At 39.8% G+C, this 128,125-nt stretch overlaps 2 protein-coding genes across 3 annotated transcripts; one reads left to right on the top strand and one right to left on the bottom strand.

Annotated features, from left to right (window-relative positions):
• Positions 1-37,293: 37,293 nt before the first annotated feature.
• On the bottom strand, positions 37,294-88,435 carry LNP1 (leukemia NUP98 fusion partner 1). 2 transcript variants are annotated; one of them, XM_007986055.3, is made up of 5 exons: positions 87,856-88,435; positions 87,408-87,540; positions 64,123-64,311; positions 41,652-41,939; positions 37,295-37,837 (listed from the first exon to the last, which is right to left on the bottom strand). In XM_007986055.3, exons 3-5 carry the CDS (start codon positions 64,276-64,278, stop codon positions 37,688-37,690), a joined length of 594 nt encoding a protein of 197 aa, XP_007984246.2. In that variant the 5' UTR covers positions 64,279-64,311; positions 87,408-87,540; positions 87,856-88,435; the 3' UTR covers positions 37,295-37,687. The 2 variants fall into 2 exon arrangements, with proteins under 2 accessions (XP_007984247.2, XP_007984246.2); XM_007986056.3 differs by lacking the exon at positions 87,408-87,540 and having other exon boundaries at positions 37,294-37,837.
• Positions 88,436-88,643: 208 nt separating this feature from the next.
• On the top strand, positions 88,644-126,598 carry TOMM70 (translocase of outer mitochondrial membrane 70). Its single transcript, XM_007986053.3, has 12 exons — positions 88,644-89,229; positions 103,064-103,237; positions 103,702-103,828; positions 105,451-105,560; positions 108,259-108,407; positions 111,790-111,997; positions 114,875-115,009; positions 116,345-116,452; positions 117,269-117,385; positions 120,844-120,941; positions 121,838-121,960; positions 124,327-126,598. The coding sequence occupies exons 1-12, from the start codon at positions 88,906-88,908 to the stop codon at positions 124,478-124,480; spliced, it is 1,827 nt and encodes a 608-aa protein (XP_007984244.1). The 5' UTR covers positions 88,644-88,905; the 3' UTR covers positions 124,481-126,598.
• Positions 126,599-128,125: the final 1,527 nt, after the last annotated feature.

Below are 128,125 nucleotides of genomic sequence, written 5' to 3'. Positions count from 1 at the left end.
CCATTATAATTTGTGCATATTGACAGAAACGTGACCTCATTGAAATATTAGGTTGGCAAGAGCCACACTCAGTGGGCTGCACGCCAGGGAAGGCGCCAGACCCTGCATTAAACAGCTTTTACCTGCATTATCACATTTAATTCTTACAACTACCTTATAAAGTAGATATTAAAATAATCTCCAAGACCCAGCACCTATCCCAGCATGCCACAGATTTCTCCAAATATATGTTTGCAGTACTCTATCATGGTACATAAACTCATCTGCAATTTGCCATCCCTGCAGGGGTCAGAATTTATTATGAGTGTCTAAAGCTTTCACTACAATGATAATGTCTTGTTTGTTTGTGTATTTTTAATCTATTGCTGTGCAACAAATTACCACACACTTAGTACTTTGCACAACACATGTATATCACTGCACGGTTTCTGAAGGTTAGAAGTCCAGGCATGGCCTAACTAGATCCTCTGCTTATGCTCTGACAAGCATGCAATCAAAATGTCAGCCGGGCTGCATTGTCATCTGCAGTCTCTACTGGGGAAGAATCGCTTCCAAGCTTTCTCAGGTCATTGACAGAATTCATTTCTTTGCAGCTCTAGGACTGACTCCCCAGTTTCTTTCTAGATGTGAGCTAGAGGCTGCCCTTAGCTCCAAAAGATGGCTCTTAGGCTCCCAATGGCCATCCACAGTTCTGAAAAGTCAGGAGGTAGAGATCACAGGGGCCACCTACAAGTCTGTCTGCCACAGTTGGATAGTCAGACACCTCAATTTCAATGGATCTGACTGCAATGTTATCGTAACTCTGTAAGACCCCCAAAATGCAGGAGCCTGCTCACCAAGTAAAGCGGCACTACATGAGTGGAACCACAACACTCCAATCCTTCTGGCAGTCAAGGAAACCCACAAAGGAGCAACCTTTGAATGTAGCCCTTGAAAGTAATGTGTTGTGTGTTCGCCTTTCTGAATCATTTGTAATCTCACAGTGCTGCACTTTTTATCACAGAAGCCACTCAACAATGGGCTGATAGTCAAGGTATTGATCAACCCTCCACACTCATTACCATCAACAGGCATCTCATATTGACCAAAAATCTACTAAAAAAAAAAAAGAATCCTCCTGCTTTTAGGAAGATGGAGTAGACATCAGTATTCCATTTCTCCTGCTAAGCACAACAAAAAATCCTGGACTTTATCTATTTTCCAACATAAGAAACTCCAAGAGGTTGAGAGAAGAAGACAGATGAGCTAGAAATCTCAGAACCCAAGGAACGACATGATGCTGAGTTCCCTGGGCTTTCTTTCTGTTGTTTATTTGTCCCAAACTTGGAGCTGAAGAAGCCAGTAACCCAAAAATGACAATAGGCACAGACAGAAAAGTCTCAACGAACCCTGCTCTCTCTAGTCAAGGACCAGGAAATGAGAAGCCTAGAAAGACAAAAAAACCTTTTAGGCAGTAATGGCTCTACTTCAGCCAAACACCACAGGAGAAACCCTGGCCCCACTCACTCCTACATGGACAGAGGCTGAGTAGAAATCCTAGACTCCCGCCTTTTCCAGGCTGTAACAAGGTGAACAAGGTGAAGAAGCAGGAATCTTTAACAATGTATTGCCAAACAGAATTCAGCAGTATAGAAAAATAATTATACACCACAACACAGTGGAGGTTTTTCCAGCGATGCAAAATCAAAATTATAAAATCAATCAACCCAGGCGTGGTGCCTCATGCCTGTAATCCCAGCACGTTGGGAGGCCGAGTCCAGTGAATCCTTTGAGCCCAGAAGTTTGAGACCAGCCTGGGCAACATGACACAACCCCATCTCTACACAAAATATGAAAATTAGCCCAGCATGGTGTCATGACCCTGTAGTCCCAGGTACAGGTGGGACTGTGGTGGGAAGATCACCTGAGCCTGGGAAGTTGGGGCTGTAGTTGCCACTGCACCCCAGCTGGGGCAACAGAGTGAAACCCTGTCTCACCAAAAAAAAAAAAAAGTCAATCAATGCAATTCCTGATATGAACAATCAAAAGAAAAGGAAAATCACATGAATATATCAATCAATGTAGAACAAGCCCTTGACAAAATTCAGCACCATAAAAATACTCAGAAAAAGAAGAATAGAAGGGAATTTCCACACTTGATAAAGAACACCTACCAAAGTACCTACAGCTGGCCTTCTACTGAGTGTGAAAAACTGGTTGCTTTCCATACCTACTTTGTAATTCTATTTATGCAACATCCTTCAAGTTACAAAATTATACAAATGAAGAACAGATAAGTGGTTGCCAGGTATTAAGGAGATGGTAGAGTAGGAGGGACGTAGGCTTGGCTATGAAAGAACAACATGAGGGATCTTTGTGGTGATGGAAATGTTTATTAATAGCTTGGCTGTATCCATGAGATATTGTTGAGATATTGAGATATTGTAATTCCGCAGAATGTTACCACTGGGGAAAACTGGGTAATGCGTACACAGGCTTTCTCTGTATTATTTCTTACAACTTGTATGTGCATCTACAATTACCTCAAAACAAAAAGCTTAATTAAAAAAATATTTCTAACTCTATCTGCCTCAGCTCCTCCTGACCCCCACAACGTAGTAATGCAGTTTGGTCACTGGATGCAGCTCTCTCCAGAAAGGAATCATCTTGCTCAGCTGCATCTTGCTCAGCTGCTTCCTGGGTCATGTTCTAGATCAAAAGAGCAGAGAGTTAGGAAAATTTGGGATCCTGACCTGACCATTCTTGGGCATGATGTTTCATTCTTTCTCTTAATAGTAACACTAGGCCAGCTGAGTTGGTGTACCCTTCAGAGTTAGGCTGGATAAAAGGCTAGGGGATTCAAACTTAATTCTGGTTCAGCCACCTGCAATCTCTTGTTGGACTGTCTTTGTCCTAGATCATAAAGGTAATGAACATTTAAGAGTTGAGTTGAGTACACTGTTCACTGAGTCCTCCTATAGTATCCTGTGTGGGCCCAAGCAGTGAACATAAGGGATCTCCATAAACTTTATCAAAATGTACTATCCTTCCTGTGCCTGAGCCTCTGGACAGAAGGGCTTGGTATGAATAGAGGACGACCGGGGTGAAAGGAAAGCAACAAGCCTGGCACATGAGGAAGATACACCTTAGACCCTGTGATATATAGAAGAGAGAGGGAAATTAATGATACTTCGTCTTTCAGAACTACCTTACAGACTTCCTCCCCAGAGAAAATGCCTTAATGACACTCTCCCAAACTGTTGCAAGCACCTTAAATTTATGCCACCCTCTGTCAGATAATTCTCACCACAATTTGATAACCATTCCCTTAACCTTACCAAAAAGACTGTTGGCAACATCAAAGGATGACCCCAACTCCTACACTTCCCACACCAAGCACCTGTCAACACCTCTGAATGTCTTCATCACTCCCATTCTCAGTCACTCTGGGGGGTAAACAAATGCCACTCAGCCAGTGGCATGGACAGACAGGACAGATAGGATGGGTTCCCCTCAGACAGTCTTTCCAAAAACAACTAGCTTCAATATTTCTAACTTAACTAAGAACCCCAAGACTTACCAACTAGCCAGGAAGCCACATTGAAAGAACTGCCATTTGTACTCCTTCCCCCAACCCCACCAATGTGGGTTCCCCTGAGGGTCCTAGCAATTGTTGACAGTCCTGGTCTTTCTATGGGAACCATGTGCATCCCCGATACCATCCTTCTTGAGAAGCCTGGCTTTAACTTGCCTCCCTCCCGGAAACATAGTGGGCCAGGGCTGGTGGCTCATGCCTATAATCCCTGCACTCTAGGGGGCTGAGGAGGGAGGATTGCATGAAGCTAGGAGATCAAAACCAGCCTGGGCAACATAACAAGATCCCATCCCTACAAAAAATTAAAAATTAGCCTGGCATGGTGGCATTCACCTATAGTCCCAACTCTTCCAGAGGCTGAGGCAGAAGGGTTGCTTGAGCCCAGGAGGTTAAGGCTACAGTGAGCTATGACAGCACCACTGCACTCCAGCTTGGGCAACAGAGTGAGACCCTGTCTGTTAAAACAACAACAACAAAAACCATAGTGAGTTGCATCTTAGCAGTTGTCGGAAGAGACCTACTAGCACTTAAACAAACACTAACATCAGATTACACAACTTTCAGATCACCAAGGAGATCTCTTTAAAAAATGAGACTACCCCGAGGCAGGAGAATCGCTTGAACCTGGGAGGCGAAGGTTGCAGTGAGCCGAGATCGCGCCACTGCACTCCAGCCTGGGCAACAGAGTAAGACACCATCTCAATAATAATAATAATAAAAATAATAAAGTGAGACTACCTTGGTTACTTGGAGAAGCTTCCCAGAGGGCAAATAATGCATTACTTATGCACACCTTCCTGGGTGTTGTATGCAATGGAAGTTGTATAATTAGAAATGATGGACCAGGTACAGTGGCTCTGGTATGCAATTCCAGCACTTTGGGAGGCTGCGGCAGGCAGATGGCTTGAGCTCAGGAGTTTGAGACCAGCCTGGGCAACATGGCAAAGCCCCATCTCTACAAAAAAAAATACAAAAAGTTATCCAAGCATGGTGGCACACACCTGTAGTCTCAGCTACTTGGGAGGCTGAAGTGAGAGCCCAGGAAGCAGAGGTTGCAGTGAGCTGAGATCACCCGACTCTGCACTCCAGCCTGGGCAACAGAATAAGATACTGTTTCAAAAAAAAAGATGTAAGACTTACTCCTTACTTTAAATGATGTCATCAATGACACCACTTTGGTCCTTAAAGGTATTCAGCTCAGTCTCAACTCACTAGTCAGGATTGTTATAGATGATAGACTTTCTCTTTACACACCAAGTCAGAGTCTGTAACATCACTCATACATCCTGCTGAATCTAGGTTAATGCTTTTGTGGGCCAGGTGGAAAGGTCAACACAGAAACCTAAAGAAAAAGTCATTTGGCTTTCAAAGATATATTCTGATGGTTTGTGGCATTTGGTCAGCTGGTTTAATCCAGGAGCCTGGGCAGTAAGGGAGGTAGATTTGAAGTCAATGTTCCGGGACTCCTGATATTTAGAGTCCTGTTGAAGGTAGCCTTAATTAAATGCTGTATGGGACAAATTAAAGAGATTTGGTCCCAGCCCCTATTGGTCAGGTAAATCAGATTGGCTGAGGGAATGGCATATTCATAGGAAAATTTGCCCCAAGTGAAGATAGTATTATAAAAACAAGGGTCAATATTGTTAGGAGACAATTCAATGATACTTCAGGTTTCTACATATCTTATGAACAGAGACACAGAGAGCCTTTCTTTTAGACTATCAGCTCAAGAAGGTAGAGCAAGCAGCCTTGGAAAATAAAGATAATGCCTCCTTCCAGAGGAGAGGGCATTTTTTAAAAAAAATAAAGACAATGTCTTATTTCAGGGCAGAAGTTGGAAAGGTTTGCTTGCAAGCATTATAAAATACTGAAAGTTTCTAAGCTCAGAAATCTGCTGCATGTTTAGGCATCAACTGGCCCTCACCATGTCATCCTGTAGGATTTGGTGTTCTGGGAACCAGCGCAAATGCTGATAATCTGGCTACTGCTATGACTATGAATAATAAACCTCCTTTTGTCCCTGATGCAAGAGTCTCATGTCCTTTGTCATCATCCACAACACTGTGGTAGACTAGTCTGTTAGCTTACATGTAGGGGAAAATCTCAGAACCTTCACAGTTCTTAACAGAAACACCGTGGTCTATTAGCCATCACCACAGATCCCGGACAGCCAAGGCACTAAGGCTGGTACTCTGACCCTGCATCCCATTAAATAATTAAGTCCAGCTTATCCCCACCTGCACTCTCATATTCTGAAATCTTATCATTGCTTTTAGGGAGCCCAGCACATCTCCTACCCAGGCAGTATCTCCTACCATACCTTGGCCTATAGTGGATGGTCCCCAGTGCTCAAAAACACCAAGTGCGTTACCCGCTTACTAATGAATTCCTTATTATTACAATGGATTCAGTTTACTCTGGGTTCTCTTGGGCAACATAATCAAGGGATGAGGTCTCTAGTCTTGTATAATAAATCTACATCCCCAAGCCCTCTGATCCTCCCTCCCTCAATAATCTGCCAAGGCAGAGCTGGCATTTCCACCTTTTTTTCTTTGTATTTTTTTAGAGACAGTGTATTCCTCTGCCACCCAGGCTAGAGCACAGTGACACAATAACACTGGCTCACAGCAGCATCGAACTCCTGGGCTCAAGTGATCCTCCCACCTCAGCCTCCCGAGTAGCTGGGACTACAAGTGCATACCACGTTGCCCAACTAAATTTTTTAAATTTTCTTGTAGATATGGAGTCTCATTATACTTTTCAGGCTGGTCTCAAACTCTTGGCCTCAAGTAATCCTCCCAAAGTACTTGAATTACAGGCATAAGCCACCACACCACCTCTTTTATTGTAAATCCTTATCATGCCCAAGCTTCAAGGAGTCATTCCAGCAGGCTTTTAGTACAGACTCCAAATGTCCTTTCCAGTTTACTAAATTCAAAGTCAGAAGAGAGTGCTACCATGTTGATAAATTCTTCCCTGTCTGGTCTTATATTTCACCACAAATACTCCAATATTCATATATGTTCTCCTGGTTCCTGCTGATTCATATTAGCTGGGTCCTCAAATTCTTTTGGAAAGCAAGATTTTTGATCTTGGTGAAGACTGTATTTCTCCTCCTAAGCTGTTGGTCTGTAGGCAGTGAGATATAGCATGAGCTAATCTCAAGAAGGGGGAACATCGGCCTGTGAAGCAGCCACCTGAGGGAGTTTTTCATGGTTACCAGGAAAATGAGACTAGTCTCCTCCAGAAGAGGGAAAGCAACTGCTTCTGCCAACCTTGAAGGGTTAGGGCACTTGCTCTCTTTTGCCATCAGAGAAGTCCCTGGGGCTGAAAGTGAAAAATACATATAGAGTGTTGGAAATGAGATGCTGTTCACCTAAGGCAAAGCTGCCCTCAGAAGGAGCTGTCTACTACAGTCGCAGCAGAAATCTGAAGGAGAATAAGAGGATATGATGCAAGGTTTCAGCTACAGCCACTAAGCTAATATGAGGGGGAAATGGAGTAGGCAAAAATACTAAATTTAAAAGAAATTAATAAAGGAGAGAAAAGGGAACATATAACAAGTGAAGCAAATAGAAAGTATATAGTAATATGGTAAACTTAAACAACAATGTAGCAGTAATTACACTAAATGTAAATAAACAAAACACTTCAAATAAAAGACAGATTGTCAGAGTAGATAAAACACACACACACGCACACAAATGCATATACAGCTCTATGCTGTTTACCATAAAGGCACCTAAAATATGAAGATAAAGAAAGATTGTGTGTAAGTGGATGGAAAAATGAACACCATATGAACAGTAATCAGCAGAAGGCTAATATGGTTATATTTTAATACTAAACAAGATAGACTTTAATGCCAAAAACATTAATAGAAATAGAAATATTTCATAATGATTAAAAAGTTCAATGCACCCGCCACCTCGCCCGGCTAATTTTTTGTATTTTTAGTAGAGACGGGGTTTCACCGTGTTCGCCAGGATGGTCTCGATCTCCTGACCTCGTGATCCGCCCGTCTCGGCCAGCCTGGGAGACAGAGCGAGACTCCGTCTCAAAAAAAAAAAAAAAAAAAAAAAGTTCAATGCACTAGGAAGATATGACAGCTCTAAGTTATATACACCTAATAAGTTATATACGCCTCAAACTATATGAAGCAAAAGTAGGCAGAAATACAAGAATAGCCAGGGGTGGTGGCTCAGGCCTGTAATCCCAGCACTTTGGGCAGCTGAGGTGGGCAGATCTCTCGAAGCCATGAATTTGAGACCAGTCTGGGCAACATGGGAAACCTTGTCTCTACAAAAAAAATACACAATTAGCCAGGCGTAGTGGCCCGCGTCTATGGTCCCAGCTACTCCGGAGGCTGAGGTGAGATGATCGCTTGAACCAGGGAGATACAGGTTGCCATGAGCCAAGACCGTGCCACCGTGCCTCTGCACTTCAGCCTCAGGAACAGAGTGAGACCCTGCCTCAAAAAAGAAAGAGAAGAAAGAAAAAGAAAGAAGAAAGAAGAAGAGAGAAAGGAAAAGAGAGAAAAAAGAAAGAAGAAAGAAAGAAGAAGGAAGGAAGGAAGGAAGGAAGGAAGGAAGGAAGGAAGGAAGGAAGGAAGGAAGGAAGGAAGGAAGGAAGGAAGGAAGGAGAAAGAAAGAAAGAAAGAAAGAAAGAAAGAAAGAAAGAAAGAAAGAAAGAAAGAAAGAAAGAAAGAAAGAAAGAAAGAAAGGAAGGAAGGAAGGAAGGGAAGGAAGGAAGGAAGGAAAGAAGGAAAGAAGGAAAGAAGGAAAGAAGGAAAGAAGGAAAGAAAGAAAGAAAGAGAGAGAGAGAAAGAAAGAAAGAAAGAAAGAAAGAAAGAAAAGAAAGAAAGGAAAGAAAGAAAGAAAGAAAGAAAGAAAGAAAGAAAGAGAAAGAAAATAATACAGTAACAGAAAGTAGATCAGTGGTTGTCTAGAGCAGGATGGGAGGAAGGAGCAAAAGGGAACATTTCCAAAGGGTACATATGTCAAAATTTATCAAGTTGGTAAATTTTATGTTCTGTGTATTTAGCCACAATAAAAAAGAAAATTATCAAATTGTCACTTTAAATATGTGCAGTTTATTGTATACCAGTTATACCTTAATAAAGCAGTTCAGAATGGTGTATTTAAGTAAAATAATGTAAATGACACCATTACACAAGAATCTTTGATCCCACAATTATTATTTCTTAAGAATGGATTCCTATAAGGAAATGTACTGGGTGAAATAGTAATAATATTTGTAATATTCTTGAGATACAACTTATATTCAAGAAAGATTGAACAAATCTCATCTCACTCTCCCAAGTACTGAGAATTATAGGTTAAAAACATTTACCAATTTATCATTTTTAATGACCTCTTGTTTTCATTTACATTTTTATTAGTATGGACACCATATTTTAAAGAGAACATTTATGAGCTAGAGGGGTTAAAAGGAAGCCATTTAGGGCAATGTGGCTGTGGAACTTAGGTTTTCTAAGGAATGATGGATGATGCAGGGATGTTCACCTGAGGAGACCCCATGGGGACCAGAGAGGTAGAGAAAGGCATGAGAGCTCTTAAAGGAATTGTAGTGACATTATTCAGGAGAGGATTAAGACTTTGCTTTGGGGTACCAGAGGGAAATAAAAAGACCAAGTTCCATGTGGATGGAATCCTTCAAAGATTTCAGCACAGGGTGAAAAAGGATGTTTGGGGGTCAAAGAGTGAAGAGGATTATAAAAATATCCACTACTGGAGCTTTAATGCAGTTAAATAATTAATAATAGCTATATTATTATTATACTATGAAGGTTAATATGTTTTCCTAGCCCTTAAACTAATCAAGAAAAGTTGGGGCAACTTGGCAGACACATTGCAGAGGGAGTGCCTGCCTCAAGTGGGAGTTTGAGCTAGATAGTCTTGAATCATGATCTTTAAAAGACCTCTGATTTGTTGTTCTCATTACCCCTCTTTCACTTTTTTTTCTATTTGCTCCTGTACTTCTCTGGGAATAGTGACTTATCCATCTCACTATGTTTGCAAATTGAAGGGTGAGAAATATAGCCACTTGTTTATAAGAACATACTGAGCAGACTTTAAACACAAATTCACTAATCACGGATGATGGAATTATTTCAGATATGACAAGACAGATTCCTGGCAGAGTACCTGGTTGGCTCCTTAATCCTATTAAAGTGGTTTATGACAAGTACAACAATATTATTACCCTGTTAATGAATGACTAACCAGTGCCCATCCCAGCTGATGAGTCTAAACAGACACAATAGTCATTATGAAGATTTAATTTGTTTGCACCTATCACTCCACCAAAACACTTGAAGGCAGTTTACACAATAGCAATGAAAACATGTGCTATGAAGAAAGATACTGTATACAGTACACAGAACAATGAGAAGGGAGGAGAGCTGGAAGAAAGTAAGAGTTTGAAACAATGTCTTCCTTAATGGTTGAAAACCTGCTAGAAGGGGTATTTGATGCCTTGCCCAAGGCTTTTTTGTTTACTTTTGTGAACAATGAGTAGCCAGTCAAGGTCTTCAAACTAGCAAGTGACACAATCTTTTTTTTTTTTTTTTTAATGAGTTACCTGGTGGAAATGATGTGTAGGGTGAAAGGAGGTAGGAAAAAAAAACTAATGGTGGGAAGACAAGCTAGGAGACTGTTGAAATAATTGAGATAAGAAACAATGTTAACTAATCCGGTGGTTGTAACAATTGCCAAAATGCTTTGAAACTGCAAATTTAAATCATTTCACAATTGTTAGCGCAGGTCCCCAAGGTCCCTAATCTTCCCTTAAAACCTTTCCCTCCCACGTTATCCTGGCCCACACTCCTCTTTTCTTATTTAAGGTTATGTAGAAAGATGAGGAAATTGCATTTACCAGAACTTCTCTTGGGGGATAAGATGTCATATGAATTTAAAAGAAATGCTTTAATAACTCACTTGATAGAGGGAGTGAAATCCCAAAGATTGTAACAATAGAAACTCACCAATTCCTTCCATTCCCTCATTATTTCCACAACCAAAGATTGACTGACTGCTGGGGGCCAGACACTGGAAATACAAAGATGGATAAGAAACACAAAGCTCCTAATTTACATTAACTTAAATTAGAATATCTATTATGGAAAACAGTACGGAAGTGCCTCCAAAAATTAAAAATACAATACCATATGATCCAGCAATCTCATTGCTGGCCATGTAGCCAAAGGAAATGAAATCAGTATGTCAAAAAGCACACCCATGTTCACTGCAGCTTTATTCACAACACCCGAGATTTGGAATCAATCTAAGTGTCCATCAATGAATGAATAAGGAAAATGTATATACACACAAAATGGAATACTCTTTATCCATAAAAAAGAAGGAAATCCTGTCATTTGGGAAGACATAGATGAACCTGGAGGACGTTGTGCTGTGTGAAATAAGCCAGGAACAGAAAGACAAATACCACATGATCTCACTTATTTGTGGAACATGAAAGATTTGAATTCAAAGAAGTAGAAGTTACATGGTGACTATCAGGAGCTTGGTGAGGTGGTGGGTGGGACACAGGGTCAGAAGGTTGGGGAGATGTTGGTCCAAGGATATGAGATTTCAGTTAGATAGAAGGAATAAATTAAAGAGATATATTGTATGGTGATTATGGTTAATTAGAATGTATTGTATTCCAAATTGCTAAGAGAGTAGATTTTAAGTGTTCTCACCACAGAAAATAATGATAAATATGTGAAGTAATGCATACATTAATTCACTCAATTTAACCATTCCACATGTATATATATTTTCATAAGATAATGTACACAATTATACATAATTTTAATTTATCAATTAAAAATAATGCTTTAAAAGAAGAAATACAGATTGAGAGTTGCTTCCAAGATGGCCAAATAGGAACAGCTCCAGTCTGCAGCTTCCAGCATGATCAATGCAGAAGATGGGTGATTTTTGCCTTTCCAACTGAGGTACCTGGTTCATCCCACTGCGACTGGTTGGACAGTGGGTGCAGCCCACGGAGGGTGAGTCAAAGCAGGGCAGGGCATTGCCTCACCCAGAAAGTGCAAGAGGTTGGGGTATTTCCCTTTCCTAGCCAAGGGAAGTTGTGACAGACTGTACCTGGAGGAACGGTACACTGCGCTTTTCCCATGGTCTTAGCAACCAGCAGACCAGGAGATTCCCCCCAGTGTCTGGCTCAGCGGGGTCCCATATCCACAGAGCCTTGCTCACTGCAAGTGAAGCGGTCTGAGATCAATTTGTGATGCTCCAGCCTGGTGGGGGGAGGGGCATCCACCATTGCTGAGGCTTGAGTAGGTAAACAAAGTGGCCAGTAAGTGCAAACTGGGCAGAGCCCACCACAGCTTGGCAAGACCTACTGCCTCTTCTCTAGACTCCAACTCTGTGGGCAGGGCATAGCTGAACAAAACGCAGCAGATAACTCCTGCAGACTTAAACATCCCTGTCTGACAGCTCTGAAGAAAGCAGTGGTTCTCCCGCCGTGGCGTTTGACCTCTGAGAACTGACAGACTGCCTCCTCAAGTGGGTCCCTGAACCCTGTATAGCCTGACTGGGAGACACCTCCCAGTAGGGGCCGAGAGACACCTCATACAGGCAGGTGCCTCTCTGGGAGGAAGCTTCCAGAGAAAGGATCACGCAGTTATATTTGCTATTCTACAATATTTGCTGTTCTGCAGTCTCTGCTGGTGATACCCAGGCAAACAGGGTCTGGAGTGGACCTCCAGCAAACTCCAACAGATCTGCAGCTGAGGGACCTGAATATTAGAAGGGAAAACTAGCAAACAGAAAGGAATAGCATCAACATCAACAAAAAGGTCATCTAAACCAAAACCCCATCTGTAGGTCACCAACAGCAAAGACCAAAGGTAGATTAAAACCACAAAGGTGGGGAGAAACCAAAGCAGAAAAGCTGAAAATTCTAAAAACCAGAGCACCTCTTCTTCTCCAAAGGATTGCAGTTCTTCACCAGCAATGGAACAAAGCTGGATAGAGAATGACTTTGACGAGTTGACAGAAGTAGGCTTCAGAAGATCAGTAATAAAAAACTTCTCCAAGCTAAAGGAGCATGTTCTAACCCCTTGCAAGGAAGTTAAAAACCTTGAAAAAAGGTTAGATGAATGACTAACTAGAACAAACAGTGTAGAGAAGATCTTAAATGACCTGATGGAGCTGAAAACTATGGCATGAAAACTTCCTAATGCATGCACAAGCTTCAATAGCCAATTCGATCAAGTAGAAGAAAACATATCAGTGATTGAAGATGAAATTAACGCAATAAAGTGAGAAGACAAGATTAGAGAAAAAAGAGTAAAAAGAAATGAACAAAGCCTCCAAGAAATATGGGACTATATGAAAAGACCAAATCTATGTTTCATTGGTGTACCTGAAAGTGATGGGGAGAATGGAACCAAGTTGGAAAAGACTCTTCAGTATATTATCCAGGAGAACTTCCCCAACCTAGCAAGGCAGGCCAACATTCAAATTCAGGAAATACAGAGAACACCACAAAGATACTCCTCAAGAAGAGTAACCCCAAGACACATAATTGTCAGATTCACCAAGGTTGAAATGAAGGAAAAAAATATTAAGAACAGCCAGAGAGAAAGGTCGGGCTACCCACAAAGAGAAGCCCATCATACTAACAGCGAATCTCTTGGCAGAAACCCTACAAGCCAGAAGAGAGCAAGGGCCAATATTCAACATTCTTAAAGAAAAGAATTTTCAACCCAGAATTTCATATCCAGTCAAACTAAGCTTCATAAGTGAAGGAGAAATAAAATCCTTTACAAACAACCAAACACTAAGAGATATTGTCACTGCCAGGCCTGCCTTACAAGAGCTCCTGAAGGAGGCACTAAACATGGAAAGGAACAACCAATACCAGCCACTGAAAATACATGCCAAATTGTAAAGACCATTGATGCTATGAAGAAACTACATCAATCAATGGGGAAAATAACCAGCTAACATCATAATGGCAGGATCCAATTCACATATAACAATGTTAACCTTAAATGTGAATAGACTAAATGCCCCAATTAAAAGACACAGACTGGCAAATTGAATAAAGAGTGAAGACCCATCAGTGTGCTCTATTCAAGAGACCCATGTCACGTGCAGAGACACACATAGGCTCAAAATAAAGGGATGGATGAAGATCTACCAAGAAAATGGAAAGAAAAAAAAAAAAAAAGCAGGGGTTGCAATCCTAGTCTCTGATAAAACAGACTTTAAACCAACGAAGATCAAAAGAAACAAAGAAGGTGATTACATAATGGTAAAGGGATCAATTCAACAAGAAGAGCTAACTATCCTAAATATATATGCACCCAATACAGGAACACCCAGATTCATAAAGCAAGCCCTTCAAGACCTACAAAGAGACTTAGACTCCCACACAATAATAATGGGAGACTTTAACACCCTACTGTCAATATTAGATCAATGAGAGAGAAGGTTAACAAGGATATCCAGGACTAGACCTCAGCTTGTCACCAAGCAGACTTAATAGACATCTACAGAACTCTCCACCCCAAATCAACAGAATATACATTCTTCTCGGCACCATATCACACTTATTCTAAAATTGACAACATAATTGGAGGTAAAACACTCCTCAGCTAATGTAAAAGAACAGAAATCACAACAAACTGTCTCTCAGACCACAGTGCAATCAAATTAGAACTCAGGATTAAGAAACTCACACAAAAATCACACACCTACATGCAAACTGAGCAACTTGCTCTTGAATGACTACTGGGTAAATAAGGAAATGAAGGCAGAGATAAAGATGTTCTTTGAAACCAATGAGAACAAAGACACAATGTGCCAGAATCTCTGGGACACATTTAAAGTAGTGTATAGAGGGAAATATATAGCACCAAATGCCCACAACAGAAAGCAGGAAAGACCTAAAATTGACACTCTAACATCACAATAAAAAGAACTAGAGAAGCAAGAGCAAACACATTCAAAAGCTAGCAAAAGGCAAGAAATCACTAAGATCAGAGCAGAGCTGAAGGAAACAGAGACACAAAAAAACCTTCAAAAAATCAATGAATCCAAGAGCTGGTTTCTTTGAAAACATCAACAAAATAGATAGACTGCTAGCAAGACGAATAAAGAAGAAAAGAGAGAAGAATCAAACAGACACGATAAAAAAATCATAAAGGAGATATCACCACCAATCCCACAGAAATACAAACTACCATCAAATAATACTATAAACAACTCTATTCAAATAAACTAGAAAATATAGAAGAAATGGATAAATTCCTGGACACATACACCCTCCCAAGACTAAACCAGGAAGAAGATGAATCTCTGAATAGACCAAAAACAGGTTCTGAAATTGAGGGAAAAATTAATAGCCTACCCCCCAAAAAAAGTCCAGGATCAGATGGATTCACAGCCGAATTCTACTGGAGGTACAAAGAGGAGCTGATACCATTCCTTCTGAAACTATTCCAATCAATAGAAAAAGAGATAATACTCCATAACTCATTTTATGAGGCCAGCATCATCCTGATACCAAAGCCTGGCAGAGACACAACAGAAAAAGGGAATTCTAGACCAATATCCCTGATGAACATCAATGCGAAAATCCTCAATAAAATACTGGCACACCGAATCCACCAGCACATCCAAAAGCTTATCCACCACGATCAAGTCGGCTTCATCCCTGGGATGCAAGGCTGGTTCAACATATGCAAATCAATAAATGTAATACATCACATAAACAGAAGCAATGACAAAAACCACATGATTATCTCAATAGATGCAGAAACAGCCTTCAACAAAATTCAACAGTCCTTCATGTTAAAAACTGTCAATAAACTAGGTATTGATGGAACGTATCTCAAAACAATAAGAGCAATTTATGACAACCCCACAGCCAATATCATACTGAATAGGCAAAAACTGGAAGCATTCTCTTTGCAAACTGGCACAAGACAAGGATGCCCTCTCTCACCACTCCTATTCAACACTGTATTAGTTGGCCAGGGCAATCAGGCAAGAGAAAAAAATAAAGCGTATTCCAATATGAAGAGAGGAAGTCAAATTGTCCCTGTTTGCAGGCAACAGGATTGTATATTTAGAAAATTCCATCGTCTCAGCCCAAAATCTCCTTTAGCTGATAAGTAACTTCAGCAAAGTCTCAGGATACAAAATTAATGTGCAAAAATCACAAGCATTCCTTATTCCAATAACAGACAAACGGAGAGCCAAAGCATGAGTGAACTCCCATTCACAATTGCTACAAAAAGAATAAAATACCTAGGAATACAACTTAAAATGGATGTGAAGGACCTCTTCAAGGAAAACTACAAAGCACTGCTCAAGAAAATAAAAGAGGACACAAACAAATGGAAGAACATTCCATGCTCATGGATAGGAAGAATCAATATCATGAAAATGGCCACACTGCCCAAAGTAACTTGTAGATTCAATGCCATCCCCATCAAGCTACCAATGAGTTTCTCCACAGAATTGAAAAAAACTACTTTAATGTTCATATGGAACCAAAAAAGAGCCCGCATAGCCAAGACAAACTTAAGCCAAAAGAACAAAGCTGGAGGCATCACGCTACCTGACTTCAAACTATACTACAAGGCTACAGTAACCAAATCAGCATGGTACTGGTACAAAAACAAATATAAAGACCAATGGAACAGAACAGAGGCCTCAGAAATAACACCACACATCTACAACCATCTGATCTTTGACAAACCTGACAAAAACAAGAAATAGGGAAAGGATTCCCTATTTAATAAATGGTCCTTGGAAAACTGGCTAGCCATATGTAGAAAGCTGAAACTGGATCCCTTTCCTGACACCTTATACAAAAATTAATTGAAGGTGGATTAAAGACATAAATGTAAGACCTAAAACCATAAAAACCCTAGAAGAAAACCTAGGCAATACCATTCAGGACACAGGCATGGGCAAGGACTTCATGACTAAAACACCGAAAGCAATGGCAACAAAAGCCAAATTAGACAAACGGGATCTAATTAAACTAAAGAGCTTCTGCACAGCAAAAGAAACTATTATCAGAGTGAACAGGCAATGTAGAGATTGGGAGAAAATTTTTGTAACCTACCCATTTGACAAAGGGCTAATATCCAGAATCTACAAATAACTTAAACAGATTTACAAGAAAAAATCAAACAACCCCATCAGAAAGTGGGCAAAGGATATGAACAGACATTTCTCAAAAGAAGACATTTATGCAGCCAACAGACACATGAGAAAATGCTCGTCATCACTGGTCATCAGAGAAATGCAAATCAAAACCACAATGAGATACCATCTCACTCCAGTTAAAATGGCAATCATTAAAAAGTCAGGAAACAACACATGCTGGAGAGGATGTGGAGAAATAGGAATGCTTTTACACTGTTGGTGGGAATGTAAGTTAGTTCCAACCTTGTGGAAGACAGTGTGGCGATTCCTCAAGGATCTAGAATGAGAAATACCATTTGACCCAGCATTCCCATTACTGGGTATATACCCAAAGGGTTATAAATCATGCTACTATAAAGACACATGCACATGTATGTTTATTGCAGCACTATTTACAATAGCAAAGACTTGGAACCAACCCAAATGCCCATCAATGGTAGACTGGATTAAGAAAATGTGGCACATATACAGCATGGAATACTATGCAGCCATAAAAAAGGATGAGTTCATGGCCTTTGCAGGGACATGGATGAAGCTGGAAACCATCATTCTCAGCAAACTATCACAAGGACAGAAAACCATACAGCACATATTCTCACTCATAGGTGGGAGTTGAACAATGAGAACACATGGACACAGGGCAGGGAACATCACACACCGGGGCCTGTCAGGGGGTGGAGGCTGGGGGTAGTGATAGCATTAAGAGAAATACCTAATGTAAATGTCGAATTGATGGGTACAGCAAACCAACATGGCACATGTATACCTATGTAACAAACCTGCACATTGTGCACATGTACGCTAGAACTGAAAGTATAAAAAAAAAGAGAGAAAGAAAGAAATACAAAGTTCCTGTTGACATGCATTATGCATTACAACCCTGTTTGTTTCAGGATCTTTTATTTTGCTGAGCGCTAAGATTAATAGAGTAAGCACGTATGAGGAGACAGAGAAATTGCCTTAAATAATACAAGAAAAAGAAATCAAGGTGGTAGATTGCCGTACAGAGAAAGACTAAAAAAGGTATGTACATGAGCAGAATATATATGGAAAATAAAAACAAACTAAAAATGGTTTGGCGGTGAAGTGGGAACTTAGTAACCTATATGGGAAAAAGGATTGGGAGGGAAGTCATGTCAAATGGGATTTTCTTTAAAGTATAGTTCACTTAAAGGGAAGTGATTAAAACTATCTTTTCTCTTGTCTCCATAAATTATTCAGTAATAGCTTTTCATTCACTAGCGCTTTGGTGCATGATTGAAATAGAAGAGATGCCAATTTTGCTCCTAGGTTAGCCCTGAAGAAAGCAAGATACAGACACAGAGGATGTTGGTAGAGGATGACGTGACATCTGACCTCAAGGTTTTTGTCCATAATAATGGTGATCTGCAACTTTAGCCATTTGTTAACACTGTCTTTATCCATTTGTCAACAGACAATTTTGTGCTTCCATTTGAAGAATGCTGCAATTAACATAGGAATTCAAATGTCTTTCCAAGGTAGTGATTTCATTTTCTTTGAGTAGATACCCTGAAGAGAGATTGCTGGGTCATATGATAATTCTATTTTAAATTTCTTTAGGGACCTCCATACTGTTTTCCACCATGACTGCATCCATCTGCATTCCCACCAACAGTGTAAAGAGTTCCCTTTTCTCCAACCACTAATGTCTTTTGACTTTTGAATAATAGCTGTCCTAACAGGTGTGAGGTAATATCTCATAATAGTTTTGGTTTGCATTTTCCTAGAGATTAATGATGTTGAGTGCCTTTTCATATAATTGTTGGTCATTTTTATGTCTTCTTTGGAGAAATGTCTATTCAGGTCCTTTGCCCATTTTTTAGTTGGCTTCTTCATTTGTTTTTCTACTGTTGAGTTGTATGAGAGCTTTATAAACTTTGAATATTAACCTCTTTTTTCAGTTTTTAAAATTATTTTATTTTCTTTTTTTTTGAGACAGGGTTTCCCTCTGTCACACAGGCTGGAGTGCAATGGCACAAGGATGGTTAACTGCAGCCTCAACCTCCTGGGTTCAAGTAATCCTCCCACCTCAGTCTCCTCAGTAGCTGGAACTACAGGTGCACACGACCATGCCTGGCCGGTTTTTTTAAAAAATTTTGTACAGTGGGGGGGTCTCACTATGTTGCCAGACTGGTCTCAAATTCCTCAAGCGATCCTCCCACCTCAGCCTCCCAAAGTTCTGGAATTACAAATATGAGTCACTGAATCCAGTCTTTTCTTTCAGTTTTAAGCCACACACGTGTATTAGCTCACAAGTTCTGTGGTTCACAAATCCTGGCTTGTCTTAACTGGGTCCTCTGCTTCAATGTCTCTCACAATGATGCCAGATTTTTTGCTCCTTAGCTCAACTAGGTCTGAGTTCTTGTCTCACAACCAGGAAGAAGTGGAGACACTTGAAAAGTGAACAAGGGGGGAAGTTTTATTGAGTGATGAAACAGCTTTTAGTGGGGAGGGGACATGGGGGTGGTCCCCCTACCCAAAGGCAGGAGAGTTCTTAATATGGCTAAGCCTGTTACTTTTTATGGGCTCAGAATAGGGACTGTCTGCTGATTGGTTTGTGAATATGCAAAAAAGGTTAAAACAAAGACACCACTCAAAGCTGGGCATGATAGTGTGGGAAAAAAATTAGGAAAGGATAGGTATATGTAAAATAGGTGATGGCTGGGATTCAATCAGAGGAAAGCACACCAAATGGAAATGCGGGTTCTCAGTCCAGTTCAAGGATTTACCCAGGAATGTTTCTGACTCAAATGTTGGATTTCACCAGGTACCCACCTCTATCTGCTTAAACATTTGTCTGCCTCCTACCTCTATCATTTCCCTCTCTGAAGAGGTGCCTCTAAATGCAGTTAGAATGGGCAGGAAGAGCAATCTTAACTGCTTCCTGTTGACAGGGTATGCTGTTTTGGGAAGATAGCAGTCAGATCTCCCTCAGAGGCCTATCTAAGGGTCCACAGTAAAAGGGAGCCATCATTCAAGACTCTGTTTCCACGACCTTTTGGAGTTTGAAGGCCTAAAGGAGAGAAGAGACAAACCGGGTTGTTAGAAGATATATATCAAAGTAAAACAAGGGGTAAGGACAGCTAAAAAAATCTTGAGGCTGCTGACACACCCAGATAACTGGTGGCTATAGTTATGCCTACTAAGATTTGGGTGCATGGGGCTTGGCTTTGGTTAGCTTCCTTGGTCTTATTTTCTCAAAGAAACTTCTGGGTTATGGGCACCCTGTGCCTTTGGCAGAATTTACAGGATAATTGCCTAGAACTATAATATTGTTCCAGATTTTTATATTACCCATCCCTTCTTGTTTCTTCTGAGCTGCAGCTAGAAATCAGTAGTTGATTCACAGAAATAAACAGGGTTAGTCTAAAATATAGGCCAAAAAAACCTTAAAAACAACTAATAAGACTAGAATTTAATGACAAATGTGTAAGTTTTGAAACATAATTTATCTCTCTCCAGTCCTCATTTTTGTTAAAAACAAATTATGATAGGACTGAGTTGTTTGCAAAATAAACTCAGTCTTATACTTGGCTTGATTATTTGCATAAAGTGCAGCAAGAATAATTATTTTTCACATAGGCTTTTAAATTGGCTTTGATGAAACACTCTTCCGCAAGGAATCTCAGATAAGACTTTTTAAAGCTGAGCGCAACCATGGGTTTGTACCCTTAAATACCTATGAGTTGGGTGAATTCCTCTCTTCTTGTGGTCCCAAGAATATGGGGTTTCTGGGCCTGTTAGAAAGTGGCATTCTTTACTTACCACAGGTTGGGAACCCTTATCTATACAGGGACTGACAGGGACTGTGTAGATAAGGTATGAGGCCAGTTTTTCCAAAGGGCTTTTATTGGCTCTGCAAGTCAAGCTTGATTCCTTAAAGAGAAGCATACCCTTCCAGTCAAAGCCATGGTAAAACACCCAGTTTCTCCAATTGCATCCTGTTGCAAAAGAAAATGGATTCTTACTGTGCTGATGAAAATAACTATGTTGCCATAAGTGAGGAATACTCACAAATAGTTTCCAAATTCTAGAGAAGCCAGACAGAGAAAAACAAATATGCTCCAAATTTTGTTCACAGGAGTATACCTTCCTGAATTACTAAAGAATACAAATGGCTCAAAATAAAAGTTTCCTTGACTCTGAAAAACAAAACAAAGATCAGCAAAGTTTTAAGCAAAAAGGTTAAAAAGATTAGTTCAGTTTTGTCTTAGTTCAGTCCATTCTGTTAACTCTTGTTCTGCTTGATATTCATGAACATTTTAGCTCTTTGTTTACATTTTTCCTTTATTCCCATGTCACAGTCTCCAACATTATCAGAAACCTGCACTTTATGCACCTGTCAAAGTCCTATAGCTGATTATAAACCATCTTTTGAAAAGGATCAAAGCAAGACAATTGTCGGTAAATGACAAAATATCCAGGGTAGTTACAGTCAGACACAATTAACAAAGAAATTTTGTTATCTCTGTGGTTTACAATAACTTAACATGAGAATCTTAATTATGATTGATAGCATACACTCAGACATTAGAGTTTTAGAAATCCTCTACAATTTTGGAACACATATTATTATTCAATAAAACATGACCTAAAGATTGAACATCACTTTGGCAATCCCAAGTAACTAAACATGTTAAATAATCCTGTTTCCAAATAATCCAGGGGCCCTCTGTAGCGTCCAAAAGCTAGAGGTCAGGAAAGATGATTTTTGAAGCTGAAGTTTGATTTTGGGAAGCCTGTTTAATATGTTAGAGGTTCAAAGCACTTGATAATGATGAAATAGAATTCCAGATTACCATAAGCTATTTATTTACCCAAAATGAGGACTCAAAAAATATTTTTTAAAGGCAAACAAACTTTCATTATCCTTTACTATTACATGAAAATCTTATTCAAGAGAGAAAGCCAAATTTTAGCCTTACATTAGTCTACTGTTAATGTCAACCCCATTTTCTAATGAAACCTTATTGACAATTCTATCCAATTTTACCAGTTTGACCATGAGGTGAGATTCTTATAAACCTCTAATAATTCTTTACAAAGTTTACTAGAGAGCAGATTTGTGCCTTAAGAGAACTTTGTTGTGCTTTTATTTCAATGCACAATTTATGGAAAAACCATACAATACCCTTTTAAATTTATTTCACGCACAAAATTTATGTTCATGCACAAAATTTCTTTTGCAAGATTAATTTTTAAAAATCCTTCCACAACTTGTTTAAATCTTCAGCTCTATCTCATCTAATTCAAAACAATTATTTAACCCTAGGCAAAAACTTACTTTCCAAGCCTTCTTATAATATTTTACTAAAAACACATTTTTTACTGTTCTTACACACCTTGTTTGTAAATCCATTTTCAGTTGTCTCAAATACATGTTATAATGGTAACTCTTAGCAATTTTTAACTTTAATGTAAAAACTGATAAGTTACTTTAATTATGCACTAGACACCAATTAACTCTGACTCCTTCCAGCATAATTAAGAGCACAGTTAATTTCATATGTCCCTAGGCCTTACCAAGTTGTAAAGCAGGCTAGTCGAACAATTCTCAAAGGCCAAAGAAGCAGTTTACAACCTTAAAACATTTAGCAAACCTAGCTAAAACCTGACCTGACCTACATGATTCAGCCCACATATTTACATTTTTATGACATTTGCTTTTTACTAATTACCTTCAAATTGCCTCTATTTCTCAAAGATTAAAGTCACATGAACTAAAAGGCATTACAGCTTTTAGTTTTCCTTCAAAAAATATTTGATCTAAGCACTTATTTTTCTTTAAACAAATTAATTAGAGCTCTTTTTTATATAAACATCACACATACAACACATATATGATTACACAGACAGACAGAAGATCCAGTAGTTGTAACATTTTTCATCTGCCAATCTCCTAATCTGATTATTGGCTTCAGGGTGGAGCCCTTCAAGAAACAGAATAATCAGAATAATATGGTTTGGCTCTATGTCCCCACTCAAATCTCATCTTGTAGCTCCCATAAGTCTCATGTGTTGTGGAAGGGACCTAGTGGGAGATGATTGAATCATGGGGGTGGGTCTTTCCTACACTGTTTTCAGACAGTAAATTAGTCTCACAAGATCTGATGGTTTTTAAAACAGGAGTTTCCCTGTACACGCTCTCCTCTTGCCACCACCATGTAAGAAATGCCACTCGCCTTCTGCCATGATTGTAAGGCCTCCCCAGCCATGTGGAACTGTAAGTTCTTAAACCTCTTTTTCTTTGTAATTTACCCAGTCTCAGGTATGTCTTTATCAGCAGCGTGGAACATGACTAATACAGTAAATTGGTACCAGTAGAGTGGGGTACTGCTGAAAAGATTCCAAAAAGTGTGGAAGCAACTTTGGAACTGGGTAACAGGCAGAGGTTGGAACAGTTTGGAGGGCTCAGAAGAAGACAGGAAAATGTGGGAAAGTTTGGAACTCCCTAGAGACTTGTTGAATGGCTTTGGTCAAAATGCTAATAGTCATATGGACAATGAAATCCAGGCTGAGGTGGTCTCAGATAGAGATGGGGAATTTGTTGGGAACTGGAGCAAAGGTGACTCTTGCTATATTTTAGCAAAGATACTAGGGGCATTTTGGCTCTGCACTAGGGATGTATGGAACTTTGAACCTAAGGGAGATGATTTAGGGTATCTGGTGGAAGAAATTTCTAAGCAGCAAAGCATTCAAGATGTGACTTGGGTGTTGTTAATGGCATTCAGTTTTAAAAGGAAAATAGAGCATAGAAGTTCAGAAAATTTTCAGCCCAATGATGTGATACAAAATAAAAACCCATTTTCTCAGGAGAAATTCAAACCAGTTAAAGAAATTTGTGTAAGTAACAAGGAGCCAAATGTTAATCACCAAAATAATGGGGAAAATGTCTCCAGGGTATGTGAGAGATGTTTGTGGCAATTCCTCCCATCATAGGCCCAGAGTTGGAGGCATAGGAGGAAAATATGGTTTCATAGGCCAGGCCCAGGGTCCCCATGCTCTGTGCAGGATTGGACGTAGTGCTCTGCGTCCCAGCTGCTCCAATCACAGCTGAAAGGGGCTGGCATAGAGCTCAGACCATGGCTTCAGAAGATGGAAGCCTCAAGCCTTGGCAGCTTCCACATGGTGTTGAGCCTGTGAGTGCATGGAAGTCAAGAATTAAGATTTGGGAAACTCTGCCTAGATTTCAAAAGATGTATGGAAATGCCTGGATGCCCAGGCAGAAGCTTGCTGCTGGAGCGGTGCTCTCATGGAGAACCTCTACTAGGGCAGTGAGGATGGGAAATGTGGGGTCGGAGCCCCTACACAGAGTCCCTATTGGGGCACCACCTAGTGGAGCTGTGAGAAGATGGCCGCCAGTCCAGATCCCTGAATGGTAGATTCACTGACAGCTTGCACTGTGTGCCTGGAAAAGCTGCAGACACTCAACACCAGCCTGTGAAAGCAGTTGGGAGGGAAGCTGTACCCTGAAAAGCCACAGGGGCAGAGCTGCCCAAAACCATGGAAACCCACCTGTTGCATCAGCGTGACCTGGACATGAGACATGGAGTCAAAGGAGATCATTTTGGAGCTTTAAGATTTGACTGCCCTGCTGGATTTTGGACTTGCATGGGCCCTGCAGCCCTTTGTATTGGCCAACTTCTCCCATTTGGAATGGCTGAATTTACCCAATGCCTGTACCCATGTTGCATCTAAAATGCAACTAACTTGCTTCTGATTTTATAGGCTCATTGTTGGAAGGGACTTGCCTTGTCTCAGAGGAGATGTTGGACTGTGGACTTTCGAGTTAATGCTGAAATGAGTTGAAACTTTGGGGGACTGTTGGGAAGGCATGATTGGTTTTGAAATGTGAAAACATGAGATTTGGAAGGGACCAGAATAACATAGCTTGGCCCTTTGTCCCTGCCCAGATCTCATCTTGTAGCTCCCATAATTCTGAAGTGTTGTGTGAGGGACCTGGTGGGAGATAATTGAATCATGGGGGTGGGTCTTTCCTGTTCTGTTCTCATGGCAGTGAATTACTCTCATGAGATCTGATGGTTTTTTAAATGGGAATTTCTCTGTGCAAGCTCTCTCTCTTCCCACCACCATGTAAGAAATGCCTTTCACTTTCCACCATGATTATGAGGCTTCCCCAGTCATGTGAAACTGTAAGTCCTTAAACGTCTTTTTCTTTATAATTTTCCCAGTCTTGGGTATGTCTTTAACAGCAGTGTAAAAACTGACTAATACACAGGGCTAGGAAAGCATGCAGTTTCTAGGGCCCAATAAACAGGCATAGCTGGAAGACAAAAACAGATTTTTAGAGGGATCTATCCACTTTCAATTCCTGGGGTTCTATGAGGAAAACAGAGGTTTCTTCCCAAAATGAGGTCAGTGGCACACTCTCTGTTTTTCCCAAGGAGTCTCATGTGCCCAGAAGTTATCTTAGGGCCTCTCATGTGTGCATTAAGAGTGGCAAGACAAAATGGAGAAAAGTAATTCAGTCAACTGAGAAAAAACCTTTTCCAGAAAAACAAGATCCAAGAAGAGAAAAACATAAAGGTCTCTTAAATATACCTATAGCTTCGATATCCACTTTTAATTAAGCTGAGCATTCTTTAAGAAAATCCTTTTAAATCCCTTGTTACCCAACCTTAGCCATGTGAAGCCACCAACATTTCTGGCTTTTGAACTTTACCAAAAGTAACCTCAAAGGTGAAACCAACAAGCTTCAATTAAGGTTATGACTTAACTGAATGTGCAAGGTATATTTTCAAAAAGGTGGGAAGCAGTTTTTACAAAATCTAGAACCTCTAAAGGTAACTCAGAGAACGGAAGCTAGAAGTTCATGGGCAGGAAGAGAATCAGCAAGTGGTAGAAGTCACAGAGCTGTTTACTTGAAAGTACTCATTTCCCAACCCAGGATTGAACCCAGGCCACCATTGTAAAATGTCAGAGATTAAAATTAAGTACTGCCACGTGGTTACATTTCAAACTCCCAAGGACATAAAACAATATGGTGGCCTGCAGTAAAGTTTGTTACTGACCAGTTTGTTGGGCTAACTTGAACAGTGTGCTTATGGGGTCCTAGGCCAACTTTCTATCCTAAGGCACCCCTCTTTCTGACAGAACTATATAGAAAAACACACAAAGTACGCCAGATTGACTACAGCTTAAGACAAACTTCATAAATCATTTTTAATTAATCAAAACTTTACAGAGAATATAAGCAGTAATCCTTACCATTTTTTGTTATCGGTTTGTACAGGGAGAGAGGCCAAAAGACTTGGCCTAACATGGCCAAAAGTCTGACTGGTTAAAAAAAACTTTTACCCTTTTGCTGGCAGGTCAGGCTTCTGGGTTCCCTTCCCCTGAGCTCAATTCTAAGCCAAGCAGTTTAAGGTTTGGTAAATTAGCTTTTCCTAGTTTAGAGGATGCATCTGAGAGGAATGTCCTATAGTATGGGAATGCAATTACCCATCCACAAAGAGAGGACAGAGGAGGAAAAAGGAAAAAGAAGGCTTTTTTTCCAAGGTGCCCCCCAGGACTCAGGATGCATTCAAGGGAGGTACGAACTAAAGATGAATGGTTACCCATTCATGAATGGTTCTTTAGACAAAAGAACTGCCTCAGCAAGTGCATGGACTAAAACAGAGAGAGTGCCACTCACCCCATTTTGGGAAGATGAATGTTTACCCAACTGGGAAGAGGGGATAAGCCATCCCCAATTCCTTTTACTTCCCAGTGAATACCCAGGGTACATGAGGGAGAGAAAGAGTAGGCATCCCTTTTCTTTCTTATGTCCTTATATCCCTGAGTCCCAGCAACCTTGACAGGGTGCCACCCATGGGTGCCAATGTGGCTTTCATTCACATTAACAGAGCGGCCAAGGGGGTAGGAATATTTGCACTCACCCACAGATGCCCTGTCCCTGCTTGTTGTCATAACCTTTGTGTTCCCTAGACCTCATTTATGCCACGGATACAGGCATGACCTCTATCCATGAAACAGGAGGCTTGGTTTAATTGGCAAGAATTAGCCATGGTCACCAATGCTGTGCATTTTAACTTCCACTGTTGTCTGCCTCTGGACCCCTCATATTCAATTTTCTATCCTAAGTCTTCAACCCTAAGCTTGGAATTGAGTTTGAGACAAAAGAACTGCCTCAGCAGGTACATGGAATCATCAAGTCCCAGGTGTCCCTCACCAGACTGCAGTCAGCAGCCAGGGGGACTGCTCCTCTGCAGCCTCCTTTCCATAAGCCAAATGCTAAGGTAAAGCTGAGGTGCTGGGTCCTCCTCAAACAAGGGTGCAAAAAAGGGTGTCCTGTGGCCTAACAAGATGCCTTCCAAAAGGAGAAAAAAACTGTTGCATAGAAAAGCTCCCTATATTGGCCAGGCATGGTGGCTCATGCCTGTAATCCCAGCACTTTGGGAGGCCGAGGTGGGCGGATCATGAGGTCAGGAGATCGAGACCATCCTGGCTAACACAGTGAAACCCTGTCTCTACTAAAAATACACACACACACACACACACACACACAAAATTAACTGGGCATGGTGACAGGCACCTGTAGTCCCAGCCACTCGGAAGGCTGAGGCAGGAGAATGGTGTGAACTCGGGAGGCAGAGCTTTCAGTGAGCTGAGATCGTGCCACTGCACTCCAGCCTGGGCAACAGAGCGAGACTCTGTCTCAAAAAAAAAGAAAAGAAAAGAAAAGAAAAGCTCCCTATATCTACAGGGCGGTGCTAAATGTTGACGGGGTGGAGAAAAGGAAGAAAAAAAAGCTTAAGTTCAGGGCTGGGAAGATGCCAGGGGTAGAAACCTCTTATTTATTCTTATGCAAGTGGGTTTCTTCAACAGGGAAAGAAACTTTTAATTGCTATCTCCTCCTTCTTGGCTCAGCAAGGGGAGGAAAGACTCCTTGGGCACCTAGCAGGAGGGGAGGGCAAGTGAGAAACGCTGGCCAGCCAGCCATGTGGGACCTTTGTGCCCTGTGCCCCAGGCAGGAGGGGAGCAGGGCAGGGAGCTTGCCCATCTGTATGCCTGTGGCCATTGGGGTAGGGGTGGAACACCCCCACTATTGTAAAAGAAAAGATAGATGCCATTACAGTCCTGAAAAAAGAAGGAAAATGCCATAGAAAAGACTGGGTTGAACCAAGTCCAACACTCCTGACCCCTGAGAGCAACGCGGCGGCGAGGGGTGTGGGTTGCAGTATCCCCTGCCTTCAGAAAAAGTCTGAGGATGAGAAAGCTCAGAAACAAAAGTGAAAGAGATTGTTGGGTCCACATTTTACTCAACCTTCTGACAAATGCCAGACAAGCCTCCAAACTGATGCAGAATTTTTTGCTCCTTAGTTCAGCTTGGTCTGGGTTCTTGTCTCACAACCAGGAAGAAGTAGATACGTGGACACTGGAAGAGTGAGCAAGGCAGGAAGTTTTATTGAGTGATGAAACAGCTTTTAGTGAGGAGGTTACACAGGGGTGGTTGCCCTGCCTGAAGGTAGGACAGTTTCCAATATGGCTGAGCCTAGGGCTTTTTATGGGCTCAGAATAGGGAGTGCATGCTGATTGACTTGTGAGTACGCAAAAAAGGTTAAAGCAAAGACACCACTTAAAAATGGACACGATAGTGTAGGAAATCAAGTAGGAAAGGCTAGGTATATGTAAAATAGGTGAAGGCTGAGACTCAGTCAGAGGAAAGCACACCAAAGGGGAGGGAGGGTTCTCAATCCAGTTCAAGGATTTACTTGAGACTATTTCTGGCTTGAAGGTTGAATTTAACCAGCGACCTGCCCGTATCTGCCTAGGTATTTATCAACAAGGCTGCAATCAAGTTGCCGGTCATGTGAAGCTCGATTAAAGAAGGATCCATTTCCAAGTTCACATGGCTGTTAGCAGGATTCAGTTCTTTGCAGGTTTTTGGAATGAGGGCCTCATTTCCTTGACAACTACTGGCAAGAGGTCACCCTCGATTCCTTTCCCATGGGCCTCTTCATATGGCAGCTTAAGCCCCCTTATACATACATAGTTTGCAAATATTTCTTCCCAATCTGTAGGCTGCCATTCCTTTGCTATGCAGAAGCTTTTTAGTTTGATATAGTCCCATCTATTTATTTTTGCTTTTATAGCCTGAGCTTTTGGTATGATATCCAAAAAATTATTGCCACTACCAGTGTTGAGAAACTTTTTCCCTTTGTTCTCTTTTAGGGAATTTATAGTTTCAGGTTTACATTTACGCCTTTTATCCATTTTGCAAAACTCCTAGTTTTGGTACATAGCATCTATTACACTCAGTTCTCTGTATCTGTGGCTTCCACATCCATGGATTCAACCAACCATGAAAAAAATATTTGAGAAAAGATAAAATGGTTATGTCTGTCCTGAACATTCACAAACTTTTTTCCTTTTTATTTTCTCCTAAATGATACAGTACAACAACTAGTTATATAGCATTTACATTGTATAAGGTATTATAAGCAACCTAGAAATGATTAAAAGTACAGTTATTCCTTGTTGTATGTGGGGGATGTGTTCCAGGACGCCCAAATACACCAAACGCCACGCATACTCCGTATCTTGAAGTCAGCCCTTTGGAACTCACATATAAGAAGAGTTGGTGCTCCATATACACTGGTTTGACATTCCTCAATAATGTATTTTCCGTCTGTGTTTGGTTGAAAAAATCTGCTTATAAGTGGACCTGCACGTTCAAGCCCTCATTGTTCGAAAGTCAACTGTATACAGAAGGATATGCATAGGTTATATGTCAATGCTGCACCATTTTATATAAGAAACTTGAGCATCCACAGATTTTGGTATCCACAGGGGGTCCTGGAATCAATCCCCTGTGGATATTGAAGGACAACTATGTATCTTGATGCCTCAGTCAAAATCTCAACATAAGCATTCTGTTTTGTATACATGTCTATTTTTCCAACTAAAGTTGAAGTTCCTTGAAGGCAAGGACTGTGTCTCACTCACCTTGGTGTGCCCCACCTATTACACTGCAGTACATGCAGCCCTTAGTAAGTATCCATAAATTAGCAAAGCAGAGAGGAAACTGTTTCAAGATGTTTATAATACTTAAGAAATGGCTTTGCTGGCTGGGCACGGTGGCTCATACATGTAATCCCAGCATTTTGGGAGGACAAGGTGGGCTGATCACTTGAGGCCAGGAGTTCGAGACCAGCTTTGACAACATGGCAAAACCCCATCTCTACCAAAAATAGAAAAATTAGCCAGGCATGGTGGGGCGTGCCTGTAATCCCAGCTATGAGGGTGGCTGAGGCAGGAGAATCACTTGAACCCAGGAAGCAGAAGTTGTAGTGAGGAGTTTGTACCACTGCACTTCAGCCTAGATAACAGAGTAAGACTGTCTCAAAAAAAAAATGCCTTCACTGTTGTTTCATTCATTATTTCTTTCACTCATTCAACAAACCTATTCATGCACCGTGCTGTTTGCCAAAAGGATGTTCTCAACTTAGAAGGAGAGTACCATAATTTTTTTCCCACTTCAAGAAACTCTTCCTTGTCTTCTAGCCACAGAGCTAACAATGACTAATGATGGAACTTTGGGAAAGCAGCATGGTAATGTATCTGAAGTGGCATAGCAATGTTGCCTCTGAGATGTATCCCTCCATGAAATTGTCACACCGTGTGATTCACTGAAAACCTTCCAGTAGCTTCCCACGACACTTAGAATAACAACCAGCTAGGTAACAGATCATCCACCCTTTGCATTTTCCAGCTTTGTTTTCCATTATGCACCTGTCATACACTCCTTTCCAGGAATATCTTGCTATTTTTTAAAAAAGCCAAGCAAGCTCTTACCTTAGTGCTTTTACACTGATGTGCTGCTGCCTGAGACCCTTTTCCCTCATTTCGTTCATACCTGAGCTCAAATACCACCTCATCAGACAGACTGTTTTGGAAATACACTTAAAAAGCATTTCCATTGTCTCTATTTCCTAACTGTTTTTGATTCTTCATGACATTATGCTATATTTTTCTTTGATTTTTGTTTACCATCTGACATGGTTTGGCTCTGAATCCCCACTCAAATCTCATCTCAAATTGTAATCCCCACGTGTTGAGGGAGGGAAATGGTGAGAGGTGATTGGATCATGGGGGCAGTTTCCCCCATGTTTTCTTGTAATAGTGAAAAAGTTCTCAAGAGATTTGATGCTTACACCTGTAATCCCAGCCCCTCAGGAGACTGAGTGGGGGGATCCTTCGAGCCCAGGAGCTTGAGGCTGCAATGAGCTATGATCACACCACTGTACTCCAGGCTGGGCGACAGAATCTAAAAAAAAAAAAAAAAAAAAAAAGTAACGATAGTGATTTTGTCATTGGCCAAACACTGAGGCTTGGGTGCCGCACTACCTGTCCAAATGCTGGTTCAAGTCTGCCCCCTAGAGTGGAGTAACCAGAATGTCTTGACAGTAATAATGAGCTGTGTTAAGGTCGTAATGACACTTGGCTTTTCCGGGAGGCTGTCATATTGTTTTCTGCATTATTTGAAAATGTGTCAGCTATTACTTTTATAAGCAAAAAAAGTTTCCATTTTAGGAGGGAAAATATTAACTACAAATACAAGTTTTCATTGTGAGAGAGTAATTTGTGACAGTGTTTTGCGTACAATAGGCAGAATTAATTCAAGTTTTAGCGTTCTGCTTGTTTAGAGTCACACCCTCAAACTGCATATGGTTGTCCCTCAGGATACACAGGAGGCTGGTCCCAGGATCCTCACAGATACCAAAATCCGATGATGCTCAGGTCTCTTATGTAAAATGACATAGTATTTGCATATAACCTATTCACATCCTCCTACATACTTCAAATCATCTCTAGATTACTTATAATACCTAACACAATGTAAATGCTATGCAAAAAGTTGCTATACTGTATTGTTTTTATTTGGGTAGTTTTTTATTGTATTATTATTATTATTATTGGTTTTATTTTTGAATATTTTTGATCTGTGACTGCTCGAATCTGTTGATGTAGAACCTGTGCATATGGAAGGCCAGCTATATATTGAGTTGCTACTATGTGATAGGTGCCTACTGAGCTTTGGGAATGGAAAGATGATTAAGATATGGTTTCTCTCACTAAGAGTTTACAGGCTAGAGAGGAAGACAGACATGTAAGGAAATCATTCCATTACATAGTGAAACCTACATGAGGTATACTACAGCACAAGAAAGAATGTGAATAGATAGGACACTCTTACTTGGAGAGGAAAGATGGAAAGAAGGAAGAATGGAAGAAAGACAGTTTAGGTATAACGAAATTTACTTAAACGGTTGTAACTAGTATTAGACCAATTAACCCAAAATAGCACCTTGGATTAATTAAATTTCCATACACTTTAAGCTCAGTTAAACTTAAAAATTAAAATTTTAGTAATATAAAAAGAGGCTTGAAAGTTAGCCAAGGTATAGATCAGTGCTATCTAATAGAAGTATAATATGAGACATATACGTGATTTTTAATTTTCTAGTAACCACATTTACATAAGGGAAAAAAGATAAAAATTAATGTTCGCAATATATCTGATTTAACCAAATATATCTAAAATATTATTATTTCTATTGTAAGAAACAAAGCAAGATAAAAAGGGCCTGAAATCAGGTAGTAGCAATGAGAATGGAGGGAATTGGGTAGATCCAAGTGATATTCAGAGGCAAAATAGGCACAAGTTGATGATGAATTAGATGGAGAATGGGAGAAGTGGAGGAGTACAAGTGGCTTCAAACCCAGGCAAGTTCTTCTACGAGCAACTGTTAAATGATGCTACCAGTCACTGAGATAGGGAACACAGAAAGAGGGGCAGGAGAACACACAGGGCAAGAAAGAACAGTTTACTTTCAAAAGATGAGTTGAGATGTCTGTGAAACCTGTAACTAATATGTCCAAGGGATGCTTTTATGTGTAAGTGTGCTGCTCAGGAGAGAGTCTGCACCACAGGGACAGATTTGGGAGCCATCAGCACATAGGTGACAGATCCCCTGGACATGTTTGAGATTGCCCAGGGAAGATAAGGTGACTGAGACAAGTGCTTAGGCAGAGCTCTGAAGAAAATCCATATTTAAGGTGTATAGATCTCTCACCGAAGCACCAAAGACAACCAGGAGTGATGGGAGAGGTACAAGGAAAACCGCAAGAATATAAGTCTCAACAGCCAGCCAGAGAGGGGGCTTCAAGAGGGAGGGAGTAATCAGCAATGTCTGATGCTGCTAGAAAGTCAAAGTCGAGAGACGTTTTCACGGAATTTGACAGTAAAGGGCTCAAGGGTGACTTTGAAGAGAATGGTTTCTGTAAAGGGTAAGGATAGAAGTCAGATTGCAGCAGACTGAAAACTGAGGGGAAATGTAGATAACTCTTCAAGAAATTTTCTGTGAAAAGGAAGATAGCTAAGTCGGTTACTGTTGGCTATCAAGAATGGTATCTCTTGGTATGTTATGAGGGAAAGTTTTTATGATAGACGTGACAGCCGGGCGCGGTGGCTCACGCCTGTAATCCCAGCACTTAGAGAGGCTGAGGTGGGCGTATGACGAGGTCAGGAGATCGAGAACATCCTGGCTAACACAGTGAAACCCCGTCTCTACTAAAAAAAATGTAAAGAAATTAGCCGGGCGTGGTGGCGGCGCCTATAGTCCCAGCTACTCCAGAGGCTGAGGCAGGCGAATGGCGTGAACCCAGGAGGCGGAGCTTGCAGTGAGCCGAGATCACACCACTGCACTCCAGCCTGGGTGACAGAATGAAACTCCGTCTCAAAAAAAAAAAAGTGACTTGACTCCACTTAAAGACTATTTAAAATTATGTAATAAACCATTTTATTGATTAAAGAGATGTTAATGATATATTCTTAACTGAAGATTATGACTGAAAAAGTGTTTAATGTGCACTTCTGTTCATGTACACATGTACACGTAAATAGCATTCTGGAAGTATATACACCAAGATATTAACCATATTTATCTCCAAGAAGGTAAACAAACATGTTTAAAATTTTTATTCTGTCAGGCATGGGGGCTCACACCTGTAATCCCAGCACGTTGGAGAGGCCAAAGCAGGAAGATCTCTTGAACCCAGGAGTTTCAAAACAACCTGGGCAACATGGGGAAACCTCTCCGCAACCCTTACAAGTAATTTTTTTTAAATTAGCTGGCTGTGGCAGTGTGTGACTGTGGTCCCAGCTACTAGGGCAGCTAGGGTGGGAGGATCACTTGAGCCTGGGAGGTTGAGGCTACAGTGAGCAGTGTTTGCATGCAGAAGATGATTGGATCATGGGGGAAGTTTTCCCCAGTGCTGTTCTCATGATAGTGAATGAGTTCTCACAAGATTTGATGGTTTTATAGAGCAATTTTCCCTGCTCTTGCAAGCGCTCTCTTTCCTGCCGCCATGTGAAGAAGGTCCTTGCTTCCCCTTGAGCTTCTGCCATGATTGTAAGTTTCTTGAACCCTCCCCAGCCATGTGGAACTGTGAGTTGATTAAACCTCTTTTCTATATAAATTACCAAGTCTTAGGCAGTTCTTTTTTTTTTTTTTTTCCAGTGGAATCTTGCTCTGTCTCCCAGGCTGGAGTGCAGTGGTGCAATCTCAGCCCACTGCAACCTCCACCTCCCAGGTATAAGCAATTATCCTGACTCAGCCTCTCGAATAGCTGGGACTACAGCACCTACCACCATGCCTGGCTAATTTTTTGTATTTTTATTAGAGATGGAGTTTCACCTTGTTGGCCAGGCTGGTCTCAAACTCCTGACTTCAGGTGATCCACCTGCCTTGGCCTCCCAAAGTGCTGGGATTACAGGCATGAGCCACTGCATCTGGCCTCAGGCAGCTCTTTATAACAGTGTGAGAATGAACGAATACAGGAAACTGGTACTGCAGAGTGGGGTACTGGGATACAGGAACCAGAAAATGTGGAAGTGACTTTGAAACTGGGTAACTGACAGAGGTTGGAACAGTTTGGAGGGCTCAGAAGAAGACAGGAAAATGTGGGAAAGTTTGGAACTTAATAGAAACTTGTCAGATGGTTTTGACCAAAATGCTGTTAGTAATGTAGACAATGAAGTCCAGGCTGAGGTGGTCTCAGATGGAGATGCAGAACTTCTTGGAAATTGGAGCAAAGGTCACTTTTGCTATGCTTTAGCAGAGCAACTGGTGGCATTTTGCCCCTGCCCTAGAGATCTGTGGAACTTTGAACTTGAGAGAGAGTATCTGAAATTGGAACTTATGTTTAAAAGGGAAGTAGAGCATAAACGTTTGGAAAATATGTAGCCTGACGATATGATAAAAAAGAAAAATCCATTTCCTGGGGAGAAATTCAAGTTGGCTAGAGAAATTTGCAAAAGTAACAAGGAACAGAATGTTAATTACCAAGACGATGGGGAAAATGTCTCCCAGGCATGTCAGAGACTTTCACAGCAGACCCTCCCATCACAGACCCAGAGGCCTAAGAGGGAAAAATGGTTTCCTGGGCCAGGTCCAGGGCTCCCCTGATGTGTGCAGCCTTGGATTTGGTGCCCTGTGTCCCGGCCACTCCAGTCGTGGCTAAAAGGGACCAAGGTACAGCTCAGGCTGTTGCTTCAGAAGGGGCAAGCCCCAACTCTTGGCAGCTTCCATGTGGGATTGGTACTGCGGGTGCACAGAAGACAAGAATTGAGGTTTGGGAACCTCTGCCTAGATTTCAGAAGATGTATGGAAACACCTGGATGTGCAGGCAGAGGTGTGCTGTAGAGGTGAAGCCCTCATGGAGAACCTCTGCTAGGGCAGTGCAGAAGGGAAACGTGGGGTTGGAGCTGTTCTTATGATAATGAGCTCTCATGCAATCTGATGATTTTATAAAGCAGTTTTTCCTGTTCCTGCTAGCTCTCTCTTTCCTAATACCATGTGAAGAAAGGTCTTTGCTTCCCCTTCACCTTCTGTCATGATTGTAAGTTTTCTGAGGCCTTCCCAGCCATGCAGAACTGTGAGTCAAACCTCTTTTCTTTATAAGTTACCCAGTCTTGGGTAGTTCTTCATAGCAGTGTGAGAACGAACTAACACACCCCTTTTCCTTTTTATTTCTACTAAGTCAAAGTCAGTGCTTGCACAAGCAATCAATTACAGTATTAGTTATGAGTAGTACTTTTGGGGGATTTTCCTCTTCACAAAACGGAGTATGTAGCTGCCCTTGGGCATTTGAAGGTCTAAGACAGATGAGGAATAAACAGAGAAAGCATTAGAGAACTCCAGTGTCTTTGCTTTCAGGGGAAAACAATTACTGATAGAGTATGGTTCCACAAAGTTAAAACCCAGTGCATAAATCTGACCTCAGAGAATCAGTCTTCACCCAAGTAATCAAAACTGCAACCTACCCCGCTCCTGCTGTTCTTGCTCACATCCACTCATTCACATGAACATCACATACAGACTGTCTCAGAACCTGCTACTAGAGGAAAATGAACATCCTGCCTCACGTGAGGACCATAAGCTCTGGCATCAGAATGAACTTGTCTCTGGCCCTAACTCTGCCACCTAACTCTGCCAGCAAGCTACAGAACTCTCTAAAATTTGTTTCCTCATGTAGAAAGTGAAGAAAAAAATAGGTCTGTGATGGTTAATGTTAGGTGCCAGCTTGACTTGATTAAGGGGCACCCAGACAGCTGGTAAAGCACTATTTCTTTCTGCACAGATATGTCTGTTAAAGTGATTCTGGAAAAGATCGGCATTTGAATCAGTGGACTGAATAAGGAAGATCCTCCTCACCCAATGTGGGCAGGCACTATCCAATTGGTTGAAGACCTGGATAGACAAAAAAGGCAGAGGAAAGGGGAATTTTCTCTCTCTCTCTCTCCCCTCTCTCCCTCAAAGCTAGGATGCCCTTTTTTCCTGCCTTGGATATTAGAACTACAGGTTCTGTGTGGCCTTTGGAGCCAGGGACTTGCACCAGTGACTTTCCCCTACCCTACCTTCAACCTAGGACTGAAAGTGATATCATCAGCTTCCCTGGTTCTGAGGCTTTCAAACTTGGGCTAAGCCACCCTACTGGCTTCCCCGGTTCTGAGGCTTTTGAACTTGAACTGAGCCACACTACTGGCTTCCTTGGTTCTCCGGCTTGGAGACAGTTTATGTTGGGATTTCTCTGCCTCCATAATCATGTAAGCCAATTCCCCTAATAAATTCCCTCTCATATATCTCTATCCCTATTTATCTCTACCTCTATCTATCATCTATCTATCTATCTATATATCTATCCATCTATCTATCTATCTATCTATATATCTATCCATCTATCTATCTATCTATCTTTATCTCTATCCTATTGGTTCTTTCTCTCCGGAGAATCCTGACTAACACAAGGTCCCACCTCAGAGTAGTGAAGCTTATTTTACATAATGCATTAAAGCATCCAGCATAGTACTTGGCAGGTTAATTACCAGTTCTCCTTAAATGATGGCCATTAGACATACTTACATAATTACTTCTGACAAGAAAGTAAACTCAAGAGTCATACCAATGACTTTTATTTAAGATGATTTGTGAGTTGATGTGTAAGAAGGGTTGGTGAAGCTACGTGGGTGGCTCTTTAAATACCTTGTATTACGTTTTCAAATTTTTCTTTATTCTATTAAAATACCTTTTATTCTCTTTATTCCCATAAAAAGGCAACCAAGCAGAATATACTCTCAACTAAGATGCCAGCAGTAATTGGGGTATGATGCAAGTCATCTTGGAGCAGCTACATACCCTGCCCACTGCAGTCACTCAGCATCTGCAGTTGCTTTTTATAGCTGTTTTTACCCCCAACCCTGCCCCCATCCACATCCTGAAATGGTGAATTAGGGCTCAAAGAAAAAAACCAAAACTAGCATCTGATGTCATGAGGCGGAAGCAGAGTATTATTCAGGCCCTTTTTCAAACAGGGGAGCCATGTGTGCTTCTCCATGTTCTTCTTTCCTAGAGCTCCTTTCTTCCTCTGCTTTCTTTCGGGATTTTATCTCCACCCTCAGGCATTCTGTTTCATTTCTCTCCTTTCTGCTTTCAGGTCCCTGAAAGGGAAAGAGCAGAAACAGGTAAAAATGCGCAAACAGCTGACAACACTCCACATTTCTCTTAATAATCAGACACAGAGAAAGCCTTGATGGTTTAGCAGACTTCCACCTCTTGGTTTCCAGAAATACATTAGCATAAACCTAAGGATGTTGCTAAAGGTTTTGGTCACAAAGAAAACAGAGGGGATTGGGCATCAGCAGATGGTCTGGGAAGGAAGTATAACCCGCACACGCCTGTGACTCTTTGCCTCTGAACATACTGAGGGGCATGATTTCATGGCATGATGAAATTAACAGTCCCCTGGTGCTTTTTGAAAAGGAAAGTGCCAAGTGAGATCACACATGGAATGATTCTTAGCGCTCTGTGTTCAGTCCCTTAAATTACATTAATAGTAGAGTTTTCACTAAATTTCAATGTGAGGACTGTGGGAAGAATGAAGTGTTAAGGAATGACACCCAACCAGATTAACAATCCCCAACATGTGTCCCCAGGATTCCACATTATTCACTGATTAACTGAACATATACTGTTGTTGTAGGATCAGGAGATATAACACTAAATAGACCTACTTCCTAGATATTACACCTAGGTGGAGGGATACAGACAGTTATCAATAAGCCTAAAAGGAAGTGAAAAAATAATCCACAGTGATAAGTGCAATGATAACTGTAAACAGAGTGATAGGGACCTACTGGAGGGTGGGGGGTTGCTTCTTTAGTTTGTATGGCCAGAGGGTGCCTTTCAAAGGAATTATCAAAACGATGGCATTAATAAATGTGGCCACGGTATCTATTTATGCTTCTATTTTAAAAAATAAACAAGCAAAACCATTACTCCTTTCCTATTCAAACTAGAAGTGTTGGGAAACCCCTTAGTGTTTATCAGGTGAAGTTAAGCAGTGGTGAGTGGTGGTCACATGAGCAAGGTCATGCGTGCTCAGCCGTGCTGGCTGAAAGTTATTGAGGCACCTATCTGTTTAACACAGTGGTGTCAGCCACTCTACAATGTTAATGCAGTCATTAAGGTCTCTTATCAAAATGGTATAAGAAAGAGAAAATAGAGTGATGATTAAAGACCATCCGAGAAATGCTTGTAAATAATGCTTGGAAATACATTTTATCACATCACTTAGACGCTAAATGTGAAAATTATCAAAATAAGCCGACTGAATTTTTAAATATCAAAATGAAAGAATTTAACATTGCTTTTCATGATCAGGACACAGAAACAGTTTCTGGTTCTTTTTGATGTCAAAATATGTAAAATTTAAATCTAGGTATTAGTATACATTTGGTCCCCAAACAAAAGACGATATAAATCATTTTTAAATTTGCTGAAAAATAACACTTTTTAATGTAGTTAGCCTTAGGAAAGTGTGTAGATTATCAAATAGGGAAAAGTTGAAGTGTATCTGTATATGTTCTGAATTTCAAATTTTGCATTAAGACTTTATAAAGTACTCTTTAAAAACTGATATAAAATACTGAAATTAAAATTAGTTATATAATGTGCAAATTTAAAAATTTTTATAAATTCCTAACAGGTTTCTACTCATTATATATAACCATGAAAAAGAGTTTCGAGTTTAAAAAGTGGAAAATTCTTCCCTAAGTATCTTGGAACTCAAAAGGAAGAACATGGAAAATGAATGCAACAAGCATATTTTATATTTTAGAGATAATACGATGAAGATTTTTTTAAGCAAAATGACTTTATACACTTCTAGGGCTTATAATAATAATATTAGCTAATGTCGTGAAAGACAAGGAAAGACTGAGAAAGTGCTCCAGGGTAAAACAGACCACAGGAACATGAACATTGGTAGCAACACATGATTTCAAATTTCACTATAAAGAATATTATTGGGACAACTGGCAAAAAATATAAATAAGGTTTATGAATTAGAGATAACAATATTATATCAGTATTAATTTCCTGAATTTAATTATTGTATTGTGTTTATGTCAGAGAAAGTTCTTGTGCCTGTGTTTGGAGATGGGAAGAGGAGAGATAGTGCAGGCAAATATGAACATGTTAACATTTGGAGGTAATCTAGGTGAAGGGTGTATGGGAATTCTTTGTCCTATTCTTGCAACATTTCTCTAAGCCTGAGACAATATGAAAACAAACAGTTTTTTTTTAAAAAAAGCAAAACAGAAATTCTTTTTTTTGTTTTTCTTGAGAGTCTTGCTCTGTTGCCCAGGCTGGAGTACAATGGCTCCAATCACAGCTGACTGCAGTGTCAAACTTGGGTGCAAGAGATCCTCCCACCTCAGCCTCCCAAGCAGTCAGGAATACAGGTACAGGCCACCATGGCTGGCAGTTTTGTTTTTTTTTTTAATTTTCGTAGAGACAGGATTTCACTATGTTGCCCAGGCTGGTCTCAAATTCCTGGCCTCAACCTTCCAAAGTGCTGGGATTATAAGAATTCTTAATAATAAGGTTTAGATACAGTAAAACGACAGCTGTCCACTATTCTCCCTTCCTTGTTCCTCTTCTGATCAGGTGGAGAAAGCAGCCTACTGAAGGGAAACCATAGGGATACAGGGTCACTCTGAGCAAAAGTAAGGTGTCACCTGCAAGGCAAAGATGCACAGTGACAGTCTCAACAGTTAATCTTCTAGATAGACAGCACTGTGCTCAGATGGACAATGAAACACAAAGCACCCAAGTATCTTCACCAGTGGACTCACAGAGTCTAGCTCCAGAACCAGGAGTCATTACGCTTAGGTTCAGTTATTTGTTTTGTCTACTACATGGCAACAACCCATTATTATTCCGGTTTTGCAAAATTAAACAAAAAACCAAAGACCTACAAAAAAGAAGCATTTTGCTCAAGGCCAGTCAGTGAGCATGCTACAGAGTTGAAACATTAATTGATCTTTAGTTTATTACTTTATTTGATCTTTAGTTTATTACTTTATTTATCAAGTTTAGCATCATGAGTATTGGAGTTGCTATATTTCTATACTTCCCCCATTTCATGTCTGTCTCTTCCTTTTACTTTACTGAGACTCCCATGATGTCACCGTGAGCACCTAGCCCACTCCTATTCCTGGATACTTACTAGATAGTGTTTGGTCATTCTTGTGTTTTTTTAGTATAGGAGAACAAAACACCATCATGGACTATTTGCTAGAGGATTAACTATGAAAGGAGAGAAGCCACAGGGGCAGTTTTTTTCCCCCCAAATTGTAAAAGGAGAATGAGTTACAATTATTTATAATAAGGTTGATGAAAGTAGGCTCAAGAAACTAGGGGGCTGAGTGTGGTGACTCACACGTGGAATCCTAGCACTTTGGGAGGCTGAGGCAGGAGCACTGCTTGAGCCCAGAAGTTTGAAACCAGCCTGGGCAACATAACAAGACCCTGTCTCTAGAAAAAAAAAGTTTAAAATTTAGTCAGTCGTGGTGGCACATGCCTGTAGTCCCAGCTACTCAAGAGGCTGAGGTGGGAGGAACACTTGAGACCAGGAATTCGAGGCTGCAGTGAGCTATGATCAGGCCACTGCACTCCAGCCTGGCTAACAGAGTGAGACCCTATCTCGAAGAAAAAAAAAAAGAAAAACTAGAAGACTTTGGTAAGAAAAATGTTCCGGGAACTCTTCCTATACCAGATGTCTTCAATTGTAAATAATAATTTTTAAAAATTCAATCTGGGTTGTGTTAAACTGAATGTCATTTTTCAAAGATCTTATTACTAAGCTGTAAATGAAGAAGTTACATTTGTTCCCCTCAATGTTAAAGAGGACAAAACCTTTGGGTTTCCTTTTCTAAAGTGGCTTAAATATTCAGTAGCTCTGCTACATACCAAAGAGGCCGAACGTTTGGTTCTAAAGCACAGCTGTCGTTCAAAGGACTCCGAAAATTTCTCAGTTTTGGAATGGGATCTGCCTTTTGATTCCAGTGGCTCCTTGAATGACCCATCCTCTGAGTATTTTCCGTAATCCCGCACGTGGCTACGGCATCGAAATTCTTGGTCCTCATGAGAATGCCTTCTAGGAAGACAATCAGATGATCGGCATCGGAATTCCTGGTCCTCATGAGAATGCCTTCTAGGATGGCGGTCAGATGATGGAATTCTGGGAAGCACAGGAAGCTGAGAATACAGAATGAAAAAATTCACAATATAAAAGGACTGTGCAATGTTAGCATAGAGGCAGAATGTTTATAAACTACTAACTAAATGAATCTCACGTTGAATTGATATGTTTTCTTTGTGAAAGGAAAATAAAACTTGGGGCCCCCAAATCACTAAGCTAAAGGGAAAAGTCAAGCTGGGAACTGCTTAGGGCCAACCTGTTGCCTATTCTTTCAAAGTCACCCCTCTGCTCACTGAGATAAATGCATATCTGATTGCCTCCTTTGGAGAGGCTAATCAGAAACTCAAAAGAATGCAACCATTTGTCTCTTAACTACCCATGACCTGGAAGCCCCCTGCCCACTTTGGGTTTTCCCCCCTTTGCTTTGAGTTGTTCTGCCTTTTCAAATCGAACCAATGTTCATCTTGCATATGTTGATTGATGTCTCATGTCTCCTTGAATGTATAAAACCAAACTGTGCTCTTACCACCTTCGGCACACGTCGTCAGGACCTCCTGAGGCTGTGTCATGGGCATGAATCCTCAGCCTTAGCAAAATAAACTTTCTAGATTAACTGAGACCTGCCTCAGGTTTTGGGGGTTCACATTTTGGCAACCATGAAGGGATTCTGAGCGGAGATGCCCCTGACCTTTGACAAATCTCCTATTGGTGCTTGGTACCAGCATGAGCTAACTTTATGGCTCAAACCAATAGGCCAATTTGCTGAGGTCTGAGAGCACCCCCTCCAGAGAGTCCCTGATCTCCCAAAATTTGGTCAAGATCTAAAGTTTATTTTGCTGTACAACTCCTCTCTCTCTCTCTCCTTTTTTTTTTTTTTTTTTTTTTTTTTTTTGGAGTTTAGTTTTACTTGCTTTCAACAAGGAAGGCAAGATTTCCTGTTTCCATGATGATGGAAGGCAGGTAACTTTTATGGAGTTTGAGCTTGCTTCCAACAGGGAAGATGAGGTGTTTGCTTTTTTCTTTTCCTGCTTGTTAGGATGGTAGAGAGCAGTCCACAGCCTGAGACCCATCCCTAGGGAAGGAACTGAATTAGCATTTGTCTTGGCTAAAGTTAAGATTTACATCCAGGCCAGGCGTAGTGGCTCATGCCTGTAATCCCAGCACTTTGGGAGGCCGAGGCAGAGGGATCATCTGAAGTCAGGGGTTCGAGACCAGACTGGACAACATGGTGAAACCCTGTCTCTACTAAAAAATACCAAAAGATTAGCTGGGTGTGGTGGTGTGTGCCTGTAGTCCCAGCCGGGAGGCTGAGGCAGGAGAATAGCTTGAACCCGGGAGGCAGAGGTTGCAGTGAGCTGAGATCGCGCTATTGCACTCCAGCCTGGGCAAGAAGTGCAAAACTACGTCTCAAAAAAAAAAAAAAAAAAAAAAAAGATTAATACCCAGTTCCAGCTGGCATTAATTTCTCTTTGCCATTAGAGCACTCAGTGACCGTATAAGTTGTGCCATCATTTGTTTTGTTTAACTGTTTTCTTATTGTTGTTTCTGTTTTTGTTATTGTTTCAGTCTTTTTCCCATTGGGTTTGATCAACTCTATCTGACTTGATCAAATCAAAAGGAAATTTCCAGAATTATGGGGAACAAGGCCTCTGAAGTGGCTATGTTCCCACTAAAAAAGTGGTATGATAGGGGGAGAAAAACAGCCAAAGGAAAAATAAAAAAAGGAAAGATTTTTTTACTTTGACTACTTAAGAGTCTTTATTTACATAACAAGGCCATCTTTTTGCTATCCAGGCCAAACTGAAAGCAATGGCTGTCACCCTACACTGCAGTTTGATAGCTAAGGTCCTGCCTTCTTTTTTCCACCATGACAGCCTGGGTTTTGTTTCTTAAATAAAGCCCATTCTGGTTTGATACTTGGTACTTCTGAAATAATTGTAATTTGTCCTAGCTAAAATATGGTAATAAGATTTAAAAAGTTTTTCTTAAGGAGCTCAATGATTAAAGTAAGCTTAATTAAAAGCTAACATTGAAGATGTATGTGTATATGTGTATGTGTGTGTGTTTGTATTTAAAAGGCCTTCGTGTTTTTGGTTGTTTTTTTGTTTTTGTTTTTGTATGTTTGTTTGTTTGTTTTGTCCCCTAGGACCTTGTCCTTTTTTTAGCAAAAGTTTTTTTCTTCACGGTTGACTGAATCCTGTTTTCTTCATTTACTTCTGCTGTCTCTCCTTTCTCTTGAACCCTCTGCTGCATGAGAGACCTCAAATAGTATATAATAGCCCAGGGTTCTTTAACGAAAACAGAGAAGGTGCCAGACTCCCTTTGGGGGAGAAACCTGTTTTTCCTTATGGAACCACAAGAGTGTAAACAGACAAGTTTGTTTCAGCTTTTAGACTGCTTGATTTTGTATTCTGTCACCTGATTTATTGTCTAAAATAATTACTACAACAGAGAATGCTCTTGGGTTTGTAAAGAAGAATGTATTTAGACACTTAGAAATGTCTTTATTTTAAAAAAAAATTAAGTGCACTGTAAAAACATCCCATGGGCTAGCCTCAGGATAATCCTCCATTTTTGGAAAGCCAGGATTCAGTGTGGGCTCTGCCCAAAGCTCAGAGATCCAGTTGAAAGATAGGTAGTCCCTATGTAAATAAAATTAGTCTCCTTATACAATCCTATAATAGATTTTTATAATTTTATGTTTTATTTGACATCCATTGTTAATCTTCCTCTAGCATACCAGACTTTTATTCTCCATACCTTATAATGTAAGTTTTGCTACTAGATTTTTCACCTGAGTTGCTTCCTTTAATATGTAAACTTAAAGCTATTTAGCTGATAACTGCCTAGGGTTGTGAAACAGGTTATCAAGAATCTGAATGTCTAAGATAGGAAAAAAAAACCCAAGGGTTTTTATGAATCTATAAGATGTACTTCTTTCAGCATCCCTAATACCTCTATGTATTTATGTGTTGTGGACACAGTGTTTCACTACTGAAAATATATAAAAGAGCTCTAATTAATTGGTTTAAAGAAAAATAAAAGCACTTGAATCAATACTTTATCAGGACAAGAGAAAAGACTAGTCAAATGTGTTTTCAACTTTATGTCACTTAAGTAAAACCTTTAATAAGTAAGCTAACTTTAAAATTATTGGTAAAATAATACTAGAAATGTTTTAAGAATTGCCAGCATACATATTTGTTTGCATTTATTAATCAAGTAATTTTATGCTTATCCCTACCAAATACTATAAGGTGACAAAATTTGACATAGGGGTTACAGAACTATAAACCCAGCCAAAAACGGAATGATCTTTACTTGTGTAATATTTAATAATTTGACAATGATGTTGGTTTAATAAAAATAGCTACATTTTGAATTTAGTAAGATTACTATAACTTCTGATCTTGTGACTTTAGGCAGTCTAGTCCACAGGCAGTGAGGTTTGTTTTGGCAAAGGACTGTTATTGTCTTTGTTTCAAAGCTAAATTATAAACTAAGTTCCTCCCAAAGTTAGTTCAGCTTATGCCCAGGAATAAACAAAGACAAACTTAAAAGGAGGTTAAAAGCAAGATGGAGTCAGTGAAGTTCAATCTTTTTCACTGTCTCAGCTATAATCTTACAATGGTGGTTCCAGAACTTTAAATGATGATTATTACAGTTTTCATAAATAATCCAGGTAAACAATTAAAATAAAATGATTAGGTAAATGTAACGGGATAAATACTTGTAGACAAACCTGTCATAATTTAGAATCTAAAGTTAAATTAAACAATAGATATTTCATTATTTGGGTATTTTCCAATAAAAATATATTTGTAGGAAAACATTCTTTCTTAAAGAAAAGGTGCGTTATTTTAAAAGAGAAGAACAATTTTTGTCTAATTCAAAGCTTATTTAAAGGTCATATATAAAACAAGGTAACAGGAAACAAGAGAGATGTAAAAAATAAGTTATAAAAATAAAGAGGGAGTGTCTTTGTAAGAAAGCTTGAAGAGAAATAATTTCATAGGAGAAAGACTCTTGTATGGTAAATTTAGTCCTAGAGTAAAATGACTGGCTGTTTAAGAAACAGGGATGCTCAGGTCAAACCAGAAAATCCAAGCATGTCATGAATGGTCTGTGTAAGACATAACAAAAGGATTTTATTTTATTTTATTTTAATTATACTTTAAGTTCTAGGGTACATGTGCACAATGTGTAGGTTTGATACATAGGTATACATGTGTCATGTTGGTTTGCTGCACCCATCAACTCATCATTTACATTAGGTATTTCTCCTAATGCTATCCCTCCCCCAGGCCCCCACGCTCCATCAGGCCTCTGTGTGTGACGTTCCCCACCCTGTGTCCAAGTGATCTCATTGTTCAATTCCCACCTATGAGTGAGAGCATGCGGTGTTTGGTTTTCTGTCCTTGTGATAGTTTGCTGAGAATGATGGTTTCCAGCTTCATCTGTGTCCCTGCAAAGGACACAAACTCATCCTTTTTTATGGCTGCATAGCATTCCATGGTGTATATGTGTCGCATTTTCTTAATCCAGTCTATCATTGACGGACATTTGAGTTGGTTCCAAGTCTTTGCTATTGTGAATACTGCCACGATAAATGTATGTGTCCATGTGTCTTTATAGTAGCATGATTTATAATCCTTCGGGTATATATACAATAAATATATGTGTGCATGTGTCTTATAGTAGCATGATTTATAATCCTTTGGGTATATACCCAGTAATGGGATTGCTGGGTCAAATGGTGTTTCTCGTTCTAGATCCTTGAGGAATCACCACAGTGTCTTCCACAATGGTTGAACTAATTTACACTCCCACCAACTGTGTAAAAGTGTTCCTATTTCTCCACATCCTCTCCAGCACCTGTTGTTTCCTGACTTTTTAATGATCACCATTCCAACTGATGTGAGATGGTATCTCATTGTGGTTTTGATTTGTATTTCTCTGATGACCAGTGATGATGAGCATTTTTTCATGTGTCTGTTGGCTGCATAGAAGTCTTCTTTAGTGAAGTGTCTGTTCATATCATTTGCCCACTTTTTGATGGGGTTGTTTGTTTTTTTCTTGTAAATTTGTTTGAGTTATTTGTAGATTCTGGGTAATAGCCCTTTGTCAGATGAGTAGATTGCAAAAATTTTCTCCCATTCTGTAGGTTTCCTGTTCACTCTGATGGTAGTTTCTTTTGCTGTGCAGAAGCTCTTTAGTTTAATTAGATCCCATTTGTCAATTTTAGCTTTTGTTGCCATTGCTTTTGCTGTTTTAGTCATGAAGTCCTTTCCCATGCCTATGTCCTGAATGGTATTGCCTAGGTTTTCTTCTAGAGTTTTTATGGTTTTAGGTCTAACATTTATGTCTTTAATGCATCTTGAATTAATTTTTGTATAAGGTGTCAGGAAGGGATCCAGTTTCAGCTTTCTACATACGGCTAGCCAGTTTTCCCAGCACCATTTATTAAATAGGGAATCCTTTCCCTGTTGCTTGTTTTTGTCAGGTTTGTCAAAGATCAGATGGTTGCAGATGTGTGGTGTTGTTTCTGAGGTCTCTGTTCTGTTCCATTGGTCTATATCTCTGTTTTGGTACCAGTACCATGCTGATTTGGTTACTGTAGCCTTGTAGTATAGTTTGAAGTCAGGTAGCGTGATGCCTCCAGCTTTGTTCTTTTGGTTTTGGATTTTCTTGGCAATGCGGACTATTTTTTGGTTCCATATGAGCTTTAAAGTAGTTTTTTCCAATTCTGTGAAGAAAGTTATTGGTAGCTTGATGGGGATGGCATTGAATCTATAAATCACTTTGAGCAGTATGGCCATTTTCACAATATTGATTCTTCCTAGTCATAAGCATGGAATATTCTTCCATTTGTTTGTATCCTCTTTTATTTAATTCAGCAGTGGTTTGTAGTTCTCCTTGAAGAGGTCCTTCACATCCCTTGTAAGTTGGATTCCTAGGTATTTTATTCTCTTTGTAGCAATTGTGAATGGGAGTTCCCCCATGATTTGTCTCTCTGTCTGTTAATGGCATATAGCAATGCTCGTGATTTTTGCACACAGATTTTGTATCCTGAGACTTTGCTGAAGTTGTTTATCAGCTTAAGGAGATTTTGAGCTGAGATGATGGGGTTTTCTAAATACATTTTTTAAAATACCAAAAACTTTTATATGATCAAGTTGTCATAATATTATTAGGTTTTGGTTTGCTAAAAAAGAACTGAGATTAAAAATGTTTTTTATTTAAGGTTCTTAACATTGTGTATCTCTGTTTATGCACTTTTAAAGTACTTGTGTCATTGAGTTACAGGCTTTGACTCCTGGGTCTAAAAAGGAAACCAAGTCCTGTTAAATGTTAAATGCTGACAGCAACTAAAGCCCTATCTTCAGGCTCTGTAGAAAATGCCAATCAAAATAAACTGCATTCCTGAGACCCAGGGCCAGAAATTAAAGCTATTCAACTCCTCAAGGCCTGGGGACTATCAAGGAAGAGGTGGGTGTGTGAGATTGTAAGGGCCAATTTTGAGAGATAAAATAAGTTCAGTTTCTCTATAATTTTTTTTGAGAGAAAGTCTCACTCTGTCTACCAGGCTGGAGTGCAGTGGTGCAAGCTCAGCCCACTGCAACCTCCGCTGCCTGGGCTCAAGCAATTCTCCTGCCTCAGCCTCTCAAGTAGCTGAGATTACAAGTGTCCACCACCACACCTGGCTCATTTTTGTGTTTTAGTAGTGATGGGGTTTCACCATGTTGGTGAGGCTGGTCTCAAACTCCTGACCTCAAATGATCTGCCCACCTCGGCCTCCCAAAGTGCTGGGATTACAGGCATGACCCACTGCACCTGGCCAGTTTCTCTACAAATCAATAATCAGTGTCAAAGGCACACCGATGCAAGGCCAGCATATGGGCCCCTATGTCAAATTAACAAGGATTTCTTGAAGCATTAGCCAACTCCTTAATGAAGGTTATAAAGGTTTTAAAAGGCTTATGGAAGTTATATCTTACAGTCAGGATTAAAATTTTATAGATTGTTTATAACATTTTGAAAAACAAATGTAATTGGCTTGATGCAGTTTTCATTAGGGCTTATTGTTTGGAAAATTAAGTCTCCTATTTCAAAGAATGAAGATTTCACTTTTAAAAAAAAATCCTTTATCACTTTGGTTAAATGAAATGACTTATTTTATAATGATCTGTGATCCTATTTTGTGATATCAAGTGTTTTAAACCTTTGATATTTGACGAACTTTCCAAATCAAATAATAAATTATGTCTTTTTCTGACCTAATCAGTCCTTTAAGATAATAGGTTCCCTAAAGTCCAAAAATGACATAATTGGCTCAGTTGGCATAACAATTATACAGGAAGCACTGTCAAATATAAAATGGTGTTTGGTTTTCTTAGGGCTGTATTTCTATAAATATGTTATTGGTATGTGTTCCAAAATTATGGGAAACTCCTATAATTCCAATATGACTTAATGGACATTATCAGTAACAATTATAATTGTTAGGTTAAATTATTGTGTGCCACAGAAGTAACAAATTTCCTTGTCAATTGTGTCTTTAACTATGGCTGCCCTAAAACTTTTTTGTCATCCATGGACACTTGTTGTCTTGTTTTGGTCCTTTTTAGAAGGTGGTTTTATAATCAGCTATAAAACTCTAACAGGTGCTCTTGAATGCAGGTTTCTGATAACTTTGGAGATTGTGACATCAGAATAGAAGAAAAACGTCAGGACTCATGGAGAGCTGAAATGTGTATGACTATCAAGCAGACCAGGAATTAACTGCATCAACTAAACTAATAATAGAAGTCTGAAGTAATCTTTTTAACTTTTTGTTTAAAACGTTGCTGAGCCTTTGTTTTGTTTTTCAGAGTCAAGAAAACTTTTAAGCTATTTACAATAGGTTTTAATAATTGAGTTAAGTATACTCCCATGAACAAAATGTGGGGCATATTTGTTTTCTCTCTACCTGATTTCTCCAGAGTTTGGAAACTGTGAGTATTCTTAACTTACGGCAATACAGTTAGTTGCCTAAGTGCAATAAGAATCTGTTTTCATTTACAGCAGGACACAGTTGGAGAAACTGGTTATTTTACCAAGGCTTTGACTGGAATGGTGTGCTTTCCTTTAAGGAATCAAACTCGACTTACAAAGCCAGTAAAAGTCCCTGGGGAAAACTGGCCTCAAACTTGTCTACACAATTCTTGTACAGGGTTCCTGACCTGTGGTAAGTAAAGAATGTAACTTTCTTACAGGCCTAAGAGCCCCAGGTTTTATCTTAGAACCTCAAGAGGAGAGGATCAACCAACTCAGCTCACCTTTAAAAAAAGTCTTATCTGAGATTCCTTTTATAGAACAAAGTTCCATCAAAGCCAACTTAAAAGCCTATGTAAAAAATAATTACTCTTGTTGAACTGTACACAAATGATTAGGCCAAGTATAATAAAGCAAAGCAGTCCTACCATGATTTGTCTTTGGTAAAAATGGGAAACTGGAGAGAGAAAAATTGTTTCAAAAACTATAGCATACCTGTTGTTAGATTTTAGCCTTGCCTAATGTTTTTCAATTTTTGTTATTTTCTAAATTTTGGACCAAATTCTAAATTTTCTTGGCTACAAGTCTTCAAAACAATGTTTTCCATTTTTTCCTTCTTTTTTCCCCATGTTTTTCTCATTTGGAGTCACTAAAATTCAGGCCATGCTTTCATAAAGCCCTGCAAACTGAAGCTAGACAACTTAAACGTCAGAAGAAAATAACAGCAACCTATTTACATATATAAGCCACTTTCATACCTGCCTACTGATGTATGGACTTCAGAGTAATGTGGCCAATATTGATATTCCAGAATTGTTCTTTTGTTTGTTGTTGTTTTTCTTCCTTCCTCCTCCTATTTTCTCTTCATAGGACATGAGACTTCACAACTTGCTAAAAATGAGCCTGCCTAACAACTTGGAACCTACCTGCCTAGGAATAAACCATTCTATCCATGAGCGAGCAGATGAAACCTGAGACCAGAGACTCATTTCCTTCTAAAATACTTATTCCAAAAAATTGTATTAAAAAAAAAGGAGGGAAATGTGAAAGAAAAATAATCTTGGGGCCCCTAAATCACTAAGCTAAAGGGAAAAGTCAGGCTAGGAACTGCTTAGGGCCAATCTGCCTCCCATTCTTTCAAAGTCACCCCTCTGCTCACTGAGATAAATGCATATCTGATTGCCTCCTTTGGAAAGGCTAATCAGAAACTCAAAAGAATGGAACCATTTGTTTCTTATCTACCCACAACCCGGAAGCCCCCACAGGCTTTGGGTCTTCCTGCCTTGCTTTGAGTTGTCCTGCCTTTCCAGATAGAACCAATATTCATATTGCATCTGTTGATTGATGTCTCATGCCTCCCTAGAATGTTTAAAACCAAAGTGTGCTCCGACCACCTTGGGCACTTGTTGTTGGGACCTCCTGAGGCTGTGTCACAGGTGCGCATCCTCGAGCTTGGCAAAATAAACTTTCTAAATTACTGAGACCTGTCTCAGATTTTCAGGGTTCACATTTTCTTGATCAGTAAGACTTTTGTCCTACAGTGAGGCAGCAGAGTCAATTGGTTAAAACATTAAGTAGAACATCCTGAGACTAGCTTTGTTGCTTACTACCCCATCATTAGAACACTAAAACAAAAGATGCCAATCCTTAAGTTGATATGTAAAAATAAATCCCCAAATTATTTTTTAAATGTTTTAATGGAGCCATAAATGTTTAGGAAATATAGAGGTAAATATTCATGTAATTTTTATATGGAGAAACAATTTCTAAGTAGAAGAGCAATGGAAGAAGTCATAAGGAAAAAAATCAACTTCACTATATAAAAATATAAAGCTAGGCCAGGCACTGTGGCTCATGCCTGTAATCCCAGCACTTTGGGAGGCCAAGGTGAGTGGATCACCTGACGTCAGGAGTTTGAGACCAGCCTGGCCAGCATAGTGAAACCCTGTCTCTAGTAAAAATACAAAAAAATTAGCTGGGTGTGGTGGCAGGCACCTGTAATCCTAGCTACTTGGGAGGCTGAGGCACAGGAATCACTTGAACCCGCGAGGCAGAGGTTGCAGTGAGCTGAGATTACACCACTGCACTCCAGCCTGGGCAACAGAGCGAGACTTTGTCTCCAAAAAGTAAAAATAAAATAAAAAAATATATATAAAGCTAATATGTATTAAAAGCAACATAAACAAATTTAAACTACAGGTGAAAAAATGAACTTTAAAAAATGTGCTATATATTGCTAATGTTTAATAAATATCCTAGAGATACATCAGTACATCCCACACACATAAAAAGAGATCATATAATATAATGACATCAATCATTAACATCACAATTGGAAAATGGGCAAAGGACAGACAGTTTAGGCAAGCCAAACTTTCTGAAATAATTATGACACTTGCTCTCTCAATTTCTCGGACTCACTCAACTCATTCCAGTCCAGCTTCCTCACCCACAGCTAATTTTGAGCAGGATGTTGGTCTTCATGTTGCCAAATTCTGTGCACTTTTTGCTCTTCATCTTAGTCATTCAGTAGCATTCAACTCTGTTATCCACAGGAGCCTTTTGAAAACACTGTTTCCTTGCTTGCTACCACCGCACCCTCCTGCTTTCCCTTTGATCTGGCTGCCACTGTGATTTAGACATGCGCTCACTTCTTCCTTCTATCAGCTCATAGTTGTTGGGGCTCCCCAAGGTTCTAGACTAGTCTTCCTTTTCTACTTTTCCTTTCTCACTGGTCTTTGATCTTTTTCTTGAGCTCACCTGCTCCTGTGTAGTGCAGGCACTGGCACAGGCTCCTCCCTGCCAGTGACCTCATCCATGACCCTACTCCCTCATCTTTCTAATGGCTAACCATCCTTCAGTCACAGCAAAAACTGCATTTCCTCAGAAAGTCTTTTCTACGTCTCTGATTGGTTCAGGTTCCTGCCAGCTGCTCTCTTGGGTTCCAGTACTTCTCCTCTGGGAAACTTATCACAACTGTGATTAATAATTTGGGTAGTTTTGTTCAGTGCCTCTCTTCTCCACTAGATTGTGTGCTGCACCATATCAAGGGCTATGCTTTACTCTCTGCTAGTACCCAGCACCTTGCCTTGTTCATGGCATGGGTTCATTAAATATATATTGAATGTACAGTATAAAGAATAAAAGAAAATGAAATACCAAATGGTTATGAATGTTAATATTTAATTAGCAGTCAAAGATTCTGTAAAATAAAATAACAATATTTTACCTTTCAGGTTAGCAAAAAAAAAAAATGTGTTTTAACAATACCAACACTGGCAAGAGTACAGGGAGACAGGAACTATCATCCCTTACTGATGGGATTATAAATGTGTGCAGCCTTCTTAGAAAGCCTTGAGAAATATGTGCTAAGAAGCTTAAACTATTGGTGTCCAAGAAGATGTAAAAAAGAAAAAATAATAAGCTTAAAATATTCCCCTCCTAAGATCCAGTCATTGTATGTTGTTATGGGCTGAACTATATCTCTCCAAAAATCATAGGTTGAAACCCTAACCCCCAACAGCTCTGAATGTTACTGCATTTAGCTATAGGGCTTTAAAGAGGTGATTAAGTAAAATGAGGCCATTAGGGTGAGCCCTAATCCAATCTGACGGGTGTCTTACAAGAAGAGGAAATTTGAACACATAGGGAGACAACAGAGTTGCTCACTCACAGAAGACAGACCATGGAAAATCACAGTGAGAAGGCAGCCATCAGCAATCAAACAAGCGAGGCCCCAAAAGAAGCCTTAATCTTGGACTTCCTAGCCTCCAGAACTGTAAGAAAATAAATTTCTCCCGTTTAAGCCACCCAGTGTGTGGTATTTTGTTATGGCAGCACTGGCAAACATATGCATATCTTTCTAGATATGCATACCTAGAAACTTATTCTCAAATAATCAGAAATATGGTTAAAGATGTGTAAAGCTGCTAAGATACCTAAGATAAATCTGTATATATTAGTCCATTTACTAAATAGGTCAGTCATGGTAGTAGGTGCTGTGGATAGGATGGGGAGCAAAACAGTCTCTTAGAGATTGCATCTGCATAGGAGATAGATGTTTACCAAATAGGGCATGTGTCTGCATCCTTGGATAAATGCTATAAAGGGGAGTTCAAGGTGCAATGAGAAGGTAGAATGGGGTAAACCTATATATATTGGGGTGGGTCTTGGGGGGTAAGGAAGAAGGATCCAGAGAGAATTCTGTGAATGTGTGACGATTGAGCTACAAGCTGAAGGATGAGCAAGGGTTAGAGGACAAGGACTGCTTTCTGCCTGGAGATGAGCACCACATGGGCAGATCCACTGCCATGGAAGAAGCTTGCTGGCATAGTGGGGCTGGGGAGCACAGTGGACCAAGAGGAGCCAAGACAGCTGGAATAAGGAGACATTGAGGGATTTCAAGTAGGGCAATATCCCAAGATTGGTAATGTGAAAACATATCAAACTCTTACCAAAGGTTTTCTCTGTGATGTGCTATTGTTTTCTTCCTTTTCCTTTTTTTTTTTTTTTTAGTATTTTTCATAGTTATATCTGGGTAGCATGTATTATATTGTCAGGAAAAAAAAATAATACATTAAAGTTTTTGCAACTGGGAGTGAAATGGAAGTTTGTACAAATGTCCTTTTCCATTAAGGAGCCTAAAAAGAATGGCAAGAGTTTGATCACAACATAAAGTGTGTACTTAAAACTCCCTACAGCAGATAGGTTTTCCAGTTTGTCTCTTTGCTTTGGCATATGACTTTGTGGAAAATGAGCTTACAAGAGAACTGTAATTAGGACATGGAGAAGCTTTTCCTCTTTAAAAATGTTTACTTGTTATGCGAGTTCTATTTTTGGAATTTTATATGACCTCCTAAGGTAATTTTCCTCAATAGACCTAAAACAATGTCCCAAATGGCTTAAAATAGCCTCACCTATCTATCCCCTACTTTGTGAATCATGCTGTAGAACCTGGGTTGCTATCTTCTCACACTCTGAGCTCACCCTGGGCTCCTGGGCTACCATGTTGCAGCAGGCACCGACTGAGGGACATGACTGCCCTGTACACCGACTCTCCTAATTAGAGTGCTCCAAACAGCATGACTCTTTCCCCTGTGGTCCCAGAACAACAATCTCCGTCAAAGAAAATCCCATGCACTCTCTATCCCCAAGTCATTGGTTCTCATTTAAAAAGAAATTGGTTTTTAGGACAGTGAAACTATTCCATGTGCCACATAATGGTAGGTGAGTGCCATTACACATTTGTACAAACCCATAAAATGTACAACAGCAAGAGTGAATCCTAACGTGTAAACTATGGACTCTGGGTGATAATGATGTGTCAGTGTGGGTTCATCAACTGGAACAAATGTACTGCTCTAGTCAGGAAGGTTAATCATGGGAGAGCTATGCATATCTGGGAGTATGAGGGCTATGGAAAATCTCTGTACCTTCTGCTTAATATTGCTTTGAGCCTAAAGCAGTTCTAAAAAAAGAAATTTTTTTTTTAAAGTGCCAATAAACCTAAAAGGAAAGGTGGGGAGGGGGAAATTGGTTATGTAATATATTCACCTCAAGAGCTTAACTACTTGATGTTCTTTATTTTGGCTTTAATTGCAATCACCCTTCAATTGTATCCCTCCAACCCTGTAGTCAATGGTTAACAGCATGATGAGACATAATGAGAAAGATCCAGGTGCTGGGATAATAAGACCCATATTGAGTCCCAGTGCACAGTAAGTGCCTGGCACTCTGGGGCCATGTCCTTGATAGCTAACTTCAGAATAAAGTCTGCAAGGAGTGATTCTTCCCCTTTTACAGATGAGGAAAATGCATCTTAGTGAGGCTAAGTCTTGCCTAAGGCTTATGTGACTAGTGACTTTATTAGAGAGATAAAGTGACATGCCTAAGCATGTGACATCTGGTTCCTGGCTTAGCAGTACTAAATCCTTTATCTTTAACAACAGCAACAACTTTATTCTATTTCCATGTGAAACTGCCTGTAAATGTGACTTTTAACCATGTGGCAATTTAAACAGAATTCTATTATAAAGTTAGTAATAATAATCTATAGGTCTTTAGGAATTCATCTAAAAGAATTTTATGGCCGGGCACGGTGGCTCAAGCCTGTAATCCCAGCACTTTGGGAGGCCGAGACGGGCGGATCACGAGGTCAGGAGATCGAGACCATCCTGGCTAACACAGTGAAACCCCGTCTCTACTAAAAACACAAAAAACTAGCCGGGCGAGGTGGCGGGCGCCTGTAGTCCCCGCTACTCGCTACTCGGGTGGCTGAGGCAGGAGAATGGCGTAAACCCGGGAGGCGGAGCTTGCAGTGAGCTGAGATCCGGCCACTGCACTCCAGCCCGGGTGACAGAGCAAGACTCCGTCTCAAAAAAAAAAAAAAAAAGAATTTTATATGAGGAGTATTTTATAACGTAATCTAATGCTATCATCAGAGCCAGAGGACTACAAATGAGTAGACTAGCTATACATGGAAACACTATCAGGGCAAACATTCAAATGTTCAACTGGTAAAATGATAGTTCTTTTAGAAATAATAAAGATAAGCTTAGTAGCCATGTACTATACATCCTTTAGGGAAGTCAAACAATGTTTTAAACTAATCAGTAAAATAACTTTGTTTAATTGGGGAAATGAACAGACCCTGCTTGGTCACACTATTACACACTAAATCAATGCAAAACTGTCATCAACACCCTATCACAAGTTATACAGTGGCTAAACAGAGGAGAGCTATAAGAAGAAACTCCTGTGAGCTTATAACACTTCACACCTCAGGCACTTGGAATCTTTTCCTAAAGCAAAATTCAAGGACTTGTCTTACTCATCCCAAAGCTGCAGTAGCCAAACTAAGCCCATCTAAACCATATGCCACTGAGATCATAACCCCAAATGACATTAAATTAGGTCATGTATAATAATGTTTTCCCTACTAGCTCTCCACTCTCTGGTGATGATGCTTGTTGTGAAAATGTATTAGTCACCTTGGGCTGCCATAACAAAATACCATCACCTGAGTAGCTTATGCAACAGAAATTTGTTTCTCACAGTTCTGGAGGGTAGGAAGTCCCAGATCTAGGCTCTGGCTAATTCAGTTCCTGGTGAGGGCTCTCTTCCTGGCTTGCAGATGGCTGGCTGCCTTCTCACTGCACCCTCACATGACTGCTTTTTTTTTATGCACACATTGGGAGACAGAGAGGAAGAATAAGCTCTCTGATGTCTCTTCTTATAAGGGTATTAATCCCATTAGGCCAGGACCCCACTCTCATGAACTCATCTAACCCTAATTATCTCTCAAAGGCTCCATTTCCAAATACCATCACATCGGAGATTAGGGCTTCAACATATGAATGGGGCAAGGGAAAGCACAAACATTCAGTCCATAACAGAACATATGCTACCTGCCAATGTTCAATATAAAATTACCAATGATCTTCCCATTGTAATATAAAAGAGAAACATAAAAGACAATGAAGTAAACAGAAAATGAAAAACTCTAGAATTTTGTGCAGTAATTAACTGAAGGCACCTGGAAAAAAATTTCCAAGTGTCAACACCTCTGACAGAGGAGGAGGAGGTGCAGAGGGAGGAGATGGAAAGAGAGAAAGCATCTTATTAGGTATGTAAACTAAAAATAAAATCCTAAGCTTCCCATCAACTGAACAGACCCCCTCTTGGCCAAGGGGATTCCATAAAAACCTTAAAAACTTAGTTCCGAGCCATGACGGGACAGGAGCTCAGATGCGCCTCGTTGTACTCCCTGTCATGTATGGTTTAGACACAACAACTGACCAGTATTAATGTTAAAAGAGAGATCACAACACTGACAGAACAAAGTCTTTGTGGCAATAAGATACCTAATTATAAACAGAACCTAAGGCCATGCTAGGCAAGGGTTAAGTCGTGCACCCCTACACTTAAAGAATAAACCATGTTCTGACTGCCACAAGGTTTTTACTTTCCTCTAGCAGCTAAACAAGCACCAGCCCTGACATATGCAGCATTAAAACAATTTGTAGCTCCATCACATGCTGACTAGCTGATTCTCTTGTTCCACCAGCCATTACTACAGTTTTGATTGGACAAGAGACTGATTTCAATAACTTTCTCCTGACAAGACTACCAACCATGGACTGGTCCTAGCCGGTTTATGGGGGCTGCACATTCACTCACCTTCCTGACCTGAGAAGATCTTTTCATGAATAGGGCCTAATTGTAATATATTTAAATGTTAAGTCTCCATCCCAGAGTGAGCATGGGTCATACATGCTACATGCATGTTTGTTCAAAATTCCTGTGTCCACAGAACTGTGTCAGGACCACCTTCAAGAATATTCATAGCTCCTCCTATAAGCTGTTGCATATGGATGTTTAGCCAACCTGTTCAGCATAAAGCTCCTACCCCTTACCCCTCCTCCTTTGAAGTGTCTGTCTCCAGTCTTTCTGGAGGCTATGCTTCCCAGGCTGTGGGATGGCCACCTTGCAGGCTATAAGCTTTACAAGAAATAAAGTCCCTTCTCCTTTTCTAAATGTATACACTGTATACATTTAGCATAAAAAAAACTTACTTTTTTAATAAATAAGTTAATAGGTACCAGGCACTGTCCAAAGCACTATATATATATACATTACTTATTGAATATTCACAGCACCTTTATGAGGTCTGTACTATGATCGCCAATCCCATTTACATGTGGGGAACTGGAGGCAAAGCAGCTTGCTCAGAGTTATGCTGCTAATAAATGAAGGACACAGAAGGCCAGCTCCAGGGCACTTGCTCCTGACCACTCCTCTCCACTGCCTTTCTACAACTCCTCCACCTTAGCACCTAGAAGAAGACAGAAAAGTCCACGGAACATTATGCTAAAAGCTCCCTATAGAGTTGTCACTGGTATCTGAAATTCTATCATTAGTTTCATTTCCTTGGATTAAGGAATTGCCTCCTATGAAAATTAAATTCAAATATAACCTGAAATACAAGAAGCCACCGCCAATCATGACACTTGATAGTGTGTGTTCTCTCCCAGGTTTGTGAGAACTCCCCTAAGAGGGCCATGCCCCACCTGCCCTGTAGTGAGATACTATAAGAATGAGAGTGTAGCCAACTGAAAGTAGATCAACGATAAAAACTAAAATTACAAATATCTTTCATTATTTTAAAGTGAGAGCATGGAGGGAGAATATACAATGGAGAAAGGTAATTTTATTTAAAAAAAAAAAAAAAAAAAAAGACAGCCGAGCGCAGTGGCTCACACCTGTAATCCCAGCACTTTGGGAGGCCAAGGCGGGCAGATCACCTGAGGTCAGGAGTTCAAGACCAGCCTGGCCAACATGGTGAAATTCCATCTCTACTAAAAATACAAAAATTAGCCAGGTGTGGTGGTGCATGCCTGTAGTCTTGGCTACTCAGGAGGCTGAGGCAGGACAATTGCTTGAACCCCAGAGGCAGAGGTTGTAGTGAGCCGAGATCTCACCACTGCACTCCAGCCTGGGCAATAGAATGAGACTTCATCTCAAAAAAAAAAAAAAAAAAAAAAAAAAAAAAAAAAAAAAGAAGAAGAAGAAGAAGAAGAAGAAGAAGAAAGAAAGAAAAAAGAAAAAGAAAAAAAAGGAGGCATCACGCTACCTGACTTCAAACTATACTATAAGGCTGCAGTAACCAAAATAGCATGGTAACAAGTAACAGGTACCAAAACAGACACATAGACCAGTGGAATAGAATAAAGAAGTCAGAAATAAGACCACAGTTATATAACCATCTGATCTTTAGCAAATCTGACAGAAATAAGCAATGGGGAAAGGATTCCCTATTTAATAAATGGGGCTGGGAAAATTGGCCAGCCATATGCAGAAAACTGAAACTGGACTCCTTCCTTATACCTTTTACAAAAATTAACTCAAGATGGATTAAAGACTTAAATGTAAATCCCAAAACCATAACAACCCTAGAAGAAAACCTAGGCAGTACCATTCAGGACATAGGCGTAGGCAAATGCTTCATGATGAAAACACCAACAGCAATTGCAATAAAAGCCAAAATTGACAAATGGGATCTAATTAAACTAAAGAGCTTCTGCACAGCAAAAGAAACTATCATCAGAGTGAACAGACAACCTATAGAATGGGGGAAAATGTTTGCAATCTACTCATCTAACAAAAGTCTAATATCCAGAATCTACAATGAACTTAAACAATTTACAAGAAACAAACAAACAAACCCATCGAAAAGTGGGCAGAAGATATGAACAGACACTTCTCAAAAGAAGACACTAATGCGGCCAAACAAACATATGAAAAAAGCTCAACATCATTGATCATTAGAGAAATGCAAAATCAAAACCACAATGAGACACCATCTCACACCAGTCAGAATGGCGATTATTAAAAAGTCAAGAAACAATAGATGCTGGCAAGGCTGTGGAGAAATAGGAATGCTTTTACACTGTTGGGGGGAACGTAAATTAGTTCAATCATTGTGGAAGACAGTGTGGTGATTCCTCAAGGATCTAGAACAAGAAATACCATTTGATCCAGCAATCCCATTACTGGGCATATACCCAAAGGAATATAAATCATTCTACTATAAAGACACACGCACACATATGTTTACTGCAGCACTATTTACAATAGCAAAGACATGGGACCAACACAAATGCCCATCACTGATAGAGTGGATAAAGAAAATGTGGTGCATATATACCATGGAATACTATGCAACCATAAAAAGAATAAGATCATGTCCTTTGCAGGGCAGGGACATAGGTGAAGCTGGAAGCCTCATTCTCAGCAAAATAACACAGAAAACCAAACACCACATGTTCTCACTCACAAGTGGGAGTCGAACAATGAGAACACATGGATCCAGGGAGGAGAACAACTCACACACTGGGGCCTATCAGAGGGTTGAGGGCCAGGGGAGGGAGAGCATTAGGATAAATACCTAATGCATGCAGGGCTTAAAACCTAGATGACAGGTTGATAGGTGCAGCAAACCACCATGGCACATGTATACCTATGTGACAAACCTGCACGTTCTGCATATGTATTCCAGAACTTTAAAGAAAAAAGAAAAAATCTTGAGTGTACATCGGTAGAGACTTCTTCTATATCCTTCAAACTATATCATGTGGGCAAGTACATATGGTGCCTTCCCTGGAGCATAGAAGAAGCACTATGAAGGCCCATCTGGAGTTACAAAAGCCCTGGGCCAATAAACTCAGTTTCTTCTCCCAAAGATCTTTCATTTAGCACAATCTTCCCTTCCACGAGGCCCAGACTACATAGAACAATGTTAAGAGAACCATGTTAAGCTGAAGGAGATGATGACTAGAAAGCTAAACAGACTAAACATATTAAAAATGCACTTCCACAGAATAAATACATGACAGGGAAACTGTTTTACTTCAGTTTTGTATTCATGTGATGTTGGAGAGAGAAGGCAAGTCAGTTTAATAACAAGAGAAACTTCATATTACGTTTCTTTCACTAAGGACAACAGAACAATAACGTTGGATTTCTTTATTCACTTTAATTCAGCAAACACAGGTTCTAATGAGTCTGGAGAAAAAGTAGCATTCTATAAAAAGGCCTAAGCATTACCCTTTGTTGTACCTCATTCTTTCTGCCAAATTTGTATTTTCTACTAGACGGACAGTTCCACAAGTGTGGGGACTGGGCATGTCTTGTTTCACCCTGTGATACTCGGACAATGTTCAGCTCACAGTAGGTGTTCAATAAATATGTTAAATAAATTAACGTTGATCATTGTGGTTTTGTGTGAATCATGAGACCGATGAAGATGTATTAGAAACTACATTCAAGGAGAAGTGGGGAAAAAAAGAAACCACATTCAAAGTAGGCAAGGGCGAAAGTTCTTCTCCTCCTATGCATATAATACTGAAAGTAATATTGATGGTTATAGAGTATTAAAAGGTTGAGAGAGGGAAGGGCCTTAGAGCAGTCGGGAGGAAAGAAAAAAAGTAAGGGTAAGAGTAAGCTTTTCTCTTTAAGGTATTTTCATTAGCTCAAAGCAGACGAAAAATTGAAAACCAAACTGTTCCTTAAAATAAGAATATATATATATATATTTTTTTAAGACAAGGTCTCATTCTGTTACCCATGTTGGAAAGCAGTGGCACGACCACCATTCACTGCAGCCTCGACCTCTTGGGCTCAAGTGATCTTCCCACCTTAGCCTTCCAAGTAGCTGGGACTATGGAAGCACCACCACTCCCTGCCATTTTTTTTTTTTTTTTGGAGAGACGGAATCTCACTATGTTGCCCAGGCTGGTCTCAAACTCCTTAGTTCAAGTAATCCTCCTGCCTTGGCACCCCAGAGTGCTGGGATTCTAGGTGTGAACCACGGCACCGCACCAAAAGTAAGAATATTTGGTTACATTTTAGAGATAGAAAGAGTTAAGTATTCAAGTATAGATTCACTTATACATATACAGCATTACGTACATAAAGAATGAAGTATTAGACTCCCCAACTACTTTCCAGGACTCTGCCCACTGACCTCTGGTTCCTCTGATTTGTGCTCTATGTTTACTGTTTCTCCATTCTATTCAGTCATATTTTTAACTTTTTTAATCCAGCAATTTTTATTCTGCATGTTAGTCTAATAATTATGGAATTCATTGCTGACTCAGAGAATCTAAACAGATTAATTCAGGCAAATGCCCGAAGCAGGGATGAGCAGATAAAGATGTCATAAGGACACAGTTTACAAATGTTGTACATAATAGATGCTGTGATTCCATAGACTGAGGCAAACAACATTGCAACCTAAAAGTGAATTATGTAAATAGGGTAACTATCTCCATTTTAAAAGCCCTATAGACGCTAAAGTTTATTCAAGGAACTAGTAAATCATATTGCTTTCTTTGTTTTCATATTTCCTGTGGCTCCAAGGGGCCATTGTAATAAATAGTAAATTATGGTTTTTGTTTTTGTTTATCCCTGTTCTCACATCTGGAAACTGGAAACTAATCATACTCCTGGTTCACACAGCCTGGATACTTCACTTATTGTGGAACATAGATTAAAATGAGAGGCAATAAGTAGGTGTTTATTTTATAACAGAACATGGAAGGTCAGAGGTAGAAGGGTTCTTAGCGATCACTCAGTCCAACACCCCCGTCTTTTTCACTTTAGCAACCTGAAGCTGAAAGAAGGGTTGAAGATTGCCCTTTGTCCCTGAGTATGCATTTGGCAAGGGATCTATTTTGAAATATTTGTGTCTCAAAGAATTCTCATTCCTCAAACTTGCTGATCACCAGGAGTAACAGAGGTTGCCTTACACTTTCATATGTCTTATAGACATTATGTGTCTGGGAAGCCTGAAGTTAAAAATAAAGTAATATTACCCCAAACAAAACTTACTTGGTTCTGGGGTTGGCAACAGCAGGGGATTGGGAAACTATCCTCTGGTAGCTGACATTTCATGTGACTTACAAAAAAGAAAAGCTGTATTATTGCTGTGTAACTGTGAGGCGGAGGACACACATGTCTACTGTGGAGCCTTCTAGTATCACAGGAGAGCAGAGAGAATAGCCACCCATACCTGCCACTGAGTCCACAGCTGACCAAGCCCAACCATTCCCCTCTTGGGAGCTTTTCTGCATCTTGTTCCCCAGATACCAGGTGCTCTGCCTAGCCATAACAAAACAGTGCCAAGGGCAGGAGAATTTTAGCTCCCTCTCCCATCTAGAGACCAAATGGCCTCCCAGAAAGAAAAACAAGTATGTCAAATGTCTCAAAGGTAGTGACTTGTTATGTGGGATCCCCAGTTCCTTAGAAGGTCTACCAAAGAGTGGAACAATTTTCAGTATTTCAGATGGAAATCATACATTGAGCCACAAGGCTACACAGACTAAGTATAGCATCAAGTTTCTTTCCTTTGGCTTAAGTTCTGTCACTCGGTGGGATTATCTCAGGCTTATCAGGAGCTCTGGAGAGTGGTTAAAGATATCTCAGATAACTGAAAATGAAGAAATCATTACCCATTAGATGAAAATCAGGTCCCTTGAAAGACAAGATGGAATAATAAGAGAGATTTCTGTGGGTATGAGAAAGACTCGGAAGTACTGGTTTTAAACCAAAGAAAACTTTATATCCAAAGACTCCTCAAAAAATTATTTAAGGGAAACCCCCTCCCCTATTCCAGCTCTCCCCTCTGGTTCCATGACAATCACTCACTGGGCAAGGCAGGGAGGTCTTCCTGTGACTGGTGGCTTGTGGTCGGTGGCGTTCCCGGAGTCCTCTCTGATCCTCCTCTCTCCAGCTGTGGCCCCAGAAGCTGCTCATCCATTTGGCAAAAGACACATCATCATCATCATCATCTTTGTGCTCCATGTAAAGGTGATGCCAAATATTGAAGGCCTGCCCCTAAATCCGACAGAGGGAAATATCACCCAACAGGGCTGACAATGAAACCCAGATCTCCCCCAAAAGACAAAATGAAACTGGTCTTTTTAAAATGGTCTCCGATACTGGCATCCTTAAAGGAGAAAGATTTACTAAACAACCACTTCATCATCAGGCAGCCTTGGGCAATGTCTATTTATAAATTGTGCAGCCCACATTCCCCTCCCCTTGTCTTTTTAAATTGAGAGGCTTTCTAATCCTTCCATTGCTGGGGCTTGTGCCTCACAGCCTAAGGGTGGGAAGCAGAGTCCACTGCCTGGTTTTCCCTGTGCTTTGCTGCCAATGACATGTGATGGCATCTCCAGCTGTCAATGATGATGGAGCATGACCCTCACAATATGCCCGTCAGCTCCAGGCAAGCTCTGAAATGGGGCCATATACAAGGAACACACTGACCACAGCTTGCCAGGTAGCCAGCTGTTGCCATGTCATATCTAGAGCTAGATACTCTCCTAATAAAATGATATTGATATAAAATCCAGCTCCTGGATCAAAATGAGTAGTTTTTAAAATTGAGGTATTACTTATAGATGTACAAATGTAAATAATATACAAGTACATGTAAAATGTACAGATCATAAGTGCACAGCTTGATGGATTTTTATATACGTATACCCCTGTGTTACCACCACCATGCAGGTAAAGACACAGAGCACTGCCAGCACCCCATGGCTCCATGTATCCCCTCCCAATCCATACTCCCTTCAAAAGTTTACTGTTAATGATCTGTGTCACCATAGATTAATTTGCTTGTTTTTGAACTTACTTTCAATGCATTATACAGTATGCATTATCCTATGTTATTCAACATTATGTCAGTGACATATGTCCATGTTTTTGCAGTAATAGTAGTTGATGCTGTGTGTAGTATTGCATTTCATCAACACGCCACAATTTTTTAAAATTCAGTCTACCAGTGATGGTCATTTTAGGCTGTCATTTAGATTTTTTTCTAGTTGGGGCTTTTGTAAATAAAGTTTATATAAATTTCACAGTCCCTGTCTTTTAGTGGGCATTTTTTCAAGGTAAAGAGAATATTACGTTTATGGAACTCCTACTTTGCATCAAGTATGGAGCCACCAAGTATTCCATATATGCTCATTTTCTTTTTTCTTTTTTTTTTTTTTTTTTGAGATGCAGTCTGGTCCTGTGGCCCAGGCTAGAGGGCAATGGCACGATATCGCTCACTGCAACCCTCGCCTCCCAGGCTCAAACGATTCTCCTGCCTCAGCCTCCCGAGTAGCTGGGATTATGGGTGCCCACCACTATGTCCAGCTAATTTTTGTATTATTAAAAAACCCTGTAGAGACGGGGTTTCACCACGTTGGCCAGGCTTGTCTCAAACTCCTGACGTCATGATCTGCCTGTCTCGGCCTCCCAAAGTGCTGGGATTACATGCATGAGCCACCACGCCGGACCCCATATATGCTAATTTTCTTATAATAACCCTGTGACTGGGAGATTTGTATGACATTTTATTGATAAGGAAGTTGAGATGCAAATAGATCACCCCTTGCCAAAGTGAACTTAATACTAAGTGGCAAAGCCAAGTTTGAAGTGGGGAATAGAAAAACAAAGTCCAGGCTCCTTCCACCATCCTGTCAGTATTTCAAGAGAACTTGGAGAAGTCTTGCATTTTCAATCAGGAATTCTTGGCCATTTGCCATATGAAAATCCTTCCGTGAGCTGCAAAAAGATAAGCTTGGTAACTATGACCAATGTTTGTAGAGCATGGTATCACAACTTTTATGTTACTAAGGAAAAGTAGCCAAAGCTTAACATATTTTGTAACATTTTTATTTTTTGCAAATGGCCAAGACTTCCTGTGTTATCACAACTCATTGCTGGAGGAATTAAGCACATCCTGTGGGACTTCACTGGAACAGGACTTTTTGGAAGAGTGTGCCTAATTTCCTCCAGACTGCACCCCATATGCCTTTTCTATTTTCTTTCTCAGTTTTACTTTGTATCCTTTCAACATAATAAATCTTATCCATGAGTAAGACTATATATGCTGAGTTCTAGCAAATCCCCAAACTGGGGATGACAGCTACTATCACAAGTGGGATTTGCTAAAAAAAAAAAAAAAAAAAACCACCCAAATCACTGAAATATGGCTAAAGCAGGGTTTGGGAAAAGGGAGGATGAAGAGGACACGATGGTGAACCTTCAATGCCCAGTGGCTACCTAGCCATCTGTACAATGAATCAGCTGTTGAGATGATGTCTGTTGTGAGAGGTAAAAGTTACCTACAGAATTCAAAATAACGGACTCAACCCCAGGACAATTGGTTCATTAGATTCCCTGGATACTTTTGGCCATGGGTAGCTAAAATGAAGGGATTAAAAAGTGCAGCCTGGCTGATGCCTTTGGGTTTTGTTCTCTCCTCTAGACGAGAGGAGAAAGGGTCCAAACATTCCCAACACACATTTTGCATGGGCCACAAATGTTAAAAGTTTGCATTGCTTTCTCTTCCAAGTGGGAAGGAAGAGAAAGCAATGCAAACTTCTACCATTTTTGTTAAGTCAGTTCCAAGAGCTAGAACAAGGCTTTAGATAAACCAGCAAGAAAGGGGAGTGGGGGAAATAATACCCCTTCGCCTGGTACAGCAGCCCCTTTACATTCCAACTAGAAATCTCTCAGCAGGTATAATGTAAGTCATATATGCTGAATTTACCACTTTACTACTAGGAGTGTGAGAAAACCTACAATGAAAAAAAAAAAAATGGCTTCTATTTTGTGGCTATTGTACCTGAATGAATATACGACAAAAACTGATGTAAAATACTGTATGCTTATAATTTCGTAAATGCTTGAGGGATTACCCCAGTTAGGAAAAGTGACTCCATAAGAAATATTAGGAGAATATGCACCTCTTGATTTTTGTTGCTAGTAGATACATCACAATTTAAATTCTGAGTATTTAAATACTGAACTCTCCATAACTGATTATTTTGCTATAATTTTTGCCTGTTGGAGCCTATGGGAAAAGGTAGACAACATAGAAGGATAGCTCATCTCCACTGGAAAAAACACCTTTTGAGTTTTAAAAAGCGGTTTTTAGTTTGCTAATAAGTTCTTATAAAATCAGGTGTCTGTCTGACCCTCAGAGGCTAATGATTTGCCAGCCTCATGTGCTTATTTTGGAGTGGGTCGATTGGACTCTAAACCTGACAATATAAAAAGGGCTTAGAAAACATTTCTTGTCAATTGCACTTGGAACACAGTTGTTTGGCCCTGTATCTTCTTGGCTTTGCTGCTGCTAAAGAAGAAAAGTTGCTAGCTAGTTTGGAATCCTGAATTCACAGATCCTAACTGCCTGGAACTTATGCTAAGCTGAAACTTGATACTGTCTGTGAGGGACTGTTCCAATCTCTGAAGACAGGCATAGGCTCAAGGAACAGAACTCAGTCTCTGGAACTATTGCAGGTTTGTTTACAACACTCTTCTGTGGGGCCATAAACTATGCTATCACATGGCTCACTTGCAGATGCCTACGGGAAAGGGCTTGTTCTTTGATAGGACCATTTGAAACCGAACTAGTTGCACCAGAAATGATTGATCCCAAGAACCCTGTAAAAAACTGCAAGCTTGGGGAGAGCACATCGCAGAGAGTGGGACCCCTCCATCCACTCCTGACAGATAGGGCTCTTGACCCCTTCTGGGGATAGCTTACTGCTATCAATTTGTGTTCAGCTTGCCAGAGTATTTTGAAATTTGCAATGATGGACTGATAGTCTGACTCTTCTTTGCTCACCTCTCTTCTTAGTTAGGCAGTTTGATTGCTAAATGCAGCTGCTCCTAGACAGAAATTGATATTTTCTAGGCTGCTTCCTGAATAAATAATCAGGACAAAAGGGATAGGTAATGTAAACACAGTCTGAAAATTTTTGAAAATTCAGGATTTTGTCCTAGCCCATTCTGAAACATGATGTGGTTTTTCTGGTTGTTACACGAAATAGTGATTTTCTATGTAAATCATTTTGTCCCTCTAACACCCAACCCTTCCTACCCTTCCTCATAAAAGGTCTAGATAAGAATAAACAATGGCTGGGGAAGTTATGATTTCTGAATGAATCACACTGTTGTATAATAGCAAAGAAGGAAAAAACCCGGAGCAGGAGAAAGAGGGCATTAACGATCTGTTTTTCGGAACTGCTCCTCAACACCAGTGCTGCCTTTGCAGGATGCTGTGAGGGCTTGAATACAAACTGACTGCTGAGCCTATGATCACAACCAACAGTACTGACTATGAGAGAGCAGCACCTGGCCCCAGCTCCTCTAGCTTCCAAGAACACCTCCAGATATTGTCCACACTTACGAGCAAAACTGACAGAAACAAACTGCCTTCAGGCAGTCCTTCTAAAACAAAGAACTTAGCTGAATTATTCAGACTGGACAGGGAAACTGTGGGCCGAAGTCCCCACAGTGGGAAGCCATACTGGGGGCTCTGCTAACCTGTGCTACCTGACTAACGCATGTTTTCACTGGGGTAACTGAACTTGAATTCTTTGTTTCTGAGAATGCTCCCTGGGATTGTACTTCCTGCGTATATATGTTGTCTATCATGGCCTGCCTCAGCCCAAGAAGGCATGCAGGTCAGCTTCAATTTACTACCCAGAGATGTGCTGTGCTTGAATTGATGCCTCGGGCTAGGTTAAAAAAGGTTAATACAAAAACTTAAGGAGAAAGCCACCTGGCTTCCTAAGATTAACCTTTATAGCTAATGGGATTTGTTTTAATTGGCTAAATCCAAGACCTCCGGATTTTAAGTAAAGTCAATATTCAGGTTAGTTTCATACTGTGTCGTGGGACACTACTGATAATAATTTTGCTATAAAATGCCTTGACCAAGGAGATCAGCTACACAGAAAATGGTTAACATAGCAGGCCTGAAACTGCTGATCCTTAGAAGGACTGGCTTGCAAGATTAGCCCTTAGCTGGCTTCTGGGAACTTGGCTGGTAAACAGTTCTTGCAGTAACATAACATTTTCCTTAAATTATAAGAGTGGTCTAAACTGTTTGCCCGACCAATGTGGTTTATGCTGAACAACTGACTTTCTTCTGCAAATCTGGAGTTTGTGTATGTGGTAGGCAGAGTGTGCCTACCTGACCAACACCCAGGAAATATCTGGGGTACTGAGTCCCTATTGAGCCTCCATAGTAAACACTTGCCTTGCACATGTGCCACAACTCGTTGCTGGAGGAATCAGGTGTGCACTTTGTAACTCCACTGGGAGAGGACTCTTGGAAGCTTCAGCCAGACTTCCTCCAGACTTTCCCTATGCAACTTTTCTCTTTACTTGTTTCGCTTTGTATCCTTGCACTATAATAAATCTTAGCCATAAGTACAACTATATGCTGAGCCTTGTCAGTCCTTTTTAGCAAGTCAAGAACCTAAGAGTGGTCCTGGGGAACCTCCTAATACTGGAATGAAAGGGAACTCTTCAAATCTTTTACCAAAAATTATCCCAAAACAACAAGATGTAAATATACCCAAGAAAGAAAAAAAGATTTGGACTACGTTATAGAAGATGAGACTTCCAACTCCATTTTTTTCCCTAGTTAAGCCTATTTCTTCTTTAAAAATATGAGGAAAAGATAGCTCCCTACTCTGCCTATGCTAAGGTTCTTAAAAACAAACATGGGGCAGCAAAAAAGCAACAGCAGAAAGTGTCAAGTCTTTCAGCACTGGGAGAGATGCTTTTCTGGGCCTGAGGGGAGGCTCCAGCCCACCCATGAAGCCCAGATACCTGCTTCCCTAGCAAGGGCCCTGGGCACCTGCCTTGAGGAGATGCTGCTGGGGACGCGTACCAAAGGGAGCTGCCCTTTTGACCCTGCACCTTTTTGAGCCTGCAGGATGTATGCAAAAGCTGCCAACAGTTGCAGCTTCTGAGCTGAGAGTTTGAGTAGGCATTTTCTTATCATGCTGAATGTGAAAAAAATACCTTCTCTTAGAGAACAGGAAGTTTGTGGTGTGTGTATTCTCATAAAGTGACCAGACATCATGAGTGCCCAGGTAATCAGTGAAAATGATCCTTGGGCTGTCAAGTGGCTTCTCAGTGCCCTCTCTCTTAGGAGACTATACAATCATGAGAAAACGATTTTCCCTTTATTTATTTTATTTATTTATTTATTTTATTTATTTATTTTTATAGAGATGAGGTTTCACTATGTTGCCCAGGCCGGTCTCGAACTCCTGGGCTCAAGCAATCCTCCAACCTCGGCCTCCCAAAGTGTTGAGATTATAGGAGTGAGCCACCATGCCCACCCGATTTTCCTTTTATTTATTTCATTTTCCCAGTGCCATGCCTCTGTGGCAGCAGTAACTTATTTTTTTTTATTTCATTTTTTTTTTTCCTTAACAGTTAAGGGAAAGCATCATTGTTCATACTGATTTCAAGTTTGATTGAACTGGTCTCATTCTAGAAAGGAAGTGCTATGTCCAGAAGAGCTAAACTGCTACATCTTCTTTTTTTTTTTTTAATGGTCAAAATACATCAATGGTTTTGAGTCAGTTTTTACTTCCCAGAAAGCAGTGCTTAAATACTTGAAACTGTGTGCTATGTTCTATTCAATGACCCGATTGCCAGAATCTTGTTTAGTGGCAATGTGTCATAGTATAATCATCCATTTCCATGTATGTCATCAAGTTACACTGTGAAGTTTGCCGCTCTTTTGAGGTGGTCATCAAAGACACACCTTTTTTAACCAAGTGTCCTGAAGCATGTCTCTAAGGGTATATCACCATTATTTTTTATTCTAAAAAGCCATGAAGCATGTATTATAAGAACTGTTTTTAGACTATACCACTAGTGGTATAAAAAAAAAAAAAAAAAGGAGACAAAGAAAAGTATGTTTTCAGAGATTTGCCTACAAAATATTGGTTATATAAATATCCAGTTACCTTGGCATTAAGCATCATTAAATTCTTCAGGATTTTGGTTAATGGTGGGCTTCATAATAGTTGTTAGACATTGGAAGAGGTTTTGAAGAGCCAATAAATCATCTCTTCCACAAGAAACCTTCAAACACCGCCCTTATTCTCATCTGCCAAAGATGAAATCTGTGCAGCTTTGCCTCCAGAAATGTTATTAGTTGGTTGACCTCTCAAGGTCTCTTCAATCCCTAGGCACCAATTATCCTAAAACAGATGAGCTACTACTGTTAAAATTTACTACTATGTAAAAAACTTTTTGGGAGGCCAAGGCGGGCGGATCATGAGGTCAGGAGATTGAGACCATCCTGGCTAACATGGTGAAACTCCGTCTCTACTAAAAATACAAAAAAATTAGCCAGGCGTGGTGGCGGGCACCTGTAGTCCCAGCTACCTGGGAGGCTGAGGCAGGAGAATGGCATGAACCCGGGAGGCAGAGCTTGCAGTGAGCCGAGATCGCGTCACTGCACTCCAGCCTGGATGACAGAGCAAGACTCTGTCTCAAAAAAAAAAAACCACTTTATCAATCCAGTTCATCAGTGTGCTATACTTCAGAAAAGGCTTCCTTTCAGTTATTAACTGCAATGTCACAGAATCTAAAGGTAATATCTCAGCACTTCTGTTGAGTCTACAAGCCTCTCCATAAGAAGTGATCCAAACACGAACTGGGGGAATTCAGAGTCCTGGGTACCTCATATTTGAGAGGGACAAAATGTTGCAATTTACAATAAAGAAGAGGATCATCATACACATAAAGAAAACTGACAAAAGACAACATTTAGGAAAATAAATTGCAAAAACTAAAGTTTGAGTCAAAAAATAATGTGAAGTTTTCAGACTATTAAAACAAAAAAACTTAAATGAAGCTCCATAACAATCTTTTCTGAGGATGAAATGTCTTATGTTATTAGTAGGAATAAGGTCTTTATGGAAAGATATATGGCAACATGCATTTAAAAGTTTTAAAAAAAATTTGCATCCTTTGACCCAGAAATTTCTCTATTTTTTACAAGTAGATACTAAACATACAAGGATGTTTGTTCATATAACATTATTTAAAATGGCAAAAACTTGTAAGATGTGGCAACATCTTAAAAGTACAACAACTGGAGATCAGGCTAATACATTATATTTTTACAACAGAATTCTATGCAATCATCAAAAATCATAGGGTTTAATGACACAGGAAACTTCTCAAAATAAAATAGGTGACAAAATAAAATACAATACAGGGTGATAATTAATTTTATGTGTCAGCTTGCTGGTCTATGGTGCCCAGATATTTGGTCAAACATTAATTCTGGATGTTTCTGTGAGGATGTTTTTGATGAGATTTACATTTAAATAGGTGGTATTTGAGTAAAGCAGATTTCCCAATTAGTTGAAGGCCTGAATAGAATACAGATTAACTGCCCCAGCAAGATAATCAAGAAATAGACCCACATGTATTTCTAGCTGAATTTTGGAAAGAGTACAAAAGCAATTTAATGGAGGAAGGATAGCCTTTTCAACAAATGGTGTTGGAGCAATTGAACATCCACAGTTTAAAAAATGCTTCAGCCTAGTGCAGTGGTTCATGCCTGTAATCTCAGCACTTTGGGAGGCCAAGGCAAGAGGATCACTTGAGCTCAGAGACTGAGGTTCCAGTGAGCCACGATTATGCCACTGCACTCCAGCCTGGGCAACAGAGCAAGATTCTATCTCAAAAAATAAAAAAAGAGCATTACACACAAATGAACTCAAAATGGATCACAGACTTAAATATAAATTGTAAAGACTTTTAGAAAAAAAAAAAAAGCATAGGAGAAAATCTTTGGGATCAAGAGCTAGGCAAGAGTTCTTACCCTTGAAACCAAAAGCATAATCTATAAAAGGAAAAATTGATAAATTATAACATCACCAAATTAAAAACGTTTGCTCTATGAAAGCTCCTGTTAAGAGGATGGAAAAAGCAAGATAGAGACTGGCAGAAAATGTTTACAAACCATGTATCTGACATAGGACTAGTAACTAGAATATATATATTTTTTAAAATTTCAAAATTCAGCATTAAAAGAACAAACAATCCAATTAGAAAACAAAGGCCAAGCAGGGTGGCTCACACCTGTAATTCCAGCACTTTGGGAGGCCAAGATAAGAGGATCGCTTGAGCCCAGGAGTTTGAGACAAGCCTAGTCAACATAGGGAGATGCTGTCTTTATAAATTTCTTTTTAAAAAAACTAGCCAGGCATGGTGGCATGCATCTGTAGTCCCAGCTACTCAGGACGCTGAGGTGGGAGGATGGCTTGAGCTCAGGAGGTTAAGGCTACAGTGAACTGTGATCATGCCACTTTATTCCAGCCTGAGTGACAGTAAAGATCCCATCTCAACAAGAATGAAGGAAGGGAGGGAGGAAGGGAGGGAGGAAGGAAGGAAGGAGAGAAGAAGGAAAGGAGGGAAGGAGGAAAGGAGAGAAGGAGGGAGGCAGGAAGGCAGGCAGGCAGTCAGGCAAAGAAAAGAAAACAAGAAAACAAGCCAATGACATCAAAGACATTTCACCAAGAAGGATATACAAATGGTGTCTATGGCCATAACACCCTGAATATACCCAATGTCATCTGATCTCAGAAGATATACAAATGGCAAATAAGTCCATGAAAAGATGTTCAACATCATTAGCCATTAGATAAAGACAAACTAAAATCACAATGCAGTATTACTACATACCTATCAGAATGTGTAAAATTTAAAAAGAGTATTAACACCAAATGTTGAAGAGGAAGCAGAGAAGCTAGATCATTCATACATTGCTGATGGGAATAAAAAGTGGTACAGCCACTTTGAAAAATAGTTTGCCTATCTCTTCTAAAACTAAAAATACATCTACCATATGACCCAGTGATTGTACTCTTGGGCAATTATCCTAGAGAAATTAAAACCTATCTTCATGCAAGAGCCTGCACATGAATGTATAGGCTTAACACACACAACCTGACATATTCAAGAGAACTATGTTGAGTAAAAAAGTTCAATCTCAAAAGGAATTTTATAATTGTATAAAAATATAATCCTATATAAATACAAATAATTTTTATATAGCAGTCTTCAAATAACACAATCACAGAGATGAAGAACAGATTAGTGGTTCCCATGGGTTAGAGACTGGGGAAGTGGCTATCAGAGTTTGGTTTGAGGAAGCCTTCTGATGATAGACCAGTTCTATATTTTGATTGTGACAATTACGCAAAGCTATGGATATGATAAAATTGCACAGAACTACACACACACACACAAACGAGTGTGTGCATAGCTAGTGAAATTTGAGTAAGTTATATGGATTACTGTCAATTTCCTGGTTTTGACATTACACTATAGTTATACAAGATGTCAACATTAGAAGAGTAGGTGGAGGATGCGTGGGACTTCCATGTATATTTATTTGCAACTTCTTGTCATTATTTCATAATAAAAAGTAAAAAAGAAAAATGACATATCAAGAAAAAGAAACTTCTCTAAATGGGTAGCTACAGGATCAAAATGCCTTTGAATTAGAGGTACTCTGGGAAAAAAGCAACAATGACAATATAGGTTTTTAATCTCTTTGAACCCCCACATGAAAACTAATAGAGCAACTGTAGCAGAAAAAAGAAAAAAACCTATGGACAGCTCTACAACAAAACTAAGTGACAAGTTGACCCCCAAGATGTCCTCTACTCCCAAGTGCAGGTTGTGAGGTCAAACCACCAATATAGCTATAGACCTGGTATGGTTGTCCATGTAGGAGGAAGAGGAAAGAAGCAACAGGGCATCCTCCAGACCTAAGAACAGGAGAACCACAAAATAGCCAATAGTTTGGAAAGCACAGGGAACCATCTGGAGAATAGTAGCTGAAACTGGGAAGGATTTGTTCTCTCCGATACTGAGTGAGTACATAAAGCCTGTGGTAAGAAGGATTGAAAGGGCTGAACTGTCCAGCCACTATAAACTCTCAAATCTGATCTTCTAGGACAAAGCCTCACACTAAGGAGAAACTGGGAAGAGTGGAATCAAAACTGCAGTAGACAGGCACAACAGAGATAAAGAAAAGAGTGGGTCTAAAACAAAATGGGATGGGGAACACAGCCAGCACATCTTCGAAAGCAAGCTGCCATATTTGTGAACACTACACGAACACAACAGAAGAGGAAGCTCTGTGGAATTTCAAAAACTTTCCTGCACCCTATGTCATTCTAAGAGTTCCAGAATTGTACATAAAAATGAGGGGCAGAAAATATCAAGGTAGAATCTCACACAGCATTTCTGTTTTAAAAATCAGACTATAGACCTACAGACAATGAAAGCATGCCAAAAAAAAAAAAAAAAAAAAAAACCTACAAAACAGATCATTGTTGTTAGCCACTATTTCAAAATGAACTAAATGATAGTTACAAAGTGATGTGAAGTGAGGCACAGTGGCTCATGCCTGTAATCCTAGCACTTTGGGAGGCCAAGGCAGGTGGATCACTTGGGGTCAGGAGTTCAAAACCAGCCTGGCCAACATTGTGAAACCCCATCTCTACTAAAAATACAAAAAAAAAAAAAAAAAAAAAAAATTAGCTGGGTGTGGTGGCAGGTGCCTGTAATCCCAGCTACTCGGGAGGCTGAGGCAGTGATTTGCTTGCACCCGGGAGGCAGAGGTTGCACTGAGCCGAGATCGCACCACTGTACTCCAGCCAGGGTGACAGAGTGAGTCCATCTACAAAAATAAATAAATAAATAAATAGTATGAGACATGAAAGAACAAAACAGAATTAGAATAACATACAAATGATATGATAAAACTCAGGAAATACTCAGAAATAAAGAGAAAAAAATCATGTCAGAAAAGGTTAAGCTAGAAGGAATGAGTAAAAAATGCAACCAATAATGTCTCCAAATAAATAGAAGATAAAAAATATTTTTTTAATAAATGAAGAAAGAAATCAGAAGAATTCAAGACTAACCATTACAAAGATATGCAAAGGAGAGTGACATTATAGATAATGAACTCCCCAAAAAAGAAAAGAAAAGCAAAGGAACAGAGCAAATACTGTAACTCAAAAAAACGCTCTCCTGAAAAGAAAAAAAGATTTAAAACTACATATTGAAAAAGTATACTGGCAGGGAGAGGTGGCTCATGCCTGTAATCCCAGCACTTTGGGAGGCTGAGGTGGGTGGATCATTTGAGGTCAGGAGTTCAAGACTGGCCTGGCTAAAATGGTGAAACCTCGTCTCTACTAAAAACATAAAAAAATTAGCCGGGAATGGTGGCGTGGGCCTGTAATCCCAGTTACTCAGGAGGCTGAGGCAGGAGAAGTGCTTAGCCTAGGAGGCGGAGGTTGCAGTGAGCCAAGATCATGCCAGTGCACTACAGTCTGGGTGTCAGAGTGAGATCCTCTCTTAAAAAAAGAAAGAAAGAAAAAGAAAAAGTATACTATATATTTGAAAACATCAACCCCGGCCGGGCGCGGTGGCTCAAGCCTGTAATCTCAGCACTTTGGGAGGCCAGGAGATCGAGACCACCCTGGCTAACACGGTGAAACCCCGTCTCTACTAAAAAATACAAAAAACTAGCCGGGCGAGGTGGCGGGCGCCTGTAGTCCCAGCTACTTGGGAGGCTGAGGCAGGAGAATGGTGTGAACCCGGGAGGCAGAGCTTGCAGTGAGCTGAGATCCGGCCACACAGCACTCCAGCCTGGGTGACAGAGCATGACTCCGTCTCAAAAAAAAAAAAAGAAAATATCAACCCCATACAACCAACACCAGGACATATCATAGTATGTTTGCTATATTTTAAAAGAGAAAGAAAGATTCCTTAAGGGAACCTGGGCAGAGATGGGGAGAGGGAGGTAATAGAGAGCATGAGTTATAAGGAAAAGACAATTAGATTATCCGCAGACCTTTTGCCAGCAATATTTTATGGCCAAGGAAAATATACTAACTTAAGATACTAAGGAAACATTGCTTTGGAAGTATGGTTTCCAAAAAGCATACTGTCAGCACAATTAGAATAAAAAATATGCACAGACGCAAAAAGATAAAGAAAGAAAGAAGGTATGAGCTAGGAATTTTATACCTAACAAAATCAACTGTGGCAGACATGAACTTGAATGGGACATGTCAAGATGAACTCAAGGGGAACAACATACACCTGGGCCTGTTACTGGGTTAGGGGCAAGGGGATGGAGAGCATTAGGACAAATACCTAACGCATGTAGGGCTTAAAACCTAGATGATGGGTTCATAGGTGCAATAAACCACCATGGCACATGTATACCTATGTAACAAACCTGCATATTCTGCACATGTATCCTGGAACTTAATGTAAAAAAAAAAAAATCGAAACAAACAAACAAAGTACTTATATATTTAACCAAAATATTTTTTTACAATAAGGACAGACCAAAAACACCAAAAAAAAAAAAAAAAAAAAAAAAAAAGATGTACTCAAGGTATTAATATCCTGACTGTCCATTGAAAAGGCCTAGAAGCAAGGGCCAACCCAAATGCAGTGAAAACCCAGACTGTGGTCTTGAAATGCCAATTCTCATTAAACAACAACAGCAGCAGCAGCAACAAAAGATTTAAAAATAAATGAAGACAAAGAAAACAAAACAAAACAGGGCTTCTTGAAGAAATGGCTGATTCCTGGTCTGTTGCAGGAAATAAACAAAATGACCTTGGAACCTCTTGACATAATAGAGAACAAGGAAACTATGAATGACTACTCGGGTTTTTTTGTTTGTTTGTTTTTCAAAAAGACTCAAAGCCTCAGATGGAACAGTCTGAATTTCAATTTCCCCTTATAAAAATATCAACTAATAAATGAAAATGAGAGAAGAGAAGGAATTAGAATATTGCCATTTTGTGATCACCATTGAATTAGTGAGCATTAAGCATAAAGGGTTGCTAAAATTACAGAGAGACAATCAGACATTATCTGCCTTCTGCCTTGCAAAGGAATCAAACCTTGGTCTAGTCCAGACTCTAGGTGCATCTACCAATATAGATTACAAGAAACTTAGAAAACATCAATTTTTGCTAATGGACAAGACTAAACCACAGCATCTGGGGTTGCACACTTGAGTGACAACACAACTTTTTTCTTTTTTTTTTTTTAAACCAAGTAAACTATTGTTGATAGTCAAGATAATGGTTACTTATAAGTGGTAGAAGAGGATTTGTGATTTGGATAGCAGTCATAGAAGAAGCTTCTAAGGCGGTGGCACAGTTCTAGTTCTTGGCTTGAATGGTGAAAGATAACATCAAGGGTGTTATCTTTATGATAATCCATCCATTCTTCTACTGGTAAGCTTTTATGTAATTTCCACTTTTTACTATTACACGCAATGGTGCCCTAAACAGGTTTTTAGTGTGTACAGTGTGTTTTCTATCTAGAGGTGAAATCTCTGGATTGGAGGTATCTGAATCTTCCATTTTATTAAACACTAACAGTTGGGAAAAGGAACCCACAAAAAATATTCACAATGGTTGGCTCTCTAAAGTAGTTAAATCCATTTACAATTCCATTTTTTGACATCCTTGCCTCACTGGTACTGCTGGATTTAAAAACTGTTGCCAATATTGTAGATGCAAAATGAAATTTCATTGTTGTCTTAATTTGTATTCCCCTATTTATTGGTGAGATTAAGGATGTTTTCATATGTATATTTTCCATTTGCACTTCTTTTACAAGTAGCTTGTTTATATCCTTTGTTCATTTTTCTTCAGAGTTGTCTTTTTCTTATTGATCTACAGGAGTTCTACATGTATTCTGTATATTAACCTTCTATAAGTTTTAAACATCACAAATACCTTTTCCCAGTATGTCTTATCTTCCGACCCTTTGTAGTGTGTGTTTTCTGTAAGTTAAAATCTTTTAATGTACCCAAACTGATCTTTTTCTTCATAAGCTTATCCTTTACCCTATCACAAAGTCATCAAGATATTCTCTCATATTTTCTCCTAAAAGTTTAAAGTTTTAGTTTTCTGGGATTTTAATCTATTTGCCATTTTGTGTATGGTATGGGGTAGAATTCTCCTTTAATTTTTGTTATTTAGGTATCTTTATTAGTTTTCTTTGGCTGTATTTCAAATTACCACAAACTTAGCAGCTTAAAACCACACAAATGTATTATCTTACAGTCTCTAAGACTTAGAAGTCTGAGCACAGGTTAGCTGAGTCCTCTATTAAGGGTCTCATTAGACTGAAATCAAGGTATTTGAGACTCATGTGTCTTCCAAGTCCACCCATTATTGGAAGAATTCCGTTTCCTGGCTGTTGGCCAGGGATCACTCTAAGCTCCTAGAGTTCCTTGCTATGTGACCCCTCCATAGGCAGTTTGCTTCTTCACAGCCAGCAGGAAAAATCTCTTTCACTTCCAATCTCTTTGACCTCTTTGAAGGGCTCTCTTGATTAGATCAGGTATACTCAGGATCATCTGCCCTTTGATTAACTTTTTTTTTGTTTTAAGACTGAGTCTAGCTGTATTACCCAGGCTGGAGTGCAGTGGTGTGATCTCGGCTTACTGCAACCTCTGCTTCCCAGGTTCAAGCGATTCTCCTGCCTCAGTCTTCCAAGTAGCTGGGATTACAGGTGTCTGCCACCATGCCTGGCTAATTTTTGTATTTTTAGTAGAGACAGGGTTTCACGATGTTGTCCAGGCTGGTCTCAACCTCCTGACCTCAAGTGATCCGCCCACCTCGGCCTCCCAAAGTGCTTGGATTACAGGTGTAAGCCACCGCACCTGGCCCCTTTCATTAACCTTGATTAAACCATCTTGAACCTTCAGACCCACCCATTCAGCAGCTGAATAACACGGAGTAATCTCTGTTGATATTACCAGAGGAGCCATGTCCAAATTCCTGAGTAACAAAATTATGATATGTAATAAAACAATGTTTCAAGACACTGAGTTTTGGGGTAGTTTGTGAAGCAGCAACAGATAGAACATAGTTACAGAAACAATTTTTTTTTTTTTTTTTTTTGCAGTTTTTAATGTTTCTCAAAATTTGACAACATTGGGTCTTTTCTTCATTGTTGAAATTAAGGCTATTTTCCACTGGTTGGGAAAAAATGGCAGAAAGATGGAAAAGCACGGACTAGAGGCTCTCAGGTTCAGTGCTAGAGCAATGCTAAGATCAGCACTGCATAACCATGGCTACTAGTCTGAATGCCTTTTATGAGTGAATACTGTAGGCCCATCACTTAGTAATGGGCCAGCATTTTCATGCAAATCATAAAAAGAAGCACCTTTCTCCAGGCAGACAAAGTCTGAAATAAGGCTGTGCTGATGAAAGTGCAGGCTGGACCTCAACCCCCACTTGTCCCAGCATCCTTGTGTAGGGCACCATGAGCATAATCTGTATGTAATATCTTTATAAATTAAAGTGCAGGGCAACAATTCTGCATTTACAAATGACACAAATTCTTGTGGGTGGCAATGAACTAAATTGATGAAGATGGAAAGATCTTATAAATTCATGTGAGTGGGAAGAAAGGTGGCAAATGAGCGCATAAAATATACATATGAGCCATCAGTCACAGCTAAGGAGAGGAAACCAGTGTTACTACAGATTGTTCCCTGAAGATAAATGCAGATGCTCCTTCTGACAGCAAAAAGGGCAACCACTTGATTGAATCATAAAGTGACATTCCCTCTGAGAAGTGAAGCAGTACCACCCACTCAACTGACGCTTTAATGGAAGTTGAATAATGTAGAAACCATCAGGATTGGGAAAAAAGATAACGGCATAAAGGCTCAAAAGAAACAAGCTTCTATATATCATCAATGAGATACAAAGCACAAACCAATCAGGTCTTCCAGGAAGCAGCTTCAGTAGTGGAGGTGGTAGCAGTGACCACAGCATGCTAGGGACTGGGATCTAGCTAAAGGCTACAGAGGTGGTAGAAGTAGACTATCAGAAGTAGACTACAGAAGTAGACTATTTCTGGTGCTGGCAGCTGCAGCAGCAGGAGCATTGGTGTCCCAGCTGACACCAGTGGTACTGGACAGCAATGGTGGCGCCAGGCTGCTAATATTGACAACAATATCAGTTAGAAACTTGTTCAACAAACACTTCATCAACTTTTTATTTGGCATTGACCATGTTTCAGGTATTGTGTTGGGTGGATAAATAAAGTTAACAGGCACCCATCATATGCCCAACCCTCTTATAGATACAGGAGTACACAGACGACTAGAACATGGTCCCTGCCCTTCAGGGACTCGGAATTGAGCACAGGCAGCAGATATGAGAATGAATAATTATGGCAGTATAGTAATTGTGAGGAAGAAATAGAAACTGAGGTATGATCTAATACAAAAAGAGAAAACATATTACTTTGCTCTGACATACAGAATTAGAGAAGGCACTGTAGATTTTGTACAGGATACAAAATAAATCAGACACAGCTTCCAATGTTGAGATACTTATAATCCAGTAGATGAGTTAGGACAAACATAATACTATAAAACAAGGCAGAAAAGTAATAAGTTTTGAGAAAGTCCCAGAAAAAGTATTTTGGGAGTTTAGGTGAAGCAAGTCTATATAGAAAGAAGTAGATGTAAGAGACTCCATTTTGTTCTGTATTTGAGATGCTGTTAATCTGTGACCCTACCCCCAACCCTGTCCTTGCAAGAGACATGTGCTATGGTGACTCAAGGTTTAAAGGATTTTGGGCTGTGCAGGGTGTGCTTTGTTAAACAACTGCCTGAAGGCAGCCTGCTAGTTAAAAGTCATCACCATTCTCTTAATCTCAAGTACCCAGGGACACATACGCTGCAGAAGGTTGCAGGGACCTCTGCCTAGGAAAGCTAAGTATTGTCCAAGGTTTCTCCCCATGTGACAGTCTGAAATATGGCCTCGTGGGAAGGGAAAGACCTAATCTTTCCCCCGCCTGACACCCGTGAAGGGTCTGTGCTGAGGAGGACTAGTATAAGAGGAAAGAAGGCCTCTTGGCAGTTGAGATAGAGAAAAGCATCTGTCTCCTGCCCGCCCCTGGGCAATGGAACATCTCGGTGTAAATACCCAATTGTATGTTCTATTTACTGAGATGGGAGAAAATGTCTTAGGGCTGAAGTTTTGCTGCTCTTTATGCACTGAAAAGGTTTATGGAGATGTTTGCATATGCATATCAAGGCACAGCACTTTTCCTTAAACTTATTCATGTCACAGAGATCTTTATTCATATGTCTTACTGCTGACCTTCTCCCTACTATGATCCTATTATCCTGCCACTTCTCTTTTCTAAGATGGTAAAGATAATGATCAATAAATCCTGAGGGACCTCAGAGAGCAGGCCAGCGTGGGTCCTCTGTATGCTGAGCGCTGGTCCCCTGGGTTCACTTTTTCTTTCTCTATGCTTTGTCTCTGTGTCTCATTGCTTTTCTCAAGTCTCTCGTTCCACCTAATGAGAAAAGCCCACAGTTATGGAGGGGCAGGCCACCCCTTTATACACTAAAATTAAAAATCAGCCAGATGCAGTAGCTCATGCCTGTAATCCCAGCACTTTGGGAGGCCGAGGCAGGCGGATCACGACGTCAGGAGTTCAAGACCAGCATGGCCAACATGACGAAACCCCACCTCCACTAAAAATACGAAAATTAGCCAGGCGTGGTGGCAGGCGCCTGTCATTCCACCTACTTGGGAGGCTGAGGCAGGAGAATCGCTTGAACCCGGGATGGGGAGGTTGCAGTGAGCTGAGATCATGCCATTGCACTCCAGCCTGGGTGACAAGAGCAAGACTCCGTCTCAAAAAATAAAAATAAAAAAATAAAAATCAAGGAATCAAAAGCACCACCACAGACACATTTATAACGTTTAAACAACTATGTGGGTATCCTATGGCCCAGTCAAATTGACACGTGAAGTTACCCATCACACCACCTATGTTCTGGCTCTGGCTGTACAAAATGAGAGGTTTTTTTTTAGACAGTCTTGCTCTATTGGCAGGCTGGAGTGTAGTGGGGTGATCTCGGCTCACTGCAACCTCCGCCACCTGGGTTCAAGCGATTCTCCTGCCTCAGTCTTCCGAGTAGCTGGGATTACAGGCGTGCGCCACCACACCTGGCTAATTTTTGTGTTTTTAGTAGAGACAGGGTTTCACCATGTTGGTCAGCCTGATCTTGAACTCTTGACCTCAGGTGATCTGCCCGCCTCAGCCTCCCAAAGTGTTGGGATTACAGGCACAAGCCACTGCACTCAGCCCACATAGGTAATTTCTAATAGTGCTAGGTGCTAATATCTTAGACCAAGGAAAGTGAAGAGGTGTATGAAGGGAGGCAAGGGTGGGCAGAAACATCGAACCTTATAGTGAAAGTGAAGAGGATTTAAAAGTCTTTGTGCTCAAGAGTGAAATTACAGTTATGCTATAGGAAGAGCAATTTGATATCAAGGTGCAGGGTAACACATAGAAGAGAGGCACTAGAGGCAGAGAAGTTACCTGGGAAGCAAGCAAATATAGGATTTAGGGAAGATGAACGAAATGAATAAAAGAGAAAAAAGAAGGGAATGTGATAGTATTAGGTGTTGAGGCCTTTGGGAAGTGATTAGATTATGAAGGTGGAGCCCTTAAAAATGGGATGAGTGCCTAAGTGCCCCTATAAAACAGACTCCAGAGAACTTTCTTGCCCCTTTCCAATATTTGAGGACACAAACCAAATTTGCAGTCGTCAACCCAGAAGAGGGCTCTTACAGAACTTGACCATGCTGGCACACTGATCTCTAACTCCCATCCTCAGGAATTGTGAGAAATAAATTTCTATAGTTTATTAGCTAAGTAGTTGTATGGTATTTTTGTTATAGCAGCCTGAACTGAGTAAGATGGGAAGAAACTATTTATAGAGCATCTGTTATGTGTTATACGTACTCTTAGGAGTTTTCTTTTTTTTTTTTTTTTGAGGCGGAGTCTCGCTCTGTCGCCCATGCTGGAGTGCAGTGGCCGGATCTTGGCTCACTGCAAGCTCCGCCTCCTGGATTTACGCCATTCTCCTGCCTCAGCCTCCCAAGTAGCTGGGACTACAGGCGCCCGCCACCTCGCGCGGCTAGTTTTTTGTATTTTTTAGTAGAGACAGGGTTTCACTGTATTAGCCAGGATGGTCTCGATCTCCTGACCTCATGATCCGCCCGTCTCGGCCTCCCAAAGTGCTGGGATTACAGGCTTGAGCCACCGCGCCCGGCCAGGAGTTTTCACTTATACGAACTAAGAAGTGTCTGAAGATGTGAAAAGAAAACTATAGAAAGATACTACAACAAAGTTGAATTTGTTGAAGACTTAACAGCTGATTTTGTGTTTATGTGTGTATATAAATACAACAGCATAATCATTTGTGCTTGGGTAGGTAAGGTTGAAAAAGAGAGAGGTCTATAAAGGTCTATGGTTTCAAATACGAGTAACTGCTCAGGTAATAGTGGTATTATTAGAAAAAATGGATAACACAGGCTGGGCACAGTGGCTCATGCCTGTAATCCCAGCACTTTGAGAGGCCGAGGTGGGTGGATCACCAGGTCAGGAGATCAAGACCACCCTGGCTAACATGGTGAAGCCCCATCTCTACTAAAAATACAAAAAATTAGCCGGGTCTGGTGGCGGGCACCAGTAGTCCCAGCTACTCAGGAGGCTGAGACAGGAGAATCACTTGAACCCAGGAGGCAGAGGTTGCAGTGAGCCGAGATCACGCCACTGCACTCCAGCCTGGGCGACAGAGCAAAACTCCGTCTTGAAAAAAAAAAAAGAAAAAGAAAAAGAAGAAAGGATAACACAGAGAAAGAATGGGTGGGGGAAGATGATGAGTTATATTTTTGACAAAAGTCAGGAATCCAAGAAAAACTGCTGAGTAATTAGTAGGAAACATAGGGCTAGAGGTAAAAAGAGAAGCTATGCCAAAAGATATATAGACTGTGATTATCTGCACAGAAATGGTAACTGAAGCAATGAGATTTACTTTGGTTACTAATGGAGAGATTGAAAATAAAGAAGAAGACATATTCTATTAAATTCTTCACTTGAGGAATATCTAGAGCTGTGCTGTCCAATATGGTAGTCTTTAGCCACATGATACTACTTAAGTCAATTAAATAATGAAAACTGTAGTCCTTGTCACACTACATTTCAAGTGCTCAATAGCCACATGTGGCTAGTGGCTACCATATTGGACATTATAAATATAAAATATTTCCAACATCATAGAAAGCTGTGACGGACAACACTGATCTAGAGTTTGGTCAGAGTGTAGAAGAACCAGAAGAATCTATTCTCCTGAAAGCCAAGGGAAAAAACATTTCAAGGAGAGAATAATCAGTGGTATGAAGTAAAAGTGGGTGACAGCCAACCTCTCCCCCACAAAAAAAAAAAAAAAAAAAAGGATTTTATGACTTCTAAAGCACTTTCAGACTAACTATAAAGTTGTAAACTAAATTACAACAGATTTTGGATGAAATGGGTGCCAAATAAGTAACAGATGTAGACAATTCTTTTCAGTAATTTTTCAGTAAGGAAAAATTGAATGAAAACATCAGACAGCTGAAAGAGAATAGAGTTGTTCTATATGTACGTGCTTAATATAAGCAGATTTGTGCACTGGCTGGAAGGCTTGGACACCAGTCAACCAGCTATTTACCAACTCTAGCAATCTGAAAGGCTTTTCATGTAGCAATGACAATTGAAGGGACAGGACTGCATCATTTTAAAACAATAAGGAGCCTTAAAAATAATCTAATCCACCCCTCCTCACATTATAAAGAAAGCAGAGTTGCCCAGGGTCACACACACTACTCAGTGGTATTAAAATCTAGAATAAGAACTCAGGTCAGCAGGGCATGGTGGCTTATGCCTGTAATCCCAGCACTTTGGGAGGCTGAGGTGGGTAGATCACCTGAGTTCAGGAGTTCGAGACCAGCTTGGCCAGTACACAAAAAATTAGCCCAGCATGGTAGTGGCCTGTAATCCCAGCTACTTAGAGGCTGAGGCAGGAGAACTGCTTGAAGCCTGGAGGTGGAGGCTGCAGTGAGCCGAGATGGTGCCACTGCACTCCAGCCTGGGCAACAAAAGAGAAACTCCATCTCAAAAAAAAATACAAAAAACAAAAAATAACTCAGGTCTTCCACAACTTAGTCCATTAGACTATCTCATTCAACTGCCTCCTAAGATACAGATCAAAGGTGAAGAAAGCTTCTTCAGTTGAATTCCACTAATCTACCAAGAAAATGATAAAGTCTATATTCACATATACACAACTTCAATTTTTTAGAAATGCAGTCCATTACTTCTTGACTTTAAAATTTAGAAAAACTGAGAACTAAGCATCAAATATCTATTACTTTGTAACAAACATCAAAAGAACTTTAAATATTATCTAAGTAAATCTATGGCCTGAGAGGTAGATGTTTTCACCATTTCACAGATTAGAAAAACATGCAGCAGATCAGTAAGGTCCCAAAGCCAGTAAGCGACACTCTCAATGTGGCTCTACACTACCATCAATCAGGAAATGGAGGAGAAGAGAATAGAGCAGCATAGGCTAGGGAATGGAAATGAGATGTTTATCAAAGTATAAAAGTAACCAGAACAGATTTGTTTACTAATGCCAACCTTAAAAATAAAGCCAAACAAAATGAGGCCTTCAGATAAACATTTTTATGTTTCGAGAAAATAACACCGATTCCCTTTGGAGAGGGGAACTGTGCAGCGGGGGACAGGGATTGAAGGAAGACTTTTCACAGTAAACTCTGTAACTTTTGGAGTTTAACCATAACAGCGTATTGCTTACTCCAATAAATAAGAAAAAGGTTTTTCAAAACAAAAACAAAAACAAAAAACCTTTAAATATGTTTTAGTTCCTATCAAGTTTGTAATTGTTAGCATTCTACAATCCTCCGACAGGCCACAGAAAAACTGAAATTTCAGAAAACAAAAAATCCTAACTTCTGTTTTGAAAAAGGCAAGGCAGAGCTTATACTAAGGGGAAGAAATTTTGCCTTTGGGGATTGGGGGATCAGGAGGGGAGAGAAGCCGATTGCCTGCAACGATCAACTCAATTCCATTCCTATTTTTAGCCCATTTTTTTAGTCTGTTGCTAAGAAACTCTGTTGCCCGAAGGCAATTTACTAATAGGAACTTACATGAAGCAGGAGAAACCGGTGATCCTGAAATTCTTTCAAATCAGGCCATTCTATTTTAATCAATCCATTTTGGTGCCACTTGATAAAATATCTCCTTTCAATCTTTTTGTAGCTCTACTGTGATGTTGTTGCACTTGAAAGCAAAACAAGCATTTATGAAATTTTAATGTAAGGCTTCTGCAAACCAGTATACCAGAAATGGAGCGCCATAGTTCTGGACTCTGATTTTCTATTAATAGTTGTCTTTTCTTCATGAAAACACCGTGAATTCCAAACAATGCCTTGCAAGGTAATTTTATGTTTTAAGAGATCTGGAGCAGAGCATCGGAAAAAGAGTTGATAAAGCTATTACAGAAACGAAAGTTTATGAATTGAAATTACGATCTGGGAATGAGGGGAGAAGAGGGCTGAGACAGCTATTGCAAAACAACCCGGGGGGTGTGCGGACCTGAGCGAGATGTGGGCTGGTGTGTCACGTAGAAATCAGCTCAAGATACAAACACGTCAAGAAAGGCTCGAAGCCGGCGGGAACCCTGACGCTTCGCATTTCTACCAACTCAGTTTAAGAATAACAACGTAGAAGTCATCGCTTTCGTAACTGGTGGCGACGATAAGCCACAGCGACCACGCTCAAACCGTTTCGACTGCAGCCAACCTAGAAGTGCCATTTCCACCTAGTCTTCTGCCATCGCTAACCTCCCCTATAACCTCAAATTCGTCCAAACTAAAATCTGGCTGTGTTAGTGGTAGGAAGTTCAGTGATGCAGCAGCCTTCTTGAGCAGTGAGCTCTTTCCTCATACATCTTTAAAAGTCCTTCCAATCCGTTGGTTTCCCGGGCACGCGGGCAGAAAACCGAGCTAACGGCCACAGAGATTCAAGAGGTGCCAACGTGGCTATAACGGGAAAACTGGATCCGAAATCAACCAGTAAACTGGGTAGCTAGCTCTACGCCCCGCCCACCACCCTTGCCAGCCAATAGCCTTCACAACTCTTCTGCCACTCCCGCCCATTCCAGTGCTACGGCACGGCTTTTTCCTCCGCTCTGATCTCTTCAGTGCCGCTAGCCAGCTGTATACGCGCCCCTCCTCGGCTTCAGTAGGCAAGAGGGCCATCTGCCCTTCTCTCCTGAAAGTAAAGGGGACAACACCAGCTACGACGGGACTCCAGAAGTCAATCTCTCGAAAAGCAGCGGGGCGAAAAGAAAGAAAAACGGTTTCCGAGGACTTCCACTCACACCCACGCTTTCCCTTAACCCGGAAGTGATTTCCGCCCCTCCTCTCCCTCTACGGTTGAGACTGGAGGAGAAGGACGGCCAGGTCTGGCCCGGCATGCCCTGGGCTTCCGGTGACCTCTGGCCCTTTTCTGTCGTCCGCTCTCTCTGCCTAGCGTGCTCGCTCGCTCATTGCCTTCCTTCCCTCCTTCGGTCTTCCTTCGCACGCTGCTTGGTGATTGTGGCGCTCGCGACAGGCAGGGAGGCGGTGGCAGAGGACACTCGTCATGGCCGCCTCTAAGCCTGTGGAGGCGGCGGTGGTCGCAGCAGCTGCACCAAGCTCCGGGAGTGGGGTGGGCGGCGGCGGGACTGCGGGCCCGGGCACGGGGGGGCTGCCGCGATGGCAGCTGGCTCTGGCGGTCGGGGCACCCCTGCTGCTAGGCGCGGGTGCCATATACCTGTGGAGTCGGCAGCAACGGCGCCGGGAGTCCAGAGGCCGGGGCGACGCCAGCGGCCTGAAGCGCAACAGCGAACGGAAGACCCCGGAGGGCAGGGCCAGTCCGGCCCCGGGCAGCGGACACCCTGAAGGTCCCGGTGCTCACTTGGACATGGTGAGAAGTAGCCCCAGGCCGTAGAGGTGGAAACGCGGGTACACCTTTTCCTTGGCGGGCTGTGTCAGTGAGGGGGCTTCCCATCAGACGGAAGCTGCCAAGCGGCAGCGCAGCACATGGGTTTAGGGAGACTCATTTCTGCCTGCCAGTGGAGGGCACAGGAGTAGCCCGATGACAGGTTACTGGCATTCTTTGACAGTTTCCTTTTGGTTTCAGAGAAATCTTTTGCTTTTCTTCTCAGTGACACAGCATTTATTCCTAGTGTTGTAGATGGGAGTGGGGCATTTGCAAATGTGATGATTGTGTTTAATAAGTGAAGGAAGCTAAATTCCATTAACAATTGGCGTATCGTGATACGAACTGTTTCTGTGATTCCCAAAGCCTACAACTTAATCGGTAAGAGCCTTTTAATAACGAGCCACTCCCCCTTTTAGAGTGTGTTTTTGCTGGGGGTAAGTGGGCAACTACAGTGACGGTTGTTGACAAAAGCAGGAAAAAACCCCCCAAAAACCGATTAGATGGCTTTGTACATAGAAAAAGAAAGACTACACAGGTTCTGAAGAGTGAAATGGTGTTCAGTGGCATTTGTTTTACAGCCTCTGAATTGTAAGCAGAACTATCAAGCTCCCAAGGCTCGTTCTCTCTCAGCGGCCCGGAAGCACCCTTGACTGCAAGCGCTCAGCGACCCGGGAACCTCCCCTGCCATGCCCCAGCCCCGAGGTGTCCTTTTACACTCCGGACCCCTTGGCCTTTCTCAGAAAACGCTCTGCACTGCACTGTCCCCTCTTGTTGCAGAAGAGTAGCAGCCACAGTAATGCTCACCAGGCTTGGTTGCACACAGCCCTCTGCCCCAGGTCCAGGCCCTACACACACACACCAAAAAAATGGGAGTGACTTCTTAAACTTTTTGATTGGAAGCATCTTAAATTCAGTTTTTCCATTTCACCTGGAAATGTACAAGACCAAGCCTAATATGCATGACATAGTTTCTCTGATGTTAGTCCAAGCATTGGAGTATTTAGTGAACAGCTTTGTATGGTTTTGGTGAACTGATTGTTAAATCCTTTTGGTATCTGACAGCTGTGCAGAGAATTAGCCTGGCTGCATTTGACACTACTGGGATTGGGTGTGGTGGATTTTATCTGGGTCTGGAGTTGTTCAGTGGTAGTACCAGAGTAAGTCGAGGTCAGAGAAACGTTTGGTCAAATATCTCCCAGTTTTATAAATATGTATATACAGTTGGTCAAGTAACTTCCAGTTGTATCCAAGTGTATACACTTAAATACGTATGCAAGTCATTTCCATCTCATACTATTCATGTTGTTTTTTTTTTTGAGGCGGAGTCTCACTTTGTTGCCCAGGCTTGAGTGCAGTGGCGTGATCTCAGCTCACTACAACCTCCGCCTCCTGGGTTCAAGCAATTCTCGTACCTCAGCCTCTGGAATAGCTGGGACTACAGGTGTGCGCCACCATGCCCAGCTAATTTTTGTATGTTTAGTAGAGATGGGGTTTCACTATGTTGGCCAGGCTGGTCTTGAACTCCTGACCTCAGGTGATCTGCCCACCTCAGCCTCCCAAAGTGCTGGGGTTACAGGTGTGAGCCACCGTGCCAGGGCGAAGATATTTTTACTAGGATGTCAAATTAGCTTTAAAGGAAGTTTTGGTATAGGAATGAACAAACTATTATCTACAGTGTGTGAGGCATTGTGCTAGGACATGAGAAAACCATATGATCTTTCCCATGGGAGGGTGAAGCATTGCCTATTTTCTAAAAGGTTTATGACGGGGTAGTAGAAGAACCTATGGACTATGAGAACTAGGATTTCTAAGCTTTATAGTGGTCTCTCCAGCATTGCTACTTTGGGAAAGTCATTTTATCTCCTTGACCTTAGCATCATCCCTGTAGAATAAGAAGATTAAAATCTTAGATCTCTTCTGTTTCTTCTAGTACTAAAAATTGATGATTCTGGTTCTGATCATTTATAATAGCTCACTGCTGCTGTTAAAAGTAGTTATGAAGAGGCTTCTTTGAATTAATTATCACTTGTCTTACATCATTTTTGGATGTCTGAAATTCTCCAGTCATTTTCTATTTCGTTTGTTAATTTAGTTTTAATCATGGAAGAATAGTAGGTAAAATGAAAGATCCAAAAAGTTTTCAGTTCTGTAAACATTAAAAATAAAGATAGTTTGTATACATGAAACTCAATTTTTTTTTTTTGAGACGGAGTCTCACTCTGTCACCCAGCCTGGAGTGCAGTGGCGCAATCTTGGCTCACCGCAACCTCTCTCTCCTGGGTTCAAGCAATTCTCCTGCCTCAGCCTCCCGAGTAGCTGAGATTACAGGCATGTGCCACCGTGCCTGGCTAATTTTTGTATTTTTAGTAGAGACGAGCTTTCACCATGTTGGCCAGGCTGGTCTGAAACTCCTGACCTCAGGTGATCCACCCACCTCGGCCTCCCAAAGTGCTAGGAATTATAGGCATGAGCCACCTCACCGGCTGAAACTAGATTTTAACATTTCATTGTGGTTTCAGCCACCCCACCTCATCCCAGGGGTTCTGTACCATTGATGTTTAATAAAACCTAGCCGACTCCTTTTCAGATTTTAGATTTCCTTAATTCCTCTTTTCCACGTTGTCTGGATCAACACTGATGAATTTAAATTTCATGATATTTCAGAGTTTTTTAGTTTTACTTTACAATTAACTTTTTTTTTTTTTGAGACGGAGTCTCACTCTGTCACCCAGGCTGGAGTGCAATGGCGAGGTCTCGGCTCACTGCATCCTCCGCCTCCCAGGTTCGAGTGATTCTCCTGCCTCAGCCTCCCGAATAGCTGGGATTACAGGCATCCGCCACCACACCTGGCTAATTTTTGTATTTTTAGTAGAGATGGGGTTTCACCATGTTCACCAGGCTGGTCTTGAACTCCTGACCTTGTGATTTGCCCGCCTTGGCCTCTCAAAGTGCTGGGATTACAGGCGTGAGCCACCACCCCCGACCACAAATACATTTTTATTCATCTGACTGCTGTTAAAAATTAGAATTTAAGATTGGACTCTTTGTGTTACTTAAACTGCTTTAAAATGATGTATTTTTGGCCCCAAATAAAACAGGGCAAAGCATTTGCATTTACCGTTGTTCATCTTGTGGAATTTGTAGGCCTACACCTGGCATCTTTGAATTACTAGATTGTTCTTTGGTAAAGCAACAATAAGAAGGTCTTTGTGGTTTTTTTAAACGGAAATTTTTATCTTAACTGTTGGTGACCAGTAAATGTTGAAAGACTACTTTTGTCTTCTTTTAATAGTCTCGTCCGTAGAGTTATTATTAGACTATCTAAATATAATTGATCAGTAATTGTAATTTCTTGTCTGTGGTTGAAGAAATTGCTATACATTTGAATAGCACCTCTAAATTGGCATCCTCTATGGGTTTCGCAACCAGAAGCATTTGCTTTCACTGATGGAAAACTGGCAGAATCCTGATGCCCTAACTGTCCTTTCTCCACCTAAGCAATAGCTACAGTTTTTAAGGGAATGAATAAATAGACAAATATTGTCTGTTTAGGGTTTGATATCAGCAAATAGAATGGAAAATCTGCATTTTTGTCTTTTGACTTATGTTTACCTTAATGTAAAATGATCTGATAGAATTACTGGGTTTCTGTCTATTGGGTTTGAGATTTTCCTTTACAATTAGAGTGTACAATTACCTTTTTTCTGGGATAGCAAAAACTTGTACAGGAAGTGCAAAGGATATTCATAGTTGTTTTAATTAATGGAAATATTGGGGTATCACTAAAGAAAAACATTTAGTCACAGTTGATAGTGTCTCAGACTGAGGTGCTTAAAGTGTTAGATCATATTCCATTTTGAACCATTATGAAATCTACCATGATGTGCCATTTTGCTTCAGTAATTTTTTTGGACTTAAAAGAATTTTTAAAAATTTTTAAATTGCAAGACTTTTTAGAAGATGATATTATCCATAATACTTCTCAATCTGTGGGCTTGAGTCATCACAAGGGACCACCACACATATATTCCAAGCATGGTGTCCTGGCTGTACCAATGTCCTAGATACTTCTTTTTCAAACATTCTGTGATTCTTTAGAAAAATGCACTTATTTAAAAGCGTTATTGACTTCATAGTAACTTTTTGTCCAATTGTTATTTGATGATAAAAAATGCAGTCATTCTTGTGTTCATATTTAACATTACACAGAGTTGAACCCATATGAAATGGTTAGGAACCAATAATCAAAGCCAGCCTACTACAGTAGGAAAGGAAAGATGTACCTACACATTTTAGTAAAGGGTCAAGGACTGCATAAACTGTTGTTATTAGTCACCTTGTTTGAAATGAAATTATTGTCTCCCCCAAATGATCTGTTTTGAGTTATTTTTTTAAAATCAGGAACACCAATGACATTCCTCTTTAAGTTTAGTTTACACTTTTCAATGTTTATCTTAATCCTTGGCAGTATTTCACATTGTACGCTAAATGTCGTAACTTTTCCTGTTGCTTCTGATGTACTACATTTTCCTGATTTAGAAAAACAAACAAACAAACAAATACCAGCCTCACGGATTGTTAGTCTCCTTATCACAACACAGAAGTCATTTCACCTTTTCTGAAACTTCTCTCTACCTAGGCACACCGCTATGTGATTTTGTAACACCTTGGACTTTTCCCTTTTATAGCACTTACCACGTGGTACTAGAATTACTCATTCCTGTTTCCTGCTATGCTTTTGAATCTGTGAAGGCTGAGACTGGCTCTATCTTGTTCACCATTGTATTCCCAGAACCTAATACAGGTGCATAGCAGGTGTTGAATGAATGAAGTTTCATTTTTTGACTAATAATTAAGGGTTCCTTTGACATCCCTAAGCTTATATTATGTGTGTGTGTGTGTGTGTGTGTGTGTGTATAAATCTCACAAGTGGTTTATTTTTTCAGATTTTCCAGCTCTTCATTTTTGTTCTACCAGTTAATGCTGGATTCCATGTAAATCTTTTTTTCTTTTTCTTTTTTTTTTTTGAGTTGCAATTTTGCTTTGTCACCCAGGCTGGAGTGCCTTGGTGCAGTCTCCGCTCACTGCAACGTCCGCCTCCTAGGTTTAAGCGATTCTCCTGCCTTAGCCTCCCAAGTAGCTTGCCACCACACCTGGTGAATTTTTGTATTTTTAATAAGAGATGGATTTCACCATGTTGGCTAGACTGGTCTTGAACTCTTAACCTCAAGCAGTCCACCCACCTCTGCCTCCCAAAGTGCTGGGGTTACAGGCATGAGCCACTGTGCCCGGCCCCATGTAAATCTTAAACCTCATTTGGGCATACTTTTTGTAAATGAGTTGATTATGTATGACCTGCAACCATAATCCTGCAGAAGCAGTCATTATGCAAGTATATTCTTCCTAGGCAAAGAGTTATTATGATTTAGTAGGTGGGGCTGGTTGTAGATTTTTAAAATTTCAAGACGTGAGATGGGAAAGGACTTTTTTTATTGTCTTAGGTTTTATTCCTTACTAGGTTTGAATCCTTATTATCTTAGGTATTATTATCCTAGGTTTGATTCATATCAAAGTAACAATTGGTTGGCCAGGTACAGTGGCTCACACCTTTAATCCCAGCACTTTGGGAAGCTAAGGCAGGTGGGTCACCTGAGGGCAGGAGTTCAAGACTGACCTGGCCAACATGGTGAAACCCCATCTCTACAAAAATACAAAAATTAGCCAGGCATGATGGCGGGTGCCTGTAATCTCGGCTACTGAGGAGGCCGAGGGGAGAGGATCGTTTGAACCCAGGAGGTTGAGGTTGCAGTGAGCTGAGATCCTGCCATTGCACTCCAGTCTGGGCAACAGAGCAAAACTCTGTCTCAGAAAAAGAAAGAAAGTAACTGTTGGTCAATAAGTATTGAAGCATTGTTTCTCATACAGTAAGTGTTCCAGAGTTATTTAGGGTGCAGTGAGCGGACATTGTGCCCCCTGGGCAACAGAGCAAAACGCTGTCTCAAAAAAAAATGAAAAGAAAGTAACAATTGGTCAATAAGTATTGAAACATTGTTTCTCATACAGCAAGTGTTCCAGAGTTACTTCCTACTTCTATAAAGCTGTGATTCAAGTATAATACACGCTTTTTGAGTTTGAGAAATTTAAAACAAAACCGTTTTAAGAGAAACATCAAACCACCTCAGGTATATTTTACCTGGGTATAAGTGTGTCATGATGACAAGTTAATACCTATTTTATTTTCTCACATGCAGATTAATGTACTTAATTCTAGCTCATTTTCTTTTTTCTTTTTTTTTTTTTTTTTTTGAGACGGAGTCTCGCTCTGTCACCCCGGCTGGAGTGCAGTGTGGCCGGATCTCAGCTCACTGCAAGCTCCGCCTCCCGGGTTTACGCCATTCTCCTGCCTCAGCCTCCCGAGTAGCTGGGGCTCATTTTCATTTACAGTGACTATGCATGATCATCAGGTTAATATTTTATAAATGCTGAGAATTTACAATAGTTTTCTTATTGCCAGATGTGTATCATTGACAGCTTTTTGCAATGTAGTCATGTAATCATGTCGCAGGACTTGTTTTTAGAGGCTGGTGCTTTTGTGATCTCCGGAGGTTCAGTACGTGGGCTAATCCTTTTAGGGTTGTTTTTCCTTCCTGGAGTACTTTCCTGTCTTTTGTTAGTCATTTTTATTTCAGAGCGGATTCTCATGAGTAGCCTTCACTGACTATCCTAAGCAAAACCTGATTTTCTTACTTTGTATTCCACTAGATTTACCTAGATTGTACCTTAATATTGTAGCTTTCATTTCAAAATGTAACCTGTTTTCTAGAGTAGATTTGGTCCTAGGTTCTGCCTCATTTGACAAGTCTCAGTACACTGAAGAGAGAAAATATATATTTATTATTTTTTATTTCAATATCTTTTGGGGTACGAGTGGTTTTTGTACCCCAAATGAATTGTATAGTAGCAAAGTCTGAGATTTGAGTGCACTCATCACCCAAGTGTACATAGTACCCAATATGTAGTTTTTTATCACTCACATGCTCTGCCACCCTCCTCCTCTGAGTGTCCATGGTCCATTATATCACTCTGTATGCCTTTGTGTACCTGTAGTTTAGCTCTCACTTATAAGTGAGAGCATACGGTATTTTGTTCCCCATTTCTGAGTTATTTCACTTAGAATAATGGCCTTCAGCTCCATCTAAGTTGCTGCAAAACATTACTTCATTTTTGTTTTTTAATGGCTGAGTAGTATTCCATGATGTATATATACTACACTTCTATCAGTGGGCACTTAGGTTGGTTCCCTATCTTTTTTTTTTTTTTTTTGAGACGGAGTTTCACTCCTGTTGCCCACGCTGGAGGGCAATGGCGCGATCTTGGCTCACTGCAACGTCCGCTGCCCAGGTTCAAGCAGTTCTCCTGCGTCAGTCTCCCAAGTAGCTGGGATTGCAGGCATGTGCCTCCATGCCCAGCTAATTTTGTATTTTTAATAGAGGCGGGGTTTCTCCATGTTGGCCAGTCTGGTCTCGAACTCCTGACCTCAGGTGACCCACCCACCTCTGCCTTCCAAAGTGCTGGGATTACAGGCATGAGCCACCGCGCCTGGCCAGTTCCATATCTTTGCAATGGTGAATTGTGCTGCAATAAACATACACATGCAGGTATCTTTTTGATATAATGACTTCTTTTCCTTTGGGTAGACACCCAGTAGTAGAATTGCTGAATCGAATGGTAGATCTATTCTAGTTCTTTAAGAAATCTCCAGGCTGGGCACGGTGACTAATGCCTGTAATCCCAACACTTTGGGAAGCCGAGGTGGCTGGATCACCTGAGATCTGGAGTTTGAGACAAGCCTGGCCAACATGGTGAAACCCTGTCTCTACTAAAAATACAAAAATTAGCTTGGCATGGTGGTGTGCGCCTATAATCCCAGCTACTCGGGAGCCTGAGGCAGAAGAATTGCTTGAACCCGGAAGACAGGTTGCAGTGAGCCGAGATCGCACCACTGCACTCCATCCAGCCTGCGTGACAGAGCGAGACTCTATCTCAAAAAAAAAAAAAAAAAAAAAAAAGAAAGAAGGAAAAGGAAGAAAGAAATTTCCATACTGTTAGAAAAGATATGTTTCCCAATGTTTTCTTAGGTGTATTACCTGAAGTGTTTACTTTAGATCACGTGTCTCACTTGAATAATTTTGGATTTATGTGTATGTGTATATGTAGTTGCTATTCTTTGAACTAATGGTTTTCTGCTTGTTGGCTCAAAAATTTACCAACCACCTAATATATAGTCAGGCATCACTTAACAGTAGAGATGGATTCCAACAAGTGCATCATTAGTGGATTTCATCAGGTATACTGACACAAACCTAGATAGTACAGTGTACTACGCACCTGTGCTATATGGCATAACCTGTTGATCCTAGGCTGCAAACCTGTACTGCATTTTATTGTGCCGAATACTGAGGGCAACTGTAACACAATGGTAAATATTTAGGTACCTAAACATAGAAAAGGTACAGTAAAAATACAGTATAAAAGATAAAAAATGATACACCTGTTTAGGGCACTTAACATGGAGCTTGTCGACTGGAAGCTGCTCTGGGTCAGTGGGTGAGTGAATGTAAAGGCCTAGGACATTACTGAATACTACTGTAGTATACTGTTTAAACACTGTACCCTTAGGCTACACTAAATTTATAAAATACTTTTCTTCAATAATTAACCTTAGCTTACTATAACTTTTTAACTTTATGAACTTTTAAATTTTTTTAACCCTTTTTTTTTTTTTTTTTTTTTTGAGATGGAGTTTCACTCTTGTTGCCCGGGCTGGAGTGCAGTGGTGTGATCTTGGCTCACCGCCACCTCCATCTCCTGGGTTCAAGCGATTCTCCTGCCTCAGCCTTCCTAGTAGCTGGGATTACAGGCATGTGCCACCATGCCCAGCTAGTTTTGTATTTTTAGTGGAGACGAGATTTCTCCATGTTGGTCAGGCTGGACTCGAACTCCCAACCTCAGGTGATCCGCCCGCCTCAGCCTCCCAAAGTGCTGGGATTACAGGCATGAGCCACCGCGCCTGGTCTTTTTAACTTTTTTAAATAACATTTAGCTTAACGTACAACTACTTGGAAGGCTAAGATGGGAGGATTGCTTAAGCTCAGGAATTGGATACCAGCCTGGACAAATAGGGAGACTTTGTCTCTTAAAAAAATAAATAACACTTCGCTTAAAACACAAGCACATTGTACAGCTTCACAAAAATATTTTATTTTTTTATATCCCTACTCTATAAGCTTTTTTAAAAAAATTTTTTTTTTAAACTTTTAAATGTTTTGTTAAAAACTAAGACAGATACATTAGTGTAGGCCTACACAAGGTCAGAATCATCAGTATCCCTGCCCTCTTTCTCTACATCTTGTCCCACTGGAAGATCTTCAAGGGCATTAACATGCATGGACGCATGGAGCTGTCATCTCTTGTAAGAAACCTTCTTCTGGAGTAGCTCTTGCCCTCAAGACCTGCCTTGAGGCTATCTTATAGTTAACTTAAAAAAAAAAAGTAGGAGTATACTAACATAACAAAAAGTATCGTTTATGTATAGTAAACACATAAACCAGTAACATAGTTGTTTATTGTCATTCTCAAGTATATGTACTACACATTATTGTATTTGATATACTTTTTTTTTTTTTTTTCCGAGATGGAATCTTGCTCTGTTACCCAGGATGGAGTGCAGTGGTGTGATCTCAGCTCACTGCAAGCTCCGCCTCCCGGGTTCACACCATTCTCCTGCCTCAGCCTCATGAGTAGCTGGGACTACAGGCGCCCGCCACCATGCCCGGCTAATTTTTTTTGTATTTTCAGTAGAGACGGGGTTCCACTGTGTTAGCCAGGATAGTCTCGATCTCCTGACCTCGTGATCCGCCCGCCTTGGCCTCCCAAAGTGCTGGAATTACAAGCGTGAGCCACCGTGCCCGGCCTCTTTTTGTTTTGGGGATACAGTCTCCCGCTGTTGCCCAGGCTGGAGTGCAGTGGCACGATCTTGGCTCGCTACAACCTCCGCCTCCCAGGTTCAAGTGATTCTCCTGACTCAGCCCCACTAGTAGCTGGGATTACAGGCGCTCACCACCACACCTGGCTAATTGTTTTGTATTTTTAGTAGAGATGGAGTTTCACCGTGTTGGTCAGGCTGGTTTCGAACTCCTGACCTCAAATGATCCACCCACCTTGGCCTTCTAGAGTGTTGGGATTACAGGCATGAGCCACTGCACCCAGCCCCAATATATGCTATGCTTTTATACATCTAGCAGTGTAGTAGGTTTGTTTACATCAGCAGCACCACAGACACATGAGGAGTGCATTACAATGGCTGTGACATCACTAGGCAATAGGAATTTTTCAGCTCCATTATAATCTTATGGGACCACCATTGTATATTCAGTCTGTCATTGACTAAAACATTGTTATGTTGTGTATAACTGTACATTTTCTTAATGGGATTTTAGTGTTTCTGTCAGTAATAGTTCTTTTGCGAGATTGACAGTTGTTTGTTTCCTACACTGGTCTCCAGTGTGGTCCTTCAGGATAAAGACTACACTGTTGGTTATTGTATAGTAGAATCACATCAACTAAAATTCAGTTGTACTTGCTTGGCAAAAAGAAAAATATATAATTATACTGATTCTGTTTGTCTTTCACTTTAATGACCTTTTGTCTTGGAGCTAGTGGTGCATGAGATAATGATACTTGAGTCTGTTTCCTTTGTTTCTTTTTTTTTAGATGGAGTCACATTCTGTCTCCCAGGCTGGAGTGCAGTGGTGTGATCTCGGCTCACTGCAACCTCTGCCTCCCGGGTTCAAGTGATTCTCCTGCCTCAGCCTCCTGAGTAGCTGGGACTACAGGTGCCCGCCACCATCCCAGCTGATTTTTCTATTTTTTTAGAGACAGGGTTTCACCATGTTGGCCAGGCTGGTTTTGAACTCCTGACCTGAGGTAATCCAACCGCCTCGGCCTCCCAAAGGCATGAGCCCCTGCGCCCAGCTGATTGAGTTTATTTTAAACCTTTATTAGATACCTGAAGATTCATGATTGTTGTGCCTTTTTGGCAGATTGAACCTTTTATCAGTAACACTATCTGGACATCATCTGATGCTTTTGAATGGTATTTTGTCTATATTGCCTTTTTAAAATTTTTATTGTTTAGTATTCACCTTCCACAACTTTTTACATTCCTTTTTTAAAAAAAAAAAAATTGTTTGGCCTTAGTGTCATTTGGTTTTACATCATGCCTTATAGGCAGCAGGTAGTTAGTTTTGATTTTAAACAATTTGAAAGTCTTTTAATGCAGGGATCTAAACTACTCACATTTATTGTTACTATTTACATGTTTAGCGATTACTGCCATGTTTACTCTGCTTTTTTGTTTCTTATTTTTCCTTCCTTTCTGCTTTTTGTTGTGTTGGTCGTTTCCCTATTTGGGGTTTATTTTTAGTGGTAAGGAAGCTGTACATTTCTATTTCTGTTCTTGTGTTCAACCTCAAATGTTAGTTTAGCTAGGTATAAGACTTGAGTTACAAAATAATCTTGCTTTAGAATTTTGAAATTGTTACTTAATTGGTTTTTGGTACCAAATGTTGGTGACAGTCTGGCACTGGATTGTTTTTCTTTTTAAATACTTTCAGGATTTTTGTTGTGAAATTTCACCATAATGTCTAAAAATGCGTGTCATTTTTCTTCAACTCCAAGAATTTCTCTGATTCCTTAGATTTTTTTTTTCTATGCCTTTCATTTTATAACTCCAGGTAGGCAAATGATGGAACTTCTGGATTTATACATCGTGTCATTTCATTTCTCCAAACTTCCCATCTCCCTATCCTCTCTTTCCATGGCATTCTGTCAGGTTTCCCCCATTCTCTACTTGTTAATTCGCTCCTCGGCTTTCTTCTTTAATATACAGCCAATCTGCTGAATTAATTGTAATAATCTTTTTTCATTTTCAAAATTTCTGATTGGTGCTCTTTAAGAGCAACCTTTTTTTAATGATGGCAAGATAGCCTCTCATTTTTTTGAAACTAAATTTTTTGTTTGCTTGGCTTATCCTGCTTTCTCAGATACTGCTTTTCTATTTGAGATAGGGACCACTTTTTGTATGGGTTGGTTTTCCCTTACTGTTAGCAATTCTTGATTGTGTGGTCTTTTTAAAAACAGAGGCAAGGTATGGTATGCCCTGTCACTGTCACTTGTCTCTTTGAAGAGAGTCTGGTCTCAATGTCTCAATATGTTGTTCAGGCTAATCTCAAACGCCTGGGCTCAAGCAATTCTCCTGCCTCAGCATCCCAAGTATCTGAAACTATAGGTGTGTGCCATGGTACCCAGCCACTTGTCTCTCGTGTAGAAGATCCTCACTCCTGAATGACACAGCCCTACTCTAATGTGATTTCTCCTTTCTCCAGTGGAGTGGGAGGATTGTTGAGGTTGTCTCAAATGCAAGTTTTCTAGCAATCACCCTGATGATTGCCCCCTAGAGCCTGCAACTACATAAGGGATTCCTAGTTTTGCTTTATTGTGGGTGTTTTGTGGGTGTTTCTCTGTCAGTCCTGTAGCAGTCTCTGTTAGTCCTGGCACGTATTCATAGTCCTGAAATATGATGTATCCTTGAAATTAAACTTATGTTTCAAAGCTTTTTGAAGATAATTAAGTCTACTGACAAATGGAAGATTTTAAGTTCATCTATTAATTTATATGTGCTTGTCTTGGTTCCTTTCATCCTCCCACATCAGTTTTAAAATATATATTCTGGTTGACACTAGCTAGCTTAAAGTAGCTATGTAATATTCTGAGCTTAGATACTTAGAGCTTCCTAGAAATCCTTTGCACACTTTAAATCCTTTAAAAAGTTTAGAGTTCTACAGCCTTTTTGAAAAAGTCTGATTGTTTTTGAAATTAAAAACATATAAACCTCCAGCCTGGGCAACCTGGCAAAACCCCATCTCTACTGAAAAATAAAAAAATTAGCCAGGTGTGGTAGTGCGCGCTGGTAGCCATAGCTACTTGGGAGGCTGAGGCAGGAGAATCACTTGAACTTAGGAGGTGGAGGTTGCAGCGAGCCAAGATTGTGCCTCTGCACTCCAGCCTGGGTGACAGAGAGAGAGAGAGAAAAAAAAGTATATATGTATATATCTCTGTGTGTGTGTGTGTGTGTCTTTTAGCTCAGCATGGTTGTGTGCACCTATAATCCCATCTGCCTAGAACATGGAGGTAGGGCGATTGCTTGAGCCTAGCAATTTGAGACTAGCCTGGGCAATATAGCAGGGCACCTCTCATGCTTTTTTGCGGGGAGGGGTGGGTGGGCAGAGACAGAGTTCTCAGTCTGTCCCCAAAGCTGGAGTGCAGTAGTGTGATCTCGGCTCACTGTAGCCTCCACCTCCTGGGTTCAAGCAATTCTCATGCCTCAGCCACCTGAGTAGCTGGGACTGTAGGCGTGTGCCACCATACCCAGCTAGTTTTTGTATTTTTCGTAAAAACGGGGTTCTGCCACGTTGTCCAGGCCAGTCTCAAACTCCTAGCCTGAAGTGATCTGCCCGCCTCAGCCTCCCAAAGTGTTGGGGTTATAGGCATGAGCTACCATGCCTGGCCACAATATGCTTTTTGACTCAACAATCCTACTAGTTAGAATCTGTTCCATGAAGATATTTGTATGAAGCAACTTACCTTATAAACAGCCATTCTGTCTTCCTGTTTTTATCAGTTTATTGTTTAATTACTGTGGTCTGAGTCTGTGAATGTTGGTTAGTGTTTGATAAATTGTTTCTTCTCATTTCAGAACTCTCTTGATAGAGCCCAAGCAGCCAAGAATAAAGGCAATAAATATTTTAAAGCAGGAAAATATGAACAAGCTATTCAGTGCTATACTGAGGCTATTAGCTTGTGCCCTACAGAGAAGAATGTCGACCTTTCTACATTTTATCAAAACAGAGCTGCTGCCTTTGAACAGTTGGTATGTACTCTAGGTTGTTTCTTCTGTTCCTTTTGTTTCTCTTTATTTGCTTAAAGTTTCAGTTAATGCTACTCAAATAAACCTAATATATTTTTTGAAGTTGTTTCAAAATTATGAGATGTTGTTTTTATTTCCATTAATGGCAAAACTTTTTAAAGAACAAATTCTATAGTTTTGCTGACTACAGATAGACTCCAAAGTTAAGTATATTTCAGATTTTATAATATTAGATAGTATAGAAAGTTTCTGGTGACCCTATTCTCCTCAACAGTTTGAGGCTATTTCTTTAACTTTTTGATATTTATATGTGCTTTTGTAATGTATTACAGATGTTAACTCTTTGTTTCTATTAGGAATACTTTTTTATTCTAGGACTTTTAATACTCAGCCTATTAAGTTTGAACTGATTTCTATTGAACAGTACTTTCTTCAGTGTGACTTTTTTTGAATACTTTCAATTACAGCAAAAATGGAAAGAAGTGGCACAAGATTGTACAAAGGCTGTTGAACTTAATCCCAAATATGTGAAAGCTCTCTTTAGACGTGCAAAAGCCCATGAGAAGCTAGACAATAAGAAGGAATGTTTAGAAGGTGAGGTTCATTTTGTGTTTACATATGAAAATTACTTAAGATTTTGTAGTCATTGGTAAATGTGTATGAAACTGTGCCTTGTGAGTGCAAGAATCAGTTGTTTTTAAAAGTTAGATTCCTTTGCAATTAAGACTGTGTCTTCTGGTTTAAGATTGCTGATACTTAAGTATTGTCTCTGTTCTCAACTATGGAATTAAATGAGTATTAAGATTACGAGTTTATATACTACACATTTTAAACTTAGCAGCTCATCAGCATTAGTATAATTCTCTGAATAAGGAAATCAGAAAAGAGGTTTTAGCAAGTGATAGTGTTTCTAAGGTTCTACATATTTCGTTTAATAGGTATAAATACAGCTTTGAGATGAATCATTAAAGAAAACATTGTTTTTTGCCCTCGGCATTTTCAAACATTATTTTATACCCAATTGGAAATTGTTTTATACCTAATTTACACCTAATTGGAAATGATGTAATCGGTACAAAGCATCAAAGTGAATTTGTCATTCTCAGTAAATGCCATAAATATTCTGTGATCTGTGATTGGTCATTTCACTGCTTCCCAAGCTGCAATTACAGTATACCTCTGGCCTTTGAAGTACATTCTTCTAGGTGACATGAAGCAAAACCAAAGTATAATTTTCTACAGTCTAAAAGTTCTTTCCAGTTCATATTTAAGTCTGCTTTAAAAACATCAGTAAAAGGAAAAGGCCCCTTTCTGAAAAGAGAAGTATAGATTCCCAAATGAGGGTATTTTAGAGAACATTTTAGCAAAATTTGAGGTTCTGTGGTGGCACATACTTTGATAGTATGTGGAAAGAGTGTTGTTTTAGAAAAGGGAATCCTGAGTTTTGAACCAGACCTTGAAGTTACTAACATAATAACTGGCAGAGAGGAGGGTGATTGAAGTGTCACATAGAAGAAACAGGATGGGGAAAAAAAGACATTGACATTGGCACTAGCCATGGTTATCAGGGGAATATAACAGCAGATTGACTTGTTTGGTGGAGCAAGGATGTGGAATTACAAGAAATTTAATTCAGAAAGAGAAGAGACGTCATTGTTTGAGTGCTTTGAATGAAAGACTGAGAGGTTAAGGAACGAATTATCTTTTGAATTTCACACCACTGCATGCATCTTGAGCTGTGACATAACCAGATGAAAAGGTATGGAGGCAGATTTATTTGAGAGCGCTGTGGCAAGATGGCTTTGGAGACAAGGAATAACTCAGGCCTATAAAAAACACCAGACATGAGAGAGCCACACTATGTTGATATGCCTTAGAGTTGCTAGCCAGAAGAGAATATTCCTGGATTCCTTGTTTTATTTGCTATATATAGAATGTTAGAGTGGTGAGAAACATCAGAAATCATGCAGCATAGCGCCTTTCATTTCACAGGTAAAGAAAGCAAACCCCAGAGAAGTGGAGTGACTTTCTGAGCTTTCAGTTTGGTGATAGAGAATATAAAGTTAGGTATTAAGAATCAATTAACTGGAAATGAAACAGTCCCATTTGACCATGAATTTAGTTTGGCTTTCTGTAGTTACATTGTACCCATTTGTTGATGCTGACCATCTTTGCAGTAATTTTATATTTACCCTTGTGTTTTTCATCATTTCTAGATGTCACTGCTGTGTGTATATTAGAAGGGTTCCAAAATCAACAAAGCATGCTTTTAGCCGATAAAGTTCTTAAACTCCTTGGAAAAGAGAAAGCCAAAGAAAAATATAAGGTAAATTTATCTGATTTGGGGAATAGAGGGAGTACCTATGTACATTGTGAGGGGTATTTTCTAAGTTTATGCTGCTTAAGCTTAGGCATAGTGGTAATGGCAACAACTGCAATTAGAACTGGGTTATATTTCTTCTTCCTATTATCTTGGGCTTTTATGGCTTGTCCTTCTTCAGTAAGAATATATGCTCTATCCAGTACTCTACCTGGAGAATATTGGAATTCATCTCTGTTAGGGATTGCCACAGTGTGGCCCATAGGCCAAATCCAGTCTGCTGCCTGTTTTTATAAATGTTCAGTCACATGTTGTTTTCAGCTGCCTTTGAGATACAACAGCAGAGTTGAGTGGTTGTGACAGACTCTATAGACTCCAAAGCCTAAAATATTTACTATGTGGCCCTTTACAGAACAATATTTTTCTATATTGTTAAGTTTTTAAAGGTATACTGTGTAAGTTGGCATTAGTTTTAGGCTATTATTAACAGGTAGTTTAATTCAACAATCATTTGTTAAACAAAGCTACATGTTTGGCATTTTGGAGGGATGTGTTCAAAGACATGGCCTTTGCCTTTATAGAATTAAAATTTAGTGAGAGAGACTGACTGTTACTATGTATAAAAGGCATGCTATAGTTAACTGCCCAAAGTGAGATGTAAGTAAAGAGAGTACTTACATACTCTCTTTGTATCAATAAACATCACTGGAGATTCATTGTTAAATCCCATTAATAGTGAAGTAATTGTTTCTTTTTCCTTTAATAATAACTTGCTTTTTTCTTGAATCGATTTTAGTAATCTGTATTTTTAATTTTACATCTCTGGATGTTAGCTGAGTGAAACAGTTAAAACAAGTTTCTTCACTGCAGGACTTTAATAATCTACTAAGGCATGTCGTGAATCTCTTAAGAGGGGTATAGCTGAAGTGATTCCCAGTCTCTCTCTCTCTCCTTTTTTCTTTTTTCTTTCTTTGTCGCCCAGGCTGGACTGTAGTTGTTATCTTGGCTCACTGCAACCTCTGCCTCCCAGGTGCAAGCAATTCTCATGCCTCAGCCTCCCGTGTAGCTGGACTACAGGCATGCACCACTACGCCTGGCTAATTTTTTGTACTTTAGTGGAGACAGGGTTTCACCATGTTACCCAGGCTGGTCTCAAACTCCTGAACTCAAGCAGTTCACCTTCCTCAGCCTCCCAAAGTGCTAGAATTACAGGTGTGAGCCACTGCGCCTGGCCCCAGTCTTTTTAAACTATGAATTTTTTTTTCTCTTGAGCATCTCATAAGACTAGTGTTTCTCGAAATCACTTTGTAAAACACCATGGTAGAGTCCATAAATTGGAGCTCAAAGGAACCTAGTTTCCTTATACATAATGTGGAGTAATTAGACTGGTTGGATTGCAGGATGGTAAGAAAATATAAAATAATGTATATTTACGTAGGTTACGGATCAGTTTCCACATTTTCTAATCTGTCACTTTGTAAATCACAAAATACCTTCTATATTATTGTTTTGATTTTTTATAACAACCGTATAAGATAAATAAGGCAAGTATTTCCATTGCCATTTTAGAGAGGAGAACACTGATACTAGAAGTTTAATGACATACATAATATCACATAGCTAATAAGTGGCAGAACTAGAATTTGTATCATGTTCCTTTAATACTTAAATCTTTTTCTTGTAACAGTTTATTTTCACTTTAAATTTATAACCCTGTATAGAACGCAGGGAGGTGATAGCTTCTTTTCTAAGCTGAAATAGGAAACTAAAAAACATTAGTGATTTATCTAGCTTCAGGTAAATGCTGTTTAAATTTCTATTTAAGCTTTTCCCCTAAAATGGTAAATGATTGCCACTGTGTATTTCTTCTCAGAGTGTCTTTAGTATAAAGTACTAAGGTTAGGCATATTTATCACTTGATAGGTGACCATTTGACTTAAAATATTTTATTATCCTAAATTAAAACAAATTGAATCTCTCCCCAGAGAGTGCCCACAGATCAATATGGGTTTTCTCTTAGGTTTCCTTTTTAGTTCTCTTTGGATCCCACATTGATCTATCCTAGATTAGATAATTTACTTACAAAGCCAATTCCTTTTTTTCTTCCTTCGAATATGAAGACATTACCAAAATAACAGTAATGATATTTGTTACACATACAATTTAAAATTCTGTGTTTCCATTAAACTCTTTGGGCTGAATTGTGTAGCTAAAGAATTCAAAATACAGTATGAGAGCCCTTTGGGTGTGGTGTTCCCAGTTTATTTAAAACTTTATAATGATAATTGGGTTTCGGGAGGAACAAAATTCTCCCATAATTGTGAATTAGGTTGCTGTGCCTCAAATAAATAATCAAAACAGGAAATGTGATTTCAGTATGGTTTTCAGTGGCACTTACCTGTAATAAAGATCTTTAGATGAAAGCCCAAGGTAAATGGACTTAACATTTTCAGCACCTGTGTAAGATGTGGTCTTACATCTTTGTAGAGGGAAAAGGCTCTCATTTAAAACCTGCTTTGACCAACTGGGACTGGCAGCTTCACCTTTTCCACTGTCTTTTGTTCTGTGGCTTGGAGCTTAATTTTAGTTATTTGAAAAATGAAAATCCAATTTTTATGACAGTTATTCTAAGTGTTCTACAATGTACCTGCTTTTTTGGTTAGTATTTCCCATTCTGATGTCTTTGAACATGACTAAATTTCAGAATCGTGAACCTCTGATGCCATCTCCACAGTTTATCAAATCTTACTTCAGTTCTTTCACGGATGATATCATTTCCCAGCCCATGCTTAAAGGAGAGAAGTCTGATGAAGATAAAGACAAGGAAGGGGAAGCTTTAGAAGTGAAAGAAAAGTAAGTATGTCAAGCATAGTGTCTGCTTAGTGGTGTTCTGGCGGCTTTGAATATTCCTTAGGGCCCAGGTGGGTTCTGAGCCATGTCACAGCAGCTGTCTATCGACAGATAGAGATAGACAGAAATATAATTTAAAATTATATAATATTATTATTATAAAAAGACTTTTCTTTCTAGTATATGTCTGTTACTTCTCTGGTGACTCAAGGTTTTACTGCCGGGAGTCTGCCCTGCTTTTACTCAAGGTCCTATGTGATCTCCTCAAGAGAACTCCCATTGAATCCAGTGACTCACTGTGTTTGAATAGAGGCAATAACTTGAAAATTATTGTATAGCTCAACATGCAGAAGTTCTAGTGCAGGGAAGTTTTTAATTTGTAAACTGAGATACTTTTAGGGATGTCCAAAGAGTGAATTTTTTCCAGGTTTTTTCTGCTTGTCTAGGAAGATGCCTATTTGGAGGGCTTCTTGTTGGGGTCTGTAGAGAGCTGAAAAGTACAGGATACTAGGTTTCTAGCTGGACACCTAGTGATATAATGTCATATAAGTCATCTAGCCTGCTTTATTCCATTCGTATTTGTCAATACTTGTGTTTTTCTGTCAAGGGTAGCTCTCCCCCTGAGAGAAGGTACGATGTTATTATCAACATGATATTTTTTAATGAGTTAGGAAGAAAAGGAAATACTGTTCTAGTAGCTGAGCATAACTGGGTTTTGCATCTGCAGCATATTGCAGGGTTTGAAGAAACAAATTGCTTTTGATTTTTATCTTCCAATTTTTCTACCATTGCTGGTGACCTTTTAAGAGAAGATACTATGCATAATTATACTGCAGTGTACAAATTTTAGTTCATTGATACACAATCTTTGAGAAGATTGTAGTTGGGAAGTAAGTGTTCAAGATGTCATGTTAGCTCTTTGTGACTGTTACGCAAACAATTTCTTCTTCTGGTTAGGAAATAGTCCTTGTCCCAGAAAAACTATAATGAATTTAATACCATTATTCTAAAAGCTTTATTGAGAGATGGTAGGATGTAGCTAGCTATCATCAGCACCCTAACTGGAATTGGACCTAAGTTTTAAATGCCAGCTTACTGTGAGCCTTAGCTTTATCATCCTTTAAATGGAGCTAGTAATATTTACCTTACGAGGTTATTGCGAGGTGTAGAAATCATGCTTATAAATAACTAACACTTATGTTCTTCAGTAAGTGACATTACTTCTAATCTGATTTAAATCATTGTGTTTTCTTTCTTGCTCTCTTTTTTTTTTAAATTTGATACGGAGTCTCTTTTGCCTAGGCTGGAGTGCAGTGGTGGCGCAGTCTTGGCTCACTGTAGGCTCTGCCTCCTGGGATCAAGTGATTCTCCCACCTCAGCTTCCCTAGTATCTGGGATTACAGGCACACACCACGACGCCAACTAATTTTTGTATTTTTAGTGGAGACGGAGTTTCCCGTGTTTGCCAGACTGGTCTCGAACTCCCGACCTCAGGTGATCTGCCCACCTTGGCCTCCCAAAGTGTTGGAATTACAGGTGTGAGCCACCGCGCCTGGCCTGTTTGTGTTTTCTTAGCCTGGTGAGCTGAGAAACAAAACTAGAATGTAGGCAACATTTGAATGTAATTACAGGAGAGGTTAGGGTAGAGCTTATAAGATATTTCACTGACATAACTTTTTTAATTTGTTTTTTTAAGATACAGGGTCAGGCCAGGCATGGTGGCTCATGCCTGTAATCCCAACACTTTGAGAGGCTGAGGTGGACAGATTGCTTGAGTCTAGGAGTTTGAGACTAGCCTGGGCAACATGGAGAAGCCCTATCTCTACAGAAAACTAACAAAAATTAGCTTGGCATGGTGGTGTCCACCTATAGTCTCAGCAACTGGGGAGGCTGAGGTGGGAGGATGGCTTGAGTCCCAGAGGCAGAGGTTGAAGTGAGCTGAGATCATGCCACTGTACTCCAGTCTAGGGAACAGAGCAAGACTCTGTCTCAAAAAACAAAAAGGAGAGAGAGGGAGTCACTCAGGCTGGAATACAGTGGTGCGATCATAGCTCACTGCAGCCTCCAACTCCTGGAATCAAGCTATCCTCTCGCCTCAACCTCTTAAGTAGCTGGGACTCTAGGTGCACACCACCGTGGCTGGCCAATTTTTTTTGTTTTTAATTATGGAGATCGGGGTCTTGCCATGTTGCCCCGCCTGGTCTTGAACTCCTGGGCTCAGGTGATCCTCCCACGTCAGCCTTCCAGACTACTGGGATTACAGGCATGAGCCACCGTGTCTGGCCTGACGTAACTTTTAAGTCATTTGCCAGTTTTTTCTATACACATATAACAACTGAAATAAGAAAATGTACTTTAATTTACAATGCTTTATGTTTGGAAGATATCTCAAGTACCTCATGACACCTAGTACAAATTTCAGATAAAAAGATTACTTCTACAAGCATCTCCATAAAAGTCATCATCTTAGAAGAATAACAAGAGATACTGTGTTCACTGCTCTTTAAAACATAGAGAAGGGTGTTTTTTAAAGTATTAATTGATGGAAGAGTCTTCCTTTGAATTCGCTTCTTTAATAAGTTCAGTTATTAATTCTAGGTCTGCTCACACCTCTTGCCTTAGCTTCTGTGACTCTAAACTCACTTATTTCCTAGTTCCCTGTTCCTTCTGTTAACTGTTAAACACCTGTTGAGTACCATTGATGTGCCTCAGATAGGAAGGTGAATAAGACAGGATCCTTACCCATATTGCAGATCAGTCTCTCTTTCATTAGCTCATCTTTTCAGTATCTAAATGTCTAAGCTGAGGTATTACCCAGGAATCTGCTGCTTCCTTTTTAAAACTCCTTGTCCAAGGTTTCAAGAAATCCCCATCTACATGAAAAATCCTAATCTGTTTAACCGCACCGCCCTTTCCCCACCCCAGCTCCATCCCACACTGGCTGATTATCTTGTTAAGGGCAAATAGACAGTTGCTTAATTTACTCAGGTGTGCTAAATGTGGCATGTTTTAACATTTAATTTTTTCTTTCTTTTCTTTCTTTCTTTTTTTTGTGAGATGGAGTCTCGCTCTGTCACCCAGGCTGGAATGCAGTGGCTCCATCTCGGCCCACTGCAACCAACACCTCCCAGGTTCAAGCGATTCTCCTGCGTCAGCTCCTGAGTAGCTGGGATTACAGGCACACGCTACCATGCCCAGCTAATTTTTGTATTTTTAGTAGAAACAGGTTTCACCACGTTAGCCAGGCTGGTCTTGAATGCCTGACCTCAATGATCCGCCCACCTCAGCCTCCTAAAGTGCTGGGATTACAGGCGTGAGCCACTACACCCAGGCACATTTAATTTTTTCTTAGTAAATAATTTCCTATGTTTGTTTTTATTTTCAGTTCTGGATATTTAAAGGCCAAACAGTATATGGAAGAAGAAAACTACGATAAAATCATAAGTGAATGCTCAAAAGAAATAGATGCTGAAGGCAAATACATGGCAGAAGCATTACTACTACGAGCTACCTTCTACCTGCTTATTGGCAATGCCAATGCGGCCAAACCAGATTTAGATAAAGTCATCAGTTTGAAAGAAGCTAATGTGAAGGTACATTAAAAAATGTGTGTGAAGAAATTATTAAATAGAAGGTGATGCCTTTCATTATGTTTTGCCAGATTTTTTAAAGCATTTCAGCTGCCATTCTTCGAAGGGCTGTTTTTGTTTTTGAAGAAACTACTCTTAATAATAACGTAATTGGTGCAGTGAATCTGAAAATATAAATATCAGTGATATTTATCTTTATTTAGGAAAGGACTTTTTTTTTTCCTGTAGCATCTGGTAGTTTCATCTTCTCCCTGTAGCCACTGCCTACTGTATTGGACTGTATTTGGGCAGTGGTAAAAGTGATATAGCAATTCTGTAGATAATGCTGTAAGTAACATATAATTTGTGGCACCAGGTATAAAACACTTAATAAAAGCACATTAATATATTCAGAAAGGTTTTATGTTACATGAAAAAAAGGTTCTAAAAATAGAATGTATAAATATGCCAAAAGTTTTGCAGTTGTACAGTTGGAACAGCCTAACATTTTCTAAGTATTCTTTTTTTTTTTTTTTTTTTTGAGACGGAGTCTCGCTCTGCCGCCCAGGCTGGAGTGCAGTGGCCGGATCTCAGCTCACTGCAAGCTCCGCCTCCCGGGTTCCCGCCATTCTCCTGCCTCAGCCTCCCAAGTAGCTGGGACTACAGGCATTCGCCACGTCGCCCGGCTAGTTTTTTGTATTTTTAGTAGAGACGAGGTTTCACCGTGTTAGCCAGGATGGTCTCGATCTCCTGACCTCGTGATCCACCCGTCTCGGCCTCCCAAAGTGCTGGAATTACAGACTTGAGCCACCGCGCCCGGCCTTTCTAAGTATTCTTAATGTGCTGTGTATTATGCATTTCATAATTAAGATTCAGGGGCATCTGTTGAATTGTTACATTCTATTCAGTGTAACAAAACAGAATTTAACCACCAATTAACTATATTACTTACTAGTTTGTTAACATCTCTGACCTGTTTCCTCATTGCATTACATGAACTCTGTAGCCTCTCTCATCTGCTGTATTTGGGGGGATATAATAGTTGTTTTTAAGACCTAAATATTATTAAAAGTTTCTTTCAAAATGAGATTTTCAAATTGAAGTTACCCTCATAATATTATCTTTAATATTCTGCTGATTTTCCTGATGATTACAACTGTTATATGTTATATGTTTTTATTACAATTATGGAGGATATTATTTGTTCTATATGTATGTACTATTGCTTTGAACAAAATTTTAAAGAAACGTATTGTTTTCATGATCACATGACTTTTAATGGCAAGTAGTAATGATGCTTACCATATGCCATGTACAAAAATTAACTTAAAATGGATTAGAGCCCTTAATGTTTAAGAGCTAAAACTATAAAACTCTTAGGATAAAATAGAGGACTAAATGTTTGTTACCTTAGATAAATAGTAGTTTCTTAGATATGGCACCAAAAGCACAAGCAACCAAAAAAAAACAAACAAACAATAAATTGGACTTGATCAGACTTCTGTGCTTGGCTGGGGGTGGTGGCTCATGCCTGAAAATTAGCTGGGCATGACGGCATGTGCCTGTAGTCCCAGCTACTCAGGAGGCTGAGGTGGGAGGATCCCCTGAGCCTGGGAGGTCGAGTCTGCGGTGAGCCGTGATTGTGCCACTGTACTCCAGCCTGGGTGACAGAGATCCTGTCTCAAAACAACAAGACAAAACTTCTGTGTGAAAAGACACCATCAAGAAAGAGAAAACACATCACTCAACATGGGAAAAATATTCACAAATCATGTATCTGATTAGGAGCTTGTATCCAGAATAAAGAACTCTAAAAGCTCAACAATAAAAAGACAACCTAAGTTAAAAATGGGCAAAGGATCTGAATAGACATTTCTCCAAAGAATATATAAATGACAAGATGGCGTCATTAGCCATTAGGGAAATACAAATCAAAACCACAGTGAGATGCCACTTCACACCTCCTAGGATGGCTATAATCAAAAAGACAATAAGGCTCTAATAAAAAACATGGTGGATAATAATAAGTGTTTTTGAAGATGTGGAAAATTGGAACCCTCATACATTGTTGGTGGAAATGTATTAATACAATGGGAAAACCCTTTTGGAAATTAGTTTGGCAGTTCCTCAAAAAGTTACTGTATGATCTAGTAATTCCACTCCTAGGTATATACCCAAGAGAATTTAGTACATTCATTAACACAAAAACTTGTACATGAGAACTGGGTGTGGAGGCTCACACCTATAATCCCAGCACTTTGGGAACCCAGGAGTTCTAGTCTACCCTGGGCAACACAGCAAAATCTCATCCTATTTTTAAAAACTTTTTTAAAAACCTTCTATATGAATGTTCATAGCAGCATTATTTATGGTAGCGAAAAAGTGAAAGAAGCTCAGATGTCCATCAGTTGATGAATGGATAAATAAAATGTGATATCTGTAAAATGGAATATTTTTCAGGCATAACAAAAGAATGAAAAACTGATACATGCTACAATATGGATGAACGTTGAAAACATTATGCTAAATCAAAGAAGCCAGACACAAAAGGCTATATATAATGTATGATTCCACTTATATGAAACATCCAGAATATACAAATTCGTAGAAATAGAAAATAGATTGGTGGTTTCTAGGGGCTGAAGAGTGTAGGTGGTGAGCGGGGATGGAGGGTGACTGCTTATTTGTATGGGATTTCTTTTAAGGGTGATGAAAATGTTCTGGAATTAGATAGTGGTAATCAATACACAACTTAGTGAATATACTAAAAACAGCTGACATGCATACTTTAAAAGGGTGACCTTTGTGATATGTGGATGATAGAAAAAAGCTGTTATTTAAAGAAACTAGATTGGAGGAAAAAAAAGTAATGATGAACCTTTCCTCATTTGGGGTATATAGCTTCGAGCAAATGCTCTCATCAAAAGAGGCAGCATGTACATGCAACAGCAGCAGCCTTTGCTGTCCACTCAGGATTTTAACATGGCTGCTGACATTGACCCTCAGAATGCAGATGTTTATCACCACCGAGGACAGGTACGTCTGTTTTCTTACCTAGAGGTCTGACTTTTAGATTGAGTTATTTGATACCATTTTTGAGAATTTCTTGTATAATTTTCTTGATTTTTCTTATATAATTTCTGATAGTTGTGAACAAAGTACCACAGTGGTTTACAGTTTGAATTGGCCTTTGTTTAATTTCGGTATTTACTTACGAAAAAAGAGTAAAGAAAGGCAAAAACTGTTGGCTTATCAGTTCAAGTTTGTTTTTCTGGTGTTTCTGGTTCATAGGTTTTCAATGAGTAAAACATTAATAACATTTAGTAAGCAATCTGAGTTAATTCTAGAATCAACAGGATGATTTTTGTGAGCTTCCTGCTATATAAGGAAATATTTTGGACTGTCCAAGTTGTAAAAATAAGTGTATTTATCTTTTCAAGTTTTGTAACAGGCATATTAGTTTTTTAGTGGAAATATATAGAGAAGAAACAGTTTCCAATTACTGCCTCAGGTGGGGAAAATATGGCTTTATAGTGGGCTTAACATGGCTTCTTGGAATACTTTATGGTAAAAAGTGTGGGCTATGCATGATAATAATAGAAGAGCTGAAGTTCTTTCTAATGGAGAATTTTACCTAATAGCATCATGTGTCCTGCCTGGGAAGTGCATTATTTGGTGATTTTGTTGTGCGGACATCATAGAGTGTACTTACACAAACCTAGATGGTATAGCCTACTACACACCTAAGCTGTATGTTGTAGCCTGTTGCTCCTAAGCTACAAACCTGTATAGCGTGTTACTGTACCAAATATTATATGCAGTTATAACACAGTGGTAAGTATCTGTGTGTCTAAAACATAACTAAACATAGAAAAGGTACAGTAAAAATGCAGTATTACAATCTTGCGGTCTGTTGATTGAAATGTAATTATGCATGACTATTTCTTTTGGAAGGATGTTAAGTGTTGAGATAACCTCTTAAAATTCTTGACATTTTGATCTTTACTGGTAGTGTCTGAAGATTCATTTGAAAGGTAATTATCTGATGTCTAACCTGCTTTGATATTAGAATGTACAGGATGTTTAGTTTTCTAGAAGAAGGGGTTTCTTGCTTAATAGTGGTCAGAATTGCAGTGCAGAAATGGTTGGCTTGTAGTCCTTTCTAAATGTTGGATACCATTTTTATGTTTTGGAATCTTGCCTTTTAAATTTCAAGATTTTTAAATTCACTGTTTCTAGAAAGTAATTATATATTGAATAATTACTGCATGCTCAGCATTATGCTGAGCTGTAATAATAGAGATGGGATACAGAACATACTTAACTGGTGGGCCTATTTGAATTACATATATTTACATATTTTTTTCTTAGCTGAAAATACTCCTTGATCAAGTTGAAGAAGCAGTGGCAGATTTTGATGAGTGTATTAGGTTAAGACCTGAGTCTGCTCTGGCACAAGCACAGAAATGTTTTGCATTGGTAGGTACTACTATCTTTTCTATTTTCCTAAACATCACTTTTATTTTCCAGTGTCAACAAAAATCAGTATCTCATTGTCTACAAACTCTTCTCTTTCTTTCTTTCCCAAAGGATAACTACTGAGGAAAAAAGGTGCTGATTAATACCTAGCTCTTGTATTTCTCTAGACATTTGTTTTGAGTTCATCTTGATAGATGTTTGTCCCTGATTTTATACTTCCCTAAACAGAACTGGTCTCCCTGCTTCTCCACCATAAATCAATACAAAAAGCAAAAACATTTTGAGGAAATACTCTGTAAACATGACATCATGTAACTTGCTCTCTCACCCCTGTTTCATAGAACTATTTCTTAATATTCAGAAACATAAAGCTCAAAAGGTTGCGTTTTTTTTTTTTAAGTGCATTTCTAGTAAAATAAAGTACTTCCAGTTAGCTGTATGGCTAGAGTCCTAAAAGAATTTTCCATTTAAAGGAAGAAATTGTGTCACAAATATATATTATAAATGAAAAAAATGACAAAAATTTTACTAGATTTAAAATTCATTTATTGCAAAGTTCACTTCTTACAAATTAGTATGCCCTCTTCTACAGTATTGAACATCTTGAAATTGTATAGTGGCCATGGAGTCGTCGTTGTACGTAACCTTTGGCTCTCTGCTGCTGAGATACCTACTTGGAACCCTTTTGGATGCTGCAGATTATGTTAGCAAATCACCTGTTTTTTGGAAATATTTATGTAATTTTGTATGTTTATGATAACATTCCATGAGTTTTTGAGTTCTTGATTTGACAGGCCTGTTTTGATTTTTTTATAGTACCGCCAGGCATATACAGGAAACAACTCTTCACAAATCCAAGCAGCTATGAAAGGTTTTGAAGAGGTCATAAAGAAATTTCCAAGGTGTGCCGAAGGCTATGCACTATACGCCCAGGTAAATGGTTTTTTCAGATTTTAAAAAAATAACTGCATACATATGCTACATCTCAGTGTGGAAATCAGAAAACAGTGCTGTCATGGTTGCAGCTTCTTTGGAAGCTGGTGGCTTTGTTCCTGATTGATTCTCATGGCTCCTGGTTGGTCCTGAATCACCTCAGAAGAGGCTCCTTTGTTACACAATTTGGAAATCATGGCCCTAAACTCAATATGGGGAAGCTTAAGGCAAAAATTTCTGTCCTTTCTTCTTTTGGATTGGTTTTGCAAAAAGTTAATTGCCTTAGGAAAATTTACTGTATGCAGTTGGTGGAGAAAATATCCACAGAAAGACATTTCTTTCTGTTTGGTCACTGCCTTTTTATATGGCTAGGTTGTTGTAATAGTTTATTTTATCTTTCCTTTATCTAAAATTCTTGAAACTCTCTTGGTTTAGGATTGAAGGTATGAAAAGCAGGATTTAAATCTGAATTGTTTTAACTTTCTTATTGTAGTCTGAAATTCTTGAAAACTTCTTAGTTTTAAATCATCCATTTAAATGAAAATGATTAGCTTCTTGTAGGTCATGGTCATACATTTTCCCCTCAAATAAATAACCTCTGAATGACTCAGCTTTCTTTCTTAAAGCTGAAAATTGGTTTTGGTATCTGCATAAACTAGCCATCTCAACACTCTATCAGCGGTACAGCTGCTTCGAGGCCTCTTAGGAATGGGGCCGCCCAGCAGGTGAGCACTGGGCAAGCATTACTACCTGAGCTCCGCCTCCTGTCACTGTCAAATCAGCCGCAGCATTAGATTCTGGTGCCTGATGATCTGAGGTGGAACAGTTTCATCCCAAAACCATCCCTCCTCCTCCCACCCCAATTCATGCAAAAATTGTCTTCTACAAAACCGGTCTGTGGTGCCAGAAGTGCTGGGAAAGTGTTGGGGACTGATGCTCTATATACTTTATTTTTCTTTTTAATTACAAAAGACATGTTGGGTTTTTCTCCACAGCATAGAAATAGGAAACAATAACAAATTACCCTCCCCTGGCTGGGCGTGGTGGCTCCTGCCTGCAATCCCAGCACTTTGAGAGGCTGAGGCAGGCGGATCACTTGAACCAGGAGTTTGAGACTAGCCTGGCCAGCATAGAGAAACCCCATCTCTACTAAAAATATACAAATTAGCTGGGTGTGGTTTGGTGCACACCTGTTATCCCAGCAACTGGGGAGGCTGAGGTAGGAGAATCACTTGAACCCGGGAGGCAGAGGTTGCAGTGAGCTGAGATTGCACCACTGCACTCCAGCATGGGCAACAGAGTGAGACTGTATTTCCAAAAAATATATATATATGTATCACCATCCCTGGTTGACCCCTCTCCTTAAACCCTTCTTAAGGTTGCTTACTTTGTTTCTAATTTCCTTCATGGTATCTCTAGGCAGGTTATAAGAACAATTTCACAAGGAGTTTAAGGGTTTATTGAGGGTGGAACTATGAGAAAATTGGTTTGTGTTGGATCAGTTCTTTAGAGGTAGGTCTTATATATAACTGCATTGAAGTGTACATTTTAATCCTATGAATGGGTACACTTGAGTTTATGCCTTATAATTGGTAACAAACCGGGAAGTGACAGCAACATCCTCATCCTTGTCATGGAATTCAGAAGGGCTTTTTTGGTGCAGATTTCTCTAAGCATCTAGAAGAGCAAAGGCCACCGAATAGCAACCGCTACTGGGGAACAACTCTTCTGCAGAACTTTCCCAATAGCATATTTCCCTATTACCGTTCTGCCTTCAAGATAGGTTTGGTTTGTATGAGCTGTCTTCTCATCAGCATTAGCATTATTACACAGTCATTTTGCACTCAGATTTCTTTTCTTTGATCTGTTTTCTAATTTTAGCTTCACTATATGGTATATGTAACTTTATATATGCATACAGTACGTGTATGTATGTGTGTGTGTATATATACTTAGTGTAACTTTTTTGGCCCTCAAAGCTTTGGTTTAGATGCTGGCCAACTCGCAAAGTTACAACTTGAGCATAGTCTGATATCCACAGAACTATGCCTTACCTTTCAGCCGTGGGATTTGCCTTAAGATAGCTGATTATAGCTGCTTCCTTTGTTTTCAAAATAAGTGTTTATTACATTATTGTTAACTATGACAGACAATTGGGGAAAATTGTAAATGTTCAATGGAAGATTGAATTATGTTTGCAGAATTGTGGTACACTCACTTAATGGTATATTATGCAGCCGTTAAAAGTTAAAAATACATTAAAGTTAACAAAGCAAGATATAGCACTGCCTGTTATTAAAGGGAAAATTGTATACTAAATGAACTAAACTATGTGAAAGAAAATGAATAGGGAGGTAAATAGAGATAGATAAATATATCAGGAAGGCATATGCTCACAATGGTGGAAGCTATAAAAATATTTCTACTTTCTACATCTTTCTGATTTTTATTATAAAGAAGATGTGCTGACTATATTTCTTTGATATTTTTAAGAGATTTTTAAAATATTTAAGTTAGCTTATTTTAGATATGAAAAGACTAAGAGCCATACAGCCAAAAATAATGACTCACATAGTTCTTAAAAGTCATCTTATAAATAACTGGAGTTAACCGAATATGGGCTAGGTATTAGATAATATTAGGAAATTATTTTTGGAGATGTATTAGTTGAAGCAGTTATAGCTGCTTTTTAAAAAATCAATAATTTCAAAGAAATAGCTCTGAAGACATTTAACACATACATCTTAATTTATACCTACAGATGAATATTGCCCTTAAGATAATTCCCTGGCTGGGTACGGTGGCTCACTCCTGTAATCCCAGAACTTTGGGAGGCCAAGGTGGGTGGATCACCGAAGGTCAGGAGTTCGAGTCCAACCTGGCCAACATAGTGAAACCCCATCTCTATTAAAAATACAAAAATTAGCCAAGCAAGGTGTTGCGTGCCTGTAGTCCCAGTTACTCAGGAGTCTGAGGCAGGAGGATCACTTGAACCCAAGAGGCGGAGGTTGCAGTGAGCAGAGATTGTGCCATTGCACCCCAGCCTGGGTAACAAGAATGAAACTCTGGCTCCAAAAAAAAAAAAAAAAAAAAAAAAAATTCCCTTGAGCTGTATTATGATAAATCCTGAATAAGTGATGTGACTGTACCTATGAGAATGTGATATTAGAGCTGTCACTAAGAATGGGATTATCTGTATTGAACAGTTTACCAGAGATTATCTGCTATGGCAGGTAACCACTTGCTGAAGAAAGAGGACAGTTAAGATTTTATATTTATACCAGTGCCACCTAAAAACTCCAACAATTAAGTTGTAAAATGTAAATCAGTCTGTATCCCCAAAACATGATAATTTTGTAATAATAAATGAAGTAAATTTTTATAATGAATAATAAATACACTTTTAACTGCTTAGGTTGACAGTTACCTTAATATAACTGAAGTATCTCCTCACATAGGCATTAACAGATCAACAACAGTTTGGTAAAGCTGATGAAATGTATGATAAATGTATTGATTTGGAACCAGATAATGCCACAACATATGTTCATAAAGGGTATGTATTTTTGTGGTTGTTCCAATGAGATAATGAATTTCTTGCATAGTAATGAAATGTATTTATTTTGGCCACTGAGGAAGGGGACTGCAGTAGAGAAGTTAATTGACAAACTTCTTAATGCTCCTGGATGTCTTTTCATTCTTACAGAAGTTAGTTAAGGAGGCCAGGCGCAGTGGCTCACACCTGTAATCCTAGTACTTTGGGAGGCCAAGGCAGGCGGATCACTTGAGATTGGGAGTTCAAAACCTGCCTGGCCAACATGGTGAAACCCAGTGTCTACTAAAACTACAAAAAATTAGCCGGGTGTGGTGGCACATGCCCGATTCCCAGCTACTCAGGAGGCTAAGGAGTGAGAATCACTTGAACCCGGGAGGTGGAGGTTGCAGTGAGCCAAGATTACACCACTGCATTCCAGCCTGGGCGGCAGAGTGAGGCTGTGTCTCAACAAAAAAAAAAAAAAGAAAGAAAGAAAAATTAACGTACTATTTTTGCTCTATGTTAAGGGTTTTAATTTCAAACTGAATATCCTGTCAGCTGTTGCTTATATCAAAATAGGAAGCATACACAAGTGTTCGTGGCCTTTGTGTACTTGAATTATCCTAAGAAATTTCACTTAAATTTATATAAAGTGAAAAATAAGGAATGCAAGATAAGTTAGTAATAGAGCTTAGACCTTGAACCCTTTTTGTAATAAGGAACTTAGACTAGAAAACCAATATAAGTTGAGAAAAAAAACACAATTTGATGCTGATTATATATTGCTTTAGGTTTTGTTTTTCCTTGTAAGTTAACTTATAAGTTCATTGAAGGTAGAAATTGAGTCATATTAATACATGTGTATTTCTACTGCTACTGGGCCATGGTCGTATCTGACTATTTTTTTGCATTTGCAGTTTACTTCAACTTCAGTGGAAGCAAGATCTGGACAGAGGTTTGGAACTTATCAGCAAGGCTATTGAAATTGACAATAAATGTGATTTTGCCTATGAAACCATGGGAACTATTGAAGTACAAAGGTAACTTCTGGAGTCTGTTATTAGGAAACGTGTGGCAGCTCCATAGATATTTAGCTTTTTGTTCTTGTTACATACATGTTAAAGTCTGTTATGTTCTTTCCTTTTTATTCCTGTTAGGGGAAAAAAAATGCCTGTAATATGCTTAGGCAGTGACATAAGGATTGGTAGCCAAGTTGCCAGGAAATCTGGACCCTCTTACAAAGAAGCGTCCAGCCAAATAACTGGGCAAGTTGCAACATCAACTCAGAGCCCCTGAATTTTCTTTAAAATCAGAGTTGGATAAGAATCTTTTTTGCGGCTCTGTCCTTAACCTCTTATTTTGTGTAAATGTTTATCCAGAATTGATTGATAATTGATAGATCCACTATTAAAAGGTGACAACTATTTCATACATGGGATTTACTGTGTACCATCTTAATATTGGCATTGCCATTAGAGTTTCCTACTCTAGGCCAAGTACTGAACTTTAGATGTTTTCTAAGTACTCTTTCAATTAATCTTAACCCCCATCTTTAATAAAGGTGGAGATTATGTGATCCCTAGTTTAACTGATGCCCAGACTGCTTAGGTTTACAAGGTTGCACAGTAAGCCAATAGAGAAGACAGGGTTTGAGCTCTGATATCACTGATGCCAGAGTCACTGATCTTGACACTATCACTTGTCAGGAAGCAGCATGAGTTTTCTTAATTCCCTGTCATTCAGCCCCTCCCGTAGGCCTCTCCCTGCTCGACGGTAGGCAGAATGTATATAGGCTGGTAAAAAAAAAAAAATTGTTTTTTTTTTGAACCATTCTGTACCCACAGTGGCATGTAAATACTAAGTGTTTTTTTGTTTTTTGTTTTTTGTTTTTCTCCTTTTTGTGAGATAAAGAGTCTCCAGCCTGGACTGGAGTACAGTGATGCAATCTTGACTCTGCAACCTCTGCCTCCCGGGTTCAAGCAGTTCTTGTGCCTCAGCCACCCAAGTAGCTGGGACTACAGGAACGCACCACCATGCCCAGCTAACTTTTTGTATTTTTAACAGAGATGGGGTTTTACCATGTTGGCCAGGCTGGTCTCAAACTCTTGGCCTCAAGTGATTTGCCCATCTCAGCCTCCTGAAGTGCTGGGATTACAGGTGTGAGCCACTACACCCAGCCTAAATTATTTCTTAATTGCTAATTTGTTAATGTGAATAAAATATTCTTGTACTAGGATAGGATAGGGTGGTAGTTCTTAATCTTTTTTGAGTAACGCTGTGGATTCTTCTTAGAATAATGCACACAAAAACACTTTGCTTTTAATTTAAGGCTTTCATAGATCCTGGGTTAATTAAAGACCTCTGATTTAGGGTTTGATGGAATTTTGTTCACATGTTAATTGAACTTTTAAAAAATCCATTCTGAACCTTACCTTTACAATTAAATAAGTGAATTTGAATAAATGAAATCGCAGATTATCCTAGGATTTTGCAGATCTGCTTGCTGTTGGCCTAATGCCAGAACATGAAATCTTGAAAAAAGTTTTTTAAAAAATAAGTCTATCACGTTGCCATATATTGTAATAGGGGATTAAATATAGTCACCCTAGTGGTACTTCTTACTGGCATATATAGAGTCTAGCTGGCACATATGCCAGTAAAATGTACCTTACATGTATGCCAGTTAAACTGTATATGCAGGTAGGTGTATATGTATGTGTGTGTGCGTGTGTGTGTGTGTGTGTGTGTGTGTATATATATATATAGTAGGGACTTAATATTCTTTGTAGGATTGCATATAGATGTAGCTAATACTAGTTACTTAAAATGGTTCTTAGATAGCTGTGGATTTGACCAGAATCAGGCAGAGGCCATAAATCTGAGTATTGTATGTAGGTATGAGTGTGCAGTACATCAAGGAACTCACATAGATTGCCTGAAGAGTAGAGGTGCATGGGGTTGGGGACGTGCTGGTAAGAGATGAAGCGGAAAGAGGGGGGCCCACATCAGTCTGTGAAGGTGAGGCCTTTGCACGTCATTAGTGTCCCGAGATTATGTTACTGCTTTCCAAAGGAGTCTCATGTTAATGGTAGAAACATGCAGAATTTAGGAAGCAGACGGAATTGTGATTTTTAGATAAGCCAATTAATTTCTGTAGTCTCACTGTTCTTATCAGTAAACACAGAATACAAGAGATATAATGTAAACACATAATATTTGTAATAGTAGTTAACATTCATTGAGTGCTCTCAATGTGGTAGGTACTCTTGTTTATTATAAAAGAAGCATTTTACCAGAATCATAGTAGAAACTTAGTGGTGAGACTTCATGTAGCTTCACTTACAACCTTCATTGAATATTGTGAAGTGCTTGTTGAATCTGAGACTTAAAAATTTTGTTCTTTTAGAGGAAACATGGAGAAAGCCATTGACATGTTCAACAAAGCTATTAACCTGGCCAAATCGGAAATGGAGATGGCCCATCTGTATTCACTTTGTGATGCCGCCCATGCCCAGACAGAAGTTGCAAAGAAATACGGATTAAAACCACCAACGTTATAAAATAGGGGGAAAGCAGACTGACCCTCTTTTTAAAGTTTACCCCCTCTTCAACTGAACCCTAAAGACACTGTCATGAACTGTGTTGAATGGTGGAAATTAGTATTTCTGTTTGTGGTGTTGTTATTTGTTACATCTGTTTCATGTCTAGGTGTTGTGGGTGTGGCTGTTGAAGGAAGTTTGCAGTCTTGCAGCTTTTATTCCCTGTGCAACAAAAGATTAGAACATGTTAAAGGGATATTTAAATAAAGTTGCAAAGAGTACAAATGATAATTGGCCATGCAAATAAAAACTGATTTGTTGATTTTTTTTTAATGGGGGTTGGGAGTGGATTATGTTCTGGATGATTTCGTCTTTATATATATGTGTGAATAATGTATGTAAGTATTTTACAGCATGTTGATTTTTAAATTAACATAGTAAATGCTGTAAAATAGATTTATATTCAATTAACCGCTTTCAGTTGATTTTTTGAAAGAAACAAAGGCTCAGTGGGGGATTAAAGTAAAATTGAGAGACCCTTTAAACCATTGTCAGCATGCACAATGCCTCTGATTCTGCAGAGTTTTAGAAACTTGGTGGCACTTACTAATCCTCTTGGCCCCTTTCCGCTCTAATGGATAATGTACATTCTTCTTAAAGTCCACAGCAGCAGATTTTCTTACAGTAAATTATGCAGATGCAAAATATTTTAATTGATATATATGCTGGAAGACTGAGTATTGATGGGGGAGTGGACCAGACAAAGAGGTAAGATGAAACAGAAGTGTGTTTATAATTGTCTGTAACTATTTTCTATAATAATTAGTACTATTTAATGGTGTGCTTTTAAAAGCGTAGGATAGAGGGTACAGTGGCATTGTATATACTATTTATAGTCTCAGCTACTTGGGAGGCTGAGGCAAGAGGCTTGAGACCAGAAGCTCAAGGCTGTAATGTGCCATGGTGATTGCACCTGCGAATAGCCACTGCACTCCACCCTGGGCAATATAGTGAGACCCCATCTCTTTAAAAAATTTTAGAACTTTTAAAAAATCAAAGTGCAGATTGCTTGTATGTATAATCCAAATAAAGGTAGAGTAAGTGTGATATATGGGAGTATTGAAATAGCTTAAAATTTCTAGTGAAGAAAATGTAGCTAAAGGGTCAAAAAGGATGTAAGACTTGGAGCCAGAGCATAGTATTTCCTGAAATAACAAGTTTAGTGCTTTAACTGTGGCTACATGTGCTTAAGGAATTTTGAGCCACTTATTTTTGAAGATGCTGAGGACATGTAGAGTGCTTTTTTTGTAGTGAGCTAACCTTCATCTCTAATGACTAACTACCCACCCAGGTCCAGGTCTTCACTAGGGATACTGATAGCAGTGTTTTATCTTTACTCTGCCTCCTTACTTAGAAATCACTTTAAGATTTATTTCCAATTTCCACTTTTATAGACCATCCTTTTGCTTATATGCTAGATTTTTCTGGTGAGGGAAGGGTTGTGTTCTTCAGTGGTCTTTTGTTTTGAAATACTCAGGATGGGGAGAGGTTTATTTAAGAAGGAATTATAATTATGGTTTACACTGTTGGGAGTAAAGGAGCATTTTTACACCCCTTAAGGGTGCTTAATTCTGTTGAAACCAAAAAGGTTTGTCTACAAATGCTATCTTTTAAAGAAACTATTAGAAATGACTCCCTTTCAAAGTCAATCTTTGGAAAATATTGGGGAGACCACTAATTAGTTGGTGCGGTTATTATAATTCACGATGATTTGGATGATGGAAAGTTTGAGACCTCTGCATTTTGTTTTTAAATTATGCACCTTCTGATAGGCCCCGAATACAGAAATGTTCTACATCTCTGGATGATCTCTGACTTTAAAAAAGTTTTTATTTGCATGGCTGTATTTACATTAACACTGACATTTTCTTCTACTCTTCTCCCTTCTTTCACCTTGGGGTTGGGTAGAGAAACACAAAGGAAACTGAAGCATGTGCCATTCTATACTGTCATTCCAAATTCTCATGGACTATTGCCTGTTGTGAAAATATTTGAAACGCACTGAAAGCTGCATCTGTCTGTATCTTTCTTTTGTAAATGACCTCACATGTAAATTCACCAAATAAATATGACATTCAAGCTCTTCTATCTATTATTTAAATAGATAGGTAGTTTAGGCTGGGCACAGTGGCTCACGCCTGTAATCCCAGCACTTTGGCAGGCTGAGGTGGGTGGATCACGAGGTCAGGAGATCAAGACCATCCTGACTAACACAGTGAAATCCCATCTCTACTAAAAATACAAAAAATTAGCCGGGTGTAGTGGCAGGCACCTGTGGTCCCAGCTACTCAGGAGGCTGAAGCAGAAGAATCGCTTGAACCTGGGAGGCGGAGGTTGCAGTGAGCCGAGACCGCGCCACTGCACTCCAGCCTAGGTGACAGAGTGAGACTCTGTCTCAAAAAAAAAAAAAAAAGAAAGGTAGTTTATTCATTTTTATTCATTTATTATGCTATTGGGTAAATTCACAGTGAATCTCTTGTCAACTCAAAATAACTTTGAAAATAGGAATATACTGGAAATGTTAGTATATGAAGCAAAATAAGTTTGTTGGTATGAATGGTGGAGTTTCTCGAGAGCATCCACCCCTCCTACTGTGAAACAAGGCTCCACAGAGAGCTGGTAGAGCCAACTTACTTCATTCTTGGCCTCTACCTTACCCATATATGCACAGCAGCCTGGAAGGTTGCCAGTTAGACATGGACCCTGCAGATAAGTTTATTTCGAATCTGGTTTCACCAGTGGGATTGATCATAGTTGTCAACCACATGGAGTCTCAGAAAGCATACCTGAAATAATCATCCTTGAAAATTGTGTAAGTAAAGAATACATCCCAAAACAATAAAAAGCAACTTTGGCTGTAAAACAATTCAAACAGAACTTTCTGCCCTCTGGGAACTCAAATTGCAGTTTAAATAGCAGTTTGGACCTGTAGAAGTCAACTAATTGTTATCGTAAGACTATAAACAGGAGGACAATATAATCTAACCAAACCAGGAAACTTATGAGTATAGAATAATAATTACCCAAGACTGTCCTGTATGGGATTTGTATTTATAAGGAAATAACTTAGGAGTTGTTGTGGGGATACGGGTTATAATTAGTCCTATTCCCATCTTCTGCTAAATTGATTTGTGAAGAAAGTGACAAAATTTTAATTTACTTGCAAGCTTTACCACGCTGATCGGATGAGTAATGATTCCCCAAAAGATAGCCACATCCTTATCCCTGCAACGTGTGAATGTTACTTTAGTTGGCAAAAAATGGGCTTTGCAGATGTGATGGAGGGTCTTGAGAAGGGGAGATTATCTTGCATGATCTGGTGACCTTAAAATGCAGTCACAAATGTCTACATAAGAGGAAGGTTTCAGACAGAAGAGGAAGTGGCAGTGTTGCCACAGAGGCAGAGCCTAGAGTGATGTGGCCACAAGCCAAATAATGTTGGCAACTACCAGAAACTGGAAAAGGCAAGAAACGGATCCTGGCCTAGAGCAGAGCACAGCTCTACCAACACCTTCATTTGGCCCCATGAATTTGGACTCCAAAAGTGTAAGAGAATAACTTTTTTTCAGCCACTAAATTTGTGATAGTTTATTACATCAGCCATAG

This window comes from Chlorocebus sabaeus, chromosome 22 (genome assembly GCF_047675955.1).
Source record: "Chlorocebus sabaeus isolate Y175 chromosome 22, mChlSab1.0.hap1, whole genome shotgun sequence".
NCBI classification, from domain to species: domain Eukaryota; kingdom Metazoa; phylum Chordata; class Mammalia; order Primates; family Cercopithecidae; genus Chlorocebus; species Chlorocebus sabaeus.
This window is presented reverse-complemented; position numbering and strand designations above follow the sequence as displayed.

Excerpts from the sequence above, each read along its gene's own strand:
- LNP1 (XM_007986056.3), bottom strand. The coding sequence starts at position 64,278 with ATGGAGCACAAAGATGATGATGATGATGATGTGTCTTTTGCCAAATGG. Across the intron at positions 41,940-64,122 it reads AGACCTCCCTGCCTTGCCCA|CTTCCTGTGCTTCCCAGAAT; the intron begins GTGAGTGATTGT and ends CTGTATTCTCAG. Across the intron at positions 37,838-41,651 it reads CCAAACGTTCGGCCTCTTTG|GGACCTGAAAGCAGAAAGGA; the intron begins GTATGTAGCAGA and ends TTTCCCTTTCAG.
- TOMM70 (XM_007986053.3), top strand. The coding sequence starts at position 88,906 with ATGGCCGCCTCTAAGCCTGTGGAGGCGGCGGTGGTCGCAGCAGCTGCA. Across the intron at positions 108,408-111,789 it reads GCTTTAGAAGTGAAAGAAAA|TTCTGGATATTTAAAGGCCA; the intron begins GTAAGTATGTCA and ends TTTTATTTTCAG. Across the intron at positions 121,961-124,326 it reads GGAACTATTGAAGTACAAAG|AGGAAACATGGAGAAAGCCA; the intron begins GTAACTTCTGGA and ends TTGTTCTTTTAG.